At 39.4% G+C, this 144,179-nt stretch overlaps 7 protein-coding genes across 7 annotated transcripts; 6 read left to right on the top strand and 1 right to left on the bottom strand.

Annotated features, from left to right (window-relative positions):
* Positions 1–33,860: 33,860 nt before the first annotated feature.
* Positions 33,861–43,280, top strand: LOC110625128 (beta-taxilin). Its single transcript, XM_021770672.2, has 12 exons — positions 33,861–34,105; positions 34,862–35,200; positions 35,375–35,463; positions 36,215–36,323; positions 39,271–39,338; positions 40,370–40,447; positions 40,578–40,642; positions 41,088–41,154; positions 41,258–41,440; positions 41,827–41,883; positions 41,985–42,080; positions 42,915–43,280. Exons 2-12 carry the CDS (start codon positions 34,867–34,869, stop codon positions 43,038–43,040), a joined length of 1,272 nt encoding a protein of 423 aa, XP_021626364.1. The 5' UTR covers positions 33,861–34,105; positions 34,862–34,866; the 3' UTR covers positions 43,041–43,280.
* Positions 43,281–45,865: 2,585 nt separating this feature from the next.
* Positions 45,866–47,170, top strand: LOC110625005. Its single transcript, XM_021770485.1, has one exon. It carries the CDS (start codon positions 45,866–45,868, stop codon positions 47,168–47,170), a length of 1,305 nt encoding a protein of 434 aa, XP_021626177.1.
* A 1,658-nt stretch (positions 47,171–48,828) lies between these two features.
* LOC110625007 (uncharacterized mitochondrial protein AtMg00810-like) lies at positions 48,829–49,824 on the top strand. The gene has a single exon (XM_021770487.1). It carries the CDS (start codon positions 48,829–48,831, stop codon positions 49,822–49,824), a length of 996 nt encoding a protein of 331 aa, XP_021626179.1.
* A 744-nt stretch (positions 49,825–50,568) lies between these two features.
* On the top strand, positions 50,569–53,543 carry LOC110625110. The gene is made up of 4 exons (XM_021770646.2): positions 50,569–50,723; positions 51,723–51,879; positions 52,234–52,524; positions 52,742–53,543. Exons 2-4 carry the CDS (start codon positions 51,745–51,747, stop codon positions 53,363–53,365), a joined length of 1,050 nt encoding a protein of 349 aa, XP_021626338.1. The 5' UTR covers positions 50,569–50,723; positions 51,723–51,744; the 3' UTR covers positions 53,366–53,543.
* Positions 53,544–54,451: 908 nt separating this feature from the next.
* Positions 54,452–63,381, bottom strand: LOC110624751. Its single transcript, XM_021770035.2, has 4 exons — positions 62,672–63,381; positions 61,287–62,144; positions 59,575–60,741; positions 54,452–57,700 (listed from the first exon to the last, which is right to left on the bottom strand). The coding sequence occupies exons 1-4, from the start codon at positions 62,814–62,816 to the stop codon at positions 54,759–54,761; spliced, it is 5,112 nt and encodes a 1,703-aa protein (XP_021625727.1). The 5' UTR covers positions 62,817–63,381; the 3' UTR covers positions 54,452–54,758.
* Positions 63,382–76,741: 13,360 nt separating this feature from the next.
* On the top strand, positions 76,742–78,380 carry LOC110625184 (tetraspanin-6). Its single transcript, XM_021770757.2, has 3 exons — positions 76,742–77,356; positions 77,497–77,813; positions 78,132–78,380. The coding sequence occupies exons 1-3, from the start codon at positions 76,865–76,867 to the stop codon at positions 78,169–78,171; spliced, it is 849 nt and encodes a 282-aa protein (XP_021626449.1). The 5' UTR covers positions 76,742–76,864; the 3' UTR covers positions 78,172–78,380.
* Positions 78,381–122,770: 44,390 nt separating this feature from the next.
* On the top strand, positions 122,771–126,717 carry LOC110624375 (MLO-like protein 12). The gene is made up of 15 exons (XM_021769470.2): positions 122,771–123,126; positions 123,267–123,324; positions 123,418–123,653; positions 123,737–123,853; positions 123,947–124,007; positions 124,097–124,185; positions 124,292–124,366; positions 124,463–124,557; positions 124,654–124,703; positions 124,801–124,841; positions 124,927–125,100; positions 125,199–125,234; positions 125,337–125,404; positions 125,503–125,563; positions 126,006–126,717. The coding sequence occupies exons 1-15, from the start codon at positions 123,004–123,006 to the stop codon at positions 126,456–126,458; spliced, it is 1,737 nt and encodes a 578-aa protein (XP_021625162.1). The 5' UTR covers positions 122,771–123,003; the 3' UTR covers positions 126,459–126,717.
* Positions 126,718–144,179: the final 17,462 nt, after the last annotated feature.

The following is a 144,179-nucleotide window of genomic DNA, read 5'->3' on the forward strand; positions in this document are numbered from 1 at the left end:
CCAACAAGGTATGGTTCATGCAAATCTGATCATCCTAACTTAAGTTATGAATTTTTCTTTACAAGCTGCTCAATAAGGTCTTACTCAGTCCAGTATTGGTACTTGTTTATAGTATCACAAAACTTATCAGATTCATGCATTTTCATACAAATTCAAGCTCAAGTGTCTTCTAAAAAGTTTTAGGTATATTTCTTACAATTCATTTGGCACTGGTCTTAACAAATTTCACTGAGTATGTCATTAGTTATGGTATAATCAATAGACTCTATTCCGGATGCACTCCCACTGTGTCCAGTTTAGGTTCACTTGCAATTTTCATCATTTTAACTACAGATTCAGAATTTTGTCAATTCATGAAAGTTTTAGATATTTGTCTTAGCTTTCATTTGGTATATCTTAGGCCTAATTTCAATATATACACAATAAGTTATGAAGTTAGAAACACAAGCTGTCCTGTTACAACTTATTCTGCCAGATTTACACTTTTAGCTCCCATGTTAAATTTCTTTACTCTTAAGCCTTTCAAACATCATTTTAACATTCATATAACATATTTATACAATCAAAGCAACATTTCCAACAAGTAAAATCAACCCCTAATTTCACTTATTCATGGCAGAATCAAAGGAAAACAGAAAATCATTAAAACACCAAACCTTTCTTGAATTCTTCTTTTCTTTTCCTCTTCTAATCTCTAGCTATCTCCTTTTCCTTTGATGTTCCTTCACCTATGCCAATTTATATCTTAGGGAAGGATTGAATAAATTGTAAATTAAAGCTTTATAATTCAAATTCATGCATGAAGAAATGAGATGATGTTATTTCCTACTCATTTCTAAGCTCACCTTTGATTTTCAAGCTTGGTGCATATGGAACCCTAAACTTTTCTTCTTCAATTCTTTCACTATATGGCTGTTCCTTTAGCTCTTGATCTTAGGATGAATTTTTGTTAAAGGAAGAAGTTGTTTTGGTAAGGTTTTGGCTTGTCTTTGGTGGGAGAAAGAAAAGCAAAAGTTTCTTCTTTGAAGTTGGATGACCTACGGCAACATGGACAAAGGAAGAAGACAATCCCTTTTCTTTCTTTTGCATTGTCATTTCTTCTCTCCTTAGTTAGGTGACACATGGAAAGTAAATCTGAATTTTTATGTTTTAACTTTCCATATTTATACTTTAACCTACTAAACTCTTTCCAATATTTCAATTTAGTTTTTAAACTTTCAATATTCATAGATTGACCTACTAAACTATACATATAGTGTAACGACCCGAAAAAAACGGACCGCTACCGGTGCTAGGATCCAGATCGGCCCTTACCTCTTGAAGATCGAGAGGGAGACGACCTAAACTTGGAGATCCACGAAAATGAGCTCCTGAGTTCCCAAAGCTCCAAAACTTGGTTTAAATGCTCAAACTTGCAAACGTGAGTTTAAAACTCAAGAAAATGGAAGAGATTTGGAGGAAGAACACGAGAGTTGCAAAGGGAAGGTCGGAAGCTTGCTGTGGCCGAAAATGGGAGAAAACTCGCCCATTTCGGCTAAGTGCACCTTTTATAGGTGGCTGGCCAGATCACGTTCGGGGGCCGAATGCGCTTCCGCATCCATGCAATGTTCGGCGGCCGAACTTGACTTTCGGCGGCCGAACCTGGACTTCCCTAACTCATGCTTTCGGGGGCCTAACGTGCCTCCAAAACGCATGCATGTTCGGCGGCCGAACTTGACTTTCGGCGGCCGAACCTGGGTTTTCCTCCAAGGACTTTTCATGCAAAAACTCATTTAATTTCATACTTAAAACCATTAAAAACATGAAAACATTTTACAAAAACATGATTTTACCCTTCTAGAGGTCTCCGACATCCGAGATCCCACCGAACGGTAGGAATTCCGATACCGGAGTCTAGCCGGGTATTACATTCTCCCCCCCTTAAGAACATTCGTCCCCGAATGTTCCTCAACTAGTACATGCATAGCAAACAACATAACATACACATGAAACACATGGAGACTAACCTTAAAAGAGATGAGGATATTGCCGGAGCATGGACTCCCGTGTCTCCCAAGTGCATTCTTCCATATTGTGGTGGTTCCACGGGACTTTCACCATCGGGATTTCCTTGTTTCTCAGCTTCCTGATCTGGGTGTCTAGGATCCGTACTGGCTGCTCAACATAGGTGAGATCCTCTTGGATCTCCACATCAGGCTCACTAAGAACCTTGCCCGGATCTGACACGAATTTTCTCAACATAGAAACATGGAAAACCGAATGGATTCTCTCCATTGAAGCAGGTAAGTCCAGCTTGTACGATACACTCCCAATCTTTTGCAAGACTTCAAAGGGTCCGATGTACCGCGGAGCCAGCTTACCTTTCTTCCCGAACCGAACCACTCCTTTCATTGGAGACACCTTAAGCAATACCAGATCCCCCTCCTGAAACTCTACTAGTCTTCTGCGGATGTCTGCATAACTCTTCTGTCTGCTTGCAGCTGTCTTGATTCTTTCTCTGATTAAGGGTACCACCCTGCTGGTGATCTCTACTAGCTCAGGCCCTGCCAAGGCCTTTTCTCCAACTTCTTCCCAGCAAACCGGTGACCTGCACTTCCTCCCATATAAAGCTTCATATGGAGCCATCCCGATGCTAGCATGATGGCTGTTATTGTAGGCAAACTCCACCAAAGGTAGATGCTGCCTCCAAGAATCGCCAAAGTCTAGCACACACATTCTCAGCATATCTTCTATGGTCTGGATGGTCCTCTCTGACTGTCCGTCTGTCTGTGGATGGAAGGCAGTGCTGAAATCCAATCTAGTACCCATGGCATTCTGCAGACTCCGCCAAAACCTGGAGGTGAACTGGGGTCCTCTATCTGACACTATAGAAACAGGAACCCCAAGCAGTCTGACTATCTCATCAACGTACACCTGCGCCAACTTGTCCACAGAATAGCCACTCCTGACAGGGACGAAGTGAGCAGATTTGGTGAGTCTGTCCACAATCACTCATATGGAGTCCAATCTGTTGGACGTCGCCTGTAATACCCGGCTAGACTCCGGTATCGGAATCCCTACCGTCCGGAGGGACCTCGGATGTCGGAAACCTCTAGAAGGGTAAAACTATGAATTTATGAGATGTTTTCACGTATTTCATGTTTTTAAGTAAGAAATTAAATGAGTTTTTACATGAAAAGTCTTTGGAGGAAAACCCAGGTTCGGCCGCCGAAAGTCAAGTTCGGCCGCCGAACATGCATGCTTTTGGAGGCACGTTAGGCCCCCGAAAGCATGAGTGAGGGAAGTCCAGGTTCGGCTGCCGAACCTTATGTTCGGCCGCCGAACATGGCATGCATGCGGAGGCACATTCGGCCCCCGAACGTGGTCTGGCCAGCCACTATAAAAGGGTCCCTTAGCCGAAAACGGGCGAGCTTTTCCCCATTTTCGGCCAAGGTGAGCTTTCCGCCGCCCCTCACCCATTTTTGATGTTCTTCCTCTAAATCTTTCAAGATTTTCACTTGTTTTCCCTTGGTTTTGAAGATTTAAGCTTTTGAAACAAGTTTTGGAGCTTGGAAGTCTTGGAGCTAAATCCCTCCATTTTCCGAGCTAGGGTCGTTCTTCCTCTCGATCTTCAAGAGGTAAGCTTCGATCTATGCTTCTTTTATGTTTTATGAAAGTTTTATGCAAGTTGATGGGGTAGAATGCATGTTTAGGCTTGTTGTTAGGTTTATGGGTTTATGTTGTGATTTGAACAATGTATGTTGGAAATGTGTTGTTTGAAGTGTTGTAGTTGGGGTATATTATAGTTTGAGACCCCTAGGTGTGATGTATGATGTGTATGCATGTGTAGAAACAAGTTTATGCATGTTTTGAGGCGTTTTGGAGGCTGTGGACACAAGGGAGCCAAGTTTCTGCCCTTCGGCAGAAACTCAGGTTCGGCCGCCGAAGTAACTTTCGGCCGCCGAACCCCCTTGTGGAGGCAGTTTCGGCTGCCGAAGCCTGCCCCCGAAACTCGAGTTTCGTCTCTGTCTGGGAGGTTCGGCCGCCGAAAGTGCCGCCGAACCTGCATGACTTTCGGCTGCAGAGGGACTTTCGGCCGCCGAACCTGCCGCCGAAAGTGCCCTGTTTAGCCGTTTCTTGCATGATTTCATGTGAGGTTTTCAGGATGTTTTAGGGGGTCTTTGGGGAGTATTTTGGAGTCATGTTCATGTATGTTTGGTGCCTCATTTGAGTCCACCTGTGTAGGTTCGGACCCGAGGAACCGAGACCCCCGGTTGTGAGATAGTCGTTCAGAGTTCGTTGTTAAAGCTTCAGTTACCAGGTGAGTGGAACAACCCCCTTAAGCTTTAAAGTAAATGAATAAATGAATGAATCATAAAGCATTGCCCATGCATCATTATGCCATGCAATATTAGGTTGTTTGCATTAGAATTCACGAATATGTTGCATTGCATACTTTGTTGTTGATGTGGATGAATGTTGAATGATCCATTAGCCCTTGTATGTCATGATAGCCTATGTGAGTCCAGGTGTGCCTGCTACGGCTCTACGCCCCTGGCACTATGACAGATTATGGAAGTCCGGGTGTGCCTGCTACGGCTCTACGCCCCCGGCATGTATAAGTAAGAAAGATTGGGGCTAAATGGTGACAAGTTCATCCTTGTTGTGAAATGTTTGTGTTATGGCGCATACATGAAAGCATGAATAAGAAAAAGAAAGAAAAAGTTAAATGATAATAATAATAATAAAATGAATAATAATATACCTAAAAATGGAGGAATTAAAACAAATGTTTTTAGTTTCTGCTCACTGGGCTCTAGTAGCTCACCCCACTCCCTTTATCCCCAGAGTTGCAGGTACAGGATAGATCGGGAAGTCGGCTAGAGTGAAGTTAAGTCATGTATGTTGTAATAGATAGTAGTGGACATGAACATGATGTAATGAATATTTATGACCATGTAATGTAATGAATGATTTGATGATGTATTGAGGATTATAGTAGTGCTTGACCTAGAGGTGTGTGAATCCCTATTATGTACAGAGTGTTTAATGAGTAATGATGTTAATGACCATGATTATCCAAGCTGTTATGTATGATGATGATACCCCATTGGAGTATTTGATGAGGACTCCAGTGTGGGGTTTATGTATGATTTTGTGCATGCACAGGTTTTGCTTGGATAAGAGAAAAGAAAAATTTTTACAGATCATGTATATGTTGTTATGTATGGGATTCCACAGGTTTACAGGAGGTATGTAGGCTTGCTACGGGTCCCGGCGGCCTTAAGCCGATCTGGATCCTAGCGCCGGTAACGGGTCGGATTTCCGGGTCGTTACAGAGTGGTATCAGAGCCCTAGGTTCATATGGTCGGACCTAGAGTGTCGGGCTCATAGATGTTCTAGAAGGTCAAGCACACTAGGAAAATCATGTCCACTAGGATAGGATGTAGAGTCCTGTCTATATGATGATATGATATGCCATGATGATATGCATGTGCATAAATGCTATGATGTGATGCTATGTATGTGATGAGGGTTCATGTGTTTCCACATGAACCATATGATGCTAATGATTGCTTGTGCTATGTGCTGTTTTTCAGAAGATAGAATGAGAGGAACTCGTCGATCTGCACGATTGACTGGAGTGCCACCTCAGGACGAGGGCACTGATGCCCGTCCTTCAGCTTTGCCTAGGGCAATGTCCAGTAGGTCCAACAGAGACAGAGTAGCTAGAGACCCTAGAAGGTCTTTGGATCTGGGTAGAAGCAGATCAGTAAGGGGAACAGTGCAGGGAGGAATGTCTGAGGATATGGAAGTAGATCAGAGGAGGGATGGCAATCTCGGTGTGAGCATGCCGGAAGAGGGCATGGGAGAATCAGAAGGAGGCACTCAGGCCTCGAGTCATGTCCAGCCACATCACTACCCACCCTATTCACACCATCCAGGGTATTCGATGGGAGGTACATCGGATTACCCCAGTTTTAGCCCTTATCCTCCACATATGCCATACCCACCTTACTACCCACCATACTCTCAGTACCCCATGTACCCACCTCCACCTCCCTATACCAGTACAGCAAACCCTACCCCAGGGGATGTTGCACCTCCACCACCACCAGTACCTACTGTCCCGGAAACACAAGTACCCAAACCTACCTCATCTGGAGGGAGCAAGGTCAAGATGACCGATTACATGAAGTTGGGTGCTCCTCAGTACAGAGCAGGTGATGACCCATTTGAGTATCTGAGCAGGGTCAAGACTATTACAGATGAGATAGGGGCTGATGACAGTAGAGCCATTCAGATGGCTGGGTTCACACTGGAGTGCAAGAAGGCACGTAGTTGGTTTAAGAACTATGTGAACCCGAGAGCGGACAGTATGTCCTGGGAGGAGTTCGCAAATGAGTTTGCAGGATGGGCTTTCCCTGAGAGCTCTAGAGAGCAGAAGATGATAGAATTCGAGCAGTTGAGGCAGACTGATCAGATGAGTGTGGAGGAGTACACAGACAGGTTCCTGGAGTTGTTGCCATATGCTGGGCTGAATTTGGACACAGATCAAAAGAAGTCAAGGAGATATATTATGAGGCTGCACTCCAGGTATTCCTCTTTGGTACAGTCAGCAGAGAGGGAGAGTTTCCATGCCATAGTGGATATGGCTAGGAGAATGGAGGCTAGTGCTATCGTTGAGGGGAAGGTAAAACAGTCAGTGGCACAGTCTTCTGGTTCCAAGACCCCAGGTGGGGAAAGGTTAGACTCTTCTTCTCTGAGTACAGCAGTTGCAGGCAGTAAGAAGTGGGACAGAGGCCACAGAAAATCTAAGAAGAATAAGTTCTGGAACAAGATCAAGTCAGGTCTGGGTTTAGGCAGTGGCTCAAGCTCTGGCGCAGAGGTTACAGCATGTATGAGATGTGGGAGACCACACAAGGGAGTATGTCTGGCAGGGACAAACACATGTTTCAGGTGCGGACAGGCGGGTCATTTGGCTCGAGATTGTCCTAGAGCAGCCTTTGCAGCACCGTCTCAGCAGACAGCCTCCGACAGTGTGGTGCAGCCAGTAGCTCCAGCCGCAACACAGGCCAGTGGCAGAGGCAGGGGGAGAGGGTCAGCCTCTTCATCAGCAGGATACAGAGGTGAAGGTCCATCAGCTCCGGCACGGATCTTCACTATGACTCAGCAGGAGGCCAACACATCCAACACCGTGGTGGCAGGTAATCTCATCATTGGTTGTTCTGATGTGTATGCCTTAATGGACCCGGGTGCATCTCATTCTTTTATTGCTCCGAGAGTCGTGGAGAGGGTAGGATTGATGGTCTCTGGGTTAGAGTGTCCCCTATGGGTCAGTGGACCCAAGTGTGACCCGTCAGTGGCAGAGGCAGTCTGCCAATGTAGTCCAGTTTTCATAGAGGGAAGATGCCTTTCCGCCGACCTCGTGGTTCTAGATTTGACAGATTTTGACGTCATTCTAGGGATGGATTGGTTATCGACCCATGGTGCTACCTTGGACTGTAGAGACAAGGTAGTCAGATTCAGAGATCAGGATGGGTCAGAGGTCGTCTTCAGAGGAGACAAGAGGGGTACACCTAGAGGTCTGATCTCAGCTCTTCAGGCTCGTAGGTTGCTTAGGAGGGGATGTCAGGGGTTTCTAGCTCATGTGAGGGAGTTAGATAGTCATGTCAGAGAGCCCGCCTCAGTGCCTGTGGTGAGTGAGTTCTTAGATGTTTTCCCAGACGAGCTGCCAGGGTTACCACCTGCTAGGGAGATAGAGTTCGAGATTGAGTTAATGCCTGGTACCAGACCGATCTCTATCCCTCCCTACAGGATGGCACCAGCTGAATTGAAAGAACTGAAGGAACAGTTGCAAGAGCTGGTAGATAAGGGTTTCATCCGACCGAGTACTTCACCTTGGGGTGCTCCGGTTTTGTTTGTGAGGAAGAAGGATGGATCCCTCAGACTTTGTATCGACTACAGACAGTTGAACAAGGTCACTACCAAGAACAAGTACCCTTTGCCGAGGATCGACGATCTATTCGACCAGCTAGCAGGAGCAGGTTGTTTCTCCAAAATAGATCTGAGATCAGGGTACCATCAGTTGAGGATAAGGAATGAAGATGTACCGAAGACAGCTTTCAGGACCAGGTATGGGCACTATGAGTTCCTTGTGATGCCGTTTGGGTTGACCAACGCCCCTGCAGCATTCATGGACCTCATGAACAGAGTATTCAGTCAGTATCTGGATCACTTCGTTATTGTCTTCATAGATGATATCTTAGTGTACTCCAGAAATGCAGAGGAGCATGCCCATCACCTGAGGACAGTTTTGCAGACCTTGAGAGAGCATGGCTTGTATGCCAAGTTCTCCAAGTGTGAGTTTTGGCTTAGGAGCATTTCATTCTTGGGGCACATTGTGTCAGAACAGGGTATTGAAGTAGACCCCAAGAAGGTAGAGGCTGTAGCTAACTGGCCTAGACCCACCACAGTGACCGAGATCAAGAGTTTTCTGGGTTTAGCAGGTTACTACAGGAGGTTCGTTCAGGACTTCTCAAAGATTGCTGCTCCTATGACCAAATTGACAAAGAAGAATCAGAAGTTCATATGGACCGATCAGTGTGAGGAAAGCTTTGAGGAGCTTAAGAGGAGGTTGACTTCAGCACCGGTGTTAGCTCTGCCAAAAAGTGATGATGACTTCTCAGTATATTGTGATGCGTCCCGTGTGGGACTGGGTTGTGTGCTAATGCAAAATGAGAGGGTGATCGCTTATGCTTCTAGGCAGCTGAAGAAGCATGAGCTGAATTACCCCACACATGACCTAGAGATGGCAGCAGTGATCTTTGCACTCAAGATGTGGAGGCATTACCTTTATGGGGTAAAGTGTGAGATCTTCACAGATCATAAGAGCCTGCAGTACATCCTGAGTCAGAGAGATTTGAATTGAGGCAGAGGAGATGGGTAGAGCTGTTGAGTGACTATGATTGCAAGATTCAGTACCATCCGGGTAAGGCGAATGTTGTGGCAGACGCCCTAAGCCGGAAATCACTCGGCAGTCTATCCCACATTTCAGCAGAGAGGAGGCCGGTGGTGAAGGAGTTCCACAGACTTATGAGTGAGGGATTACAGTTGGAGTTGTCTGGCACAGGTGCCTTAGTGGCTCAGATGAGAGTGACACCCGTGTTTCTGGAGCAGGTAGCTCAGAAACAGCATGAGGACCCAGAGTTGGTCAGGATAGCCAGAACGGTTCAGTCAGGCCAGAGTAATGAGTTCAAGTTTGATGATAAGGGGATCCTCCGCTACGGGAACAGATTATGTGTGCCAGATGACATTGGTCTGAAGGGAGATATTATGGGGGAAGCCCATAATACCAGGTATAGTGTTCACCCTGGAGCCACCAAGATGTATCAGGATCTGAAGAGAGTGTATTGGTGGCCAGCTATGAAGAAGGACGTGGCACTGTTCGTGTCAGCCTGCGATGTGTGTCAGAGGGTGAAACTAGAGCATCAGAAGCCGGCTGGAATGTTGAACCCGCTACCTATTCCAGAGTGGAAATGGGAGAATATAGCTATGGACTTCGTAGTGGGGTTACCGGCGACGTCCAACAGATTGGACTCCATATGGGTGATTGTGGACAGACTCACCAAATCTGCTCACTTCATCCCTGTCAGGAGTGGTTACTCTGTGGACAAGTTGGCGCAGGTGTACGTAGATGAGATTGTCAGACTGCATGGGGTCCCGGTATCTATAGTGTCAGATAGAGGGCCCCAGTTCACCTCCAGGTTTTGGCGGAGTCTGCAGAACGCTATGGGTACCAGATTAGACTTCAGTACTGCCTTCCACCCACAGACAGACGGACAGTCAGAGAGGACCATCCAGACAATAGAGGATATGCTCAGAATGTGTGTGCTAGATTTTGGCGGTTCTTGGAGGCAGCATCTACCTTTGGTGGAGTTTGCCTACAATAACAGCTATCATGCTAGCATAGGGATGGCTCCATATGAAGCTTTGTATGGGAGAAAGTGCAGATCACCTATCTGCTGGGAGGAAGTAGGAGAGAGGACTCTTGCGGGTCCGGAGTTAGTAGAGCTTACCAGCAGGGTGGTACCCATAATCAGAGAGAGGATCAAGACTGCTGCTAGTCGGCAGAAGAGTTATGCAGATATCCGCAGAAGACAGCTAGAGTTTCAGGAGGGGGATTTGGTTTTGCTCAAGGTGTCTCCTATGAAAGGAGTGGTTCGGTTCGGGAAGAAGGGTAAGTTAGCTCCACGGTACATCGGTCCTTTCGAGGTGCTTCAGAGGGTCGGTAATGTGTCGTACAAGCTAGACTTGCCTGCTTCGATGGAGAGAATCCATCCGGTTTTCCATGTTTCTCTGTTACGGAAGTACGTGTCGGATCCTGGAAAGGTTCTTAGTGAGCCTGATATGGAGATCCATGAGGATCTCACCTATGTAGAACAGCCAGTGCGGATCCTAGACACTCAGATCAGAAAGCTGAGGAACAAGGAAATCCCGATGGTGAAAGTCCTTTGGAACCACCACAATATTGAAGAATGCACCTGGGAGACACGGGAGTCCATGCTCCAGCAATACCCCCATCTGTTTTGAGGTGAGTGTTAGTTGTTCTATGTGTTGCATGTATGATATATTGTATGCTATGTTGTATGTTATGATTGATGCCATGCTTTGTATGTTAGTTGAGGAACATTCGGGGACGAATGTTCTTAAGGGGGGGAGAATGTAATACCCGGCTAGACTCCGGTATCGGAATCCCTACCGTCCGGTGGGACCTCGGATGTCGGAAACCTCTAGAAGGGTAAAACTATGATTTTATGAAATGTTTTCATGTATTTCATGTTTTTAAGTAAGAAATTAAATGAGTTTTTACATGAAAAGTCTTTGGAGGAAAACCCAGGTTCGGCCGCCGAAAGTCAAGTTCGGCCGCCGAACATGCATGCGTTTTGGAGGCACGTTAGGCCCCCGAAAGCATGAGTGAGGGAAGTCCAGGTTCGGCCGCCGAACCTCATGTTCGGCCGCCGAACATGGCATGCATGCGGAGGCACATTCGGCCCCCGAACGTGGTCTGGCCAGCCACTATAAAAGGGTCCCTTAGCCGAAAACGGGCGAGTTTTTCCCCATTTTCGGCCAAGGTGAGCTTTCCGCCGCCCCTCACCCATTTTTGATGTTCTTCCTCTAAATCTTTCAAGATTTTCACTTGTTTTCCCTTGGTTTTGAAGATTTAAGCTTTTGAAACAAGTTTTGGAGCTTGGAAGTCTTGGAGCTAAATCCCTCCATTTTCCGAGCTAGGGTCGTTCTTCCTCTCGATCTTCAAGAGGTAAGCTTCGATCTATGCTTCTTTTATGTTTTATGAAAGTTTTATGCAAGTTGATGGGGTAGAATGCATGTTTAGGCTTGTTGTTAGGTTTATGGGTTTATGTTGTGTTTTGAACAATGTATGTTGGAAATGTGTTGTGTGAAGTGTTGTAGTTGGGGTATACTATAGTTTGAGACCCCTAGGTGTGATGTATGATGTGTATGCATGTGTAGAAACAAGTTTATGCATGTTTTGAGGCGTTTTGGAGGCTGTGGACACAAGGGAGCCAAGTTTCTGCCCTTCGGCAGAAACTCAGGTTCGGCCGCCGAAGTAACTTTCGGCCGCCGAACCCCCTTGTGGAGGCAGTTTCGGCTGCCGAAGCCTGCCCCCGAAACTCGAGTTTCGTCTCTGTCTGGGAGGTTCGGCCGCCGAAAGTGCCGCCGAACCTGCATGACTTTCGGCTGCAGAGGGACTTTCGGCCGCCGAACCTGCCGCCGAAAGTGCCCTGTTTAGCCGTTTCTTGCATGATTTCATGTGAGGTTTTCAGGATGTTTTAGGGGGTCTTTGGGGAGTATTTTGGAGTCATGTTCATGTATGTTTGGTGCCTCATTTGAGTCCACCTGTGTAGGTTCGGACCCGAGGAACCGAGACCCCCGGTTGTGAGATAGTCGTTCAGAGTTCGTTGTTAAAGCTCCAGTTACCAGGTGAGTGGAATAACCCCCTTAAGCTTTAAAGTAAATGAATAAATGAACGAATCATAAAGCATTGCCCATGCATCATTATGCCATGCAATATTAGGTTGTTTGCATTAGAATTCACGAATATGTTGCATTGCATACTTTGTTGTTGATGTGGATGAATGTTGAATGATCCATTAGCCCTTGTATGTCATGATAGCCTATGTGAGTCCAGGTGTGCCTGCTACGGCTCTACGCCCCTGGCACTATGACAGATTATGGAAGTCCGGGTGTGCCTGCTACGGCTCTACGCCCCCGGCATGTATAAGTAAGAAAGATTGGGGCTAAATGGTGACAAGTTCATCCTTGTTGTGAAATGTTTGTGTTATGGCGCATACATGAAAGCATGAATAAGAAAAAGAAAGAAAAAGTTAAATGATAATAATAATAATAAAATGAATAATAATATACCTAAAAATGGAGGAATTAAAACAAATGTTTTTAGTTTCTGCTCACTGGGCTCTAGTAGCTCACCCCACTCCCTTTATCCCCAGAGTTGCAGGTACAGGATAGATCGAGAAGTCGGCTAGAGTGAAGTCAAGTCATGTATGTTGTAATAGATAGTAGTGGACATGAACATGATGTAATGAATATTTATGACCATGTAATGTAATGAATGATTTGATGATGTATTGAGGATTATAGTAGTGCTTGACCTAGAGGTGTGTGAATCCCTATTATGTACAGAGTGTTTAATGAGTAATGATGTTAATGACCATGATTATCCAAGCTGTTATGTATGATGATGATACCCCATTGGAGTATTTGATGAGGACTCCAGTGTGGGGTTTATGTATGATGTTGTGCATGCACAGGTTTTGCTTGGATAAGAGAAAAGAAAATTTTTTTACAGATCATGTATATGTTGTTATGTATGGGATTCCACAGGTTTACAGGAGGTATGTAGGCTTGCTACGGGTCCCGGCGGCCTTAAGCCGATCTGGATCCTAGCGCCGGTAACGGGTCGGATTTCCGGGTCGTTACATCGCCGGTAACCCCACTATGAAGTCCATAGCTATATTCTCCCATTTCCATTCTGAAATAGGTAGCGGGTTAAGCATTCCAGCCAGCTTCTGATGTTCCAGCTTCACCCTCTGACACACTTCGCAGGCTGACACAAACTGTGCCACTTCTTTCTTCATAGCTGGCCACCAGTAAACTTTCTTCAGATCTTGATACATCTTGGTGGCTCCGGGGTGAATGTTGTATCTTGCATTATGAGCCTCTCTCATAATGTCTCCTTTTAGCCCTACGTCATCTGGTACACACAATCGACTCCCATAGCGGAGGATCCCCCTATTGTCAAATCTGAACTCACTGTCCTTGCCTGACTGAACAGTCCTGGCAATCTTCACTAACTCTGGGTCCTCATGCTGTTTCTGAGCCACCTGCTCCAGAAACACGGGTGTCACTTTCATCTGAGCAACCAAGGCACCTGTACCAGACAACTCCAACTGTAGACCTTCCTCAATGAGCTTGCAAAACTCCTTCACCACTGGTCTCCTCTCTGCCGTGATGTGGGATAGACTGCCGTGATGTGGGATAGACTGCCTAGTGACTTCCGGCTTAGAGCGTCTGCCACGACATTCGCCTTACCCGGATGATACTGAATCTTGCAATCATAGTCACTCAGCAGCTCTACCCACCTCCTCTGTCTCAAATTCAAATCTCTTTGACTCAAGATGTATTGCAGGCTCTTATGATCCGTAAAGATCTCACATTTAACCCCATAGAGGTAGTGCCTCCACATCTTGAGTGCAAAGATTACTGCTGCCATCTCAAGGTCATGCGTGGGGTAATTCAACTCATGCTTCTTCAGTTGCCTAGAAGCATAAGCAATCACCCTCTCATTCTGCATAAGCACACAACCCAGTCCCACACGGGACGCATCACAAAAGACTGTAAAGTCCTCACCATTAGATGGCAGAGCTAAAACTGGTGCTGAAGTCAACCTCTTCTTGAGCTCTTCAAAACTCTCCTCACACTGGTCGGTCCACAGAAATTTCTGATTCTTCCTGGTCAGTCTGGTCAGAGGAGCTGCTATCTTTGAGAAGTCCTGAACGAACCTCCTGTAGTAACCTGCCAAACCCAAGAAATTCCTGATCTCCGTCACTGAAGTGGGTCTAGGCCAGTTAGCCACAGTTTCTGTCTTCTTGGGGTCTACCTCTATACCATTCTCTGACACTACATGCCCCAAGAACGAAATGCTCCTCAGCCAGAACTCACACTTAGAGAACTTGGCATACAAGCCATGTTCCCTCAAGGTCTGTAGAACCAACCTCAGATGATGGGCATGCTCCTCTGCATTCCTGGAATACACCAAGATATCATCTATGAAGACAATAACGAAGTGATCCAGGTACTGGCTAAACACTCTGTTCATGAGGTCCATGAATGCTGCAGGGGCGTTAGTTAACCCAAACGGCATCACAAGGAACTCAAAATGCCCATATCTAGTCCTGAAAGCTGTCTTCGGTACATCCTCTTCCCTGATCCTCAACTGATGATACCCGGACCTCAGATCTATTTTGGAGAAACAACCCGCTCCCACTAGCTGGTCGAATAGATCGTCGATCCTTGGCAATGGGTACTTGTTCTTGGTAGTGACTTTGTTCAACTGCCTGTAGTCGATACAAAGTCTAAGGGATCCATCCTTCTTTCTCACAAACAAAACTGGAGCACCCCAGGGTGAGGTACTCGGTCGGATGAAGCCCTTGTCTACCAGCTCCTGCAACTGCTCCTTCAACTCTTTTAATTCTGCTGGCGCCATCCTGTAGGGAGGGATAGAGATCGGTCGGGTTCCAGGCATCAGTTCTATCTCGAACTCTATCTCCCTAGCAGGTGGTAAACCTGGCAGTTCGTCTGGGAACACATCTAAGAACTCTCTAACCACTGGCACCGAGGCGGGCTCTCTAACCTGACTGCTAAGCTCTCTCACATGAGCCAAATACCCCTGACATCCCCTCCTGAGCAACCTACGAGCCTGAAGAGCTGATATCAGACCTCTAGGTGTACCCCTCCTGTCTCCTCTAAAGACAACCTCAGACCCATCCTGACCTCTGAACCTGACTACCTTGTCCCTGCAGTCCAAGGTAGCACCATGGGTAGATAGCCAGTCCATCCCTAGAATGACGTCAAAATCTGTCAAATCTAGAACCACTAGGTCGGCGGACAAGCATCTTCCCTCAACAAACACAGGACTACACTGGCAGACTGACTCTGCCACAGATGGATCACACTTGGGTCCACTGACCCAGAGAGGACACTCTAACCCAGAAGTCATCAGACCCAACCTCCCCACGGCTCTCGGAGCGATAAAAGAATGAGATGCGCCAGGGTCCATCAGGGCATATACATCTGAACAACCAATAATTAAGTTACCTGCCACCACGGTGTTAGATGCATCTGCCTCCTGCTGTGTCATTATGAAGATCCGTGCCGGAGCTGATGGACCTTCACCTCTGAAACCCGCTGAAGAAGAGGCTGCCCCTCTGCCTCTGCCTCTGCCACTGGCCTGAGTCATGGCTGGAGCTGCTGGCTGCGCCACACTGCCTGAAGCTGTCTGCTGGGACTGAGCCATCGGGACTGCTCTTGGACAATCTCGAGCCATATGCCCCTCCTGACCACATCTGAAACAGGCGTTCGTCCCAAACCGACATACTCCCCTGTGTGGCTTACCACACCTCGCACAAACTGCATTATCCGCACCAGAGCTTGAGCCACTCCCAAATCCCAGACTGGACTTGACTTTTGTAACGCCCCGGAAATCCGGACCGTTACCGGCGCTAGGATCCAGATCGGCGTAAGGCCGCCGGGACCCGTAGCAAGCCTAACATACATCCTGTTTATCTGTTTAATCCCATACATGATCAACAAACATACATAAGAATTAAAAACTTTTCTTTTCTTCATTTACCAAACTCAACCTGTGCATGCACTATATTCATCATATACATAAACATTAATCCCTCTGTGGGATTTCATCAAAGCCTCAATGGGCAATATATATCCTGTGTTGAGTTGGTTCACATATACATCATAAAATAAGATCATGTACATACCAAGGGATTAACATATACTATGGTCAAGCACAACTCTATCCTCAATAACATAATTACATTCTTATCATTTGTCATGTCCACAAACTCTAGCTATTACATACATATGACTTTTCTCTTCTTTTCTTCTCTATCAAGCCCGTACCTGCAAACCTGGGGTTAGGGGAGAGGGGTGAGCTAAAAGCCCAGTGAGCAGAAACTGAAAACATTATATTAAAGTTCATGCTTTCATGAAATGCATCATATCACAGACAATCCACATCAAGGGTGAACCTGTCACCAATTAGTCCCAACATAGTCTCGTGCCAGGCCGTAGCATGGGGTCCTGGTCTTCCTGTCATAACATATATAAAGCCTCGTGCCAGGCCGTAGCATGGGGTCCTGGTCTTCCTGTCATAGCATATATAAAGCCTCGTGCCAGGCCGTAGCATGGGGTCCTGGTCTTCCTGTCATACATACATAAAGTCTCGTGCCAGGCCGTAGCATGGGGTCCTGGTCTTCCTGTCATAACATACATAAAGTCTCGTGGACTAATTGGATCATACAGCATTCACCCACAACCACAAAATAAAATGCAATGCGACATATTCGTGTACTAATGCAATCAGCCTATTACATATCATCATGATGCGTGAAGCATGCCCAAACCATTCAGTTATTTGATTTAAAACATTAAGCTTGTTTCCACTCACCTCTGGCTAGCTCTGTCCAGACACTGAAGCAGCTCACTCACTGCTGGGGTCCTCGGTTCCTCGGGTCCGAACCTACACAGGTGGACTCCAATGAGGGACCAAACATATATAAACACAACTCTAATACATCCCCCAAAAACCCCCTAAAACATCATGAAAACATCACAGAAAATATGCATGAAACGGCTGAACAGGGCACCTTCGGCGGCACCTTCGGCGGCCGAAAGTCCTGGACAGAGACGAAACTCAGCTAGGTTCGGCGGCACCTTCGGCGGCCGAAAGTGCCAGACAGAGACGAAAGTCTCTTTTCGGGGGCACCTTCGGCAGCCGAAAGCTGCCTTCACAAGAGGGGTTCGGCGGCCGAAACTCCCTTCGGCTGCCGAACCTGGTTTCTGCCAAACGGCAGAAACTTGGTTCAAATGAACCTCCTGCCTCCCAAAACCATAGATCATGCATATTTCTCAACCAAAACACGCATACAAGTTCCTAGGGGTCTCAAACATGCATATACCCCATCTACAACACTTCATTCACACACAAACAAGCTACATTGCTCAAACTTCATCAAAACCCATAAACTCAACATATGTCCTAACATGCATTTCTACCCATAGATCTTACTTAAAACTTGTTTAAAACATAAAAAGGGTTCAAGATCGACCCTTACCTCTTGAAGAAACGAGAGGAAAGCGATCCTAGCTTGGAGATGGAGAGATTAAGCTCTTTGAACCTCCAAGCACTCAAAGCTTGCTCAAAGCTCACAAATCTTCAAAACAAGGTTATAAACTTGTTAAAACCATGAAAGATCTAGAGGAAACACTCAAGATCGAGGGAGGAACGGTGGAGACTCACCTTGGCCGACAATGGGAGAGAAAAAGCTCGCCCGTGCGGACCAAGGGGACCCTTTTATAGTGGCTGGCCAGGCCACGTTCGGGGGCCGAATGTGCCTCCGCATCCATGCAATGTTCGGCGGCCGAACATAAGGTTCGGCGGCCGAACCTGCACTTCCCTCACTTAGACTTTCGGGGGCCTAACGTGCCTCCCAAAGTCCATGCATGTTCGGCGGCCGAAAGTGAGTTTCGGCGGCCGAACCTGAGTTTTTCCTTAAAGAATTTTCATGCAAAAATTTATTTAAAATCATACTTAAAACATTAAAATACATGAAAATATTTTATAAAAACATGCTTTTACCCTTCTAGAGGTTTCCGACACCCAAATTCCACCGGACGGTAGGAATTCCGATACCGGAGTCTAGCCGGGTATTACATTCTCCCCCCCTTAAGAACATTCGTCCCCGAATGTTCCTCAACTAGTACTTGCATAGCGAAACAAACATAACATACACACATATAGCACATGGAACACATCTCAACTAACCTTAGAAGAGGTGGGGGTACTGCTGGAGCATGGACTCCCGGGTCTCCCAAGTGCATTCTTCCAAATTGTGGTGGTTCCAAAGGACTTTCACCATCGGGATTTCCTTGTTCCTCAACTTTCTGATCTGAGTGTCAAGAATCCGCACTGGCTGTTCAACATACGTGAGATCCTCTTGGATCTCCACATCAGGCTCGCTAAGAACCTTGCCCGGATCTGACACGAACTTCCTCAACATGGAAACATGGAAAACCGGATGGATTCTTTCCATAGAAGCAGGCAAGTCCAGCTTGTATGATACATTCCCAATCCTTTGCAGGACTTCAAAGGGTCCAATGTACCGCGGAGCTAGCTTACCCTTTTTACCAAATCGAACCACCCCTTTCATCGGAGACACCTTGAGCAATACTAGATCCCCCTCCTGAAACTCTACCTGTTTCCTGCGGATGTCTGCATAACTTTTCTGCCTGCTGGTGGCAGTCTTTATCCTTTCTCTGATAATGGGCACCACCCTGCTGGTGATCTCAACAAGCTCAGGCCCTGCTAAGGACCTCTCTCCAACCTCCTCCCAGCAAACGGGTGACCTGCACTTCCTCCCATACAAAGCTTCGTATGGAGCCATCCCTATGCTAGCATGATAGCTGTTATTGTAGGCAAACTCCACCAAAGGTAGATGTTGCTTCCAAGAACCGCCAAAATCTAGCACACACATTCTGAGCATATCTTCTATGGTCTGGATGGTCCTCTCTGACTGTCCATCAGTCTGGGGGTGGAAGGCAGTACTGAAATCTAACCTGGTACCCATAGCACTCTGCAGACTCCGCCAAAATCTGGAGGTGAACTGGGGCCCTCTATCTGACACTATAGATACCGGGACCCCATGTAGTCTGACGACTTCATCCACATAAACCTGCGCTAACTTATCCACAGAGTAGTTGCTCCTAACTGGAATGAAGTGAGCAGATTTGGTGAGTCTGTCCACAATCACCCATATGGAGTCTAGTCTGTTGGATGTTGCCGGTAACCCCACTACAAAGTCCATAGCTATGTTCTCCCATTTCCATTCTGGAATAGGTAGCGGGTTAAGCATTCCAGCCGGCTTCTGATGTTCCAGCTTCACCCTCTGACATATTTCGCAGGCTGACACGAATTGTGCCACTTCCCTCTTCATAGCTGGCCACCAATACACCCTCTTCAGATCTTGGTACATCTTGGTGGCTCCAGGGTGAACACTGTATCTTGCATTATGAGCCTCTCTCATAATGTCTCCTTTAAGCCCGATGTCATCTGGTACACATAGTCTGTTCCCATAGCGGAGGATCCCCTTATCATCGAATCTGAACTCACTATCTTTGCCTGACTGAACAGTCCTGGCAATCTTCACTAACTCTGGGTCCTCGTGCTGTTTCTGAGCCACCTGCTCCAGAAACACGGGGGTTACTTTCATCTGTGCAATCAAAGCACCTGTACCAGACAACTCCATCTGTAGACCCTCCTCAATGAGCTTATAAAATTCCTTCACCACCGGTCTCCTCTCTGCCGTGATGTGGGATAGACTGCCAAGTGATTTCCGGCTTAAGGCATCAGCTACTACATTAGCCTTACCCGGATGGTACTGTATCTTACAATCATAGTCACTGAGCAGTTCTACCCATCTCCTCTGCCTCAAGTTCAAATCCCTCTGACTCAAGATGTGCTGCAGGCTCTTATGATCTGTGAAGATCTCACATTTTACCCCATAGAGGTAATGCCTCCACATCTTGAGGGCAAAGATAACTGCTGCCATCTCCAGATCGTGTGTGGGGTAATTCATCTCATGCCTCTTTAGCTGTCTAGAAGCATAAGCGATCACCCTACCATTCTGCATCAACACACAACCCAAGCCTACTCTGGATGCATCACAGAATACTGTGAAGTCCTCATTGCTGGTTGGCAGAGCTAACACCGGTGCTGAAGTCAACCTCTTCTTGAGCTCCTCAAAGCTTTCTTCACATCGATCGGTCCACTCGAACCTCTGATTCTTTCTGGTCAATCTGGTTAAAGGAGCTGCAATTTTGGAGAAGTCCTGTACGAACCTCCTGTAATAACCAGCCAAACCCAAGAAACTTCTGATCTCTGTCACTGAGGTGGGTCTGGGCCAGTTAGTCACAGCCTCTACTTTCTTGGGGTCTACCTCTATTCCATTCTCTGACACTATATGCCCCAAGAATGAGATGCTCCTTAACCAGAACTCACACTTGGAGAACTTGGCATACAAGCCATGTTCCCTCAAGGTCTGCAAAACTATCTTCAGATGATGGGCATGCTCCTCTGCATTCCTGGAATACACTAGGATATCATCTATGAAGACAATAACGAAGTGATCCAGGTATGGTCTGAATATTCTGTTCATGAGGTCCATGAATGCTGCAGGGGCGTTGGTTAACCCAAACGGCATTACAAGGAACTCATAGTGCCCATATCTGGTCCTGAAGGCCGTCTTTGGCACGTCCTCCTCTCTGATTCTCAACTGATGGTACCCGGATCTCAGATCTATTTTGGAGAAACAACCCGCTCCTGCTAGCTGGTCGAATAGATCGTCGATCCTTGGCAATGGGTACTTATTCTTGATGGTGACTTTGTTCAACTGCCTGTAGTCGATACAAAGCCTGAGGGATCCATCCTTTTTCTTCACGAAGAGTACTGGAGCACCCCAAGGTGAGGTACTCGGTCGGATGAAACCCTTGTCCACCAGTTCTTGCAACTGTTCCTTCAACTCTTTCATCTCGGCTGGTGCCATCCTGTAGGGAGGGATAGAGATCGGTCTGGTACTAGGCATTAACTCAATTTCGAACTCTATTTCCCTAGCAGGTGGTAACCCTGGCAGCTCGTCTGGGAAAACATCTAAGAACTCACTCACCACAGGCACTGAGGCGGGCTCTCTAACATGACTATCCAACTCCCTCACATGAGCTAGAAACCCCTGACATCCCCTCCTAAGCAACCTGCGAGCCTGAAGAGCTGAAATTAGACCTCTAGGTGTACCCCTCTTGTCTCCTCTGAAGACGACCTCTGACCCATCCTGACATCTGAACTTAACTACTTTGTCCCTGCAGTCCAAGGTAGCACCATGGGTAGATAGCCAATCCATCCCTAGAATGACGTCAAAGTCTGTCAAATCTAGAACCACAAGGTCGGCGGACAAGCATCTTCCCTCTATAAAAACTGGACTACACTGGCAGACTGACTCTGCAACTGACGGGTCACACTTGGGTCCACTGACCCATAGGGGACACTCTAACCCAGAGACCATCAATCCTAACCTCTGAACGGCTCTCGGTGCAATAAAAGAGTGAGATGCACCCGGGTCCATTAATGCATACACATCAGAACACCCAATGATGAGATTACCTGACACCACGGTGTTGGATGTGTTAGCCTCCTGCTGTGTCATGGTGAAGATCCTGGCTGGAGCTGATGGACCTTCACCTCTGAATCCTGCTGAGGAAGAAGCTGACCCTCTCCCTCTGCCTCTGCCACTGGCCTGTGTAGCAGCTAGAGCTACTGGCTGTGCCACACTTCCTGAAGCTGTCTGCTGTGTCTGTGCCGTAGGAACTGCTTTAGGGCATTGCCATGACATATGCCCCTCTTGCCCACATCTGTAGCAGGTCGTTGTCCCATACCGGCATAAACCCCTGTGTGGCCTACCACACTTCGCACAAGCTGCATTATCCGCCCCAGAACTAGAACCACTGCCAAACCCCAGACTAGACTTGACCTTGTTCCAGAACTTATTCTTCTTACCCTTGGGCTTACCCCATCTCTTACTGCCTGAAGCTGCTGCACTCAAGGTAGAGGGATCTAACCTTCCCCCTCCCGGAGTTTTAGAACCAGAAGCTTGTGCCACTGTCTGTTTGACTGTCCCCTGAACGATGGCACTAGCCTCCATTCTCCTAGCCATGTCTACTATGGCGTGAAAACTCTCTCTATCTGCTGACTGTACCAAGGAGGAATACCTAGGATGGAGCTTCATGATATACCTCCTCGACTTCTTCTGGTCTGTGCTAAGGTCTTGCCCAGCAAAAGGCAGCAACTCCATAAACCTGTCAGTATACTCGTCTACACTCATGTCATCGGTTTGCCTCAACTGCTCGAATTCTATCATCTTCAATTCCCTTGAACTATCAGGGAAAGCCCATCCTGCAAATTCATTAGCGAACTCCTCCCACGATAGGCTATCCACCCTCGGCTTCACATAGTTTTTGAACCACTCACGGGCCTTTTTGCATTTCAAGGTGAAACCAGCCATCTGAATGGCTCTACTATCATCAGCTCCGATCTCCTCTGTGATCATCTTGACCTTCTCCAAATACACAAACGGGTCATCACCTGACTCAAACTGGGGAGCACCCAACTTCATGTAATCTGTCATTTTAGCCTTACTTCTCCCAGATGAGCTAGGCTGAGGTATCTGGGTATCTGGGCATGTAGGTGCTGGTGGTGGTGGAGGTACAGCATCCCCTGAGGTAGGGTTTGCTGGATTTGGATAGTATGGTGGAGGTGGGTACACCGGGTACTGTGGATATGGTGGGTAGTATGGTGGGTATGGCATCTGTGTGGGGTAGGGGTTAAAACTAGGGTAATCCGATGTACCTCCCATCGAATACCCGGGATTTTGGGTGTAGGGCGGATAGTGAGGTGGCTGAACAAATCCCGAGGCCTGAGTGCCTCCTTGGGATTCTCCCATACCCTCTTCTGACATACTGACGCCCAAACTGCCATCCCTCCTTTGATCAACATCCATCTGATCCCCCATATCCTCTGACATACCTCCCTGCACTGTTCCTCTGACTGATCTGCTTCTTCCCAGATCTAAAGACCTTCTAGGGTCTCTCACTGCTCGGTCCCTGTTGGACCTACTCGACATTGCCCTAGGCAATGTTGAAGGACGGGCATCAATGCCCTCGTCCTGAGGTGGTATTCCAGTCAATCGTGCAGATCGACGGGTTCCTCTCATCCTGTTTTCTGAGAAACAGTAAACATCACATAAACATTAGCATTAAATGGTTCATGTCGGCAAGCATGAACCTCACAGCTACATTACACACATAGCATATCATCATGGCATATCATACAATCATAGCAAGACAGGACTCTACATCCTATCCTAGTGGACATGATTTTTGCCTATTGTGCTTGACCTTCTATAACATCTATGAGCCCGACACTCTAGGTCCGACCATATGAACCTAGGGCTCTGATACCACTCTGTAACGCCCCGGAAATCCGGACCGTTACCGGCGCTAGGATCCAGATCGGCGTAAGGCCGCCGGGACCCGTAGCAAGCCTAACATACATCCTGTTTATCTGTTTAATCCCATACATGATCAACAAACATACATAAGAATTAAAAACTTTTCTTTTCTTCATTTACCAAACTCAACCTGTGCATGCACTATATTCATCATATACATAAACATTAATCCCTCTGTGGGATTTCATCAAAGCCTCAATGGGCAATATATATCCTGTGTTGAGTTGGTTCACATATACATCATAAAATAAGATCATGTACATACCAAGGGATTAACATATACTATGGTCAAGCACAACTCTATCCTCAATAACATAATTACATTCTTATCATTTGTCATGTCCACAAACTCTAGCTATTACATACATATGACTTTTCTCTTCTTTTCTTCTCTATCAAGCCCGTACCTGCAAACCTGGGGTTAGGGGAGAGGGGTGAGCTAAAAGCCCAGTGAGCAGAAACTGAAAACATTATATTAAAGTTCATGCTTTCATGAAATGCATCATATCACAGACAATCCACATCAAGGGTGAACCTGTCACCAATTAGTCCCAACATAGTCTCGTGCCAGGCCGTAGCATGGGGTCCTGGTCTTCCTGTCATAACATATATAAAGCCTCGTGCCAGGCCGTAGCATGGGGTCCTGGTCTTCCTGTCATAGCATATATAAAGCCTCGTGCCAGGCCGTAGCATGGGGTCCTGGTCTTCCTGTCATACATACATAAAGTCTCGTGCCAGGCCGTAGCATGGGGTCCTGGTCTTCCTGTCATAACATACATAAAGTCTCGTGGACTAATTGGATCATACAGCATTCACCCACAACCACAAAATAAAATGCAATGCGACATATTCGTGTACTAATGCAATCAGCCTATTACATATCATCATGATGCGTGAAGCATGCCCAAACCATTCAGTTATTTGATTTAAAACATTAAGCTTGTTTCCACTCACCTCTGGCTAGCTCTGTCCAGACACTGAAGCAGCTCACTCACTGCTGGGGTCCTCGGTTCCTCGGGTCCGAACCTACACAGGTGGACTCCAATGAGGGACCAAACATATATAAACACAACTCTAATACATCCCCCAAAAACCCCCTAAAACATCATGAAAACATCACAGAAAATATGCATGAAACGGCTGAACAGGGCACCTTCGGCGGCACCTTCGGCGGCCGAAAGTCCTGGACAGAGACGAAACTCAGCTAGGTTCGGCGGCACCTTCGGCGGCCGAAAGTGCCAGACAGAGACGAAAGTCTCTTTTCGGGGGCACCTTCGGCAGCCGAAAGCTGCCTTCACAAGAGGGGTTCGGCGGCCGAAACTCCCTTCGGCTGCCGAACCTGGTTTCTGCCAAACGGCAGAAACTTGGTTCAAATGAACCTCCTGCCTCCCAAAACCATAGATCATGCATATTTCTCAACCAAAACACGCATACAAGTTCCTAGGGGTCTCAAACATGCATATACCCCATCTACAACACTTCATTCACACACAAACAAGCTACATTGCTCAAACTTCATCAAAACCCATAAACTCAACATATGTCCTAACATGCATTTCTACCCATAGATCTTACTTAAAACTTGTTTAAAACATAAAAAGGGTTCAAGATCGACCCTTACCTCTTGAAGAAACGAGAGGAAAGCGATCCTAGCTTGGAGATGGAGAGATTAAGCTCTTTGAACCTCCAAGCACTCAAAGCTTGCTCAAAGCTCACAAATCTTCAAAACAAGGTTATAAACTTGTTAAAACCATGAAAGATCTAGAGGAAACACTCAAGATCGAGGGAGGAACGGTGGAGACTCACCTTGGCCGACAATGGGAGAGAAAAAGCTCGCCCGTGCGGACCAAGGGGACCCTTTTATAGTGGCTGGCCAGGCCACGTTCGGGGGCCGAATGTGCCTCCGCATCCATGCAATGTTCGGCGGCCGAACATAAGGTTCGGCGGCCGAACCTGCACTTCCCTCACTTAGACTTTCGGGGGCCTAACGTGCCTCCCAAAGTCCATGCATGTTCGGCGGCCGAAAGTGAGTTTCGGCGGCCGAACCTGAGTTTTTCCTTAAAGAATTTTCATGCAAAAATTTATTTAAAATCATACTTAAAACATTAAAATACATGAAAATATTTTATAAAAACATGCTTTTACCCTTCTAGAGGTTTCCGACACCCAAATTCCACCGGACGGTAGGAATTCCGATACCGGAGTCTAGCCGGGTATTACAACTTTATTCCAGAACTTGTTCTTCTTACCCTTAGGCTTACCCCATCTCTTACTGCCTGAAGCTGCTGCACTCAGAGTAGAGGGATCTAATCTTCCCCCACCCAGAGTTTTAGAACCGGAAGACTGTGCCACTGACTGCTTAACTGTCCCTTGAACGATGGCACTGGCCTCCATTTTCCTGGCCATATCTACTATGGCATGGAAGCTCTCCCTGTCCACTGACTGGATCAAGGAGGAATACCTGGAATGGAGTTTCATAACATACCTCCTTGACCTCTTCGAATCTGTATCCAGACTCTGCCCAGAAAAAGGCAACAGCTCCAAAAATCTGTCGGTGAACTCCTCCACACCCATTTCATCCGTCTGCCTCAACTGTTCGAACTCTATCATCTTCAGCTCCCTTGAACTATCGGGAAAAGCCCATCCTGCAAACTCGTTTGCAAACTCTTCCCAAGTCATGCTGTCCACTCTCGGTTTCACATAATTCTTGAACCACTCCCGTGCCTTCTTGCACTTAAGCGTGAACCCGACCATTTGAATGGCTCTACTGTCATCAGCCCCAATCTCATTTGTGATTACTTTAACCCTTTTAAGATACACAAATGGGTCATCCCCTTTTTCATACTGAGGGGCACCCAATTTCATGTAGTCAGTCATCTTAACCTTGCTCCCACTGGCTGAGCTAGGTCTAGGTGGCTGAACAACTGGGGCTGCTGGTTCTGCAGGTGGTGGAGGTGGTGCAACATTTTCTGAGGTAGGGTTTGCTGGGTTTGGATAGTAGGGTGGAGGTGGATACATTGGGTACTGAGAGTATGGTGGGTATGGCATCTGTGTGGGATAAGGGGTGAAACTAGGGTAATCCGATGTACCTCCCATCGAATACCCGGGATGTTGTGAGAAATGTGGGTAGTGAGGTGGCTGAACAAATCCCGAGGCCTGAGTGCCTCCTTGGGACTCTCCCATACCTTCCTCTGACATGCCAACTCCCAGACTGCCATCCCTCCTCTGCTCTACATCCATCTCATCCCCCATGCTCTCAGACATTCCTCCCTGAACTGTTCCTCTGACTGATCTGCTTCTACCCAGATCCAAAGACCTTCTAGGGTCTCTTGCTGCTCTTTCTCGGTTAGACCTACTAGACATTGCCCTAGGCAATGCTGGAGGACGGGCGCTCATGCCCTCATCCTCAGGTGGTACTCCAGTCAATCTTGCTGATCGACGAGTTCCTTTCATCCTGTTTTCTGAAAAACAGTACACATAGCACAAACATTAGCATCATATGGTTCATGTGGGCACACATGAACCCGCATCACATACTTCACATATCAGCATATCATGCATATTATCATGGCATTTCACATCATCAAGCAAGACAGGAGTCCACATCCTATCCTAGTGGACATGATCTTTTCCTATTGTGCTTGACCTTCTATAACATCTATGAGTCCGACACTCTAGGTCCGACCATATGAACCTAGGGCTCTGATACCATTCTGTAACGACCCGAAAAAACGGACCGCTACCGGCGCTAGGATCCAGATCGGCCCTTACCTCTTGAAGATCGAGAGGGAGACGACCTAAACTTGGAGATCCACGAAAATGAGCTCCTGAGTTCCCAAAGCTCCAAAACTTGGTTTAAATGCTCAAACTTGCAAACGTGAGTTTAAAACTCAAGAAAATGGAAGAGATTTGGAGGAAGAACACGAGAGTTGCAAAGGGATGGTCGGAAGCTTGCTGTGGCCGAAAATGGGAGAAAACTCGCCCATTTCGGCTAAGTGCCCCTTTTATAGGTGGCTGGCCAGGTCACGTTCGGGGGCCGAATGCGCTTCCGCATCCATGCAATGTTCGGCGGCCGAACTTGACTTTCGGCGGCTGAACCTGGACTTCCCTAACTCATGCTTTCGGGGGCCTAACGTGCCTCCAAAACGCATGCATGTTCGGCGGCCGAACTTGACTTTCGGCGGCCGAACCTGGGTTTTCCTCCAAGGACTTTTCATGCAAAAACTCATTTAATTTCATACTTAAAACCATTAAAAACATGAAAACATTTTACAAAAACATGATTTTACCCTTCTAGAGGTCTCCGACATCCGAGATCCCACCGAACGGTAGGAATTCCGATACCGGAGTCTAGCCGGGTATTACATATAGCCTTTAGAAGCCCTTTTCACTTAAGCAAGCATGACGGATATAAACAAGCACCTTAAGCAAGCACGTCGAGAAACCCTAAGCACCTCCCGAAAGGGACTCGTTCCCGACTCGCTAATCACACTGTCTGCTTTATTTCTGGATATGTCCGTTTCTTTATTTAAGTTTTCTATGATTCAGTTATTAGCAGATTAGAGTTAAGCTAGCACCTCCCCTAATGCCACTTACTCTAGGAATGAAATAGCCTAACGATGGCACTACTCTACCTATGGGTTTGAGGATGTTACAGGACTCAAATGAGGGACCAAACTAACTCAAGAACATCTCTAAGAAACTTCCCGAAAACCCTCTCAAAGATCCTAAAACAACCACATAAAACATGCAAAAGAAAGCTGGACAGGGCACTTTCGGCGGCAGGTTCGGCGGCCGAAACCCCTCTCTAGAGACGAAACTCATGCATGTTCGGCGGCACCTTCGGCGGCCGAAGGTCTCGTCCAGAGACGAAACTCACACACTTTCGGCGGCCGAACTCCCTCTTTCGGCGGCCGAAAGTCCCTTTCTAAACCGAAAGCCTAGCTTTCGGGGGCAAGCTTTGGCAGCCGAAACTGCCTCCACAAGGGGTTCGGCGGCCGAACCTGGTTTTGCCCGCTGGGCAGAACCCTGCTCTGTTTCATGTAAACATTTCCCCAAACTTTCCCAACATGCATATCAACTACTCCCAACTAGCACATACCATAAAACATGCATCAAAGGGCCTCAACCTCACTTATCACCCCAAGACACATACATACAACACTTAAACATGCTTAAACACAAAATCATGCAAAACCTCAACCAAAACCCTATTCATGCATACTACCCATCAAACTTCCATAAAACCTTAAAAAATCATCAAAGAAGTTCAGGATCCACCCTTACCTCCTTAAGAACTTGAGGATGAGTGATCCTAACGTGGAGATATGAAGAAAACCTCTTCCAAAGCTCCAAACTTCCAAACTTGCTATTTTTGCTCAAAACCTTCAAAACACACCAAAACTCTTAAAACCCTTGAAAGATTTGGTGAAAAACATGAAAAACATGAAAGTCAACTTGGGAGAGGCTGGAACTCACCTCTGGCTGCAAGTGGAGGAGAAATATCCTCCTTCCACTGACCCTTTGGCCCCTTTTATAGGTGGCTGGCCAGACCACCTTCGGCAGCCGAACGTGAATCCGAAGCCATGCAATGTTCGGGGGCCGAAAGTGACCTTCGGCAGCCGAACCTTTGCATTTCTCCCTTGTTGCTTTTCTTTCAAAACTCCTTTCCTTTCACACTTGAAAACATTCAAAACTCTTAAAACACACATGAAAACATATGTCTTACCCTTCTCGAGGGTTCCGACACCCGAGATGCCACCAGACGACAGGAATTTCGAGGCCGGACTCGAGCCGGGTATTACATTTAGGGTATAAGCGACCCTCAATTCATGGGGAATCAGGGCCTGAGGCAGCTTTATGCTGACGTCGGCAGACATGATCCCCTTATCTCTCTTTACCGTGTTAGGGGCACTTCCTGCGCGATCGCCTGAGGAGACCCCCTGCCCGGAGACTTACGTAGCTAAGATTCTTTAACCAGCCTCCTTTTCTTTTTTTAAGGTTGAGGAGGGTCAGACCTTTGAGAAGCGGCCCGAGAATTCTTCCTCATCAGGCCATCCGAAGCCTCATCCTCCCCTTTAGAGGAGTAGTCAGATGGGAGAACTTGGATAGCAAAGGTATCGAGAGGACCGTAAGGGTTATCTCATTTATGAGTCATTTGCTGAACACTCCCTTCTTCAACTATTTTCCCAATGCCTACTTCCTCCACAGTCTCCACAATACCCTCCTCAGTGACTGTATTTGAGGGAAGTCCTATGATTATCAAAGGTCACGCATTCTCCTCTTATTGAGGATTAAGATCAAGGGCATCGTGAACGTCTGAATGACCTCTATAGTCTTTCGAGCAGTGAATTGCTCGACAATCTACTTGACAAAATCATTGGACAATGTGAAATTCTGGGGCATTGTGGTCTCACCCATTGGAATGTTAGAAGCTGCGAACCAAAAAGATGAAAAATTTTAGTCAAGAAAAAAAAAGCAAAAAATGAAAGAAATCAATCGATGTATACCAACGGCATAACAATCGCCCCTGAGAGAAAGTTGTAGACATTTGAAAATATCATACTTATAAGGGAGAGAAGTCAGATGAGCAAAATACAATTGCTCCCACTCAGACAAGCAGGGGAAAATATTACACTCGGAGTCAATATCTTCTTAAGCTGTGTCAAAGCCCCAACTCTGTTCTCCCCTCAAGTGAATAACAGCAAAGCTTTCGACCCAATTATGGATAGAATCCTTATGGCTTATGAAAAAAATACACAAACCCATGCGGCCACTGTAGTTCCAAAACCCATTGTTTGACTTAAGGATCCTAAAGAGAGACCTAAAAAGGTTCACGAATGGTTTGAATCCCCATCCCCAGCACACCACCTCAAAGACACGTATGAATAAAATGGAGTTGGGAGTCAGCATCCTAGGAAACACTTAGTATAACTAGAAGACCTCGATAAAGAGAGGAGAAAGAGGAAAAGATAGATCATGCTCAAACTATTTCAAGTAAAAGACTAGCTTTTTTCTGTATTGAGCGTCGACTAGCCCAGGAGGAGGAGGAGAAGAGAACAGAGCAATCCTCTCAAAGGAGTGTGGAGCCCTGATATGATAGGACTTCGTGAGAAGCAACTCTTCAGGAATAGCTCTTCGAAGGTTATTTGGAGTAATGTTAGACTGCAACCTCTCTATAAAGGCAAATTCTAAGGGAGCCATGGAAAAGGGAGACGTACCTGAAGCAAGAAATTTCCAAAGGGAGAGCTGAGGAAGGAGAGAGTTCGAAGCATAAAGGAAAGAGTTCGAAATGCCAAAGTAGTTTAAAGCATCCAAAGGAAGGCTTTTATAGGCCGCGAAATTCAAATTTCAATTCAACTCCCTTATTAGTGCCTATTTTAGAACCGATGATGATGAGGGCATATTTCTCAGATGGAAATTCATCGAAAACCATCCGCAACAGCTTGATAAAATTAAGTTCACTCCTTCAACCATCATAAATAACCTTCGGAGAAGTGAAAGGGCATATGATAACATATAAATAACAGGGCTCGTTAAGATCGCAATACGTGTACACAGGATTCGGAAGGGCTCCATGAACCTTTCTATCCAGTTTGATTAGGCAGTAGAAAGTCCAGCCTATGAGGTACGAGAATCAAACCACCAACACTCCTGATCCTGCCAAAGCTTGGAATGGATGGGAGCACCTCTTCAAAGCTCGTACCACAATGAGGTGTTGAATGCGGGCACGACCAACCTTAATGACCAAAGGGAACCTATCACGATACAGATCGAGTGAGCTGGGCACAACCTGATGAAACCAAGATAGGATATTGACCTCCTACACACTGGTCGTCTTCTTCGTATATCACCAAGATCATAAATGTGAGTGCAGTAAAATAGACTGATGTGACGCACATGATAAATAGAGTATGAATTAATCGGTTCTATATTTATTAGCCAACTATTCATCATTGATGAGCCACCTAACACACTTGCAAGAAGACATCATCATCTAGTTCGATGGGACGTATCACAAGGGGTGTCAAAATGATCAGAGGTATATATACCACTGATCTAATCCAAAAAGGGGGATTTTTCTGAACATTTTCACTAAATACACCTCTTTTTATTTTCTTCAAAAGGACCTTAACCTTTTCAACCTCAAGACCTAGTTCATTAACTCTCATTTATTTCCATTATTCACACCCCATGGAACCAATCTCAGTTCACTAATTTTTTCACTAAATTGAACCATTGTCCAAGTGTCTATCTCCGGAAAGTCCATCGGATCTCAATGGGCATTTATAAGAATAAAGAAATTTCAATTATAAAATACCAAAAGTCTCTTGGGCCCACAAATTTTATTTAATGATTTTAATTAAATTAAATTTAGTAAATAAGATTATTTGAATATTTGTGACATAAATTGACCAATTAAAATTGTCATATCACCATATTAAAAATGACAAGTTAACTAATAAAATGGCGATACTTGTCAATAGCTAATTGGAAGCATCCTCCCAAATTTTCTATAAATAGAAAGGCCTTACTCCTCAAAAGGGACGAAAAAGAAGATAAAGTCTCAATCTGCATAATCTCTGTCAAGATTACAAGCTACCAACCCTATAAAACTTCCACCCAAGTTTTTAAGACTATCAAATTTATAAGTCCTTCTTTCTCAAATCGAATAAATCTTTTCTACTAATTCAAGAACAAGTTTCTCAAATACTTGAATCACACAAGTTAAGGAAAAAAAATCAAAAGATCGAGTTTTTTTGTCTTAAAAATTTTATTATTGGAGATCAAATCACTTTTTTTATTAAATTAATATTTGTTCACATTTATCTTGTCTTTAATTTCAAATACAAAATTTATGTATACAATAGCGATAAAAAACTATTTTTTTCGTTTTATATGGTTCTCAAAGTGATGTCTTAAACTATAGGTGGTTGATTATTAATTTCAACATTAACATTGATTGAAACATTTTCTCCATCTATTTATACAAAACGGCCATTTTTATGAATCTAAAGATTGTGTGCAATTTGATATTGATGCAAAACTCTCCCTATTTGATTGTGAAGTTATTTGCTCCATTAAATTTGATGATTTAACCACTGATTTTGTGATTACTGTCACAAAAGTATTTTTATCATGAGTTGTTTCACCCATCTTTATTTATGTTGCTTATCCGGAATTGAGTGCTGGAGGGTTAATCAAGAGACAAAAGAAATATTTTTTTTTTATTTTTATCTTTATTTTTATATTTAAATATTACTTTAATTAAATTTTTTTTATTATTTTAGTGCTTTTTTTCTATAATGAGTTTCCTATTAATTTTTAATGAAAATATGAACAGAAACATGTAATTGTAAAAATATCATCAATAAAAGATTAAGGGTATAATTGTAAAAACGTATAAAGTTTATGATTTTTTTAGATATTATCTCTAAAAAAATTCAATATATTTTTTTAAAATTATTCTTTTAACTTTTAAATTTTTAATGTTTTTTTTGAAAGCAAAATTTTTAATGTTAAATATATATATTTTTTAAATTATAATAATCAAAGTGAGTTCTATAAAAAAATAATAATATATAAATTTAATTTAAATTTAATTACTTAATTGAACTTGTTTTAGTGACTAAATCTATATATGAAGACGAGTCGATACTCCCTCATTCTCTACTTAGAAGAAAAGTTAGGGTTCTATTAATATAATAAATAATTAAAAAAACATATCGACCCAATTTACTGTTCTTAAAAAAATTTAGTAACTCTGCTTTACAATTTTAAATTATTATAAATTGAAAAAATTACTTTTTAATCTCTGAAATTTAACGAAATTAACACTTTGTCCCTCTATTTTGGCGACCCAATACTTAAGTCTCTCACTTTATTTTCTGTCCAAATTCGTAGTCCTTCCGTCCAAAATAGCCATTTGAGACACGTGAATTGACAAAATTAACCCTCACTAAACCCAAATCCAAATGCCTCTTCTTCTTCCTACCCTTTTCTTCAATTTCTTCTTCTTCTTCTTTCTTCTTTCTTCTTCTTTTTCTTTCTTCTTTCTTCTTCTTCTTCTTTCTTTTTTCTTCTTCTTCAACTGGAGAAAAAAAAATAGGAATTTCACATTAAGAGAAGGATATTTCTGGAAAAAATTATCAACCTCTCACCACTCTTTGACCAAATGGTTTAAATGGACGGAAGGACTACGAATTTGGACGAAAAAGAAAGTGAAAAACTTAAGTGTTGGGTCACCAAAATAGAGAGATAAAAGTGTTAATACGTTAAATCTCCGAAACTAAAAAGTAATTTTTTCTTATAAATTTTATAGAGGCTACAAATTCACTGGTCTCTGTAGTACAAGCAACCGTGGATCCATTTGGAGCAACTTTACAAACTTAAAGTTACAGAAGTTTTTTCTTTACATTATCTCTCGTTTATTTATTTATCATGGAAACAAAACAACCCAAAATATCCAGTCGGACAAGCAGCCAAACAACACGGAGTATAAAGAAGTGAAAAACCTCGCTGCCAAGTGACAACTACTCCTCCTCTTTAAAGTTTCTGTTTCACTTCTTCATCAACTCTTAATACTTTGGGCCTTCCTTTCAATTATTTCTCTCTCTCTCTCTCTCTCTCTCTCTCTCTCTCAAATTTCTGGATTCGATTTCTTCTCTTACATGGTAAGTTCTTGATCTACTTTTCCTTTAAAGCTTGCCTATTAATCTATAATCGTTTTCCATGTCTTTTTTTTTTCGATAATCAGGGGCTCTATGCATGTCCTCCCTGTTTGATTCCTGAGAAAATGCATAAAAGAAAAGGAAATTTTGATTACTTAGGTTTAACTGATGTATTTTTCCTTCCTTCCCCTCAACAAAATAGAAGAAGAAAGAAATCTCTTTTTCGAGTTAGCTAATTCTTCTTAGTCAAATTAGCGTTACTAAGTTGCAAAATGGGCCTCTGGTTTGCATTTTGTTTTTGGGGATTGATGATTCGTTGAGAATAAGGTTGCATTGCCGTTTCGATATAATATTTTGTGATTCGTTTGTTTGCGGTTCTAGCTTGAAACAACAGCGCCGTATCGTTAATATAGTTGGTAATGGAAAAATTGCATGTCGGAACAAGAGTAGATATTGCAATTTCTTTGTCATTTGTGGGGAATTGGCAAATGGTTTTTAAGTGATATTTCGTAATTTCTCATATATCTGATTCTTGTGTGATGATGACTTGTTTTTGTCTTTTGGTGGATATCATCTGATTGTAACATCTAGGTTTTAAACCTTTACATTGTACTGTAGGAATATTGCCAAATGAATTTTCCTAGTTCTTTAGAGAGAAAAGGAAAATGGCTGTAGATATACATTTTGGCACTTTCTATGATCACCAGAAAGGATGATATTAGTATTGTTGATATTCAAAATGTCCATGTATAACTGTAGGTGAAATGGAGAATGTAGATGCAAATCAGCTTCCTGAAGTGGATTCCTTGCCAGATGGCTTTGTTGAAAGCACCAATGAACCTATGGCTCCTCCAACCCCAACTTTAGAACAAGAGAAGCCTCTGACTGATTGCAATGAGGATAGTATCTCCGAAATTGATCATTCAAATGAAAGAATTCCTAGTTTAGAAGCAAATGGATCTCAAATAAAGCAGGAAAGCAATGAGAAGACAGAGAAACTGAGACCGCTTCCCATTTCATTATCTGAAATAGATGGATTTGACGCTCCAGAGCAATTGGAAGAGGTGCCTGATAAGGCCAGTGGGGATCAAGCAGAAGGTACAATGGCCATTCTCATTTCAGCTAATTTAGTTTACGAGGTTCCAATGGGTACATGTATGTAGTGAGGTAAAAGAAATGTTCAAGGGAATTGTCAAAGTTCAGAGAGCTGTAACGATCTTTTCATCTGAAGGTTTTTCCTCTTTCTTATCTTTCCATTGAGTTGTTTTGCAGCCATTAAAGTAGGTTCAGGCATGCAAGCTACAGACGCAAAGGAAATATCTTCATCAGAGAGCATTGAGTTGCAGAAAGGCAGAAAACTAGTCAGTACTTTTATGTGGCTTACTTTATTCTAGGACACTAAATAAGATTTCCTCCCCATGTTTTTCTTCCTAGCTCAAGATTATTTTATCTTCTATGCCAGGATTGTTCATTTGGTCATTCAGTTGCACCCTGCTCATTTTAATTACTTGATATTGTGGATTTTTCTTATCTTACTATGTTTGAACTTGAAGTGAAATTCTTTGAACAGATACGATAATAATATTTCATAACCTGCAAGAATTCTAATTCATCTCCTTTGAGCTTCTAGTCAAGCACTTAGCTTTAACATTTGGTGGGATTTTGCTACCTAATACTCTTTGCATTGGCAGAAGTTTTTATTTGACAACATCATATTTATTATGTGGGCCTTTCTTGTGATGTGAAAAGATCTCTGACTAGTTTGTCCGGTGCATCTTTGGCGCTATTGGAAAACCATTAATTTTTACAGATGTGGACATGCATTGTGAATTATGATATTGCGATAATGGAATGATAGAACTAATCACATTTGAAGTGTATTCTTGTTTTCATTTTGGAATGGGATGCACAAAGACCATTATTTGGAGATTATTGAACTTGCTTGAACTTTGAAGCTATCTTTGGTTAAGGTGTCTTCTTTTTATTCGAGATTAACAAAATATTTAACACATTGCTTTTGAGGTTTCTTGGTTATTTCCTTTTTTGTTTTCTTGATTTTCTTAGTTTAAAATGATGCTCATGTTCATTGGGTTCTATTTATTATTGCGTCAGGAAACCACTGAAGCCAAACGTAAGAATGCAAAAAGGTCTTTTAAATCAGAAAAGGAATTTCTAGAGTTCACTTTGAAGTATCAACAAGTTCTTGCTGAAAGAGATGCTGGTGAGTTTAGTGTTGTTTATCAATGTCTGACAGTTACTTCTGTATGATTATGAACAACAAATGCTTGCAGCTAAAAGATTCAAAATTTTTAATATGAATGATTTAGTTGTGGTGGTTATCCTTGTGTTCTTATTATAAAAATTGTCAAAATTTAAGAAGTTTTTCATATTTATGTGATTTTACATCCAAATTATATTGTAATGGAAGGTTTCTGCATAAACATATTAAGAAATGGCCCTAATAAATTCATCTGTCATCCAGCTTTGTTATTTGCCATCCGATGGTTTATCTGAAATTTAGAACATTGCTTAGGCAATTTCTTGGCTATTTACATTAATAGATGTTGTTTCAATTTTTATTTCATCTATGTCGTGTATCGAATTAATATCAGAATAGTAGATATAGTCATTTAGTCTAATTTATAGAATTGATTTAATTAGAATAATGGAAAATAATTAAATTTGGCAATTTAAGAACCAATTTATCATTAGCCATTATCATATACAAAATATAATATACTAAATGTTCAACTTTATAACTATATTTATAACTAGAATTAAATGTTTATAGTTATAATTAATATTAATTTAATATAGTATTAATATGGTATAAATCATTATAGTGTTAATTTTTAAAAAAATTCTAATTTTATTTTAGAATTAATAATGGAGTTTCTTTTTTATTATTATTATTATTACAAATATAAAAAATATTTTTATGTTCTTCAAATAAGAATATTACTGCTGGTTTTATGAAAAAAGGCCAAAGACCCTTATCGGATTTGAACCAATGACTTAAGCCTTCCTATGACATTACTCTACCACTGCGTTAAAAGAGCCGCTTCGATTCAATTCCTAAATGAGCTGCTATGTGAATAAGATAGATTTATTATGATGCTCTCTTTGAAAAGGATTGTTGTCTCAGATCATACAAAATTCATACACATGCTAACATAGCATAATGGACTTAGCATTTTTTCTTTCTTTGTTTATTTTTTCTGAGGAAAGATGCTAGTAGAAATCCAGTGGTAAATGTTTATGGACCATTAAATTATTTTTCCTAACTTGTTCACTTTTGCCTTTCATTTATGATAAATTATAATATTATATTTTCCTTTTCCTCAACTGCTTTGCATTTTTAAGATTGTGTGACTTGGGTTAAGTAATGATGGTTAATTAGTCAAGTTTGGGTATAGTTTGACTGGCTTGTACGGATAAAAATGGCATTGCCTTTGCTGTCACATGGGCCCAAGGATGTTTTTTGGAGCACCAATAGGGCTATCAGTGTAAGGAGCTGCAAAATATCCAGCCAAGCATTTGACTATTTTGGTAGAAGTAGCTTTGGAGAGTTTTGCTTATGATTATATCTAATAAACTTTTCCCTTCAAGTTGATGCCATGAGAAGAACTTTATTATGTTGAGATTGTGGCTCTTATTCAAATAAAGGTACTAATGAAAGGGGATTTCACATGGAGGTGCTCCAACCCTTTGGATGCAAAATCCTTACAAGCATGGAACATCCAGTTTTTTTAGGCCCATTAATTAGATAGGTTGGTGGTTCAAAGTTTTGGTGTGTGGTTTTAAAATTTCAGGTTTTCTTATTCATGGTATGAAAAGAAAAATATGCTCTGTATATGGGTTAATTTTACTCAATATCTCTCAATTTAGGTGGTTATATCATTGGCATTCCTAACTTCAATTTGTATTATAAAACTCCTTGACCTTCATTTTGAATATTATTAAAGTCCTTATGACTTGTTATAACCGGTTTGCAGGCTATGATAAAATTGTATTAATTATTTTTTAACTTGGTAAGTATATCACAAGTGTCCCTCAATTTTAAATTTATCACAAAAATTTATATACTTAAATGTAATATATAAATTGTTTGTTATAGAAAATAAGCTTAACAATAATGTAAAATTGGATGTGTTATTTTACTAATATAAATAAAAATGGAGAAAAAAGACATACAATATCAACCTGTATAAAAAGGAAAAGAAAATCAACTATATTAATTAGTCTTTGAATGGAATTAAAATAAAGTAAAATAATATATTTTTTTAAAATTTTCCCTACATTAAAATAAAATTAATAAAATTAGGATAAATTAGATATAATGAATTCTTTATACAATAAACTAAATTTGAATTATAAAATTTTTAAGGTAACCATAAAATTAAAATAAATAAAATAAATTAAATAAATTTAAACTTTAAGCTAACAATAAATTTAGAAAAAAATTACATAATCATGATATACAACTTATTATGAATATTTTAAAATAAATTTCAAAGAAAATATGTTAAATTCAAATTTAAATATTTGTTATGTAAATTAAAGTTGAGCGGTTGTGATATATTCATCTAAGTTGAGGGAAAGTGAGCAAAATTTAGACATAACTTGTAAATTGGTAATAGCAAGTTGCTAGAGCTTTAATGATACTCAAATTGAGATTAAGGAATTTTTGTGATATAAATTGAAGTTGAGGAACATAATTGATACAACCACCTAAGTTGATGGACAATTGATGAAAATAACCGCTTTGAATATAGGTGTTTCTTCATAGTGGAAAATTGCAGGTGGCTTCTTTTAGACACATTTGCTGAGCCATATAAATATCATATCTTGTTTTTCTCGTTCTTTCTGTTCTTTTTTTTCCCCTTTTTTTTCTATTTTTATCTGCATGTGGATTGTGTGAATTATTTTTCTTATCAAGATGGTAACCTATTCGATAGGAGTTATCAATATTTTAATGTAATGTTATTTGTTTTCTTGGATTTTAGAAATTCTTATGAAAAAAAATATATTTACAAAAACACTCCTTAACTATATTCATTCATAGATATTGCTAAGAAGTAAGAAGTGTGCTTGTGATGATATATGCAATTATGAAGTTAGACATATCTTACTCTCCAAGTACCTTTTTTCCTTTGTGGTTTTTGCAGCAATTGCCGTTCGCAATAAGCTCGAATCACTCTGTAGAGAGTTACAACGCCAGAATAAAATGTTAATGGTATAGTTTTCTTTCTAAACTTTTTGTATTGCCAGTAGATGATTGTATTGTCAAGTTTAGATTTGTTTCAAATTTTTATATCTTATATATTTTTTGAAAATTCTTGTGAGTTGGGTTTGGAATTTTGACCAAGCAGAATATGTTTTGCTTAGCTAATTGATATTGTCAATGGTCTATGTTTAAATGCAGAAACAACAGTCCTTGTAGTGGAGTTGAAGAATACCTCTGGTAGTTGCTTATTTGTTGTGTCTCAAAACCTAATAAAACTGAATAGTCATCATTCATGTCATGACTTAGCCTTGCTTACCACAATGTATTCCCAGAACTAAAATGAGCAATACATCCTTGACGTTACAAACGAAAAAGTTGCATCATAAAACTTGCATCACTCCAACTACTTGCTTAAATTCGAACTGTAAACTCTTTTAAGTTGGTGATGTGCAAAGTGCAAACCTTTATTCAAATCTTACTTCTTTATGTTGAAGGTTCTCATAGGTGTATGATATTATATTTCATTATATTTAAACTGAGATGTAATGATTGGCAAACTATCCTAAATGCCAGTGATTATGATGCTCCAAGCAAACATTTAAGCACTTCAATTGTAAATACTCAAGAATTCACCCAGAGAGAGAGGTCAATAGCATTTTTAGTCACTTAAATGAAAACATGGCAATAATTTGAAGCTAAGTTTCAGCTCATGGGATTTTGGTATTTACTTTCTTTGAAAAGGGCAATTATGTATTCAGATATTGGGAATCTGTACTTGTTTCAACTTTCAGTTCATTGAAAACCCGGAGCAATTATTTTAATGCATTTGCAGCATCTGATCCCATTTGTAATTTGAAGCTAAGTTTCAGCTAGGGATTTCAGTAGTTACTTTCTATGAAAGAGCAATATTAGTATCTCTGCTCGTTTTCATTGAAAATCAGGAGCAATTATTTTAATACATTTGCAGTATCCAATACCAGTTTTAGGAGCTTGCCCTTTTCTAATAAGTATGAAACTGATGGACCCTGACAATTTGACAGGCAGAATGCAAAAGAGTATCAATGGAGGGACAAAGTTTAAGATTAGATTTATCTACTAAGTTCCAAGATGCCATTAAGGTTTGTTTTCAAATCCCCCTCTCCCTTTTCTTCTCACTTAATAGATATCTGTGCTTATTATCAAAACTGTGTGGCACGCATAAAGTGTCAGATATAATTCATGTCACTGACTGATACCTTTCTATTGTAGGACGTGAGCAACAGGTTAGAGGAACAGAAAGAGGAATGTTTCTCACAGTTGAAGGATAATGAGATGTAAGATGAAGGAAACTTCTTCAGAGGAACAAATTTTCAAGCAGTGTTTGTTGGAAGTATTTTACATTAAAGAAGCATTTGCAAAGTTAGTTTGTAGACTCTGTATGGAAGTGAACCTGAGTTTATTTGTTCTCAACCTTTGATATTTAAGTTCATTACTGGATTTTTGTTCGACAAATCATTTGCCATCTTGATCTGTAATCAAATAGAAACCATTCAATCTTAGTTCCCACATGCAAATTCAATTTCAACTGTACTAATTCTTGCATTTATCTGGAATTGTTTCATTCTTTTCTTTGAGCTTGCTCACTTTAAATCTGCAAAATTTATGTTCTGCATTTTTTCTTAGCATAGAAGAGTCTAGTATCATTTCTGTTTTGCTATGCCTATAAAATGTACAATTGTTTTAACTATCATGGTAATCCATGTGGTTCTTCTTGCTTAGGTTAAGAAGTAAGCTGAAACAACTGGCTGATCAGTATGCTCTTTCCGAACAGCAAAATGCACAGAAAGTAAATATTTTATTATTTACTTGAATATGAAGAACTAGCTGGTTCTGTGAAGTTTTAAGTTACGAGTAACCTTTTGCTTTTGGTTTGGAATTTGAATGGACAGTTAAAACAGAAAATTCTGGAACTTCAGCTTGCTGATTTGAAGATCAAGCAACAGGAAGAGAAATTAGTCCAGGAGCAGTCTCAGATGAAAGTGTATGCTGAACAGGTGGCACAGTTATTAGCAACAGAAAAGAATTTGCGCTTGCAGTTGACAGCTGATGGAGAAAAATTCCAACAATTCCAGGTCAACTTTACATGTTATGTATCACGTTATTGTCGTTTTTATTCTAAATTTGAATTGTTGGATATGGACATTTAGTTTGGTATGTGGTAAACTAATAGCAGTGGTAGTTGGTTGGTTGCTTGATATCATGAGATTTTATGAAAAATCACTTTTTTGGTTGTGGATGTAAATGCATGCTGTTCTTTCAGTTAAGATTCTTATCAGTTTCGTTTCTCCAGATAAAGTAATTGATTCTTCTCCACAATCAGTTGCACTATTTTTATAAATTTGGTATACGTGGCAACTCTTGCTGCACTATAATCAGGGTCTTAGGTCTTATGCTGTCCATCTCTAATTGCATATTAAAATATAGATGGCAGGTCTAAAGTTCTGACATGGTGTTGCAGGAGGCATTGTTAAAGAGCAATGAGGTTTTCGAAACATTTAAGCAAGAGATTGAGAAGGTACATTTGCTTTGACCTTCTGAAATACCTATATACTCTCAGAGAAATATCTATATATACACAAAGTAGTCCATATTAACTGTTATTTACATGCATATTAGATGGCAAAATCAATCAAGGAACTCAAGAAGGAAAATGTTTTCTTGAAGAGCAAATCTGAGAAATCAGATGGTAGACACATAGAACTTGTTGAGGAGGTAAGTCTCGATTGCATTTTTGGTTTTGCATATGTTGAGTTATTCCAATTAGTAATGAGTTTTGGCCACCTGCATGGGCCTAGCATTAGGCTTCTTAGAGGTGGAACTTTGGGTTAGAGATCTGAGTTTTGAGCCCACAGTACTTCTCTTGTATGAGAAAGAGGGGAAGAAAAAAATTGTAGCATGGTCCAAACCCCTAATCCAATGCCTTTGCTCTCATGGTACAACACAATTTTTCCAACAGCCAAGTACACTTTATGATAGATAAGCTCAGTTATGCAACCCCTCTTCAGTATTTTAGACGGATATATGACCATCATTGGAGGATATAAAGCTTTTGCCTCCCTTCACACTCTTTTTTTCTCTAACTGTTGAATGCAAGCTATCTGTCTTGTGAACGATCCGAAATGTAAATCTGGTCTAGCTAAATTTCTCTGTTTGGAATCAATAAATTTGCAAGAATTCAATTCAGTTGATTTTTTTTCTATCAATTCTAAAGAATTCATTTCTTTTTAACTTAAAAAGAAAATTCATTTTAAAATAAGTTGAAATCTTGCATTATTTTGCAAGAATTCATTTGAATTCTTTTCTTGCAAAATACAACATGCAAAACAGACTATATGTTGTGTTTGCTCGTTTCTTTTTTCCAGCAGCGCTAGTTATACATCTGAATATGATACATATACACACATTGCATTTCATACGTTTTCTCGAGAAATCTTTCCTAATACAAGTTTATGAGCTCCACAATGTTAGATGCTGCTCAACTTTGTATTGGCATGCTTTTCTTATTACCTTAAAATTGTGGCACTCATATTCTTTTACGTTGGGCAGCATGAGAAGTTGAAGAAGCAACTGGAGAAAACCAAGAATCAAAAAGAGAAGTTGGAATCTTTGTGCCGATCACTTCAGGCAGAAAGGAAGCAAAATTCTAATGTGGGCAACACCCCTGAATCCTGATGCAGTTCCACCTACAAAGATCACTGAGATTAAGCATGATGTTTGAATGGCAAAAGAGGATCTTGCAATATTGCTTAAAGTTATGTTCCATATTTTGTTTCCACTTATCATCTAGTCAAGGAAATTCACAGGGATCAAATGTAATGCTTGTCATGAGAAAATGCACTCCTTTTCTTTTCCTTCTTTGACCAAAAATAATCTTTCAATTATGGTAATCGAATTGCACCACTTTAGCTTCTATTTTTACTCATCTCTTGGTGGAAACTAAGATTACTTGCTGAACTTTTGGGTGCATTGGTGTATTTGGATTGAAGAACCTCTTTAAACAGTCTAATTTATTTGCACTAGGCTTCTGAAAATAGGTACTTCTTTGTTTGACAACAGTCTTACGTTTGGTATAATTTATTTTATGAAAAAATAAATTAGTAAAATTATTTATGATTTTATTTTCAAGTTAAAAAATAAATAAATTTTTTTTACAAATTTAATAAAAAAGATAAATTGAATTAAATTTTTGTGAAACTTTTAGTCATGGGTCGTGTCCGAAGATGATCTAGATAGGGTGGTGTTATTACTGTTATCTAGATGAAATTCATGACTCAGTTTACAGTAGACCTTCACCAATTAATATGAGTAGAGAGTACAAAGTCATGTCTATAAACTGGCCTAGTTAATCTATATCATGCAAGATTAATAGGCTCAAGCCTGTAATGAAGCTCTAAAAAAAGCGGGTCAACTCGACTCAATGGAGAGAACCCAACTAGAAACGCATGCAGCATCACATCATTTCATTCTACTTAGGAAATCAACAAACAATCAAAAGAACTCCAAGACTCGCATATTAAAATTCCGGCCATTATCAGATAATTGCACGACAAAAAATGAAGCCAACATTAGAAAATCCAAAATCCATTCGAAGGAAAGAAGCTACAGATGAAAACAATAAACTGCCAAAGGTGGAAGCATTGTGACTCTTTGGCGTTTCACTCGTATCTTCTAGAACAATCTAGCAAGGTGACGGAAGATCTGAACCTCTAAAAAATACCTTTAAAAAATTAAAAATGACAACTCAATAATCACAGGAAGAATAGTCATCCACCACAGTTAGAACAGCTAGCCATCACAGTAAATGCAGTCCCACATGCACGTCCTTACCATAAGCTCAAAGTCTGCATTCAATTAAAACTATAAATAAATCTATTGAGTTGAGAAAAAAGACTAACTCACCATCAAGAGAATGGGTATTATTAGCTTTTGACCAGGAAAATATCTATTAAGAGAGAGAAAATTTTTAAATGCAATCGAGAAATAGAAGAAAAAAAATAGAGAAAAGCTCTTTCTAGACAAATTCTCGTTAGATAATTGTTATTTAAAAGGTTTGATAATGTTTAATGCAGATGCTCTAATATAGGGGTATGATAAGTAAGTAGGAAAATTAACAAGGGAATAAAAGAAAAGGTAGTATGTTAGATTTGTGAAAAAAGTGCGAGGCTTCTCCCTTGAGGCAGGATTTGGGTTTGATAAGGAATGGTATTAAAGTTTGAAAAATTGGCTTTAATACATGGTGGCACAAGAAATTGGGATTTAACATTATTATGGTATTATTTAAAAAATCTTAAAATAAAATTCATAAAAATGCTAAGTCGTTAAAATTAAAATAATACAAAAATGTTAACTATCATAATGTTTTACATAAAAATAATGCATTATTTAGTTTAAAAAAAAAACTACTACTCCTTTAATTAAATTTTTAATTTTGAAAAATATATTAAAATATTTATAATATTTTAAAATTTTATTAGTTAATTTTTTTATTAATTTTAATCGTTAAATATTTTATCATTTAGTTTCTATAATTTTAAAAAATTTATTAATTGATTTCTTAAATTTTTAAAAAATTTATTAATTAATATTTTAAATTTTTTATAATATTTAATCGTTAAAATTAATAGAGAGACTAATTAATAAATTTTTTAAAATAAAAAATTAATTAATAAATTTTTTATGTGTTATAAAAATTAAATAGTAATTTTTTCACTAACGCACTATAATACTAAGTCACAAACGGAAAAATTATAAAGCAAAGCATAAATTTTATTTTAGTCCATAAATTTTAATATAATTAATAAAATAATCTTTATATTTTTAAAATTAAACACTTAAATTTTTATATAATTAATTCATATAAATTGAAGGTATTTCTATTTGTAATTTCATTAATCAACCGGTCAAAAGAATAATAAACATTTTAAATACTTAAAATATCCTTATAAATACTTCAATTCTTTATAACATAAGTGAATAATTTTATTTTAAGCATTAAGTGTCAAAACTACATCGTTTGTGTTGTTTCAGTTTGCATATGTATATTATTTAAACTATGTCGTTTTAGGATAGATGTGTTGGGTCTCTTTGCACATGACATGCACGAGCTGTTATTTGGTTTATAAGGAAGCTACAAGCTTCCAGAACATGTGTAACGATATTTTTTCTCTTTGAAATAAAACAATATGTTTTCTCTCTCTCTCGTTCTTGAACATGGTATCAGAGTTAGATTTCTAGCTCACGCCGGCGCGTTGCTGGTTGCATGAAGGCGATCCTCTGCTCCTTTGAAAGATCTAATGATGGCGGAGCGAGGAAGCAGTAGTAACGACTAGAAGGCGACGGGACCACCCGAGAAAGCGCAGATCGCTAATGCCGGGATGGAAGATCCGCTGAGTCTTCAAACCTCCGACCATCCAGGTATGAGTCTGGTCTCTGCTCCTCTCGTAGGTTCTAATTTCAGATCTTGGAGCAGGGCTATTAGAATAGCCCTGGGTGCTAAGATGAAATTAGGTTTTGTCGAAGGCACAACTTCGGCACCTAGTAAGGGTTCTGAGAACTATGAACAGTGGAAAAGATGTGACTTCATGGTCACATCTTGGATCCTTAACTCCATCTCTAAGGAGTTGGTTGATGGCTTCATATACACTGCCTCTGCCAGAGATCTCTGGTTAGAGATCTGTGAGAGATTCGGAGAGTGCAACGGACCTATGATCTATGAGTTTCACAGAAAGATCTCTCTTATATCTCAGGAAAATGCATTTGTGTCTGTCTACTTCACTAAGTTGAAGAGGTTATGGGATGAACTTGGGTCAGTAGAAACGCTCCCAACCTGTACCTGTGGAGCATCTAGGGCTATAGCTGACATAGCCAATAGAAATAAGCTCATGCAATTCTTAATGGGTCTGAACGAAGTCTTTGGGTCTGTAAGGGACCAAGTGTTAGGGATGGATCCTCTACCAACAGTAAACAAAGCTTACTCTATGGTAGTGAAGTTTGAGTCTCAAAGGGAAATCTTAGGAGCAATGAATGACAACACTGAATCCCTTACCTTACTAAACAAAACTCAATCTGAAAACCTGAATAGACCAAGAAGGTCTGAAAATAAGAAGGGACATTGCACCTTCTGTAACATGAATGGTCACACCCGGGAAGGGTGTTTCAAGTTGATTGGGTACTCTGATTCGTTCAAGGGTAAGAGCAAGGCTGGGACACAACCGGTCAAAGGTTTTAGAAGCACCAAAATTATGGCTGCTATTGATGGAAATAAGCTAGAAGAGGACAGTCCTCTGGAATATCTGGATACATCAAATAGAATACTTGAATTGTCTTTTATGTTGAGTTCCCTGAAACAAGAAGTCTCCCAACTTGCAAAGGGGAAAGGAGTTCTTGGCCCAAGCACATCTCATGGACCAGAACCACACTTCATGGACTTTGCAGGTAAATATACTATCTATGAGGCATGTAATGCACAAGTGCACAATAATGTTAGTTGGATCTTAGACACTGGTGCCACAAACTACATGTGTTCAGATAATACTCTCTTCACTACTCTACATTCATCACACAAGCACATATCTATTTGCTTTCCAGATGGAAAAACAACTCAGGGTTCTCAATCTGGAAAGGTAAATCTTTTTGGGAAATTGTTTCTAGATGATGTCTTATATGTGCCTCACTTTCAGTATAATCTGATCTCTGTTAGTCAACTAATAAATAGCTATGGCTACTGTATAATGATATGTCATCATTACTACCTCATACAGGACCCACTGAATAAGAAGGTGGTGGCCATAGGCAAGAAATAAAGAGGTCTTTTCAGACTAAACCAGATGAGCTTTTCTCATTCTGATATCAGACATTGCTTACTTGAGATCATGAAATCTAATGCTGGTCTTTACAGCTTTGTAAATAGTACTCTTTCTCTAATGGAATTAAATAAAGAATGCTCAATGCAATATGAACAAGCACATAATTGTGTAGTAACAATGAATGACATGCATGATAGACTAGGATATGCATCTGTTAGTAAGCTCAAACACATTAAAGGGATGAATATGAGCAATGAGTCTATGCAATGTTGTCCAGTATGTCCTCTAGCAAAGCAGGCGAGATTACCCTTTCCCAGAAGTCATACCTTGGCTTCAAGACCTTTTGAATTAATACACATCGATATATGGGGACCTTATAAGACCAGTTCTGTTACTGGAGCTAAATTTTTTCTCACAATTGTAGACGACTATAGTAGGGCTGTCTGGACTTTCATGATGCACTTAAAAGGTCAAACTTTTAGCTTAACTAAACACTTCATTCATATGGTAGAGAACCAATTTGATACTGCCATTAAGGTCATTAGAACTGATAATGGGAAAGAATTTATAAGTCACAATTATAGATCTTTGCATATGAACAAAGGGATAATACACCAAAGATCCTGCCCATACACCCCACAACAAAATGGGGTTGTGGAAAGGAAATATAGACACATTCTTGATATTGCCAAAGCATTGAAAATGCAATCACATGTTCCCATTGAATTCTGGTCAGAATGCATTCTTACTGCCACTTACCTGATAAATATAATGCCCATGTAACATTTTGATTGGACCACTCCCTATGAGAGACTCTATGGGACGTCACCTAACTACTCTCATTTGAGAAAATTTGGTTGTTTATGCTTTGCAACCTCTGTGGGAACACAAAAGGATAAATTTCAAGAAAGAGCTGAGCTGTAATGATAGGTTATGCTAACACACTTAAAGCCTATAAATTGTATAGCATGAATGATAAGTCCTTCTTTGTGAGTAGGGATGTCATTTTCCATGAAAATATCTTTCCCTTTCAAGGGACTGATATGATAGAAAGACCTGTGGTTCCTCTTCCTGTGGTTGAGGATGATAAAGTAGTTCCAGATTCCTCACCTCCCAGTCACACCAGTGAGGATCTTCAAAATTGCCCTTCCATTAGAAGGATGCAAAGGCCAAGAAAGGCCCCTGCCTGGATGAAAGACTATGTTAACTCTTTAGAAACGTCCTCCATGTCTTTTCATCCCATGCATAAGTCTTATATTTGTAATGTTAATAAAATTACTGAGCCTAGTACCTATACTCAAGCATCCAAGGATGCACAATGGGTAGAAGCCATGAAGCAAGAGCTTTAGGCCTTGGAAAGCAATAACACATGGGTTCTTACTAGCTTGCCTAAGGGTAAAAAAGCAATAGGCTGTAAGTGGGTCTATAAAGTGAAGTTTAAACCAAATGGAGATGTAGAAAGGTATAAGGCCCGACTGGTAGCTAAAGGATACAACCAAATAGAGGGCCTGGATTATAAGGACAGATTTTTTCCTGTGGCCAAACTTACCACTGTGAGAATTTTTATTGCACTTGCCACCTTTAGACAGTAGCCAATTTTTCAACTAGACATAAATAATGCCTTTTTGCATGGACATTTGGATGAGGAGGTGTACATGACACCTCCACAAGGATATCACAAAGCCCAGCCAGGGGATTTTTGTTTGCTAAAAAAATCCTTATATGGGCTTAAACAAGCCTCTAGGCAATGGAACATTGAATTCACCAGCTTTCTCAAAAATTTAGGCTTTGTGCAATCTCCCCATGATCACTGTTTGTTTACACAGCATACTGGAACTTTAACTCTGATATTACTTGTCTATGTTGATGATATCATTCTCACTGGAAACTCTATTGATGCTATAATTAAGTGCAAGCTTGCTTTACACTCGAAGTTTACTATTAAAGATTTGGGACCCATGAAATATTTTTTGGGTCTAGAGATTGCTAGGTCCAATCAAGCAACCTTCATTAGTCAAACTAAATATATTTCAGATGTATTGAAGGATGCAGGCATGTCTAATTGTAAGCCTGCCTCCTGCCCTTTACCTCAAGGTTTACACTTATCTCCTAATACAGGGGAGTCTTTTAATTCACCTGACTTGTATAGAAGGCTTCTTGGCAGATTGCTTTACATTAATCTCACAAGGCCTGATATTTGCTATGTTGTCCAGCACTTAAGCCAGTTTATGAGCATGCCTCGAAAGCCCCATTGGGAGGCTGCTTTACATGTGCTTCGTTATCTTAAAGGGTCCTTATATCAAGACCTTTATTTTTCTGTAAGTGCTGATATGTCACTAAATGCATATTGTGACTCTGATTGGGCTGCTTGTACCTATTCCAGAAAGTCACTTTCTGGTTATTGTATATATTTGGGACCTTGCCTTATCTCTTGGAAGACTAAAAAACAACCTACTGTTTCTAAATCTTCAGCTGAGGCTAAGTATCGTGCCATGGCTAACACAGTTTGTGAGCTCCTCTGGATTAGCTACATTTTGCAGGATTTGCAGGTTACTGTCCCATTGCCAATCCCACTGCACTGTGACAGCAAGGCGGCCATGCACATAACTGCGAACCGGTGTTTCACGAACGTACCAAACACATCGAAATAGACTGCCACTTGGTCAGAGATCAGCTTCAGCAGGGATTCATACTGCCTCATTATCTTCCCACTGAAGAACAGTTGGCAGACATTTTTACAAAAGTCTTGCCTGCATGTCGTCATAGTAATCTCACTCATAAGTTGAACCTTTTGCCTTTACCAGCTTCAACTTGAGGAGGGGGTGTCAAAACTACATCGTTTGTGTTGTTTCAGTTTGCATATGTATATTGTTTAAACTATATCGTTTTAGGACAGATGTGTTGGGTCTCTTTGCACATGACATGCACGAGCTGTTATTTGGTTTATAAGGAAATTACAAACTTCCATAATATGTGTAACGATATTTTTTCTCTCTGAAATAAAATAATATGTTTTATCTCTCTCATTCTTGAACATTAAGTCTATTTTATTTATTTAAAAAATAATAATAAAAATATTTTTATATTTTTAACGGTAAATATAAATGAAAAAAAATTTTAATTTGAACCAATTAAAAAAATTTATGCGAATTTATTAATTATATTAAAATTTAAAAATTAAAATATAAATTATTTAAATCAAATTAAAGTTAATAAAATAATTTAAACAATATTTTGATTTATTAAAAAAAATTTCACCATTATTATTAAAATAATGCATTTATGATGACTGACCAAAGCCACGCGCCCCAAACCAATCGTCCCATTCCACCTTTTGACTATTACACACATCAGTTGGCGTGTGGTGAGCACGGCGTCGTTTTTGTCTGTTTCTCCCTAAACGAATAAACTAATAATCATCTCCCTCGTTTTCTTCATTCTCACCTAACTTCTCTCATTCCTCCCTCTTCTTCCAATTAATTGCTTCTCTCCATAGCCTCTTTCCTCTCAATTCCTGCTCTTCTCCTCTTGATTTTCACTGCCGAAGTTGGTATGTTGTGATTATGGTTTCTTTCAATTTCCTGATCTTTTCCTTTTTTTTTTCTGTGTATGCCAGAAACGTGATTGCTTTTAGTTTTAGATCTTTGTTTTGCCATTTTCTTTGAGCTTAGAGTTTGCTGTTTTAGTTAATAAGATCATGATCTGCGCTGTATTCATGCTGAGTTTTGTTTGATTGGATTTTTTTTTTTTTTTTTGTGATTTGGAGGTTTTTGACTTGTTGGATTGATGGATTTATGACGCGATGTGAAATTGGATTTTCGGATTCGAATGGGTTTCTCGTTTTTTAGGTCAAGCTTTATGAAATTCGGTAATTTGTTTGATGGCTTCTCAGTTCTTTGTAACATGTACTTTTGCTAAATTTTGGTTTTTGGAAAGTATTAATTTTGATTTTTATAGAATTGTAAGTTCTTCTTAGAGAGTCTCAAGTCCCATCTGTTGACGTCGTCAAATAATCTCCAAAAGCTACTAACGGTTGCTGTTTATGAAGCATCATTGAATTTAATTCCTTTTCTTTTAATTTGGACAACTAGTTTGGGATCAAGGCTTAGTTGTTGTTCTTTGAACTTCCAATTTCTGGCTTGATGTTCCCAGATCGTAAAACACGCTATTGTTGTCTTTGGTACTTACTAAATTCTCGTAAATTTTCCTGAAACAATCTTTACACTGTTGCTGACATCAGTTTTGAGATCTTGAAGCATTCTTCTATCTGCTTTATGCATCAAGTCACAAGATATTTAATCTTTAAGATTGTATGCTTCAGCTGTTATTGGTGGTATATATAAGCTAGGCTTGTTTTGACCTTGTGTGTATTGTTCTCTACTGTTAACTCTTAAGATTAGCTATGGCGATTTTCAGCATTACTGTCGGCTCAATTTCAGCTGATTTTTTACCTTAGCGTGGTGTTGTGTTGATCAATGTGTTGAAACTTTGGTTCTCCAATTTGGCGTTTTGGATTTCATATGCATAAAAAAGTGAGCTATCTGTGCAGGGAAACTTGCTTCCTGATAAAGATGGACTTCTTCTTCAGAGGCCTAAATGATGAATCTGTACCTTCTCAGCATGACATTCTTAGGTGTCCATTTTTGAGAAACATTAATGAGCCCACTAATTTCTCCTTCTCCTCTTCCATGCCTTTCCCGATGCCTGTAAGTTATATATTTTTACGCAGTTGTGCTTAAATGCATGATGTTCTGCGTGTTTCTGATTCATTGTCATTTTATTGCCTCATTTACACATGTGCTGAAGTATTGCCTGTTTTATTTCTACATTGTGTTCTCCTAATTCAAAACCTTTTAGAACAAGATCATTCTAATGCTACTTAGAGCTATCCTGGTTAGAGAAACTTCATTTTTCACCTTAATCTGATTGCATTTGTATCTTACTGTCATGATGCCTTTATTCTGGCAAATGTGGTTTCTGACTTCAACCATTGCCTGATATATGTCACTGCTGGTTGTTATTTTTGTTATTATTGTTTATTATTTATTTTTAACTGTCAGATCCGCAAAGGCAAAGGTCCGATTTTTGAAGATGGTCCAAATTTTGATATGGCATTTAGGCTATTCCATGGACGTGATGGAGTTGTCCCACTTTCTGAAAGATCATTCTCAAGTTCTAAGAAAGAAGATACCCAACCATCACTTCCTGAGTTCAATCCATTAGCTGCAAAGGCAGCTACCATCAGTCTCTCAGCTTTTGGACCTGGAGGACCCTTTAGCTTTGACTCATTTTCGAAGAAGTGGAATGAGAAGATGAACTCCAATTCATCTAAAAAGAAGTCATCTTCACAGGTAATTATTGTTAATTTTCTTGCCTATGAGTGGCAATTATTTCTTTTTCAGCCTATTGAAATGTAGTTTAAGAATCCTTTAAGGTTCTTAAAATATTGATGCAGCAGACATAAGAGTCTTAAAAGCATTTGAGACATGTTTGTATTTTGAAACTTAACAAAATTATTAGGCTATATGTTATTTCTGAAATTCTGTCTCACTTGTGATGATTTTTCAGGGAGGACAACCAAATCATGAGGCATCAAGCAGTGAGTGGTTGCAAACTGGAAATTGCCCCATTGCAAAGTCATATCGTGCAGTTAGCAGTGTCTTGCCGCTTGTAGCAAAAGTTTTCCAGCCCCCACCAGGCGTGAAATTCAGGTGCCCACCTGCCGTGGTTGCAGCCCGAGCAGCTATAGCACGGACTGCTTTTGCTAAGAACATTCGGCCTCAACCCCTGCCCGCCAAAATACTCGTGATTGGGATGTTGGGCATGGCAGTGAATATCCCTTTAGGAATATGGAGGGAGCACACCCAAAAATTTTCGGCATCATGGTTTGCAGCAGTCCATGCAGCAGTTCCATTCATAGCAATGCTTCGGAAATCTGTATTGATGCCAAAGTCAGCCATGGCATTTACCATTGCAGCTTCTGTACTAGGACAGGTTATTGGGTCTAGAGCAGAGCGATACCGGCTGAAGGCTGTAGCTGCAAGGAAAATGTCTCTTGCAGAAACTCCTGCCGGCGGTTCAAGTGACTTGCAAATTGTTTCTGTTAAAGGAGGACATTGTGGAAATGTGGTGGAGTATCCAGTTTCTCTTCAGGTTGCTGGGAATTCTTCGTCAGCAAATGTATTTTGCTGATTTTAGTTCTCTTGGCACTTATAGACCCAACTTTACTTGGAATCTAAAGATTGATTGTAATTCTGTTTTCAACGCAAAGTTTGCTTTCCATGATGGTCGTCTCCTTTACTGTAAGAAACTGAGCTTACGCAATTGAAGGAATAAAAGGCTATGGAGAAAGAGAGTGATTTTATTCGAAGGATCTGTGATTGATTCCTTAATTAAAATAAAAATAGTGTTATTTGACTAATGAATGGATGTAGCCCATGGCATTGAATATTCAAAAAATACAGCAAAGCATATTGGAGTTGGCGTTGTGCTGGTGGTGGGAGCATGTCTGGTCAACCACTGGCTGCTACCATATGTTTATTGCATTTGAAAGAAGATTGACCAACGAGCAAATTCCCTAATCAAAAGTAACTGCGTGGCTGCCACATCCACGTTTGACTTTCATATATATATATATAATTGATTTTAATAAGTGGAATCTCACAGCTTCACAACCATCCTATTAAAAATTTATATCTTGACCTAATACGGAAAGATTACAACTCTATCCTCATCAACCATTTACCCATTGGCATCCATTAGATATAACATTAGCAGCGGAAACAAAATTCGAGATGCTACTCTAAATGTAGAAATTGAGGGATCCCGATTTCATTTTACTTTCTAATTATCGATCCTCTTCAAGTCGTTGGTGGGCAACTCCCAAGTGCTTTGAATCTGAATATGCCTATGGAGGTTTGGCACAACACGGATTTGGAATAATTAGTAATTTACAACACAAAAAAGCAATATCAGAAAATTATCATACTCCTACAGCATGGGGCTTTGAATTTTTGTTTTTTTAAACCGGTTGGTTGCGGATGATGCCAAACAAAGAATTGACTTTCCATGCATAAACACAAGGTCAATAATTAAGAGAAAGCAACGGCCATAGAACCGCCACGATAGCACAGTAGACAAGCGAGAACTAACATTCCAATCGATTAGAAGAGAACGTTGCATCTAATCTATAAAGCATATTCCAACACAAATAAAAAAAAAAACCCACGCTGTGTATGAAAGGAAGGTGGTGTTAATAGTCGGAATGGAATGGATAGGTAATTGAATGACGGAGGGACAGTGACAAAGCCCCCCTCTCTCTACTTTCACAGATTATTTCTGTATTTCCATCAAATACAACAAATACAAACCTAAAGCTACAGCTACAGCTGTTGTAGCAATATTACAAAGCACCTAAATTATCTTTTCTTTTTTTTTTTTTTACCAAAAAGACGGACTTGAGAACCGTCTCAATCCCCTATTCATCATTCCATTGAACAATACAAAAACTATTATACAGGTCACGGCAAACAAAAGACGATTTGCCGCCGAGATGTGTACCCCTCTTCAACAGGCCTCTCCACTCCTACCTGCCTATGTCACCCTTACTTCTCCATGATTCCTCCTCTCTCATCATGCTTCCGTTTTGCCCACCATACTGCTCCGTTTTAGAGTAGTGCATTTTAAGAGCAGTTACCGGATCTGAAACTCCTGTGCATGATCCCCCAACAAGAACTCCCCCTCTTCCTACTACATTCATTCCTACCATTCCCCTTCCCTGCTGCTGTAAACTTGAGATTGTTTCAAACCCATTTCTTCTTTGCATCTCACAGAATATATCCTGCCGCTGTTTCATATCTACAGAGAATGGCTGCACTTTACTACTATCATGACTCCTGTACATTTGGTAATCCACAACTCCCTTGCTGCTACTTATTTCCCTCGGAGGCAAAACCGAGACACCGGTCAAGTTACGGTCATTACACTTCATTGCAGCCTGCAAAGCCTGCTGCTCCATTTTCGACGAGGACACATGATAATTGCCAAATGCTGCAGGATACTTGGCCAAAAAGTACTCCGATATAGATGGAAACCCAGTTTGTATCATGTTCCCATCCCAGAAGCCATAACTCTTCATGGGAACATTCTCAAGGCCAAGATAATTATTACGATCAAACTTCAAGACAGAAGAGCTCCCATCTGTTGTTTGATGACCAGTGAATTTCAGAGTTGATGACTTGCTACCTGGCTTAGTACAATGTGTCCCCTGTTCCACATTCTCATTGATGCTAGGATTTGACTTTTGCGCACACGAGGAATTAGTAAGTATTTTGCCAAAAAGTTTAACATCACCATTCCTGCATGGCTTTTCCACATTTGATGAACTCCTTGAATGGTCTCTTGGATGATCATTGCCTATATCAGTGTGCTGGGAGACAAGTGGAAGCTCAGGCACTGAGCACTCATCTTTTACATTATTACACTTTCGAAGATAGCAATCTTGACCTACAAACTGATTTGCAGCACTCCTGTCCGCCATTGGAAGGCTTTGAACTTCAGGAGGCCCGCAAGAAACATCCCCATTCATCTCTATCTTTGTTGGTATAGGAAGTGGATAGCCCGCAATAATCTGGGAAGACTCGCTACAACTCACCAAACGTTGCCCTGGCAAATGCTGCAAATCATTATCCTGACCAACCAATTTTTTACCCTGCTCATCTCTGCTCTCCTGAATATCAAATTGAGACAAAAGCGTATCATGGTTATCCATTTTCCTGAAAGGAATGGCAGCAATACGATACTTATCCATAGACTTGATCTCCATGGATGCATGCTGCATGTTTTCCATAGCAAGACTGAACTTCGAACAGGAACCCATATCCAAAGACTGGTGGGACACATCTGTAGAAGCATTTGAATCTCGTATCAAGCCACTTTGGTCATTCAAACTATTCTCGAGCGGCAAAAGTTCTTCTGCCTTGAAATGATTTACACTTCCATTAGCAGAAGCTTCTACTACAGTTTTAACATCACCAACTGGATTGGATGGGACAGGGTCCACTGTATCTCCTACAGAAATATTGTCCTCAATCGGTTTCTCCATTCCAGCTTCTAAACTGACAGATCCATTTGAAATTTCCTGGGCCTTCATTAACTCAGATTGGCAGACAGAACCATCCATGATTTTGTTGTCAATGTCAATAGCTTGCACAGGCTTGTGCTCCATCTGGCAAGAATCAGAAACAAATGTTTTTTCAACCTTCATGTCATTCTGCACTAATTCCACAGAAACATTGTTGTCCTTTGATCTATTTAAGTCAGTAGTCAAAATTATCCTCTCCACATCATCAGATACCTCACACTTTGGATCCATGACAGGTAATGGTAAGTTATCATCCATCTTGGAGCCCAACTTACTACTGCAGTTAACCGAGCCATACTCGAAAGCACCACCTTCTGCGTCACTTCCACCACCATTTGCATCATCACTCAATGGTGTTCCTAGGTTTCCTGATCCAGGATGTATCGAGTCTAACCCAAGGCACTTCCGAGCCTTGCTAAAGAACACCTTACACTGGTCCCTAGACCTTGTCCTTACACATCGTGAGATTGTAGCAAAATCCTTCCCATAGGATGACACAGCGCGTATGAAGATAGACTTCTCCTCATCTGTCCAATCAGCAGGATCCATTTCCCCACAACTCTCGTCTGAGCAAGTCTCTTCATCAACATTCTCTGTAACATCAGACGTTGAAGGTCGTTTCCTTACAGAGTCCACCTTTTGTGACTTCCACTCCCGGCAACCATCCCCCGGATCAACAGAAGTAGTGATGCAGGAACTCATTGCCTCCGAGGACATTGAACCACAAATGCCTGCTAAAACATCTGCAGCAACAGTTTCTCTTTCATTCTCAAGAATGTCCAAGTTGCTTGATCGGTCTAAATTCCCATCATCGCCATGCGATGGTTTAGAATTACAGTAGCCTCCCAAATAATATCTCCCAGAACACATCTGTTGATTTGCCATACCATTGTCAGCATCAGCTGCTATCAAGGAAGCTGCACCCAGAATATCAAGCGAGGCAGCATTCATTTCGCGATTCCAATGCTTACCAGATGCCATTAGATAGTTAGTAGAGGACTTTGATTGCTTACGCTTTTTGGTTTTCTCAAAACAATCAGATTTGTGGTTTTTGTAGTAGAATTCAACACAATCTGCAGTTGTCTTATGATCAAGAAAAGAAGCAATTTTCCGGAAATCCTTCCCGAAGGTGGCTAACTTATCAATGAAAACACCTCTCTCTTCTGAGCTCCAAGGATTGATCATAGCTCTTTCCTTCTCAATGGCACAGGGATCTTCAACTAATCCATTACTGGAGATAAAACGCGAAACTGTCCTCTCTTTGTTGTCCAAACTTAAAGCCGGCATTTTCAAAGCATTCCTGTAAAGCTTCACTTGAGAAACTGATAGCAGCCTGCTGGTGAAGTTAAGCATCTCTGTAGTAGGGATCAGGCTCAGATTTCCAACTGCAAAAACAAATTTAGAACGTCAAAAAATAAAATATTATATTGATAGTAAAATTAACATAGAGGTCACAGGAGAACTGATTCACATCCAAATCATTTTCAGCAGCATAACTCACTATCTACAGTACATCCAACATGCAGAAGCTAAGACTTAGATTTTGTGGCTTTTTAAAGCCAATTAAGATGGCCAAAATCAATTTTCACTACGTTAAACAACAGAAAGTAGACAACAATAAGTTGCCAACAGGCTTCACCATTAGAAGTTATCAGACCTAGAAGCCATCAAATTCCTCAACAATTAATTTCTATACCAACACCAGCACTGAAAATCTGAGCCAATTCCAGATTTGATGAGAAGGTAAAGGAAGAACACCCACCTTAGCATACGATCTACTAATGAGAGGATGTTCATGGGTAAAATAAATACCATAACAGAATGCATGGAAACCTGAATTGTGCCATCTGAACTTTCCCAATGGTTTAGGCATCAAAATCTCACACCTCATCCAAACTTGAAGAGAAGTCCATACTAGCCTATGAAGGCCCACTCCCAGAAAGTGCAGTGCCCTAGGAGGAAGGCAGTTTCCAAATTATATATTGTGTCACATGTAGATCATGCATCAACAATGGCCATGTATTTGTTACTTCATGTGGCAAATCTTGATGACAAATGTTGTCAAATATATGTTAAGCATTCAACTCCACTTATGTTCAGCACGGCTCAGTCAACCCGGATATGTGCAGTTAAGTCTTTAACTACACCACTAGAAGTTCAATGTAGTTTCTAACACCGTTGAACTACTGCAATGCATTCAAGGCCAATATCAGAGAATTTGAAACAAAAACTTCAGACAGAGGTTCCAACACATGAAATACTCTCCATAAAGTTGGGTGCCAATGAAGAATGTAGATCATAAAATCCTCTTGCAAACTTCTAAATCAAATGATAGAAATGGAAGCAGCATGGTGAGCTGATCAAACTATTCTTCTGCAAAATAAATTTACAGACTGAACAAGAAAATGTGCATCAGCCAAAACCTCCAATATTCATTTGCTACCATTGACAAGCTCCACACGACATGACCACCATGAGTTCAGATTCCACCAAATAACCACACAGAATATAGGGTCAAAAAGGCCCAATCCAAATTACAGACTCCCTAATATATTAGTTGCCTCATAGCTAACAAACTCTTCACAGGGATCCAATTTGCAACACAAGGAAAAGTCGATGCATGAATCTAGAGAGTTGTTTCAATCTACAATCTTTCACCCCATTTGAACACAGATGGGTCCACAACTATCATTAGAAGGACGTTTTATGGGGGTAGAAGTAGCCCAAGCAAAATAAGATTTTAATCATATGCTTAGAGACTCGAGATCAAACAAAAAGTTCAATAATCACCGACAACTTGACAAATCAGGTTCACAATAGTGCACTCCCCAAGAACAGAAACAAGCATAGAAATCAGAATATAAAGGAAACCAACAAGAAGCATATATCTATCTTACGCACCACAACAGAATTTATTCTTTCCAATTTAATGCTGTTCACCATGCACATTTACACCTTTAAAATTTACAATACCAAAGTGTCGTAATGATCACAAAAGAAAATTTTATTGGCTCCAAAATCAAAATGCAACAAAGAGATCCAAATTAACTGAAGAAAAGTGGAATAAACCAATCATAGATATAAAAAGAGGCTTCCCAATTGATTTCAATAAAAATTTTAACAAAACTAGCTACCAGAAACCTATAGTATCCAAATATTTTTCAAAATGAAGCACAATTCAATATTATCCAAAATCTAATAGCAAACTTAACAAAAAATGCCACTTGCATCCAAGTAGAGTTGCATTGAGAATGCTTACCAAGAGAGGAGAATCGAGATCGAACTGAAGAACGATTTTTCTGATAGCCACTATGTGTTATCCGCATGCTTTCATATTTCTTTTGAGATTTTGCACGGAATTTCCTTATTGAAAGCAGTCGCATATCTTCCTTCCACAAGTGCTGAAAGGCTTTGAACTTAAGGGTTACAACTCTCTCCTTAAATTTCAAAAACTGCTTCCTCCTAGCAAACTTTTCTTTAACTAATACATCATTATGCCTGAAAGCAACATTGGCAACTTCTGGAAAATCAATCTTACAATCATCCCGCGGCAATAAAGTACTAAATACTTTGCATGCTTTGCTAGCAGATTCTCTATTTGCAGCCAATATTAGATTACATAAATTATCTTCAGCAAAACTGGCATCATTTGGAAAAGAATCACCACCTTTGCATTCTGTAAGAAAGTTAACATCAACATCACCGCATGCAGGTACATCCCCTTGATCACTGGTACAAGGCACCACAGATTTAAACACTAAGTTGGTGGTCTCAATACCACCCACGTCACCAGAACACTCACCATGCTTCACCAAATCAGATGAAGAAACTGCCTTCACAGTAGACATTGATTCAACAAATTTCGATGTGGCATTTCCAGAACTATCAACATCATCACCCTTGCTACCACCATGAACTTCTTCCAAACCACCACTACAAATAGGAATCTTTTCCAAATCCCCAGGCCCACAGGACGAAACTTGCAATGGAGAAGGTCGAGGGATGTCAGAAGCAGCCCCTTGTTCATTGCAAAGTTTTACCTCATCGCCTGCAGGTAAGAAACTGGATGCTTCCAGACAAGGATATCTGCTTCCAGATACAAATTTCAATGACTTGAGTTCATTTTCAAGCAAGTCTATTTCTGATTCAGTCACCTCCAAGGCCTTTGATATTCCACCCTTCAAAATAAGCAACTTATTCATTGCAGTAGACCTTATAAAACTTGAGTCCACTGAACTAGAATCATCAGACTGAAGCAGTTCAACAAGCACAGCGCCCAAATTAGCCACTGAAGTAGCATCCAACACCTCTAAATTAAAAGACAGACCTTCAATATTGCTCTGGGACCCAATACTGGGTGAACCACATAAATTACTAACATCATTATCACCAGTTACTTCCTTGCCAGATATTTTCTCCTCTACGCCTGCAACAACAAGCTACCAACTTAGAATCCTCTTGAGAAAAGAGGGTTGAGAAGAACACAAGCAGAACAATATTAATTGACATGGCAATTCCAAACACATGCAGCTTCCATAAAAATTAAAGCTTTGCACCCTTGACCCCACATGCTAATGCAACAGAGTTGGTACTAGCCAAATAATTTCCCATAATTTACTATATTATTTCCAGAGCAGGTGTAACAAAAATTGGATAGCATAAATTACACTTTATGAAAAAATTAGCAAAGACAAGGATATCAATACTTATTTCATGGAAGTACAACTAAGTTTTAATGTAGGTTAGTCTATCCACAATTTCAATAACATACTTAAGACTATTGGTAAAGTAAATATGGATGCATTCAGACACTGTCATGCAGGTGTTAAGAATTAATGTTAATTCAATAGAAGATAACATGTAATTCAAGTTGATATGGTGAAAATTTCCCCAGTACAAACAACTTCAAAAAATATAATTAATTGAAAATGCAACTATGATAGGTCAAGTTTATAGAAAAATATTAATTACCTGGTGAGGAACATGCAACAGAGGAAGGGGTTGCAGGTGATGCACAATCTGATAATCCCATGACTCTGGGGCTCTTTTCAACCAAAGTTGTAATTTGCGAATGGATAGGTTCTATGTTATTAGAAGAAATAACAACTCCATCTTTACTTAAATTCACCTCAGGGCTTTCAACTTTCTTCTTCTCATATTTTGCCAGTCCCTCACCCCAATTAAGGCGTGGTTTCTTCCTAGCAGCCATCTCATCAGATGGTGCTGAAGTAACGCATGCAGCAGCATCCCCAGAAGGAGACTGGACTAAAGATGCATTCTTGAGCTGCAACTCGGCCTTTCCTTCATAGGAATCTGCACCTCCTAGGCTCTTTGAGCTACTTGAATGGCTGAAACCAGATCCCCTAGAAGACAAGCTTCCAGAGCGGGTCCACTTATTAAGAGGTTTCCAATCCAAGTTCTCTCTATCACCTCTTTGGCCTGTGCCCATACCATTGCCAACAACCATCTTACTATTATCATGCAGGTCTTTCGAGTGAAGCGGGTCCCATGAGGTCAGAAACTCAGTACGAGGATGTGAGGAGGGGTAAGTTACTGTATCATCAACTGACTTCTGATCATTTCTTGCATCATGCAGTCTCCCAGGCATATTCAGTGACCCATTGTTCAATTCCCATGAATTAGCTCTCCAATCTCTCTGGCTAAAAGATCCCCTATTGTCTCTACCGTTCCGTGCATATTTACCATCTCCTCGTGAAACTGATGTTCGGAAATTCTTCTCTTCCAGTATCCTATCACTGGATCGGAATGGTGCATACCCATGGCCAGATTCTTCAGCAAACAGGTGCCAACCACCCTGCTTACCATGACCTTCAAATAATATTTAAACAAAAAAGGGAAAACTATATTCAATTAACATGCGTATATTCTCACAAAAAATACACTAGAAAAATAAGAATTCCAGAGCACAAAAATCCAGATCTACAGAATAATCACAAAAAAAGAAACAAAAAGACACCAAAACAGATCTTTCGAGCAGGGGGGGGGGAGAGTGAGGGAGAGAACAGCTTAAACAAGAATAGTACCAGAACTAAATACCTGCAAGCCCCACTTAATATTTTTTTATTAATAACACAATAATTAAGAAGCAGATGAATACCCCATATACAAGAAGTCTTCATAAACCCCCAATTCCAAAAATCTAGATTGTCATCGTCAAGAAATTACGAAACAAAAATTGCTAATTAATTTGCTCCAGAACTAAAAAATAATGCACACAACCAATGAATTTGAGGCGTTCAAATAAAAATCATTGGCAGCAGCCAATGAAAAAAACTGAACTGAGCTAGGGCAAGTTACAGCCAAAAATTTTAAAAAAAAATGGATAACTAACTCACCAGGAGGCCTGCGAAATTCGTTGGATCCTCCCCAGCGAGGAAAGTCGCGAGACGATCCATAGTGACTTGAAGACGACTCCCTCCATCGAGGCTTCCTCTCTTTACAGAAATCTTTCCGATCCCCCGGCAATCGCTCTGGCGGCATCAAACCAACAAAAACCCTAACCCTAATCTATTTATCCGCCTGACTACCTATCTATCTGGCATAAGCCAAGAACACAAAAAAAAATCCCACACCGGAACGAATCCAAAACCCCAACCAGATCAAACAACCCTCACACAGCCGCCCACAGAAGAAACGGCATGAAGACCAGAGTACCAAATCTAGGGCTTTACAATCGCTAAGAGGAAAAAAAATGATTCTTCGCGAGTTTTGAAAACAAGAGTCGCTAAAACAAGGGAACGCTGAGCAAGAACCTTTATTAACAAGCCTGATAGAAGACGATAAGCGACGAACTGGCAGTGGAAGTCTCAATAAGACTAGAAGAGCAGATCGGAGGAATGTTAACTTGGGCACCAAGGAAACTGATTCAGCGGCAAAGATTTCCTCTTTGTAGAAGTCGGATTTCCTGAGATATTCGCTGTATGAGTCAAATTTTCCTCTGGTTTTTCTCGGTGTTGCTTGGCCTGGGGGAAAAGGAAAATAAAATCTGTGGGAGAAAAGAAAATAATAATAAGAAGGCGAAGCCGATAAGGGACAAAAGGGGGCCTGAGAGAGAGAGAGAGAGATTGGCTTCCGTATCTCAACGGCAAAATTAAACCGAATTCATGTCCACTTCGCGTCCGCTATTAAAAAATTAAAAATTTTATTTATTATTTTAAGTTATGATACTATCAAAATTTTTTTTATTTATTTATTTATTACTTTTCTTTCTATTCCTTCTCAATCATTCAACTTTTGCTTTTTTCGTTTTTTATCTTTTGGCCCCCTTGTGTTCTCATTTACTTTTTTTTTTTTGGTAAATTACATAACTTCCCCAAATCAATTATATTTACATCTATGCCCTTACTAACTTATTAAATAATTTTTAAATGTGCTTTAATGTTTTATTTGATGACTGGTTCCTAAAGATAAATAATTTTAAATTAATTACCCCTATATTTGTGAAAAATAAAAATATTTCTTATATTTCTCATGTTTAAAACCGTTAAAAAAATTATTAATAAAAACATATTATTAAATAAAAAATTAATAGAAAGTATTTTTCTCGCTGTATTTTTAATATTTTAAAATTTAATTAAAATATTTTAATTTTAATATAATTTAATCTCTAATTATAAAAAATAATATATAATTATCACTAATTGGTTTGATTTGGTTTTTTAATTTTTTTTAATTAAAATCGAATCAAAATAATTAAAATTTTTAAAATTAAAAATTAAATCGAATAAAAATGAATAAAAAATTAAATTAAATTTTCAAATTAATTCGATTCGATCGATTTTTTCGGTTTGAACTAAATACTGTTCACTCACTAATAAATAATAAATATAATTTAATAAATTCTCATTATGTCTATAATCATGAGATCTCTTATTTACTAGTAGATAACAATTAATTTTCTAAAATACATAATTTTATAAACTTATTTTAAATTTAAAATAATTTATTACATTCATCTGTTTTTAACTATATAAATACTTGAATATTTGAAGTAGCCATCCATAAACACCAGTCATTTTATTTTTTTTCTTTTAGTGATAATTAACCATTAATCTTGATTAATAATAAGATATTAATTAATATTTAACTTCATTACAAATATTCTGAAATTTGGAACTAATTCTTTTCCGATCCAAATGAGCAGTAATTGATCTTTTAATATTGAGATAAATAATATTGTAAAGACTTTTTTATGTATTTTATTTTAACTGAAAACTTTTAAGAGAGTTAAATTGCACTCCCTCTATTCTACATTTTTTTACACGAGCTAAAAATATATAATTAATATAATAAATTTTATATTTTTCTTTTTAATATGTCCTCTAATATAAACTAAACCATTCTTAAAATTAATAAAAATTATTTTTTTAATCTATATTAAATAGGGGTATATTAAAATACTAAAAAAAATTAAATATTAAAAAATTAATAAATAAATTATTATTTTATTGTCTTTAATTTTTTTTAAAAATTAATTTGTATACCATAATATTTTAATAAGTGATTTTATGAGAAATATAATTAATGCACAACCGCAATAGTCACCTACTAGGTTAATGTAAAACTTTCCGCATCCGCTGAAAATTTTGAATTATATATAATAATTACACGAAATTATTAAATAATCTGAATTAATTATTTTGAATCAATTAATATTAGAGCCAATTATTTTAGTTCAATTAACATTAGAGCCACTTAAAATTAAATAAATTGTGTAAAATTAGTAGGTCTGCGAGAAAATAACTATTTATGTAAGACGAGTGTAGCCGCCTGAACTATTAGTGAAATATAATATTTAAGGGTTTAGTCCTGTTTTATCATCAATTTATGACGAAAATATCACAAATTCAGTGAGGAAGCGGGAGAATCACGTACTATACTCAAGAGTCCGATTCTAATTTATCAATTATATTTGATTCAGTTGCAATGAGAACATTATAAATTTAACGGAAAGTGTAAGAATTACTTGCTAGCTTAATATGGAACATTCCGCAACTGCGGAATACAACATTTTCGAAATAGTTATTACGAAACTATTAAATAATTTAGATTAAGCATGTTGAATGCGGAATATGATAACTTTGAATTGTATATAATAGTTAATACAAAACTATAAAATAATTTGGATTAATCATGTTAGATTGAGTGAAGAATAAATTTAAAAATTATTTGAGTCGTATTGAATTGTTTAAATAACATATTTCTTAAAAAGTATTTTAAATAAAATAAAATCTATTATTTAGAATGAATAAAAAATAAATAAGTTTGGATAGTGAAAAATTAAATCCTTAGAATAATTTACAGTTTTATAATAATATTTAGAAAATTTTACTAGTTAACTCTATAGTATATGAAAAATTAATTAATTGATATTTAAATATTAAAAAATTACATTAAAATATATTTAAATTTTTAAAAAATTTATCAATTTATCATTTCATTTGTTCTAACGTACTACTCAGTTCATATATTTTAATAAAATTAATTAATTATTTAATTTTATAAAAGTTATATTAATTAATTTTTAATATTTAAAATTTTTATAATATCCGACTGTTAAAATTAATTAATAGATTAATTAATAGATGATTTAAATTTTCCCAAATATTCGAGCGCGAGAGTCATGCTGTAATATGATCAACTTTTTATTACCAGAAATGCCCTTTATTTTTTGAGATATTTACAAGAGTACTACCGTGAATTCACACGCGCTAGGCAATATATTTATGTCCTTATAGTGAAATCCGATTGGGGGAAAGATATTGTCTGAAATATATTAATTAAAAACTATTAAAATGTTAATATTAAATAAAATTTAAAATAGTTTCAATTAAATTTTTAATTATTTATTTACTATTAATGAAAATAATATTTAAAAAATTATAAATTCATATTCAAACAGGCTGTTAAATTGTTTGTTTAAATTTTTGAAATTGCTTTATATAGAATATTTTAAATTTTGAATTTACATGATAAATATGGTTAGTTTATACGGGGAAATGTATGGTTATAATCCAACTCAGTGTCTCAAATCTCATTCAAATAGTATATAAATGGATTTTTTTTATAAATTAATGATTATAACATTTAAAATTATATATCATTTGAAATTAATTTTAAATTTTATAATAAATTTAAATCAATTTTAATTTTTATTGTTAATATTTATTAAAAATTTTAATAATTTTTTTAAAAAAAATTTAGAGATGCACAACTTTTTGTAATAAGAGCTACAGACTTATTATAAAATTTGAGGTGAAAGTTATATTATTTAGAGAATCAATATTATAATTTTAATATATTTTTATATTTTTTAATTTTTGATATTAAGATTTTTTTATTATAATTAATTTTTTTTACTATTTGAGACAAATTTTTTTAATTTTTAAGAATTTAATAATAAATTTTAATTTTTAACTTTTTATGTTTTGAATTTTATCTTAATTATACTTAAATTTGTAAGTTTTTAATATTTTATTTTCTAAATTTCATTTTAATCATAATTAAAATTTTTAATGAAATTTAAATAGTTTTATTTTATTATATTTATTTATCAATTACAATTTATATATAATTTAATTATTTATGTACACAAAAAAAATGTATTTTTCTCGTATCAAAATATTAATTTTTCAAAAGAGTAATCAATATATAAAAATATATATTTTAAAATTAGGCCAAATACTTAAAATGAAAGTCAGCCTGTTGAAATAATAATAAAAACATAAAATTCAATTTGTTAGATTATGAAAATAATAAAAATATTTGTTCTTAATTGCCATAAGCATTTAAGATGTCCTTAATTTTTGCTAAATATTTTAAAATTGATTTTTAAGATAATAATAAAAACAATAATACATATTATAATAGAGATTTTTTTTTTGAAATGGTATAATAGAGATGTTATTGTGGATATTAAAATATTAAAGAAAATTAAGAAAATAATAAAATCTAGTAGTTCCATTTAAGAATTTTTCAGCTAAATGGTGCAACTTTCCGACTTTCGATATTAATGAATACGAATATCGATTATTATCTATTAAAGAAAAGGTATCAGTCAATTCGTAGTGCAATCCACTCATTGACGGAAGCGACCGAAACCTCTCACTAAGCATATTGAACTGTATAAATCAAAATCATTGACTTTTTTTTTTTTATTTTATTATTTTATATAAATTGTAGGAAAAAAAACGAATTCATCATTTAAATTAAGGTTTTGTCATTTTTTATTATATTAAAATTATTAATAACAATTTGTCAGTAACTCCATATTTTCAATTCCAGATATTATAAAATAGACCACATTTTAATCACACTAATTTTAAAATTTTATTTCATTTTAATCTCTACTTTTTTAAATAAAATTACCGATTATATTAATAAAATTTCATTAAATAAAAAAAATATTATTCTAAATAAAAAAATGATTATGTCTAATAAATTCTCTAACCAAAATATAACCCGTTAAAATAGCATTACAACGAATTAATCTAACAGATATTATTATAGCGTATAATAAAGATTTACAATCATTTAAAATCAAATCTCTACATAAAATAAATTGATAAAGATACTCCTTAGATGTCTGTCTAAACTCCTGCATAAAATAATTTGACTGAAATGTTCTTCATTCTTTTTCAGGTCTCGAGTATAAATCATTTAAGTCTCTCAAACAAAATAACGGAAGAGAGCTTCTACGAGATAAAATTCGAATAAGATTTCAAGACTGATATCGTCGTTGCGATTCCAGAAACTTATAATAACTAGTAAATCTTCATTGAACATTATTTTCTGAAACAATCGAATCAATAAAATTTAAAAAAAAGTCAACCACAGAAAGAGATATATAAATTTTCCATATTAATGAAAGGTTTTCTTTCAATCATTATTTATTAACTGAGAAACAACTATTAAAATATAAAAAATTATGAAAAAATTTTATACGAGAACTAAAAAGTCAATAAAATTATTTTTTTTTTATAATTAACATTAAAAAAGATGTGTAATGCAGTCTAATTGCATTGTTGAATTTTTAAAGAGTGTGTTTATTTATGGAAAATAATTTTTTATTTTTATTTTTTATTTTGTAAGAAAGTTGTAGTTTTTTATGAAAAAAAAAGATGAAATAAATGTCTGATAATAAAAAAATTTCAAATTGAAAATAATAAAAAATACTCCATAAATTTTATAATTAAATAATTTAATTTTTTACTATGTACTAATAGTTTATTTTTTAATAATATAATTAATTTTAAATATTTTTAAAATAATTATTTGATTTTGGTTATAAAAATATTATAATATATTTTTTTATTACAAAAGGTTTATTGTTTTCCAATTTAGAAAACGTTTAGAAAATAAAATTTCTATATAAAGGAAAGTTGTGTGAAACATTTTAAAACTTGTTTTCTAAATTATAGCTAAACGTTAGTATTAAAAAATATATTAAAATATTTGTAAAATATTAAAAATTACCAATTAATTATTTTATTGATTTAATAATTTAACTGCTTTATTATTTAATTTTTATAATATAAAAATTTATTAATTAACCTTTGAATAGTATTAAAAAATTTATTAATTAATATTTTTATATTAAGAGTATTTTAAATTTTTATATAATATTTTAAAATTAAAAATATTAAAAATTAATTAATAAATTTTTAAATTTTAAAAATATTTAGATATATTTTTTCAAATTTATAAATTAATTAATAATTTTTTTAATAAACCAAAGTTAATAGTAATTTCCCATACTGAAAAACCAGAGACTAGAACATTCTTGCGCTTATTATTTCCCTCATCTTCGAGAATGTACCATTTTGTCACGTGAGAATGAGCACGTGAGAAGGTCGATAGGGCTGACGTGCCGAATCTATCCATGGGTGGTTGGCTTGGCATTGGCAATACCAACCTGCGATTCCTTTTTCCTTCAGCTTCTACTCTTTCAAGGCTGTCTTTGTAATTTTCCAAAATTATACGTTTTTTACCCGATTGGTACACATTTTCTTTTTTGAGGTGTTCACTTTTTTATAAAAAAGTACACATTTATGGTCAATATATAATTTTTTAATATTTTATTTTTTTTATGAAATCACACTTTTATATAATTTCTTTAATAAATGATTTTTATTTAAATATTTTATATTTATAATATATATATATAAATTAGGTAAGAGATCCATTTAAATTCTTTAATAATTATCAAAAGTTTTTATAAGTTTTTAAATAAATTTTTATTTCTATTTTTATTTATTATATTAATTATATCAAATTTTTTAATTGTTACCGTTCAAATATTGCACGGCCAAAAATATATATATTTTTAATTCTTATAGTAAAGGAAATCAATGGTCAAACACACGTTAATAGGCATATTTATATTTTAATATTTTTATTTATTAAATATTTCAATTTTTATTATAATCAGATAAGTAATTTAATTTTTTAAAAATATTATTTTTAAATATTTATTTTTTAAAAAAATTTAACATAATTTTAAAACAGTAAATTTATTGAAATTATATTTAAAAATATATTTTTTTAAATTTAAATATTTATTATATTACGATTAAAGTTTATTTATCGATAAAAATATTAAAAATATAAATATATAAAAATATGTATTTAATTAAAAATGTATTTCTACTTTTAAAATTTTATTTAATAGTTAATAAAGTTTTAAGAATAGATTAAATAAGTAATTTCAAATAAATTAACCCTTAAATTTTAAAAATATCTCAAGTAAGCACTGAATTCTAATTAATTAAGATGCTAGAATTTAAATTTGTAATTTGTAGATATTAGAGATATGAAATATTAAAAAGTGAAATTTTCAGCATTTTAAACTTTGTAGGATAATAATTTTTAAAATAATATTTAGTATTTTCCAGCTCGTTGAAATTTTATTAACATTTTTATATATAAATTTATTAATAAATTTTGTTTTTTAAATTAAATTTAAAAAATAAAAATAAATTATCTTATGCAAAAATATTTTTTATAGAAAATATTTTTTACAAAAAATATTTATTAAATACATGTTATTTTTCATAAATAAATAAAATCATACTTAAAACACTAGTATTTATTAGTTAAAAGAGGAAATTATAAAAAATTATTTATTGTAATTTTGATTTATTTATTCAAAATTTTACTGATGGGATTCTAAATTTTTATAAAAATAATAAATTATCAATAATATAATTAATTTATATTTAATTATTATAATTTTTATAAATTTAAGTATTGAATAAATTATAACTTTAATTTAATTTATATTTTTATATAATATTAAATTTAAGTCCAGTTTAAGTGATTCAAAAGAAATAGAGGTTTCGATATTTATAAGCTCACGTTACGCTTATTTCAAATCGACAAATCGACGTGAAATTCAATATTAAAGATATTAAATTTAAAGAATATGAAACATTTTTAAAATTTGTTAAATATTTAAATTAGTCGAATCGATAAATTTTGAATATTGTAGACGTATAAAAATATTATATATATAAATATATATGCATAAATTTTATAAATGTTCTTACAAAATTAGTTTATATCTATATATGTTACCTTAGAAATTATGTATTTAACATATTTTTAAAATTTTCATAAATTTTAAAAATAATTAAAAGACAAATACGCTAATGGAATAAATTCAAGCTCCCCATTACATTAATAGCCTTATAAATAATGGAGTAAATTTCAAATTTGTCTTTAAATTTTAAAAGATTAATAAGGTAACGAGAATTTCTTTGATTAAATCCACACTTTCCTGTTTAAGTTCAATTAAGCATAATTTCTTATAAAAAATATTAAAAATAATAATCTCAATTTAATAAGAAAAATTAATTTATATTATATATTAAAGTTAATATAAATAAATAATTTAATTTTCTTAGTATAATTAGTTCTCACTTATTAAATTTAATGTTGCACCGCTGTAAAGATGATTTTAATATTTTTAACCTAAAACTCGTTAAAAAAAATGATAAGCTGAGATTCAGAAAAATAGGTTTTACAAATGGTTCTGTAAGTTTAGTCCGAGGGGAGAGTGTTCCTCTCCTTTTATTCTTTTATAACGGCCTTATCGTCATTGGGCCACCTGTCCCTGTCCCTGCCATTCTGATACGGTCGTACGAGAATATCCGATATTCTGCTTTATGCGTAACGGCTATTTAATTATCCTCTGGCACGCATGCGGATGGTTCCACCAGATGGATGAGCTGGCCACCTTCCTTCTTCCGGGATGAGCTGGCCACCTTCCTTCTTTCGGGCTGAGCTGGAAGATGAGATTAAGGCTGAGTTTAGAGGAGGTCTGACCATTGGGCCGGAAAAGGCAGAGCCGGCCTGATTGAAAAATCTAAATAGGGCCCGGTCTTGAGGCTGAGTAGGCTGGACCTGATTCATGCGGGAAACTTAAGAGCCTCTAGGTAAGTGGCTGTCGTTATGGGCCTGGCCACCGGCCAGGGCGAAGGAATCCCGCCCTCATCAAAAAATAAATAAAATTTTATCATTCATATTTTATATAATTAAATTCAATCAAAATAAGTTATAATTTAATAATGTTAAATAAAATAAATTATTTCTAAAATTATAAAAAAAAATCACTATCTGGGTGTCATTCTTTCATTATTGTGTTTAAAGTGTAGGTCTTCTTTTCAGGTTCCTTCTACAATAAGCTTCGTTTTCGGCATGCTTGAATTTTGATTCATGTGGGCCTTAACTCCTTGTATTAGTGAAATATTTTTGCTTTTTTTTTAAAAAAAAAAAATTACTAGATTATAATAATATTCAATAAATTATATAAAAAAAAACTTATTTTTGTTATAAATTCCATTGTAAATATTTTTTAATGATTAAATTAATTATTTAAATTATGACAATAAAGCCAGCGTGGCAATTGTATTTGTGCACATATGCAAGTAATTACCCTATATATAATGAATATATATTTTTAAAAAATTATTATTTAATTTTTTAAAAAAATTTACTAGCTAATTTTTCGATTTTAAAAAATATATTAAATATTTATAATATTTTAAAAAATTTATTAGTTAATCACTCTATTAATTTTAGTGATTAAATACTATAAAAAATTTAAAATATTTATGATATAAATAGATTAATTAATAAATTTTTTAAAATTTAAAAAATCAACTAATAAATTTTTTAAAATTATAAAAATTAAATAATAAAATATACGGATAAAAGTAATAGAGTAACTAACTAATAAATTTTTAATTAAGAATATAAAATATACTGACTCGATTCAATTTAAATTTATTAAAGAGCTTCAGGGTTAAATTGAAATGAGGCGAAGGTGAATCCTCTGATGTACTTGAAGAAAGATAAAGTTATGAGAAATAAGGAAACTTAATTTATTATTTAATCTCTATTAATTTTTAAAAATATATTAAAATATTTTTAATATTTTAAAAATATATTAATTAATTATTTTTATTAATTTTATCTATTAAATATTAAAAAAATTAAATGTACTCAATATAAAATAATTAAAAATAATTAACTGAAAAATTAATTAATAAATTTTAAAAATATTAAATATTTTAATATATTTTTTAAAATTAAAAAATTAATTAAAACATTTTTTATAATATAAAAATTAAATAATAATTTTTTAATATATAATTTAGCACTCACTTTTAAATAAAATGTCAGTTGGTATCATATATATATATATATATATATATATATATATATATATTTGTTTTTAATTTTTGACATATGTCCATTATAACTTATGAATTTTATAAAAATATTTCTTAAACTTTATAAAACATAAATTATTAATTTTTAAAAATTTAAAGTGCTTGTAAGTAATGTTTGTACATAAAAATTAAATAATTATACTTTTATGAAAATTAAAAATTAAAAGTTAACAATAAAAAGTGAAACAACCAACTGACTTTTTATATCAAAATTAAGGATTAAATTATGTATTCAGCCATTTATTTACAACTTGTTTTGCCCTATTAGTATTAATAGCTATTTTTCACTACCAATGTAATGATAAATTTACGTAAAAAACTTAATGTTTATATTATTTAATTAGCATTTTAATTCAAATATTCAAATTTTGGATGAATTTGCCCAATATTTATATTTGATATAATTTTGATTAATTTATAAAAATTAAAATGTGAGAATTCAAATAACATGTCATATATAATATTTTATTTTTTAAAAAATATAAGATCCCTTTCTTCTTCCTCTTCCCGTGAGGGTTCTGTGCTTTTATAGCTTTGGGTCTTTAGATCCTAGTTTTCTAGCCCCTCTGGTCTTTAATGTACGCCGTTTGTGGTTAATAAAAGACTAAACGGTAGAGGTACTAAGGAATGAAATTTTCATACAAATTCTTGTAGAATTGAGAATGAAATTTTCATTTTTTTTTACATATCAGGTCTTGGAATAGACATGGGTTTTGAAATCTAGGTTGTGGATGTATTGAATGCAATGCGTTCAAACCAGTCAAACCACAAAATGAAGATGAAAGCTTGATGAGAAAAACTTGAAAGCCTCTGATTTTGTGGTTCAATGTGGGCCTGATTGCTCAGCTTTGGCTCATGGGTTTTCTGAGGAAGTAGGCCCATTTCCTGTCCGATCCAATGGCAAGACCCTGTATTTGAATCCGTGTGCTAAAGTACAGCTATATATATATACATTTCTCATTAACTGATTTTAAATTTAATTATGCTCAAGGTGTTAATTTTTTTAGGACAAAACACATCCATATATTAGATTGAAGAACAGGACCAAACTATTATCAAAATCATGTTAATTTTGACAAAATTTTTGTTCTAATATAAGATTTACGCGGTGCGCAGTATTCGGTTCAAATCAAAAAAATTGATCGAACCGAATTGATTTGAAAATTTGGTTTGGTTTTTTATACATTTTGGTTCGATTCGATTTTTAATTTCAGAAATTTTGGTTATTTCGGTTCGGTTTGGTTTTGATCAGAAAAAAATCGAAAAAATCAAACCGAACTGATTAGTGATAATAATATATTTTTTCAATAATATTGAGAAATTAAATCATATTAATATTAAAATATTTTAATTAAATTTTAAAATATTAAAAATAAAGTGTAAAAAATAAAAAATTATTAAAAATCAAAACCGATCAAACCGAACCGAATCAAACCGAATTAGACCGGTTCAGTTTGATTCGGTTTCTGACCAAAATCGATTCGGTTCGATTTTCATAAATACTAAAATTTCAGTTTTTGGTTTATTTAGTTCGGTTCGATTTTGAACCGAATCGACCGAATGCTCACCCCTACTCACGCACACTCCATAGCTGATATCGAATCCCAAAAAATCAACCCATAGGATGTATTCTCCAAAGGATTTCAACTCAAAATTCATGCTATATTATACACGCATATTCAAAATTCATGCCACACGCATATTCAAAATTCATGCCATATTATGCCCGTATATTGATTCATCCCTTAACTTTATGTTTTTTTTTTTTTTTACATTTTAAACAAGGCCTTGATAAATATTTAATTAAAACACACATGACATTTATATATTTAATCTGATGATAAATGTATCTAAATAAATCTGAGAGTTTTAAATTCTACTCATTCAATTTTTAATTCTCATTTCAAACAAAAAAAAATCCTAAAATATACTTGAAAATTGGATAGTACAAGTTCAGTCAAAATTTATAATTATTTCATTTGAAAGAAATATCTTGGAGGAATGGCACTTGTCCTTCAATGGAGGATCTTTAACATATTCTTTTGATGTATCATTCCAGGAGACTTTATTTTGTTGCATTGTTTTACTTTGGCATTTCTTGTACTATAATTTTCTTCTATATTAAACTTTCAATCTCATTTTTATTTTTTATTTTTGGTTCAATTTGCTTTAATTGAATTTAAATTTAAAATCATTCTGTTTCTAAGATAATTTCATTGATACTTTTAACCTTATTAAATCAATAAATATTTGACCTCTCTTTTCTTCTTTTTTTTTTAAAAAAAAAAACAAAATCCAACCTAGTACTTTTACAATGATTGATGATTTGTTTGGCATCACATCTTCTCTTAGCTCTTTAGTCAATCTTCTTTTAATATTTTGAACTTTTTAAAAAGAGGCATGAATAATAGTAAGTATTATTTTAATTTAATCTAAATAAATTTTAACTTAACTTGATTCGAATTTCCAACCTAAATTTAATTTAATTTGAACTTAAATATACTTTAATTTTTTAATATTCCGTCCGTTCATAATTTTTATTTATCTTTTCTTATTTAATTGTTCTAAAATTAATTTTTTTACTATAATAACATATAAATTAATTATTATAAATTTATTTAATTTTATTTTATTTTTAAAAAATATCTCAAAATATCTTTAATATTTAATTAAATTTAGTATTTTTAAGATGGATATGAAATTTAGTATTTTTAAGATGGATATGATGTAAGATTATATTGTTTAATATATATGAAAAAAATAAAATGAATAAAAATTATAGATCGAAAAAAATATGATGTAAGAGTTAAAAATATTATTTATTTAATATGAATAAGATGAATTTATTTGATTAAACAAAAATTAGAAAGAAAAGCAACAAAAGATTTACATTCCTTGCAGCCTCTTTATCTTCCCACCAGTTCCATTCAAACTTTAAAGAATTAAAAAAGACATGAAAAAGCTTTTTAGTATTTTTCACTTAGCATCTACAAAACAACAATTATGGTAGAATAATTAAAACTTCGGTACGATGGATAATTTTATTCTGATGAATAAAATAAATATTTGCTAAGAATATTTTATCTATTAATGGATCGATTTGGTATAAATAAAATTTAGTATCAAAGAGATATGAAGTAAAGAATGTGAAGAAATCTGAGAAGAAAGTAAAAGTATCAAATATATTCTATGATCTGTTTCTGACTCAATCCTAATTGTGATTCTGATCATGCTTCAAAAGAAAGAGAAATACTTGCTAAAAGGAGGTCCATATTCCACACTCAAAAGGCAACTCACTAACATTGAAATTACCAAAATTATTGTCTCCTATTCTTTTCTTGCCTTGGGCATTGCATATTGAATTGATGCCTTTTCCAATGAGATGGTTTCTACAAGAATTTCAATGGGAATTTGCAACTGAGAACGCCTTCCTAAACTTATTAATCACTTAGCCAAAGTATGATATTATGTGAAAATAAAATTAATATTTATGTTTAAAATTTTATATATTTTAAGTAATTCTACATAAATTTAAATATTTAATCTAATAAGATGAACTCTTTAACCAAATATTCTCGCAAATTGAAATTAAAGAGTGTAATCTTAAATCAACAAATAATAATAATAAAAAAGCATTGACACCCTTTAAAAGAGAAAAGCTGAACGAGACACCATAACAAGAAAAGAAGCTGCAGCCAGGCAAAGAGAAAGGAGAGAGAGAGGGGGGGAACTGGCTAGCTGGAGATAAAGCCTAACCAGTGGTGCAAGTGCAACACACAGAAATCAGACCAAGTCATGTATAGATTTAGCAACACAGTGATTGGTTTCTTGAATCTATTCACTCTCTTAGCTTCCATACCAATCATTGGTGGAGGATTATGGATGGCAAGAAGCAACACAACCTGTGAAAGTTTCCTTCAAACACCACTTCTGGTTGTGGGTTTTGTTGTGCTCATAGTTTCACTGGCTGGCTTCATTGGAGCCTGTTTTCATGTTGCATGGGCACTTTGGGTCTACCTAGTTGTCATGTTATTCCTTATTGCAACCTTAATGGGTTTGACAATTTTTGGGTTTGTTGTTACAAGCCAAGGTGGTGGTGTGGATGTGGCTGCTAGGGTTTACAAGGAGTATAGGCTTCAAGATTATTCTCCTTGGTTGAGAGATAGGGTTAAGGATCCTGACTATTGGAGGACAATTAGGAGCTGCATTTTGGGTTCCAATGTTTGCTCCAAGCTTGCCTCTTGGACTCCTCTTGATTATTTGCAGAGAGACATGTCTCCCATTCAGGTAAATTGTCTCCTCATAATTGCTTTTTTACTACACATCCATTTGAACATGAAATTGACATATTGAAGCAATTCATACTATTTCATATGAGAAAAAGAGGTGTTGTCTTAAATCCCACATGTATATGTTTTTGGGTGAAGTCTGGATGTTGCAAGCCACCAACTTCATGCAACTACAACATGGCAACATTGGTGCCTCAAGACCCAGATTGTTACAAGTGGAACAATTCCCCAACTCTACTGTGTTATGAGTGTGATTCTTGCAAAGCTGGAGTGCTTGAAGACGTGAGAAGGGATTGGCACAAACTCTCAGTCCTCAACATTGTGATGCTTGTTCTTCTAATTGGCATCTATTCAATAGGATGTTGTGCTTTCAAAAATACAAGAAGGGCTGAAACTGATTACGCTTATGGAGAAAACAGGATGACCAAAGTCAAACCCAGATGGGATTATTATTGGTCAGTGAATCAAACACCCATTATTCTTTCCTATTATTTTATTTTGTTGGGATATTAATTTATTTCCTTATAAACTTGACAAAATTATAAAAGTGGGTATATATATAGAACACAAATTGAAAAATTATATACAAGTAAGGCATAGCAAAGGGAAGTGAAATTGAAGGACACTTGTGGTCATCAAGTGTTTGATATTTTGTCTATACATATCACAAATGCACAATCTTCTTGTTGAGAATTGGTAGGGGCCTTCTTGTGTCTGGTTTATGAACAAACAAGTGGGCATCTCTTAACAGTTGGAGATGGTGGTTTGAACAGGTGGAGATGGTGGCATGACAAGAGAGAACAGCTTTATTAGCACAAAGTCTCAATGGGCTATGCTTCTTGGTGGTTTAAAGGTGAGACAATTCAGTTGTTTTCTAGTGAAAAGCTGGTGGCCATATTGGAAGTTTCAATGTCATCTTCTTTCTTTTTAAGAGTCTTCTCTTCTGCTTTCTTTCTTTTCTTTTCTTTTCTTTTTTGTACTAAGATGAAATTCACTTTTAATTTCCAAAGATTAAGTATTTATTTTTCTTTTTTCCTTTTTCTTTACTTTGCCTTCTGATTCTGCTTGAAATTCTTTTATTATATTCATCAGATTCTTTATTATCTTTTTGCTTATAACATATCATGTGTACATAATGGTGAATCCCACTAAATTACTATAGGTGTGATTTAAAATCATAAATTCATAGCCTTTAAAATTAGGAGGTGAGTCATAATCGGTTTTGAATCAAACCTAATTTTTTTAATTCGATTTAATTTGATTTATATATCATTTTAATTTAATTTAGTTTAAAAATAAATAATTAAATTTTTATTTTTTTAATTTAATTTAATTTAAAATTAAACCAACTGATTCCATGTCCCTATTTAAAATAACTTACGATAATACATCTCCAAACGTCGGTGTGATTTAACTTGAGAGTTATTTCAGGTATAAACTTATTTTCTTCATTTTGAAATAAAGAAGTTCCTAAAAATCTAATCAATTAATTTTTTATTTTAATTCTTTTATTTGAAATAAATTTTTTAATTTTTTTAATTTAAAAATTTATTATTTAGTCAATATATTATAAAAAAATTATTAATCAATTGATATTGATGTTGAAAAATAAATAAAAATATTTCTAAAATTTTAAAAAATTTAATAATTAGCCTCGTTATTAGTTTTAATTTATTTTATTAGGTATTATTTTAGTATGAAAAAATTCATTAATCAGTTCAAAATATATACTAATTAATTTTTCATAATATTTTAGATTTTGCACGGTACTTAACGGTTAAAGTTAATGAATAGATTAATTAGTAGACTTTTTAAAACTATAGAATCGTATAATTAGTAAGTTTTTTCATATTAAAAGGATTAAATAATAATTTTTTTAAAAGAAAATTAAAATTATATACGATCAATTTATTTAAATTTCTTTCTTCAAATGAATCTCTTCCAATGAAACCTAATTGTTTTAACAAGCTTATAATGCATTTTTGAAAGCCTCCCCAAACTTTGGAAAATTAGCCCTAGTGATCATGCTTCTCATAATATCCTTTAAAACATGGTTTCAGCTTTTAATTAGGGATCAACATTCGATTGATTAAAATTGAATTGAATTAAAAATTAAAATTTTAGTATTTATAAAAATCAAACGAAATTGGTTTTAGATAAAAACTGATTTAAATTAAATTTATCTGATTCAGTTTGATTTGATCAATCGAATTTTTTATTATTTTACCTTATTTTTAATATTTTAAAATTTACTTACAGTATGATAATCTTTACTATAATTTAATATCTATATTATAAAAAATAATATACTATTATTACTAATCTAATCGATTTAATTTTATTAATTTTTTTATTTAAATTAAATTAAATTAAAATAATTAAAATTTTTAAAAATAAAAATTAAATATAAAAAATAAAAAATTAAATTAAAATTTTAAATTAATTCAATCAAATTAATTTTTTTAATTTAAATCAGCGAGTAGTATTGCGCTCTTGCCATTACAGAAATAGGCTTTAGCCCCTTTGTTGTGTATGCAGTCCTATTAGAGACTGAACCACGGTCGGTGAAGGCCATGGATTCTCTGAAAAAGTTCAAATTATGCAGAGATATTTAGATAATTTTATATATAGCAAAAAAAAAAAATTATTAGTTCATTATATATTTAAAAAATTTATTAGTTAATTTTTATTTTAAAATTAATTAATTAAAATATTTTATATTTTATAAAATTAAATTTTTATTCGCCTTTAATATTATTTAGTTCATTTAATTATAATTATTTATTTTATTTTGTAACTTATATTTTTTATTTTTTCAATTAAAAAAAATTATTTTTCATCTATAAAATTTCAATTCTAATGTGTAAATTTTTTTTAAATTATTCATTCATTGTATAATTTAATTTTATATATTATTTTTATTATTAAGGAGTAATTATCTCAGTTAGATAATTTTTAATCTATTTATATATTTAAAATTATTTGTTAACTATTTAAATTTAGAGAAGTAAATTTTAAAGTTTTATAAATAAAAGTATTTTATGAGTAATGTTTTATAAATTAATGAGTTTTGTGAACTATTTAAATTTAAATTCAAAAAATAATTTAATTTTAAAAATATAAATTTAATGAATAATAGATTAGATAATTTAAATTTAAAAATATTTAAATATAAATCAAGTATTATTTTATAGGTAATACGTGAGATTATTTAAATTTAAAAAAATGAAATGGAAATATTGTTTTTATAGGTAATGAATTAGATAATTTAATTAAAATATAATAAATTTTATAATAAATAGAAAGATTTACTATTTAATCTGTGAGTATTGTCATTATTAACAAGTTAATTTCTACATTTTCAGAAATCTATTCAAACGTTTTTAGATTTTCTCCGTCAACGAAATAGTTCTTTTATCTTTTTAATGTTAAAAATAGATAAAAGAAGAGAAAGAAAATTTTTAAAATTTAATTTTGCCCTCAAATAAAACTCTTTATTTAGTTTTCAAGTATTGTTATTATTAACAAGTTAGTTCCTATATTTTTAAAAATTTATTAAAACGTTCTGATATTTTTTCAGATTTATTAGAATATCAATATATTTTCTAAAATCTATTAAAATATTCTTATTGTTTCTGCCTGTCAACGAAATAGTCACTCTTCCTGTTCGTTTTTCTTCTTGAAAAAGAAGAAAAAGAAAAACCGAAGAAGAATCGAAAAATTAAAGAATAAAAGGAAGAGGAGGGTAATTTGATATTTTATTATATTTTTAAGTTGAAAAAAAATAAAAATATTTTAATAAATTTTTAAAAATACTGAGTTGTTAACGATAACAATATTTAAAAATTAAATTATATTTTTTAAATAAATATTATATAAATTATTATATTATTTTAACAATATTATTTTTTTTATGAGTTTGCATGTTACTATTATAGTATAAATAATTTTTTCTATAATAAATATTATTATTAAAAATCGATTTAGGGAAGAGCTTTTCATCGGTTTATTGTTAACTTATATTGAAAAATATACTTATAAACATTAAAAATAGGTTATTATTAATATATTTTAATTAATAAAAAAATAAATAAATTGTAATTTAATTTTAATATTTCATTAATTTTTTATAAATTTTTTGAATATATATTTATTTTATATATTTTATATACATATTTTATTTTTATTAACCATTTATTAAAATTGAATCAAATTTCTGAAATTATCACTGCGTCCTATTAGTGAAGAAAAGTTTTGGCTTAAAATAAAAAAAATGCAGAAAAAAATATATATAATATAATTATAGTAAATATATTAAATTATTTTGAAAAAAAGAACGATAGAAATGACTAATATATGCACTTCGAAGTTTAGTCTGGTGGAAAGTGCATCCTGATAGATTTGAGAGGTCTAAGGTTCGACTCCCCCAATCCCTATTTCAAAAAAAATAAAAAGCGAGATGAATAAATAACTCGAAATTATAATAGATGATTTTATCACGTTTGGTAGTAGTACCTTGTTTCGCTGTAATCTTTGTGAAACTCAATCCTTGCTAAAGTCATGGCTTTAATGAAATTATTTATTGAAAAAAAAAAGCATTTAATGCTTAGACTTTATATAACGCCAAGTACTATGTAACGGGAATGGTCCGAATGAATCTTCCTGTAGACGAGGACTAGTTCCATCTTCCTCGACCACACATCCCAATTGAAATGATCAAAATGATCAAGTAAACATATACTTAAAGTCCCATTTTCTCGGAAAATAATTTATATTCTACAAATATTTTTTCATGAAAAATAACTTTTATGAAATAACAGAATAATTTATTTTTTATTGTTTATAATTTAAAAAATAAAAGATATTAATAAAGATATCATTCTAAAAACACAGAAAATAGCTTAAAAAATTAATTTTCTTTTTAATGAAGAAAATATAATTTTCTAAGTATATGTATATATTTTTGAAATAAAGGGAATCTTAATGCCTGAATTCAGAACCCACTTCCTTGTAATTGGCAGTCAAGTTGGATAAACTCATAGCCAATAAAATATTAATTATTTGTTCTAAAATTCCACAATCCCATGAAGCAATGTTGACATTTTAAGACTAAATAACCTTAATGACAATAACATAAATCCATACAATTCCTTGTCTAGCTAATTTTATTATTATGCCATTTTTCCAATTATTTATTTTTATTGAGATAGAGATTTCGAACAAATCAAGTAATTTTTATTATATATATATATAATAAATGCAGAATAAATTTAAACTCGAGATTTTGTAATCTTAAATCAATATCAATAGAATAACAATATAAAGTTTTTTAATTGCTTACATATTGATGTATGCATTTATCCAATTTTTTTTTTTTTTAAATAAGCAAAGAATTAGGAAAGAGATGCGTAATTACTGTTACTTTGTCTTATAATTTGACAAGTTGCTAATGACTTTGTCAACAATGTTATTTTATTTCATTTTAATTATAATTATAATTATTGATATTTTAAAATTTAAAGAATAGATTTTACATTATAAGTCTCTTCTTTTATTTATTTTTTTTTTATCTGCTAATGTTATCTAACGATCTTTCTGCTGCAGTGCCATCCATCTTTATCATGTAGATCCGTACGTATAAACGTGTTAAATTTCTTTTTACGCTAGGCGGCCATTTAATTTTTTCGACGCACATGCAGACAGAACTGCAAAATAACCGAACCTGTTTTCATTCACGTTACATCACCGGATTAAGTCATTTTCCACTGATTTTGAGCTTGCGATTGACCCGACCTGTGTCTCGTATTTAATTCGAAACTTAAAACGATGAATAAAAATTTTATGAGTTTTGGACCATCATTATTCTCTTAGATCTAGTATCATTTAGAGAAAATAAAATCTAATAATCATCAATTATAATTATAATAACACTAGATAATAAATTATATACAAAATAAATTTTAAATAGTTAATTTTTTTATATTTGTAATAATAGTAAAATTCTTACTTCGAATATTTTTATTTACTCGAGATATTTATCTTTATGATGAAAAAAAAAAATCCAATAATTGTATTCGGTGTTTGTGCCTCCTTCATGAAAAAATATATATATATATATATATATATATATATATATAAATTAAATGTTAAACAGTTATTGGCGGAAAGCAACGTTTGTAGCACAAATAGTTGACCACTAGCAGTGACATTCACTCTTTCTAGATAGTCTAAGAAAAAGAATAATTATATAAATGTTCATCTAATAAAAATTCAATTTCATATAAAAACAAATTTACTAATATTAAAATAAAAATTTATATTGAAATTTATATATAATTAATTAAAATATATACATCTAAATGCATAGCATGTTCTCAAATGAACTTGAATTCTTTATAGACAACTTTATCCCGTGTGAAAATGCTTTTCAACAATTGCTATAATTAAATATATACATTTAGCCTCCACTTTTCCCTTAATTAAAAAAATAAATTATTTTTAAAGAAAATGGATTTTTTTTAAGAAAAGTTATTTTTTTAGAATTTAAAAATCTTATTAAGGCTATATATATAATATTTTAGTTAATTATAATAAAAATGAAATATAATTTATGTTTTATATATATATAATGCAAATAAACAGATTTTACACTTATTATATAAGTTTTAATTGATTCCACACAAATTTCAATATAAGTTTTGGTTTATTTTAATATATAATTTTTTTTCTTTTAAGTATAGTATTTAAAGCTTTAAAACAAACCATAGAATGGATATTAATCTTGATATCAAAAGGAATTAGACTCTACCAAATTGACTAAAACTCACCTGATATCGAGTCGAATCTATTATAGATCGAGGGCCGTGGATGACACGAGACCAAATCGATATCATAAGAAAAAGTGGTGCTAAACTCAGCTTTCTTTATATATTTATAGAACAAGCCACTAGAAATGTAAAAATTCAACCAAATGATCTGAGATCCAATAGAATAGGGTTTTACAAGGGTTTTGGTATTGAAAAATAAACTTAAACTTTCTGGGGAGGGGGTTCCCCTTTTATCCATTTCGCTATGCTTGCTGGTGACGTGTAAAGGCCTTTCCATGATTGGGACACGCGTCTCTGACATACAGATTCGGGTGTACGAGGGTATCAGCAGCTTGCTCCATGCGTAACGGCCTCTGATTCTCCTCGTACGTACGTTCGAGCGGATCTGCTAGGCTGTCTTAGTATGGCTCTGGATACTGGGCTGGGCCGAGAGTCGGGCCGGACGCTGAGTCTGAGAGGAGAGGGCCTGCTGGTCGCGGACTGGGCCGATCTAAGTGAAGAAGCTTGGTTGAGCCCGGCCTTGAAGGTGGCACGAACCAGGCTTGTCTTGTGTATCAAGTGTGTGGGCCTCTGCTTGATGGGCTTTTGGCTGTGGTCAAGCCCCTGATCTGGGGTAAAGAAATCCAGCGGTCATCAATTGCCCCTTCACCTTCTCGGTAGTTATTGCTCCTACTGCCGAGGGGGTGAATATCAAGAACCATTATGACCGCGCCTGTTTGTGTTCAGATGCCTTAATAACATCCTTTCATCTTTCTGTCGTTGCGCAGTTTCCGAATCCTATATGCTCTTTCCCCTTTCTGGCTTTTCTCCATTCTTCGTGTTCTTTGCTGTCTTTGCTTTCCTGTCATCATTACCTGGACATGTCCTTTCTTTCCTTTTCCATGACTATCTTTTAAAATCCTGACACCATTAGCTTAGAGTCTAGCATAGCTCTGCCCCGTGCTAAGGCCTCAGGCTCCGGGTATATATCAACGCCAACTGTCCTTCATTCTCACATCCTCTGCCGGAACAAGAGGTTCTCCCTTTCCGTTTCTCTGTCTCCTTCTTTCCTCTAGCGAGATTGTTCTGTTTTATCTGCAAATGATCCATTTGACGCTTTCTTCAAATGGAATGAGGTGAGCTTGAGTTTGTATTGCTTTGTTGCCCCAGAGGTTTGTTTTAATCTTGCTTTTATCATCTTGATGGAGAATTGTTTCTGATTTGTCTCTGTTTTGAAACTTTTTGCAGTACCTGAGATGAGAATGGGTCAGTTCAAAATTCTTGAAAATTTGATGTTACCTCTAAGGAGTCTGGACGGTGCTTTGGAGATCCTTCTGGTAGGGCGGCCGATGGGTGGGACTATTTGGCAAGCTGCTGAGATTGTTTTACCCAGGTCGTCTGGCCGGCCTCCTCCTCAGTTTGCTGTTCGAGCTCCAAAGAGGTTCTGGGCTGATGAGAGGTCTGCTCCTTATTCCGAGAAGAAAAAGGAAATTTCCTCAGTGCCCCCGTCGTCTTCTTTTGATATAAATGGAAGTGGAGAGAATGATAAACTTATTGTTCCCTTTGATGTGAAGTACCAGTATTATGCGAGGCTGAGATCTGCTGCACTCAGTCAAGCTTCTGGCGATGCCTTCGAATGTATGCTCTGCGATCTCCTTGGAGCCGTAACTAGAAAGCCCGTGTTTTCATGGTACATACGGACAAGCTCGGATATTATATCCTGTCCGTATGTATCGTGAATCACATCTGGGCAATCAGGGTGTCGACCTATTATAGGGGAACAGTGAGAAATACTTATGGGAATCAACTTGTTCAGTTCCCCTATAATAGCGAGACAGATCTTGGCCTTTTCTGAAAAACTCACATTCCGAGCTGCGAGAAGTCCTCTGAACTGAAGACTAGAATAGTAGGGTAGGTGATAATCTGTAACAGCCCGCTTACCGGACCATCACCGGCACTAGGATCCAGATCGGCTTAAGGCCGCCGGGACCCGTAGTAAGCCTACTGTCAACTCTGTGTACCTGATAAATCCCATACATGATCATACTTAAGCTTAAAACTGTTACTTACTTTTTTTTTTTTCTTTGCTTGACTATCTTTTCTTTCTGTATAACTTTCACTAAGCCTGGACTATGCATGCTCTGTCTGTATGCACTCGAAGAGTGATACCTGCTATGGTACCATACAGTAACTACAGAGATAGAAAAACTACCATGCACCAAGCTTAGCTCATCATCATCACAACATTATCTCAATTATATATCATAAAAGGATCATGTGCAGAGGGATAACAAGCACTAGGGCCAAGCACAATACTATAACTCACTATATAACTTGCTATTACATCATTTCTATACATTACATAAACTCTGTACTGTACATCATTATCATGTCCACCATTCTATACTATTACATATGCCTTTTACCCTTGCTATCTCTTTCTCTTTCTCTTCTCTGAGGCCCTGAAAAAATGGGGTTAGGGAGAGGGATGAGCTGCTAAAGCCCAGTGAGCGGAATCTATAAAAAAATCACATTTAAAACATGCTATCATATGATGCATCACTGCACAAACATTTCACATCTCGGATTGGACATGATCCCAAAACTCCCTCTGTCAGTGCCCGGCCCCCAAAGGAGCTCACACAGGTCTTTCACTAACTACTCATGGTGCCCGACCCTATAAGGGCTCTCACAGGACTCATCCAAGGTAAATGCCCGGCCCCCAAAGGAGCTCACACAGGACATACAATAATGACAGACTTATGGGCTATTGAGATCGCCTCGGTCCAATCCACATATACAAGTAATAATGCAATGCATCAACTTGGTGAATACTAATGCAAAGCATCCTACATAAACATGGCATTAATGATGCATGAATCATGCTAAAACAGTTCTTAACTTTTAAAATAAAGTTCTGTTCCACTCACCTCTGTCAACTGCTGAGCAGTCTCTGTAACTCTAACTCTGTGGGCCTCCTTGGTCTCTCGGGTCCGTTCCTACACAGGTGGACTCAAATGAGGACCAAACTTACTTAAACATAACTCTTAATATCTCCCCAAAACCCCTCTAAAACATCATAGGCATGCATGGAAAAATGGGCAAAAGAAGGCTGGACTGGGCACTTTCGGCGGCTGGTTCGGCGGCCGAAACCTCCCTCCAGAGACGAAACTCATGCATGTTCGGCGGCACCTTCGGCGGCCGAAAGCCTCGTCCAGAGACGAAACTCATGCACTTTCGGCGGCCGAACTCCCTCTTTCGGCGGCCGAAAGTCTCTTTCTCACCCAAAAGCCTAGCTTTCGGGGGCAAGGTTTGGCAGCCGAAACTGCCTCCACAAGGGGTTCGGCGGCCGAACCTTGCTTCGGCGGCCAAACCTGGATTCTCCAGAAAGGCAGAATCCGAGCACAACTCATGCTCTCAGCCTCCAAAATCCTATCAAACACCCATAACATGCATTCCAACACTTCTCAACTCACAAAGAACATAACTCATGCATATAGAGGCCTAAAAACTAGCTCAAGCCTCAAAAACAACAACAAAACTCATAGAAACTCATATGATCAACATATGCTCAAACTCATGTTTATACCCCCAAAACATGCCATACAACTCTAAACTTACTTGAAACATAAGGGGAGGTGAGGATCCATGCTTACCTCTTGAAGAACTAGAGGATTGATGATCCAAGTTTGGAGATGGGGGAAAACTCAATCAAAATCTCCAAGTGCTCAACTTTGCTTCCTTTTGCTCAAAACTCTAAAACAAAACTCAAATCAAGTTAAAACATGCAAGATTTGAGGAAAACATGAGAAATCACACCAAGGAGAGCTTGAACCTACCTTTGACCCAAAAACAGAGTGTGTACCACTCAAGTCTCGGGCAAAGGGGCTTTTGTAGTGGCCAACCGACTCTTCCTTCGGCGGCCTAACGTGCATGCGAAACCATGCAACTTTCGGCGGCCGAACTTCACCTTCGGCGGCCGAACCTGGCTTTTGTCCCCTTGGCCTTTTCATTTCAAAACTCAATTTTCTTAACTCAAAACATGCAAACATGATAAAAACACTTAAAAACATCTTAAAAACCTTTCTTATACCCTTAGGGCAAGCTCCGACATCCTCGAATCCCGACTTCCAACGGAAAATCCGCCGGAACGTAGGAATTCCGATACCGGGGTCTAGCCGGGTATTACATTCTCCCCCCCTTAAGAACATTCGTCCCCGAATGTTCCTCTCTAACTCAAACATACTCATAACATAACATAAGGCACATAAAGAACAAAAGAAACTAGAACTAACCTCAAAAGAGATGGGGGTACTGTTGGAGCATAGACTCCCTTGTCTCCCAGGTGCACTCTTCGATGTTATGGTGGTTCCAGAGGACTTTCACCATCGGAATCTCCTTGTTCCTTAGCTTTCTGATCTGGGTGTCAATGATCCGCACTGGTTGTTCTACATACGTGAGATCACCTAAGATCTCCACATCTGGTTCGCTGAGAACCTTACTCGGATCTGACACAAACTTCCTGAGCATCGAAACATGGAAGACTGGATGGATTCTTTCCATAGACATAGGCAAATCAAGCTTATACGACACATTTCCGACCTTCTGTACAATCTCAAAAGGTCCAATGTACCGCGGAGCCAACTTACCTTTCCTTCCAAAACGAACCACCCCTTTCATTGGAGACACCTTCAACAAGACCAGATCCCCCTCCTCAAACTCTATGTGCTTTCTGCGAACGTCTGCATAGCTCTTCTGCCGACTAACAGCAGTCTTGAGCCTCTCTCTGATGATGGGCACCACCCTGTTCGTGATCTCTACTAACTCAGGCCCTGCTAGGGACCTTTCTCCAACCTCTTCCCAACAAACTGGTGACCTGCACTTCCTCCCATACAGAGCTTCATATGGGGCCATCCCTATGCTAGCATGATGACTATTGTTGTAGGCAAACTCCACTAAGGGTAGATGCTGCCTCCAAGATCCACCAAAATCTAGCACACACATGCGAAGCATATCTTCTATGGTTTGGATGGTCCTCTCTGACTGTCCGTCAGTCTGTGGATGGAAAGCAGTGCTGAAGTCTAATCTTGTGCCCATAGCCTCTTGCAGACTTCGCCAAAACCTGAAGGTAAACTGGGGTCCTCTGTCAGACACTATAGAAACAGGAGCCCCATGCAACCTCACAACTTCCTCAAGATACACCTGCGCTAGCTTGTCCACAGAATAGCCACTCCTGACAGGAATGAAGTGAGCAGATTTAGTCAGTCTATCCACAATCACCCATATGGAGTCTAGTCTGTTGGACGTCGCCGGTAACCCCACTACAAAATCCATGGCTATGTTCTCCCATTTCCATTCTGGAATCGGCAGTGGGTTAAGCATTCCAGCCGGCTTCTAGTGCTCTAGCTTCACCCTTTGACATATCTCGCAGGCTGACACAAACTGTGCCACTTCTCTCTTCATTGCTGGCCACCAATACACTCTCTTCAGATCTTGATACATCTTGGTGGCTCCAGGGTGAATGCTATATCTCGCATTATGAGCTTCCCTCATAATGTCTCCTTTCAAGCTAATGTCATCTGGTACACATAGTCTATACCCGTAGCGGAGAATCCCTTGGTCGTCGAATCTGAACTCTTCGCTCTTGCCTGACTGAACAGTCCTGGCAATCTTGACCAACACTGGATCCTCATGTTGTTTCTGAGCCACCTGCTCCAGAAACACGGGTGTCACTTTCATCTGTGCAATCAAAACACCTATACCAGTTAACTCTAACTGTAGCCCTTCCTCAACTAACCTGTAGAAGTCCTTCACCACCGGCCTCCTCTCTGCTGTAATGTGAGATAAACTGCCTAGTGATTTCCGGCTCAAGGCATCGGCTACAACATTTGCCTTTCCCGGATGATACTAGATCCTGCAATCATAATCACTAAGCAATTCCACCCACCGTCTCTGCCTCAAATTTAACTCTCTCTGACTCAGGATGTGCTGTAGGCTCTTATGATCTGTAAAGATCTCACATTTCACCCCATAGAGGTAATGCCTCCACATCTTGAGTGCAAAGATAACAGCTGCCATCTCAAGATCGTGTGTAGGGTAATTCAGCTCGTGCTTCTTCAACTGTCTAGAAGCATAAGCTATTACTCTGTCATTCTGCATTAACACACAACCTAATCCCACTCGGGACGCATCACAGAACACTGTGAAGTCTTCATCACTAGTAGGCAGAGCTAACACCGGTGCTGAAGTTAATCTTCTCTTTAGCTCTTCGAAACTCTCTTCACATTGGTCAGACCATGTGAATCTCTGGTTCTTTCTGGTTAATCTGGTCATAGGAGCCGCTATCTTAGAGAAGTCCTGAACGAACCTCCTGTAGTAGCCTGCCAAACCCAAGAAACTCTTGACCTCTGTCACTGTGGTGGGTCTAGGCCAATTGGCTACAGCTTCTATCTTCTTGGGGTCCACTGCTATACCTTGATCTGACACTACATGCCCCAAGAATGAAATGCTCCTTAGCCAGAACTCACACTTGGAGAACTTGGCATATAAACCATGCTCTCTCAAGGTCTGCAGGACTATCCTCAGATGATGGGCATGCTCCTCTGCATTCCTGGAATACACCAAGATATCATCTATGAAGACAATAACAAAGTGATCCAGGTACTCTCTGAAAACTCGGTTCATGAGATCCATGAATGCTGCAGGGGCATTAGTCAACCCGAACGGCATCACTAAGAACTCATAATGCCCATATCTGGTTCTGAAAGCTGTCTTAGGTACATCCTCTTCCCTGATTCTCAGCTGATGATAGCCCGATCTCAGATCTATCTTAGAAAAACAACCTGCTCCTGCTAGCTGGTCGAATAGATCATCGATCCTGGGAAGGGGATACTTATTCTTGGTAGTGACTTTGTTCAACTGCCTGTAGTCGATACAAAGTCTAAGGGATCCATCCTTTTTTCTGACAAACAACACTGGAGCACCCCAGGGTGAGGTACTTGGACGGATGAAACCCTTATCTACCAACTCCTGTAGCTGCTCTTTCAACTCTTTCAGCTCTGCTGGTGCCATCCTGTAGGGAGGAATAGAGATCGGTCTGGTACCAGGCACTAACTCTATCTCGAACTCTATTTCCCTATCAGGTGGTAGTCCTGGAAGCTCATCTGGAAACACATCTGGGAACTCTCTGACTACGGGCACTGAACTAGGGTCCCTAACCTGACTGTCTAGCTCTCTCACATGAGCTAGATATCCCTGACATCCCCTCCTGAGCAACCTACGAGCCTGTAGGGCTGATATCAGACCTCTAGGCGTGCCCCTCCTGTCTCCTCTGAAGACAAACTCAGATCCATCCTCATCTCTGAACTTAACTACCTTGTCTCTGCAGTCCAAGGTAGCACCATATGCAGATAGCCAATCCATCCCTAGAATGACGTCAAAATCTGTCAACTCTAGAACCACAAGGTCAGCTGGAAGGCATCTACCATCTATAAACACTGGACTATGTCGACAGACTGTCTCTGCCAACGATGGATCACACTTAGGGCCACTAACCCATAGGGGACACTCTAACCCAGACGTCATCAAACCCACTCTCTCTATGGCTCTGGGAGCAACAAAGGAATGCGAAGCACCAGGGTCTAACAAAGCATACACCTCAGAACACCCAATGAGGAGATTACCTGACACCACGGTGTTAGAAGTGTTTGCCTCCTGCTGTGTCATCGTGAAAATCCGCGCCGGAGCTGACGGACCTCCACCTCGGGGACCCGCAGATGAAGAGGCTGACCCTCTCCCTCTGCCTCTGCCCTGCGTCATCACTGAAACTGGTGGCTGTGGCATGCTAGCTGGAGCTGTCTGCTGGGATGGTGCCGTGAAAGATGCCTGAGGGCACTCACGAGCCATGTGTCCCTCCTGGCCGCACCTGTAACATCCTGTAATCCCCAAACGACAAACTCCTCTGTGCGCCTTACCGCACCGACCACACACTGGAACCTCTGAGCCTGAACTCATGCCACTGCCTAATCCCAGACCTGCTTTAATCTTATTCCAGAACTTATTCTTCCTCGACTTCTGCGTGGAACCACTCCACTTCTTACCACTGGAAGTTGCTGCACCCTGTGAAGAGGGATCTGACTTACCCCTACCTGGGGTCTTAGGACCAGAAGACTGTGCCGGCTACTGTTTCACTGTACCCTGTATAATGGCACTAGCCTCCATCCTCCGTGCTAAATCCACCACGGTGTGGAAACTCTCCCTCTCGGCTGCATGGATCAAGGAGGAATACCTGGAATGCAGTTTCATAGCATACCTCCTAGCCTTTTTCTGTTCCGTATCATAGGCCTGTCCTGCATACCGCAGCAACTCCAGAAACCTGTCAGTAAACTCATCAATACTCATATCCTCTGTCTGCTTGAGCTGCTCAAACTCTATCATCTTTAGCTCTTTCGAACTATCTGGAAATGCCCATCCGGCAAACTCATTAGCAAACTCCTCCCAAGACATGTTATCCAACCTAGGGTCCACATAGACGCCAAACCATTCCTTCGCCTTCTTACATTTTAAAGTGAACCCTGCCATCTGAATGGCTCTGGTATCATCTGCCCCTAACTCATCTGCTATCATCTTGACTGCTTTAATGTACTCAAACGGATCATCTCCTGATTGGTACTTAGGAGCATCTAACTTTAGGTAATCAGTCATCTTTACCTTGCTCCTCACAGATGGGCCAGGTTGAGGTGTTTGGATAACTGGGGCTTCTGGTTGTACCACTGGTGGTGGTGGGGGAGGTGCAGAACTTTCTGGTGTAGAGTATGCTGGACTGGGGTAAAAAGGCGAGGGTGGATACATGGGATATGGTGGATATGGGGGGTAATACGGTGGATAAGGCATATATGTGGGATATGGGTGAAAACTCGGATAATCCGATGTACCTCCCATCGAATATCCTGGGCCCTGTGGGTAGGGCTGATAGTGGGGTGGATAACCATACCCCGAGGCCTGACCGCCTCCCTGTGATGATCCCACATCCTCCTCTGTAGTGCCAACACCTAACCCTCCATCCCTTCTTGGATCCACATCCATCTCTTCCCTTGTATCACTTGATCTTCTTCTCTGTTCTGTCTCCCTCCTGCTTTCATCAAAAGACCTTCTAGGGTCCCTTGCTGATCTTTCTCTGCCTGCCCTTTGGGACATAGCTCTTGGCAAAGCAGGGGGACGCCCTTCCATACCCTCATTCTCGGGCGGAGCTCCAGTCAATCTAGCTGATCGACGGGTTCCTCTCATCTTAGCTTCTGAAAACATAACATGAACTTTAGCATCATAGGATCCATGTAACAACATGAACCCTCAACTCATAACATAGCATATCATAGCATATCATTAAATGCACATGCATAAAATCATGGCATTACACATCAAGACAGGACTCAACATCCTATCCTAGTGGACATGATCTTCCTATTGTGCTTGCCCTCGAAAACAACCTCCTTCCGATGTGAGATATCTCTAATCCCTGAGCATCTTAGCTCAGCACACCGTACTCTAGAGGCCCTATGCTCTGATACCAATCTGTAACAGCCCGCTTACCGGACCATCACCGGCACTAGGATCCAGATCGGCTTAAGGCCGCCGGGACCCGTAGTAAGCCTACTGTCAACTCTGTGTACCTGATAAATCCCATACATGATCATACTTAAGCTTAAAACTGTTACTTACTTTTTTTTTTTCTTTGCTTGACTATCTTTTCTTTCTGTATAACTTTCACTAAGCCTGGACTATGCATGCTCTGTCTGTATGCACTCGAAGAGTGATACCTGCTATGGTACCATACAGTAACTACAGAGATAGAAAAACTACCATGCACCAAGCTTAGCTCATCATCATCACAACATTATCTCAATTATATATCATAAAAGGATCATGTGCAGAGGGATAACAAGCACTAGGGCCAAGCACAATACTATAACTCACTATATAACTTGCTATTACATCATTTCTATACATTACATAAACTCTGTACTGTACATCATTATCATGTCCACCATTCTATACTATTACATATGCCTTTTACCCTTGCTATCTCTTTCTCTTTCTCTTCTCTGAGGCCCTGAAAAAATGGGGTTAGGGAGAGGGATGAGCTGCTAAAGCCCAGTGAGCGGAATCTATAAAAAAATCACATTTAAAACATGCTATCATATGATGCATCACTGCACAAACATTTCACATCTCGGATTGGACATGATCCCAAAACTCCCTCTGTCAGTGCCCGGCCCCCAAAGGAGCTCACACAGGTCTTTCACTAACTACTCATGGTGCCCGACCCTATAAGGGCTCTCACAGGACTCATCCAAGGTAAATGCCCGGCCCCCAAAGGAGCTCACACAGGACATACAATAATGACAGACTTATGGGCTATTGAGATCGCCTCGGTCCAATCCACATATACAAGTAATAATGCAATGCATCAACTTGGTGAATACTAATGCAAAGCATCCTACATAAACATGGCATTAATGATGCATGAATCATGCTAAAACAGTTCTTAACTTTTAAAATAAAGTTCTGTTCCACTCACCTCTGTCAACTGCTGAGCAGTCTCTGTAACTCTAACTCTGTGGGCCTCCTTGGTCTCTCGGGTCCGTTCCTACACAGGTGGACTCAAATGAGGACCAAACTTACTTAAACATAACTCTTAATATCTCCCCAAAACCCCTCTAAAACATCATAGGCATGCATGGAAAAATGGGCAAAAGAAGGCTGGACTGGGCACTTTCGGCGGCTGGTTCGGCGGCCGAAACCTCCCTCCAGAGACGAAACTCATGCATGTTCGGCGGCACCTTCGGCGGCCGAAAGCCTCGTCCAGAGACGAAACTCATGCACTTTCGGCGGCCGAACTCCCTCTTTCGGCGGCCGAAAGTCTCTTTCTCACCCAAAAGCCTAGCTTTCGGGGGCAAGGTTTGGCAGCCGAAACTGCCTCCACAAGGGGTTCGGCGGCCGAACCTTGCTTCGGCGGCCGAACCTGGATTCTCCAGAAAGGCAGAATCCGAGCACAACTCATGCTCTCAGCCTCCAAAATCCTATCAAACACCCATAACATGCATTCCAACACTTCTCAACTCACAAAGAACATAACTCATGCATATAGAGGCCTAAAAACTAGCTCAAGCCTCAAAAACAACAACAAAACTCATAGAAACTCATATGATCAACATATGCTCAAACTCATGTTTATACCCCCAAAACATGCCATACAACTCTAAACTTACTTGAAACATAAGGGGAGGTGAGGATCCATGCTTACCTCTTGAAGAACTAGAGGATTGATGATCCAAGTTTGGAGATGGGGGAAAACTCAATCAAAATCTCCAAGTGCTCAACTTTGCTTCCTTTTGCTCAAAACTCTAAAACAAAACTCAAATCAAGTTAAAACATGCAAGATTTGAGGAAAACATGAGAAATCACACCAAGGAGAGCTTGAACCTACCTTTGACCCAAAAACAGAGTGTGTACCACTCAAGTCTCGGGCAAAGGGGCTTTTGTAGTGGCCAACCGACTCTTCCTTCGGCGGCCTAACGTGCATGCGAAACCATGCAACTTTCGGCGGCCGAACTTCACCTTCGGCGGCCGAACCTGGCTTTTGTCCCCTTGGCCTTTTCATTTCAAAACTCAATTTTCTTAACTCAAAACATGCAAACATGATAAAAACACTTAAAAACATCTTAAAAACCTTTCTTATACCCTTAGGGCAAGCTCCGACATCCTCGAATCCCGACTTCCAACGGAAAATCCGCCGGAACGTAGGAATTCCGATACCGGGGTCTAGCCGGGTATTACATAATCGTAGATGATGAAGTATCCGGATATGTAAATCCTTTAAGGATAGTCTTCCATTCTGTAATGTAGGCCTTCGTAACGTGCTGTAATGTACTTTTCTTTTAATGAAATTTTTGTTTTTTACACATACTTGTTCTTTCTCTGTCATGGATGAAGTACTGATACTGCTTTTCTTCGTAGCTTTAGCCAACTAAATTTTGTTCCATTTTTTTCGAGCTAAACTGACCGTATTTCGCGAACTCCTGCTTTTAGTCGATGAGCCGAGCCTCGGGCCTACTTAACCAACTGGACGGGCGGTTTACTTTTCCGAGCTTGACTAACCGACCTGCGAGCTCGGTCTTTACTTGATGGATTGAGCTTTGAGCCTCCTTTAGCCGACCGAGCTCTCAAGTTATGTTTTCCGAGCTGGACTAATCCGACCTGTGAGCTCGGCCTTTTAATCCTTCAGTTAATTTCTGAGTTCTCAGCTCTGTATGATCCCGAGGTGCCCTTGTCGCCTTCTTCCGATCTCGCAGCCTTTGTTTAATAACGATAAATCAAATCTTATAACTTTTTAAGTGATGAGCAAGTCTGACCTTTATCCTGCTCCCATTTACTTGTACTTTTGAGTTTTTTCTTGACTTGCCCCTCTGTTTCCTTGGTATTTACCGTGGAGGTGGTGAATTTTGCAGGTTGAGTTGTTCCTGTGGGCTAAGTTGCTCTGACTGGCGAGTTGGGCTTGTATTATGTAGGTGGCGAATGGGCTTTTGATTGATGAGCTGTAATCACGGATCTGGCCCTTGACGGATGTGGAGAAGCCCAATGATCTTTTTGCCCCTTTACCTTCTCACCGGTTATTTATCTACCCGTTGAGAGGGTAAACTTCGAGAGTAATTAATGATCGCGCCGCTCCAAGACAAAACTGTTCAGATCAACGTTCCGTCTCATTATTGCCTGTCATCTCGAATTCCTTCTGTCTTCTGAAGAAACTAGCTCTTTTCTGCTCTCTGTCTTCCTGCAACTCTGTAACGACCCGGAAATCCGACCCGTTACCGGCGCTAGGATCCAGATCGGCTTAAGGCCGCCGGGACCCGTAGCAAGCCTACAAACATCCTGTTTACCTGTTTAATCCCATACATGATCAACAAACATACATAAGAATTAAAACTTTTCTTTTTCTTCATACACCAAACTCAACCTGTGCATGCACTGTATTCATCATATACATAAACATTAATCCCTCTGTGGGATTTCATCAAAGCCTCAAAGGCAAGATATAATCTGTGTTGAGTTGGTTCACATATACATCATAAAATAAGATCATGTACATATCAAGGGATTAACATATACTATGGTCAAGCACAACTCTATCCTCAAATACATAGTTACATAACATAACTGTTCAAACTTTACATTACATTCTTATCATATGTCATGTCCACATACTCTAGCTATTACATACATATGACTTGACTTCACTCTAGCTGACTTCTTGATCTCTCCTGTACCTGCAACTCTGGGGATAATGGGAGTGGGGTGAGCTAAAAGCCCAGTGAGCGGAAACTAAAAATATTTGTTTTAATTCCTCCATTTTTAGGTACATTATTATTCATTTTTATTTTTATTATCAAATAACTTTTATTTTCATTCTTTTTCTTATTCATGCTTTCATGTATGCGTCATAACACAAACATTTCACAACAAGGATGAACTTGTCACCATTTAGCCCCTATCCTTCTTACTTATACATGCCGGGGGCGTAGAGCCGTAGCAGGCACACCCGGACTTTCATAATCAGTCATAGTGCCAGGGGCGTAGAGCCGTAGCAGGCACACCTGGACTCACATAGGCTATCATGACATACAAGGGCTAATGGATCATTCAACATTCATCCACATCAACAACAAAGTATGCAATGCATCATATTCGTGAATTCTAATGCAAACAACCTACTATTGCATGGCATAATGATGCATGGGCAATGCTTTATGATTCATTCATTTATTCATTTACTTTAAAGCTTAAGGGGGTTGTTCCACTCACCTGGTAACTGAAGCTTTGACAACGAACTCTGAACAACTATCTCACAACCGGGGGTCTCGGTTCCTCGGGTCCGAACCTACACAGGTGGACTCAAATGAGGCACCAAACATACATGAACGTGACTCTGAAAAGCTCCCCAAAAACCCCCTAAAACATCCTGAAAACATCACATGAAAACATGCAAGACATGGCTGAACAGGGCACTTTCGGCGGCAGGTTCGGCGGCCGAAAGTCCCTTTGCAGCCGAAAGTCATGCAGGTTCGGCGGCACTTTCGGCGGCCGAACCTCCCAGACAGAGACGAACCTTGAGTTTCGGGGGCAGGCTTCGGCAGCCGAAACTGCCTCCACAAGGGGGTTCGGCGGCCGAAAGTCACTTCGGCGGCCGAACCTGAGTTTCTGCCAAAGGGCAGAAACTTGGCTCCCTTGTGTCCACAGCCTCCAAAACGCCTCAAAACCTGCATAAACTTGTTTCTACTCATGCATACACATCATACAAGTTCCTAGGGGCCTCAAACAACATATACCCCATCTACAACACTTCAAACATGTCACATTGTTCAAAAAAAATCACATAAACCTAACATATGCTCAACTAACTCAAACATGCATCTTTACCCCATAAAACTTCATAAAACTCATTTAAAACATACATTGAGCTTAAGATCGGCTCTTACCTCTTGAAGATCGAGAAAGAGACGACTCAACTCGGAGATCCAAGCACGAGAGCTCCAGAGTTTCCAAAGCTCCAAAACTTGCCTTTAAAGTTTAAAACTTGCAATGTGGGTTTAAAACTCAAGAAAGATGGAGGAGATCTAGTGAAAGAACACAAGATTTGAGGAGAGGGAGATCGGAAGCTTGTTGTGGCCGAAAATGGGAGAAAACCTCGCCCATTTCGGCTAAGGGTCCCTTTTATAGTGGCTGGCCAGGCCACGTTCGGGGGCCGAAGGTGCCTCCGCATGCATGCAAGGTTCGGCGGCCGAACTTGGAGTTCGGCGGCCGAACCTGCATTTCCCTCACTCAAAACTTTCGGGCGCCTAAAGTCCCTCCGAAAGCATGCATGTTCGGCGGCCGAACCTCAAAGTTCGGCGGCCGAACCTGGGTTTTCCTCCAAAGATTTTTCATGCAAAAACTCATTTAATTCTTACTTAAAAACATGAAATACGTGAAAACATTTCATAAAATCATGGTTTTACCCTTCTAGAGGTTTCCGACATCCGAGGTCCCACCGGACGGTAGGGATTCCGATACCGGAGTCTAGCCGGGTATTACATTCTCCCCCCCTTAAGAACATTCGTCCCCGAATGTTCCTCAACTAACATATAAAGCATGGCATCAATCATAACATATGACATATCATACATGCAACACATAGAACAACTAACACTCACCTCAAAACAGATGGGGGTACTGCTGGAGCATGGACTCCTGTGTCTCCCAGGTGCATTCCTCTAAGTTGTGGTGGTTCCAAAGGACCTTCACCATCGGGATTTCCTTGTTCCTCAGCTTTCTGATCTGAGTGTCTAGGATCCGCACTGGCTGTTCTACATAGGTGAGATCCTCATGGATCTCCATATCTGGCTCACTAAGAACCTTTCCAGGATCCGACACGTACTTCCGTAACAGAGAAACATGGAAAACCGGATGGATTCTCTCCATCGAAGCAGGCAAGTCCAGCTTGTACGACACATTACCGACCCTCTGAAGCACCTCGAAAGGACCGATGTACCGTGGAGCTAACTTACCCTTCTTCCCGAACCGAACCACTCCTTTCATAGGAGACACCTTGAGCAAAACCAAATCCCCCTCCTGAAACTCTAGCTGTCTTCTGCGAATATCTGCATAACTCTTCTGCCGACTGGCAGCAGTCTTGATCCTCTCTCTGATTATGGGTACTACCCTGCTGGTAAGCTCTACTAACTCCGGACCCGCAAGAGTCCTCTCTCCTACTTCCTCCCAGCAGATAGGTGATCTGCACTTCCTCCCATACAAAGCTTCATATGGAGCCATCCCTATGCTAGCATGATAGCTGTTGTTGTAGGCAAACTCCACCAAAGGTAGATGCTGCCTCCAAGAACCGCCAAAATCTAGCACACACATTCTGAGCATATCCTCTATTGTCTGGATGGTCCTCTCTGACTGTCCGTCCGTCTGTGGGTGGAAGGCAGTACTGAAGTCTAATCTGGTACCCATAGCGTTCTGCAGACTCCGCCAAAACCTGGAGGTGAACTGGGGCCCTCTATCTGACACTATAGATACCGGGACCCCGTGCAGTTTGACAATCTCATCCACGTACACCTGCGCCAATTTGTCCACAGAGTAACCACTCCTGACGGGGATGAAGTGAGCAGATTTGGTGAGTCTGTCCACAATCACCCATATGGAGTCCAATCTGTTGGACGTCGCCGGTAGCCCTACTACGAAGTCCATAGCTATGTTCTCCCATTTCCATTCTGGAATAGGTAGCGGGTTAAGCATTCCAGCCGGCTTCTGATGCTCTAGTTTCACCCTCTGACACACATCGCAGGCTGACACGAACAGTGCCACGTCCTTCTTCATAGCTGGCCACCAATACACTCTCTTCAGATCCTGATACATCTTGGTGGCTCCAGGGTGAACACTATACCTGGTATTATGGGCTTCCCCCATAATACCTCCCTTCAGACCAATGTCATCTGGCACACATAATCTGTTCCCGTAGCGGAGGATCCCCTTATCATCAAATCTGAACTCACTATCTTTGCCTGACTGAACCGTCCTGGCAATCTTCACTAACTCTGGGTCCTCATGCTGTTTCTGAGCCACCTGCTCCAGAAACACTGGTGTTACCTTCATCTGTGCAATCAAAGCACCTGTGCCAGACAACTCCAACTGTAATCCCTCACTCATAAGTCTGTGGAACTCCTTCACCACCGGCCTCCTCTCTGCTGAAATGTGGGATAGACTGCCGAGTGATTTCCGGCTTAGGGCGTCTGCCACAACATTCGCCTTACCCGGATGGTACTGAATCTTGCAATCATAGTCACTCAACAGCTCTACCCATCTCCTCTGCCTCATGTTCAGTTCTCTCTGACTCAAGATGTACTGCAGGCTCTTATGATCTGTGAAGATCTCACACTTTACCCCATAAAGGTAATGCCTCCACATCTTGAGTGCAAAGATCACTGCTGCCATCTCTAGGTCATGTGTGGGGTAATTCAGCTCATGCTTCTTCAGCTGCCTAGAAGCATAAGCGATCACCCTCTCATTTTGCATTAGCACACAACCCAGTCCCACACGGGACGCATCACAATATACTGAGAAGTCATCATCACTTTTTGGCAGAGCTAACACCGGTGCTGAAGTCAACCTCCTCTTAAGCTCCTCAAAGCTTTCCTCACACTGATCGGTCCATATGAACTTCTGATTCTTCTTTGTCAATTTGGTCATAGGAGCAGCAATCTTTGAGAAGTCCTGAACGAACCTTCTGTAGTAACCGGCTAAACCCAGAAAACTCTTGATCTCGGTCACTGTGGTGGGTCTAGGCCAGTTAGCTACAGCCTCTACCTTCTTGGGGTCTACTTCAATACCCTGTTCTGACACAATGTGCCCCAAGAATGAAATGCTCCTAAGCCAAAACTCACACTTGGAGAACTTGGCATACAAGCCATGCTCTCTCAAGGTCTGCAAAACTGTCCTCAGGTGATGGGCATGCTCCTCTGCATTTCTGGAATACACTAAGATATCATCTATGAAGACAATAACGAAGTGATCCAGATACTGACTGAATACTCTGTTCATGAGGTCCATGAATGCTGCAGGGGCGTTGGTCAACCCAAACGGCATCACAAGGAACTCATAGTGCCCATACCTGGTCCTGAAAGCTGTCTTCGGTACATCTTCATTCCTTATCCTCAACTGATGGTACCCTGATCTCAGATCTATTTTGGAGAAACAACCCGCTCCTGCTAGCTGGTCGAATAGATCGTCGATCCTCGGCAAAGGGTACTTGTTCTTGGTAGTGACCTTGTTCAACTGTCTGTAGTCGATACAAAGTCTAAGGGATCCATCCTTCTTCCTCACAAACAAAACCGGAGCACCCCAAGGTGAAGTGCTCGGTCGGATGAAACCCTTATCTACCAGCTCTTGCAACTGTTCCTTCAGTTCTTTCAATTCAGCTGGTGCCATCCTGTAGGGAGGGATAGAGATAGGCCTAGTTCCAGGCATCAGCTCTATTTCAAACTCTATCTCCCTTGCAGGTGGTAGTCCTGGAAGCTCGTCTGGGAAAACATCTAAGAACTCACTCACCACAGGCACTGAGGCGGGCTCTCTGACATGACTATCTAACTCCCTCACATGAGCTAGAAACCCCTGACATCCCCTCCTAAGCAACCTACGAGCCTGAAGAGCTGAGATCAGACCTCTAGGTGTACCCCTCTTGTCTCCTCTGAAGACGACCTCTGACCCATCCTGATCTCTGAATCTGACTACCTTGTCTCTACAGTCCAAGGTAGCACCATGGGTCGATAACCAATCCATCCCTAGAATGACGTCAAAATCTGTCAAATCTAGAACCACAAGGTCGGCGGAAAGGCATCTTCCCTCTATGAAAACTGGACTACATTGGCAGACTGCCTCTGCCACTGACGGGTCACATTTGGGTCCACTGACCCATAGGGGACACTCTAACCCAGAGACCATCAATCCTACCCTCTCCACGACTCTCGGAGCAACAAAAGAATGAGATGCACCCGGGTCCATTAAGGCATACACATCAGAACAACCAATGATGAGATTACCTGCCACCACGGTGTTGGATGTGCTGGCCTCCTGCTGAGTCATAGTGAAGATCCGTGCCGGAGCTGATGGACCTTCACCTCTGTATCCTGCTGATGAAGAGGCTGACCCTCTCCCTCTGCCTCTGCCACTGGCCTGTGTTGCGGGTGGAGCTACTGGTTGCACCACACTGCCGGAGGTTGTCTGCTGAGACGGTGCTGTAAAGGCTCCTCTAGGACAGTCTCGAGCCAAATGACCCGCCTGTCCGCATCTGAAACATGTATTTGTCCCTGCCAGACATACTCCCTTATGTGGTCTCCCACATCTCATACATGCTGTAACCTCTGCGCCAGAGCTTGAGCCACTGCCTAAACCCAGACCTGACTTGATCTTGTTCCAGAACTTATTCTTCTTAGATTTTCTGTGGCCTCTGTCCCACTTCTTACTGCCTGCAACTGCTGCACTTAGAGAAGAAGAGTCTACCCTTTCCCCACCTGGGGTCTTGGAACCAGAAGACTGTGCCACTGACTGTTTTACCTTCCCCTCAACGATAGCACTAGCCTCCATTCTCCTAGCCATATCCACTATGGCATGGAAACTCTCTCTCTCTGCTGACTGTACCAAAGAGGAATACCTGGAGTGCAGCCTCATAATATACCTCCTTGACTTCTTTTGATCTGTGTCCAAATTCAACCCAGCATATGGCAACAACTCCAGGAACCTGTCTGTGTACTCGTCTACACTCATGTCATCAGTTTGCCTCAACTGCTCGAATTCTATCATCTTCAATTCCCTTGAACTATCAGGGAAAGCCCATCCTGCAAACTCATTGGAAAACTCTTCCCAATTCATGCTGTCCACTCTCGGGTTCACATAATTCTTGAACCACTCCCGTGCCTTCTTGCACTTAAGCGTGAACCCGGCCATCTGAATGGCTCTACTGTCGTCAGCCCCTATCTCATCTGTAATTGCCTTGACCCGCTCCAAGTACACGAACGGATCATCACCGGTCTCAAACTGGGGAGCACCCAGCTTCATGTAATCGGTCATCTTGACCTTGCTCCCTCCAGATGAGGTAGGTTTGGGTACTTGTGTTTCCGGGACAGTAGATACTGGTGGTGGTGGAGGTACAACATCCCCTGGGGTAGGGTTTGCTGTACTAGTATAGGGAGGTGGAGGTGGGTACATAGGGTACTGAGAGTATGGTGGATAGTAAGGTGGGTATGGCATATGTGGAGGATAAGGGCTAAAACTGGGGTAATCCGATGTACCTCCCATCGAATACCCTGGATGGTGTGAATAGGGTGGGTAGTGATGTGGCTGGACATAACTCGAGGCCTGAGTGCCTCCTTCTGATTCTCCCATGCCCTCTTCCGGCATGCTCACACCGAGACTGCCATCCCTCCTCTGGTCTACTTCCATATCCTCAGACATTCCTCCCTGCACTGTTCCCCTTACTGATCTGCTTCTTCCCAGATCTAAAGACCTTCTAGGGTCTCTAGCTACTCTATCTCTGTTGGACCTACTGGACATTGCCCTTGGCAATGCTGGAGGACGGGCATCAGTGCCCTCGTCCTGAGGTGGCACTCCAGTCAATCGTGCAGATCGACGAGTTCCTCTCATTCTATCTTCTGAAAAACAGCACATAGCACAAGCAATCATTAGCATCATATGGTTCATGTGGAAACACATGAACCCTCATCACATACATAGCATCACATCATAGCATTTATGCACATGCATATCATCATGGCATATCATATCATCATATAGACAGGACTCTACATCCTATCCTAGTGGACATGATTTTCCCTAGTGTGCTTGACCTTCTAGAACATCTATGAGCCCGACACTCTAGGTCCGATCATATGAACCTAGGGCTCTGATACCACTCTGTAACGACCCGGAAATCCGACCCGTTACCGGCGCTAGGATCCAGATCGGCTTAAGGCCGCCGGGACCCGTAGCAAGCCTACAAACATCCTGTTTACCTGTTTAATCCCATACATGATCAACAAACATACATAAGAATTAAAACTTTTCTTTTTCTTCATACACCAAACTCAACCTGTGCATGCACTGTATTCATCATATACATAAACATTAATCCCTCTGTGGGATTTCATCAAAGCCTCAAAGGCAAGATATAATCTGTGTTGAGTTGGTTCACATATACATCATAAAATAAGATCATGTACATATCAAGGGATTAACATATACTATGGTCAAGCACAACTCTATCCTCAAATACATAGTTACATAACATAACTGTTCAAACTTTACATTACATTCTTATCATATGTCATGTCCACATACTCTAGCTATTACATACATATGACTTGACTTCACTCTAGCTGACTTCTTGATCTCTCCTGTACCTGCAACTCTGGGGATAATGGGAGTGGGGTGAGCTAAAAGCCCAGTGAGCGGAAACTAAAAATATTTGTTTTAATTCCTCCATTTTTAGGTACATTATTATTCATTTTTATTTTTATTATCAAATAACTTTTATTTTCATTCTTTTTCTTATTCATGCTTTCATGTATGCGTCATAACACAAACATTTCACAACAAGGATGAACTTGTCACCATTTAGCCCCTATCCTTCTTACTTATACATGCCGGGGGCGTAGAGCCGTAGCAGGCACACCCGGACTTTCATAATCAGTCATAGTGCCAGGGGCGTAGAGCCGTAGCAGGCACACCTGGACTCACATAGGCTATCATGACATACAAGGGCTAATGGATCATTCAACATTCATCCACATCAACAACAAAGTATGCAATGCATCATATTCGTGAATTCTAATGCAAACAACCTACTATTGCATGGCATAATGATGCATGGGCAATGCTTTATGATTCATTCATTTATTCATTTACTTTAAAGCTTAAGGGGGTTGTTCCACTCACCTGGTAACTGAAGCTTTGACAACGAACTCTGAACAACTATCTCACAACCGGGGGTCTCGGTTCCTCGGGTCCGAACCTACACAGGTGGACTCAAATGAGGCACCAAACATACATGAACGTGACTCTGAAAAGCTCCCCAAAAACCCCCTAAAACATCCTGAAAACATCACATGAAAACATGCAAGACATGGCTGAACAGGGCACTTTCGGCGGCAGGTTCGGCGGCCGAAAGTCCCTTTGCAGCCGAAAGTCATGCAGGTTCGGCGGCACTTTCGGCGGCCGAACCTCCCAGACAGAGACGAACCTTGAGTTTCGGGGGCAGGCTTCGGCAGCCGAAACTGCCTCCACAAGGGGGTTCGGCGGCCGAAAGTCACTTCGGCGGCCGAACCTGAGTTTCTGCCAAAGGGCAGAAACTTGGCTCCCTTGTGTCCACAGCCTCCAAAACGCCTCAAAACCTGCATAAACTTGTTTCTACTCATGCATACACATCATACAAGTTCCTAGGGGCCTCAAACAACATATACCCCATCTACAACACTTCAAACATGTCACATTGTTCAAAAAAAATCACATAAACCTAACATATGCTCAACTAACTCAAACATGCATCTTTACCCCATAAAACTTCATAAAACTCATTTAAAACATACATTGAGCTTAAGATCGGCTCTTACCTCTTGAAGATCGAGAAAGAGACGACTCAACTCGGAGATCCAAGCACGAGAGCTCCAGAGTTTCCAAAGCTCCAAAACTTGCCTTTAAAGTTTAAAACTTGCAATGTGGGTTTAAAACTCAAGAAAGATGGAGGAGATCTAGTGAAAGAACACAAGATTTGAGGAGAGGGAGATCGGAAGCTTGTTGTGGCCGAAAATGGGAGAAAACCTCGCCCATTTCGGCTAAGGGTCCCTTTTATAGTGGCTGGCCAGGCCACGTTCGGGGGCCGAAGGTGCCTCCGCATGCATGCAAGGTTCGGCGGCCGAACTTGGAGTTCGGCGGCCGAACCTGCATTTCCCTCACTCAAAACTTTCGGGCGCCTAAAGTCCCTCCGAAAGCATGCATGTTCGGCGGCCGAACCTCAAAGTTCGGCGGCCGAACCTGGGTTTTCCTCCAAAGATTTTTCATGCAAAAACTCATTTAATTCTTACTTAAAAACATGAAATACGTGAAAACATTTCATAAAATCATGGTTTTACCCTTCTAGAGGTTTCCGACATCCGAGGTCCCACCGGACGGTAGGGATTCCGATACCGGAGTCTAGCCGGGTATTACAAACTCCTTCTGCATTTTTCACCCCCTTGTGTTCTCAGGTATGCTTCCTTGTTCTTCCATGGCAATTCCAAAGCTTCCTGATGTTGATAACCTTGAGTCGCATATTACACCCTCCAACATAACTAAGTATATTTCCCAGAGACTTTTAGATGCTCCGTTGTATTTCATTCGAGCACCTCTTTCAAATGAAAGGATAGTCCTTCCTTACCCTCCCCCTCCGGGTTTGGTGGATCCCCAAGAGGGTCGTCGTATAGTGTTTTTCTTGAAGCAGAGAGAATTCGGTCTGCCGTTTCCTTTTACCCCTTTCTTTATTGAGGTCTTTGAATACTTCGGGGTAACTCCTCGGATGTTATCCCCAAATTCCATTTTGTTCATGTCCTGTTTTAAGTCTATCTGCCTGAGTTGGGGTTTTACACCCACGGCCTGTCTGTTTGTCACTTTTTTCCGTCTGGTTAGGGCGGTTCAAAAGTTCTATTATTTTTCCCCCCGTACTGGGTTATCTCTTTTCACGGGGTACAAAGACTCCATAAAGGGATGGATGGAGAATTTCCTTGTGGTGGAGTTAAAATTAGAGTCCGCCCGAACGTGGGAGGTGCATCTAAGTTGGGGGGAGATCTTTCCGGGTTGCAACGAGCTGCCCCAATTGAGTCTTATTGAGCAGGTCGGGCTGCTTCGACTGACTTCCGTTGAGAGGAAGTATGACGTCGAGAAGTGTATGTTCGCGTCCAATCTTAGGGATATCCGGGACACGGGTATACTGCCTTGTCCGACTATTCTGTTTCTTCTTTGTTCATAATATCGGAAAGTATGCTGATTCTTTATAATTTTGTTTCTTTTGCAGCTTCTGAGGTAAAAATGGATGACATTAAGTTCCCCAAGAACTTTGTCCTGTCTCGGGATAATATGCACGCCATTTTCGACGCCTTTGGGGATGGGCGTTCAGTGACTGAGATTGCTGCGGAGATGGTTCAAGCTGCTTCCTCCAAGAAGGTTAGTCGTCCTCCCGCCAAAGCTTCTTCTAGAGCTTCGAAACCGAGCTCTCGCAGCAGCAAGTCATCTCGGCTGTCTAGCCGAGGTGGATCGAGCTCAACTTCGAGGCTTGCTGAAGGGTCTAGATCTGCTCCAGCCTCCTCAGAGGTCGTGAGGGAAGCCTCCCTAGCTATTGTGGAGCAGACCCAAGGTGCTGAACAAGTGGAGCAGGGTATTACCCATTCTCCTGAAAGGGTATTAGGGGGAAAGTCTAAGTCCCCTGTTGCTAAAGATAAGGAGGCCTCTGGGACAGGGCTGGAGATCGTCCTTATAGAGGACCCAATTCCAGAGGTTTCTACCCGAGATGCTCCTGCGCCTGTGAGGACTGAACCTGAGGGTTCTGAGGCCATTCCATCAAAGACCGGGGACAAGCGTCCAGCCTCCCCTGGAATATCTGTCCCATCTCCTGCTCGGAAGAAATCCAGGGCTACCGCAGGATCTTCTCCAGCTCTTCCTTCCATTGGGAAGGGGAAAAGTGTTCCTGTTGAGCCTTCGTTGTCTTCTTCTGACAACTCTCTGAACGCGTCAGATATTACTCCTGAATCTCCGGCTAGTGCTGTTGCTGACCTTCTCAGAGAGCGAATGTTCAACGGAACTACAGAGGCTTCGGATCCTCGTCTTCTTGCCCTGACTGGTCTCTTAGCCAGTTCTACCAAGGAGCAAGTGTCCTTCCGATCTCGCTCTCGTGAGGAGCTCAGGTCTTCGATTAGAGAGATGCTTCTGATGGTAAGTTATTTTGTCACCTCTCTTTAGGTTTGCTTTGTTTCTTTTTCTTGACAGTTGTTCTTCCTTTCTAGGTGACGGGCCTCTTTATGGAGGTGGATGTTCGTGATCGCTCCCTCCAGGAGTCCGTAGACCGCCGGATTGAAGAGGCGCGTCTGGAGGAAAATCTGTCTGCAACCAGCGATGCGAGGGGTAATCTGGTAGCTGCTCGGGAGCAAATCTAGTCCCTCCAGGTGGAGTTGCATTCTGCGCTGGAGGCCCTTAGAAAGGCTGATGAGAAGGCGACTGAGACAGCAGGGCATACCAAGTCTTTAGAAGCAGAGTTGTCTCAGACCCGTGAGGTTCTCAAAGCGTCTGATGAGAGGGCAGCTGCAGTGGAGGTTCGTTGTAAAGAAGTTTTGAAGCAGCTGTCCTCTATGACGGAGGCCCTTAGCGAAAGGGATGAGGCCGTGAGGCAAAAAGCTGAGGTCCAGCAACAATATGAGGCCTTAAAGGCTGATTTTGAAGGACTTCAGGTTCATCTGGAGGAAGTGAAAACTCAGAGAGAAACAGCCCTAGCTCGGGTGGAAGTCCTTGAGCAGGAGTTGAGCAGGAGTTGAGCACGAGCTCTGATCGCATCAGAGACCTGGCTTCATCGGCTGAGGAATTCAACCTTTGCCACCAGCAACTCAACCATGAAGTCAAGACCTTAGAGCGCAAGTGTTCAGCCCTGCTTGGGGTAGTAAAGCATGTTGAAGATAAGGCTCAGCTAGTGCGCGAGCAATGTATTGCGGAGTATCAAGAGTCTGACGAGCTGAAAAAGAAGATCGAGCAGGCCTGTGAGGCTCATCTTCAGGACTACAAAGACTCTTCTGAGTTTAAGGAATTTGTAGCTGAGGCCTGTGAGGAACATCTCGATGAATATAAAGCTTCTGGTGAAATGAAATCGGCTATTCTTAAGAAAGCCTTCCGTATGTATGTGACCGGCTACAATCACGGCTTAAGAGAAGCCAGACATGCTCCTGATACTCCTTTGGCCAAGCTTCGCAGGTACGAAGTGGACTCAGATGGCGAGCCAGTGCTGTATGGGGAGGATGATTTCCCTATGCCCCGAGGAGATTGCCGGAGGAACATATGCCGGCCAGCTGAGTCTTCCTCAGAGGGATCCGAGCTAGAGGGGGAGGACGTGGAAATCCTTGAGTCAGGGAAGGATGACCCTAACTCTGAGAAGGAGGATCTCCACCTTGAGTCAGAGATAGCTCCTGTTGTAAACGTTGAGGGCTCTGATCCAAGGGATTCCGAGCTTCCTTCAGATGTGACTGCAAGTAGAAATAATGTAGGCGAGGGTGTTCTTACTGATGTAAGTCCTTTAAGGACTATTTATCCCCCCACCTCATTAGAAGGATAATTTGTAATAGTTATTGTAATGAAATATCAGTTTTCTTTTTCCTCAAAGTATTCTAATATCTTTTTTCTCATATTTGTACGCTATGTATTCGCCTTCATAAGCTCTGGATTGCTCTTGAGTTGCAAGCTCAACTCTTAACTAATAGTCTGAGAGATCAAATCTCATACCTTTTAATGGCGACTAGCATGTCTGTTTTTTGCTTTTAGCTTTTCCTTCTTGGTTGTGAATTTGGACGTCTGTTCCCGATAGACTGATTTTGGAGTATAGCCTTTTCCTCCTTCATTTATCCTCTTACAGGTTTCTTCGTTTATGAGCCTTTTGTGAGGGAGCCCGACCTTTTGTTTTGGCCTTCATACCTTGGGCTTCTGAGGATGCAAGTCTATCCGAGCTGGGAGCTCGGCATTTTGCCCGATAGCCAATCTTTTAGCGTTAGCGTCTGTTTCGAGGTCGGTTCCTCTTGGCTATTGTGCCCCGAACCTCTTCAGGAGGTCAGAACCTGATTTTGCCTTGGTTGCTCTGGGCTCCTCTCTTTTTTGTGAGGTCGGAACTGTATTTTATAAGTTGTCCCTGCATATGTTATGGGAAATCTTCATTTTGGGAGGCTCTTAAGTCCTTCTCCGACCATTTTTGTTTTCAGACGATTTTTATGAGACCCTGGCTGTTTTTGTTCCGGGGTGACCTCGGGGCCCCGCCGGCAGTTTTTTGTTTTGTTTTCCCGGGAGTTCTACGGGATCCCGGTCTTCATGCTCCGGGAGGCATCTTTAAGATCCTCGCCGGCCGTTCCGGGGTGACCTCGGGGCCCCGCGGGCAGTTTTTTGTTTTGGTTTCCCGGGAGTTCTAGGGGATCCCGGTCTTCATGCTCCGGGAGGCATCTTTAAGATCCTCACCGGCCGTTCCGGGGTGACCTCGGGGCCCGCCGGCAGTTTTTGGTTTGTTTTCCCGGGAGTTCTAGGGGATCCCGGTCTTCATGCTCCGGGAGGCATCTTTAAGATCCTCACCGGCCGTTCCGGGGTGACCTCGGGGCCCCGCCGGCAGTTTTTGGTTTGTTTTCCCGGGAGTTCTAGGGGATCCCGGTCTTCATGCTCCGGGAGGCATCTTTAAGATCCTCACCGGCCGTTCCGGGGTGACCTCGGGGCCCCGCCGGCAGTTTTTTATTTTGTTTTCCCGGGAGTTCTAGGGGATCCCGGTCTTCATGCTCCGGGAGGCATCTTTAAGATCCTCGCCGGCCGTTCCGGGGTGACCTCGGGGCCCCGCCGGCAGTTTTTGGTTTGTTTTCTCGGGAGTTCTAGGGGATCCCGGTCTTCATGCTCCGGGAGGCATCTTTAAGATCCTCACCGGCCGTTCCGGGGTGACCTCGGGGCCCCGCCAGCAGTTTTTTGTTTTGTTTTCCCGGGAGTTCTAGGGGATCCCGATCTTCATGCTCCGGGAGGCATCTTTAAGATCCTCGCCGGCCGTTCCGGGGTGACCTCGGGGCCCGCCGGCAGTTTTTTGTGCCTTCTTGAGGTTTTTGCACAAGATTCAGGCTCATTGGCCTTACTGTCGCTTCGTCATTGTAACGACCCAAAAATCGGACCGCTACCGGCGCTAGGATCCGGGTCGACTTAAGGCCGCCGGGACCCGTAGCAAGCCTGACATAAAACCTGTAAACCTGTATAATCCCATACATGATCAACAACATGCATAAAAATTAAAACTTTTCTTTCCATGAACATCAACCAAACTCAACCTGTGCATAATCATTAACATAACATTGATCCCTCTGTGGGATCTCATCTGTGCCCTCAAAGGGTAACATAACCTGTGTTGAGCTGGTTTACATAAACATCATGGGACTCGAAGACCAGGAGCCCATAGGAGGCCCTGGAAAATGGTAAGTAATGTATGTATGACAGGAAGACCAGGACCCCATGCTACGGCCTGGCACAGAGTTAACTTGGACTATTTGGTGACAAGTTCACCCAACCCTTATGTGAATTGTTTGTGTTATGATGCATTTCATTAAAGCATAGTGTTAAAATATTTTATAGTTCAGCTCAATGGGCTTTTAGCTCACCCCTCTCCCCTTACCCCCAGGCTTGCAGGTACAGTATAGTGCGGGAGTCTGGATAGAGTAAAGAAGCCATGTTTATGTAATAGCTAGCAATGGACATGATCAAATTGTAATGCAAAAGTACAGTATAGTTATGTAATGAGTTTTATGGATGTTAGTGTGTGCTTGACCATAGAATGTTGTATCCCTTTTTATACATGATCTTAGAGATTGGAACAATTGGTACTCACTCTCACCAGACTATTCCCTTAAAGTGGGAGGTCAAGGGTTCGAGCAGTGGGGGAGGCGACCTAATTCCCAGAGGAAGGAATTGGGCCAAATCCACTTGGGGAAGGATGTGTTTGACGAGAACCCAAGGGGACAAATCCTGCCTGGAACCCGTGAGGGTGAAGGGATGTTAAGAGCTGCTCACAGTGGCTGGGCCCAGAGGAAGGTCACGGGCTGTGAGCGGTAACAGGGCCGGTCGAAAGGGGCCGGGCTGTTACAGTCATCTCAGCTGGTTTTTGTGCCTAACTGAGGTCTTGTTTCAAGGGATCTTTCTGAGCCCTGTTCTTTCTTTTTCATGGAGGAATATTATTCATAAAGATAATTCATATTTGTATAAATAATTTTTATTTACTCATATTCGTCAAAATACAACGTCTTTCTTTACAAATATTTCAAGGGAAATACCTTTTTAGGTGCTGGATGTTCCAAGCGTGGGGCTCGGGGTTTCCTTGCATATCTTCGATTTGGTATACCCCTGGCTTGACCACTTTTGTCACCTTGAAAGGACCTTCCCAGGTCGGTGCTAACTTGCCCGCGGCCGCTCTTTTTCCTGTAGCTTCCAGGTTTCTTAAGGTCAGGTCTCCCACTTTTAAGCTTCTTTCTCTAACCTTTTGGTTGTAATATTTCGCTGCTCGTTGTTGATAAGCGGCAGTTCGGACTTGGGCTTCTTCCCTGACTTCCTTAAGAGTATCCAGGTTGCTTCTTAACTTATCCTCATTGGTATTCTCACTAACGAATTGGACTCGATGAGTGGGGATCTGCAATTCAACTGGGACTACGGCTTCTGTGCCATAAGCAAGTGCAAACGGTGTTTCTTTAGTGGGCGCTCTGGGAGTGGTTCGGAGTGCCCATAGTATGCTATTGAGTTCTTCTGCCCAATTCTCCTTTGCGCCATCCAGCCGTTTCTTTAATCCTTGAAGGATAGCTCTGTTGGTGACTTCTGTTTGGCCATTAGTCTGAGGATGAGCCACGGAGGAGAACTTATGCCATATGCCCATGTTCATCGTGAAGGCTCTGAAAATACTTGTAATACCCAGCTAGACTCCGGTATCGGAATTCCTACCGTCCGGTGGAATCTCGGATGTCGGAGACCTCTAGAAGGGGTAAAATCATGTTTTCATGAAATATTTTAATGTTTTTGATGATTTTAAGTAAAAAGGAAATGAGTTTTTGAATAAAAACAACCTTGGAGGAAAGCTCAGGTTCGGCCGCCGAACCTCAAGTTCGGCCGCCGAACATGCATGCGTTTTGGAGGCACGTTAGGCCCCCGAAAGCATGAGTTAGGGAAGTCCAGGTTCGGCCGCCGAACATTGCATGGATGCGGAGGCACATTCGGCCCCCGAACGTGGCCTGGCCAGCCACTATAAAAGGGGCACTTAGCCGAAATGGGCGAGCTTTCTCCTATTTTCGGCCACAGTGAGCTTCCGACCTTCCCTTTGCAAATCTTGTGTTCTTCCTCCAAATCTCTTCCATTTTTCTTGAGTTTTAAACTCACATTGCAAGTTTTGAGCATTTAAACCAAGTTTTGGAGCTTTGGAAACTCAGGAGCTCATTTTCGGGGATCTCCAAGTTTAGGTCGTCTCCCTCTCGATCTTCAAGAGGTAAGAGCCGATCTTAAGCTCCTTAGGTGTTTTAAATAAGTTTTATGCAAGATCTATGGGTAGAAATGCATGTTAGGTTATGTGTTGAGTTATGGGTTAATATTGATGTTTTGAGCAATGTGTGTTGATTTTGTGTGTTTGAAGTGTTGTAGATGGGGTATTTGCTTGTTTGAGGCCCCTAGGAGCTTGTATGCATGTTTTGGTTGAATGGTATGCATGATTTGAGCTTGGGAGGCGAAATGTGCATTCAGGAGCCAAGTTTCTGCCCTTTGGCAGAAACCAGGTTCGGCAGCCGAAGGAGCTTTCGGCCGCCGAACATGGCTGGTGAGGCAGGCCTTTCGGCTGCCGAAGTTGCCCCCGAAAGGAGACTTTCGTCTCTATCTGGGACTTTCGGCCGCCGAAGGTGCCGCCGAACCTGCCTGACTTTCGGCTCTGGAGGGACTTTCGGCCGCCGAACCTGCCGCCGAAAGTGCCCTGTCCAGCCATTTCATGCATATTTCTACGTGATGTTTTCATGATGTTCTAGGGGGGTTTTTGGGGAGTTTATTAGAGTTATGTTTATGTATGATTGGTCCCTCATTGGAGTCCACCTGTGTAGGTTCGGACCCGAGGAACCGAGGACCTCAGCAGTGAGATAGCTGCTTCAGAGTCTGTAGAGCTTCAGCTAGAGGTGAGTGGAATGAACCTTAAGTTTTTAAATAAATGAAATATAACTTTTTGGAGCATGTTCATGCATCATATATGCCATGTGATATTTTAGGTTGTTTGCATTAGTATTCACGAATATGTTGCATTGCATAATATGATGTGGATGTGGATTGGCTATTGGATGATCCTCTAGTCCTCCTATGGTATGATATGATGATGACACGGTATGGACTGCCAGTGAGGCCCATTCTACGCCCCTGGACTATGTTAAGAGAAAGACCAGTGAGGCCCATTCTACGCCCCTGGCATATTGGAATGTTATGTTATGTAATGTATGTAAGAGAAAGACCAGTGAGGCCCATTCTACGCCCCTGGCACGATTGGACTATGTTGAGGACTATAGGTGACAATACCATCCTTATGTGATATGTTTGTGATGTGTTGCATTTCATGGAAGCATGAAATATTTAATATATGTTTTCTCTATTCTGCTCACTGGGCTTTATAGCTCACCCCCCTCCCCTAACCACAGATGTGCAGGTACAGGGTAGACCAGGAGGTTAGCCAGAGTATGAAGCAATGTTATGTAATAGTTAGATTGTGGACATGACAATTGTATAATGATGTAATGTAAAAGAGTTTTAAGTTATGTTATGTAATTTGAATATTGAGGATAGAGTTGTGCTTGACCAATACAGATTGTTAATCCCACTTGTATGTACATGGTCTTTATGATATGAGATATGAGCTTATGTTTCAACCAAGCCTATGTATGATGAGATACCCCATTGGAGCATTTGATGAGGGCTCCAGTGGAGGTTTATGTTATGTTTATGTTTAAGTATAGGTGGAGCTTGGTTGTCATATGAGAATGTTTACATGTTTACAGGTTTATGCGTTTTGTTAATCATGTATGGGATTTACAGGTTTACAGGTTACATGTTAGGCTTGCTACGGGTCCCGGCGGCCTTAAGCCGATCTGGATCCTAGCGCCGGTAGCGGTCCGATTTTCGGGTCGTTACAATACTGCAGTCAAATTGTCTGCCGTTGTCTGAGATAAGTACTCTAGGTATGCCAAATCTGCAGATGATATGCCCCCATACGAAATCTATCATCTTGCGAGCTGTGATTGTGGCTATTGCTTCTGCCTCTGGCCATTTCGAGAAGTATTCCACAGCCACCACTACGAATTTCCTTTGCCCCGTAGTCTTGGGGAAAGGTCCCAGGATGTCGATTCCCCATTGTGAGAAAGGCCATGGACTGGATATGCTTGCTTGAGGAGTGGCAGGGGTTCTGATGGCGTTAGCAAATCTCTGACATACGTCGCACCTCCGGACAAACTCTTCTGCTTCTTTTTTAACAGTGGGCCAGTAGTACCCTTGCCTGAATATTTTGTTGGCTAATGTCCCTGCTCCCTCGTGAGCCCCACATAGGCCTCTATGTATTTCCTCCATTACCTTTGCAGCTTCTTCCGGACTCACACACCGGAGCCATGGGCTGGACTTCCCTTTTCTGTATAAGGTTTCCCTTATTGCTTGGTAGTTGGCAGCACGAGCTGCTATCTTTCTGGCTTCATCTTTATCTTCGGGGAGCTCACCCTCCTCCAAGTATCTCACGTATGGGGTCATCCAAGTTGGGCTCTGCTCTACCTGCAATACCGTGTTTGTCTTTTTAAAAGCAGGTGTACGGACATGCTGTATATATACTTCGTCGGGAAGCTGTTCTAACTCCTCTTTGGTCAATCGACTAAGCAGGTCTGCTTCCTCATTTTCATCCCGAGGTATTCTTTGAAATCTGACGATAACTCCCCGACCCGTGAGCTCGGCTTCTATAGTTTTTACTTTATCAAGATAGTTCTGCATGATGGGGTCCCTAGCCTGATATACTCCCGTCACCTGGTTGATCACCAACTGAGAGTCGCTATTCACCTCGAGGTCTGTTACCCCGACCTCCGAAGCTACCAACATTCCATTTACCAGGGCTTCATATTCGGCCATATTGTTAGAAGCCGTGAAGTCTAGACGCAAGGCATAACATACTTTAAAACCTTCTGGCCCCTTAAGCATTATCCCAGCGCCACTACCCTCAGCACCTGATGCTCCGTCTACATACAGCTTCCAGCTAAATTCTTGGGGGGGCTCTCTCTCTTCCCCCTTTCTTGATATCTCTTTGGGTGATCCTCCTTTCTCCTCATTGAATGCGCACTCCGCTATGAAGTCAGCCAGAGCTTGGGATTTTATGGCTGTTCGAGGTCGGTACTCTAGACAGTAAGGGCTAATTTCTACAGACCATGCCAACATCCGCCCTGAAGTTTCCGGCCTATGTAGAATCTTCTTTAAGGGTTGGTCTGTCATCACGACTCCTTGGTGGCCTTCTAGATAAACTCTAAATTTCTGGACTGCTAGCAATAAGGCGTAAGCCAATTTTTCAATGTTCGAATATCTAACCTCAGTGTCTCTGAGTACCTTGCTAACGTAGAAAACAAGTTTCTGCTCTTCTTCTTCCACCCTTACTAGCACTGCGCTGACTGCTTGTTCTGAGGCGAGCTAAGATACTTCTTAAGCTCTATGAAGGCCTTTTGGCAATCTTCTGTCCATTCGAAATTCGGTACTTTTCTCAACTTTTTGAAGAATGGCAAGCACTTCTCTGCCGACCTTGACATGAATCGGTTAAGCGCTACTACTCTCCCAGTCAGTCTCTGAACATCTCTTACACAGGTCGGTTCTGGCATATTCAGTATGGCCTCCACTTTCTCCGGATTAGGCTCAATGCCTTTACCACTCACCATGCACCCCAAAAATTTTCCTCCCCTAATGAAGAAGGCACATTTTGCTGGGTTCAACTTCATTCTGTATTGATCTAACACCCCAAATATCTCCCTCAAATCTGCTATGTGTTGCTGGAAAGTGGAACTTTTGACCACCATATCATCCACATACACCTCCAGATTTCTACCGATCTGGTTTTTGAAGATTTTATTCATCAACCTCTGATACGTCGCCCCGGCATTTCTCAATCCAAAGGGCATAGCCCTATAACAATAAGTTCCATCTTCAGTTATAAATGAGGTCTTTTCCTCATCCGACCTTTCCATTGGGATTTGATGATAACCCGACATAGCATCTAAAGAAGACATATAATCAAAACCGGCCGTTGAGTCGACCATTTTATTAATATCAGGTAGGGGGTAACAATCTTTAGGGCAGGCCTTATTTAGGTCGGTAAAATCTATACACATCCTGTATTTGCCATTGGCTTTTTTGACTAACACATGATTTGCCAACCACTGTGGGTATGTGACTTCCCTAATAAAACCTGCCTCTTCTAGCTTCTGCACTTCGTCCCGGGTGGCCTGCTGCTTCTCTTTTCCCACTACTCTCTTCTTTTACTTTACTGGTCTGGCCTCGGGGAGGACATTCAATCGGTGTGTCATCACTTTGGGGTCAATTCCCAGCATGTCTGAAGGCTTCCATGCGAAGGTCGGCGCGTGACTTCGGATCAGGGCCATGACTTCACCTTTTTGTTCTTTGGTGAGGCTGGCATTAAGACTGAAGACCTTGTTTGCATCTGCTTCTGATAAGGGGAAGGTTTCCAACTCTCCAACTGGCTCTGTCCGGGCTTCTTTTGTTTCATCTCTGACCTCCAGAACTTCCGAGTCGAGTCCTTCTCCAGCTGAGCTCGGCTCTGTTACTGTGACCAAGTATACCGCCCTTGCTTCTTCCTGGCTGCCCCGGACCATTCCCACTCCTTCTTTCGTTGGGAACTTAAGTGCCAAATACCTGATGCTAGTGACAGCTTCAAAGTCAAACAACGCCGGTCTCCCCAAAATCGCATTGTAGCTCAGTGGGAGTTTGACCACCAAAAACACCTCATGATGGGTGCGAGCTCTGGGTGCTTCTCCCAAGGTAAGAGCCAGCTTCACCTTTCCCTCTACAAGTACCGGTGCTCCTCCGATCCCCTTGATTGGTGACTGGTCCCGAACCAGCTGTTCCTCTAGAATTCCCATCTGCTGAAACACTCGGTATGGTAGCAAGTTGACTTTACTCCCATCATCCACTAAGACCTTCTTTACCCGATAATTATGAATGACGGCTTCAATGACAAGCGCGTCATCATGGGGCATCTGAATACCCTGAGCATCTTCTGAGGAGAAAGTGATGATCATGGGAGAGTGGTCAACGATTTGCATGACTTCACTATTGCTGGTCTCTCCTTCCCGGTTTCTCTTCTTTCCTCGACGACTCATCCGTCCTCTCGTTCCTCCAACAATCATGTGGATGGTCCCACTGGACCCATCATTCACTGGTCCAGCTCCTATTCTCCTAGGCGTCTGAGTTGTCGGACCAGGCTGAGGCCTCTGTCCCTCTGGTTTCTTCACAAATTTTTTGAGGTGCCCCCTTTTTATTAGCCTCTCAATCTCCGCGATTAACTGAAAACAGTTATTCGTATCGTGCCCATGGCTCCGGTGGTACTGACAATACTTGTCAGGATTTCTTTGATCTGTTTCCGACTTCATGGGTTTGGGCCACTGGAGGAACTCCTTATCCTGGACTGCCATGAGCACTTCGGCTCTGGAAGCGTTGAGGGGGGTTGGTTTCTCGGGAACCCAAGGAGGGAGCACTCTTGGTTCAAGAGCCCGAGGAGGAGGTGGAGGCCTTTGATCCCTTCTCTCCTAGGCCTGTTTGTACGGCTCAGGCCTCTTTTCATGTTTCTTCTCGTGTCTCTCCGGCCTTCTCTCCTCCGGGGCTTTTTCTTTTCCGGCCATCCCTTTAGCAAATCTACTCGTCACCAAGGTGTCATCCTGCCTTATATACTTCTTCGCCCTCTTCATCAACTCAGCCAGTGAGGTCGGAGGTTTCCTGCTCAAAGAACCAAAGAACTCGGCAGAGGTTGTTCCCTTTTGCATGGCCTCCACCGCCCTTCCTTCATCCAGCTCGGGAATCTGCAGGGCCTCCGTATTGAAGCGGGCGACATACTCTCTGAGTGATTCACCTTCTTTCTGTTTCACTGTTTCTAGATAGCTCGTCTTCCTATCAGCTGGCACCTCGGCTATGAACCGGCTGATGAAGCGGGTGGCAAGATCTCCAAAACTTCTAATGCTTCTGGCCTCCAGGCTGTTGAACCACGCCCGCGTCGGTCCCGAGAGCGTTGTTGGGAACACCTTACACATTAAGGCATCTGACAGGGTTTGCAACTCCATAAAGGTCTTATGCTCTCTCGGGTTACCAGCTCCATTATAGGCCGCCATTGGCGGCATCATAAACTTCTTGGGAACGGTCTCCTGCTGCACTATCTTTGAGAAGGGAGAAGAAGTGGGCAAGGAGGTTTCGCTTTGATCTTTCTTACCTAGCTCGGCTAAGAGCTGCTCTTTCAACCTTTTCAGCTTTTGGTTCATTTTCTCGTCTTCCGGGCTGGTTCCTTTGCCCCAGCTGTATTCCTCCTCCCCTGTTTCAGTTCCTGTTTCCCTGGTTGTTCCGGCAGAATAGTTGTCCGCCTCCTCATTTTCTATCAACTCTCTTGCCCTTCTCCCATGGATTCGGGCCTCCGGTTCTTCCTCTTCCCCGGTATCGTGGCTGTTAGTTTGGAGGCGGTCAGGGGTAGGTCGGGGTTCATTAGTTCTGGGTTCCTCCACTACTGGGAGTGCATTTACTGGGGTGCTAAGGCCCCTCTGTTGCATTAGCTGCCCCAACCAGTGAGCAGTAGTCTGTAGCTGGAGAGCCATAGTTTGAATGTCCTGGTTAGACAGAGTCATGGTGGGAGTATTCCCTGCCAAGCTTGGCGAGGGATTAAGAGGAATAGGCATTTGGTTATTCAACGTTGTAGGGCTAGAAAAGGAGAACTGCTGCCCATCTTGGGCAGAGCTCAGGTAATTTGGAATGTTAAGGTTACTTTCTTGGTGGTTTGCCATCGTGGATCTCAGTGGGTTTTGAAAGTGAAAACTCCGGTGATGAAAAGATCTCCTTCGTTTCCCACAGATGGCGCCAATTGATGATCTGAGATCCAATAGAATAGGGTTTTACAAGGGTTTTGGTATTGAAAAATAAACTTAAACTTTCTGGGGAGGGGGTTCCCCTTTTATCCATTTCGCTATGCTTGCTGGTGACGTGTAAAGGCCTTTCCATGATTGGGACACGCGTCTCTGACATACAGATTCGGGTGTACGAGGGTATCAGCAGCCTGATCCATGCGTAACGGCCTCTGATTCTCCTCGTGCGTACGTTCGAGCGGATCTGCTAGGCTGTCTTAGTATGGCTCTGGATACTGGGCTGGGCTGAGAGTCGGGCCGGACGCTGAGTCTGAGAGGAGAGGGCCTGCTGGTCGCGGACTGGGCCGATCTAAGTGAAGAAGCTTGGTTGAGCCCGGCCTTGAAGGTGGCACGAACCAGGCTTGTCTCGTGTATCAGGTGTGTGGGCCTCTGCTTGATGGGCTTTTGGCTGTGGTCAAGCCCCTGATCTAGGGTAAAGAAATCCAGCGGTCATCACAACCTAACTTTTCGGATGGGTAAAATCAATCTAGAATTGACAGTCTATAGCTTGATGGCTATACCGTGAGTCATGGAGAACACGGAACCAAATAGATATCGTAAGAAAAAGTGGGTCTAAGCCCAACTTTTTTTACATATTCATAAAAATAACCACAATAAATTCGAGAATTTAACCTAATTTTTTAAACCGACACAATTAATCTAGAATTGATGATTTATAACTCGGTGACTATAGTGTGAGCCGTCAAGAATACAGACTTAAATATAATGAATGAAATCGACCTAAAAAAACTATACGATAACGGTTTCTCTCAGAGTGCATTCAAATTCATCTTGAGAAACATTTAATATATAATACAAATACAAAGGGCACACTACCTGTCATATGAAAATTTTTATCAAAAAATAAATAAAATCAAATATTCTAAAAGATACCCTTAACAAAAAAATCATAAAAATAAATAAAATCAAATATTCTAAAAGATACCCTTAAAAAAAAAAATATTTCTAACGAATGAAAAAAAAAAACCATTAAATACAAAAAAAAATCTAGATACCAACCCTTTTCCATTATTAAATTCCGAAATTTCAGGATAGATAAATATATAAAGTTGAGTTATATATTAGATGCATTTAAATAAAATAACATTCTCATTTTTATTATTTTTTGTCATGTGAGAAAATACCAGCATGTCAAGTTCTATTTCTAATTCCATATATACATAAATAGAAAAAAAAATCAAATGGTGATTAAAAAATATTAAATCTTTGAAATAAATTTCAAAAAGTGACATTTTTTTTCTAGATAATCCAAAAGTGTTAAAACAATGTCCAATAGAAAAAATATGCACAAGAATATTGAAATATGATTGATTGATTGGTTGAAGAAGTGATTATGTGAGGTCAATTTTACAATTAATTTTTATTGACAATTATTATCTTTTAGTCCATCATGATTGAATCTTCGCAAAAATGATTTATAAATTAAATAAATAAATTAATTAATAATGCCGGTCTAGGAAAAATAATGCATACAAATCCTGCAAGTTGAAACAACCGTCACCATATCAAACAGGAAAATATGTATGCATATATAAAAAATAAATAAATTATTCCATCGTTTTATAATTTTTATTATTTTAAAATTATTATTATTTACAGTATTTTAATATATAAATGAATTATTTATAATCTTAATAAATTTTATCTTATTTTTAAAAAAAATTTCTATTTTTTAAAATAGTGCATTTTTTAAAAATTTAAGAATATGATAATAATTCTTCCTAAAATTTATCATAATAAATTATTATATAAAATTTATAGTTATATTTTAAAATTTCTTTCATATTAAAATTATTATATGCAATTATTATACACAATTAAAAAATTTAACCTTTTTACATATAATAATCGTAACACACCTTTGTAAAATTTCTTTTTTTTTTGGTAATTGACTAGTTAAAGAAAAATTCTTTGTTTTTTTTGGAATTATGGTTTTTTTGGGTTCATTTCCTTGTTTTTTCTATATTTTTCTCATTCAAACTTGGAGAGAGTCTAGTTGAGACACGATTACGCTCTTTGTCATCTCTTTCATTCTTCTCTCTGAAATGGTCAATGCCTTTGTTCAGCAGTTGCTTCTTCTACATTTCTTATATATATTTTTTTATATATATACAACCAAACTTTTCTGTAACCAGACAATTTTTCTCTCTTTCTCTCTTGCACATATGCACAAACGCCTGCAGAGAGGCCATAAGAGAACTTGAATATTTCTTGGTGATTTCTTCTGCATTTGGTTCTTTTGAATATTTCTTGGTGATTTCTTGGAGGGTCTTGATTCAAGAAGAAGCTTTACTGCCATGTCTGATACCAGTAAAGCACGCTCTCTTGAAGAAACGCCTACATGGGCTGTTGCTGTGGTGTGCTTTGTGATGATTGTTATTTCAATCTTGATTGAGCATGTGATTCATATGATAGAAAAGGTATGTGCTTTAGATTGCATTTCAATATCAAGTAATGGGTAGACTTTAAGGTTTTTGTCTGAAGAGTAATGATAATGTCTTCTGCAACTGAAGTCTAGTGTTGTAGACACTGCCTGAATTCTTTTTGTAATCTTTTACAGTGGTTTAAGAAGATACATAAGCCAGCTCTTGTGGAAGCTCTTGAAAAGATTAAAGCAGGTCAACCCATTAATTTTTAGTTGCCAATTTTGAAATCATATTCATTTCATCATCCAGAGCTAAACCTTTTCTTTTAATATCTTCTTCTTGCAGAGCTGATGCTTATGGGATTTATATCCTTGCTTCTAACTGCTCTACAAGATCCCATCTCTGAAATTTGCATTTCACAGAGTGTTGCATCCACCTGGCATCCTTGCAAGAGTCAGAAAGAAAGCAAGACAGAAACAGATTCTACTGATAATCGTCGAAGACTTCTTCAGTTCTTAGATGCTGGAGGAAGCACTAGACGTTATTTAGCAGGCAAATCTGAAGATAAATGTGCAGAAAATGTAAGAACAGGATCAGAAATTACTTCTTGTTGGAAAGTATCTGAGCAGCTTATTCTCTAACAGTGGTTTTGAATATGCTTCAGGGTAAAGTTGCCTTTGTATCAGCATATGGAATTGATCAGCTCCATTATTTCATCTTTGTGCTAGCAGTTGTCCATGTGCTTTACTGCATAATTACATATATTTTGGGTAGAACAAAGGTAGTTAAACAGTATTAGCTCTAGTTAATTGCTTGCATCTCTATCTGCTGATGAGCTCCTCTCTCTAATAATGCTTAAACATTTGGCCTGCAGATGAGAAAGTGGAAGGCATGGGAGAGAGAGACAAAGACACTTGAGTACCAATACCATAATGGTAACTCCTTTCTTCAAAGCTATAACCCATTTCAACAATCAGAAATCTTATGCATCTTGCACTAAGTATTGAGGAATTTTGTGTTGCAGATCCAGAGAGGTTCAGGTTTGCAAGGGATACATCATTTGGACGAAGACATCTGAATCTATGGAGTCGATCAACAGTTTTCGTTTGGATCGTAAGTAGCAGAAACATGAATTTTCTTTTTCCATGTAAGAAGTACACTTAACATTCAGGGAACTGGAGTTTATCTGAATACTAAAAGATTATGGTTGATTTTTCAGGTTTGTTTCTTTAGACAATTCTTTGGATCAGTCACCAAAATTGATTACCTGACATTGAGACATGGATTTATCATGGTGAGATAAACTCATATACAGTAGCTCCAAGTAGGACTAAGACTAGCTAATTCTCATCCATAACTGGATTTGCAAGATTCTGATACGTTTTTTCAGGCACATTTGGCCCCTGGAAGTGAAACAAGATTTGATTTCCAGAAATACATCAACAGATCACTTGAAGATGACTTTAAAGTTGTAGTGGGAATCAGGTTAATGCTTGTAACTCTTGAGCATTTAAACGGCATACATTAGTTTATTTGATTGATTCTTTTCAGAATCCTAACCTTACTTTGCATTATATGCAGTCCAGTTATTTGGTTTATTGCCTGTTTGTTGCTGCTGACCAGCACACATGGTAAGCACTAGTTTCCTGCAAAATCCCCAGGTGATAAATGGTGAAAATATATTATCTGATCCAAGAATTATGAAAATGTTTTGTTTATTTGTGGCAGGTTGGTATGCTTATCTATGGTTACCTTTCATCCCACTAATTGTAAGCACAAAGCCATACCTTTTGTCTCATTCTGGTTCTAGTCCCTTAGCATCAGGAACTAATACTCTGAACTGGGAATCTGCAGATAATTTTGGTGGTTGGGGCTAAGCTGCAAGTGATCATAACTCAACTGGGGCTAAGGATTCAAGAGAGAGGAGATGTAGTTAAGGGTGCTCCTGTGGTTCAACCAGGAGATGACCTCTTCTGGTTCGGACGTCCACGCTTTATTCTCTTCCTTATTCACTTGGTTCTCTTTCAGGTACTTGCAAAATACTTTCAAACGTTTGCACAGGCCCATTATGCATCTTTTTGCTTCTCAAATATTTTTTTTTTCCATTTTCAACTTCTGCTTTGCAGAATGCATTTCAGCTGGCTTTCTTCGCGTGGAGCGTGGTAAGCATATGATCACGTCCTGTCAATCATGTATTACAGGTTCAGCTACTTATTTGCTGAATTATATTATCCTGAGGTGTTATATTTTGCCTCATCTTTCAGTGGAAAATTGGAACTGACTCTTGTTACCATGATCGCACTGAGGATATTGTAATCAAAATCACAATGGGGTGAGTTTTATTACCATTAAATCTAATTCTTTCCTCTTTTAGATCGATTTTGCAGCCTTTCAGCATTCCTGATACTGACCAAAATTGGATCATTTCAGGGTCATCATACAGTTCCTTTGCAGTTATGTGACACTGCCTCTATATGCTCTAGTGACACAGGTGAGAATTTTCGTAACATCTTATCCCATCGATTCCCATGTCTATTAAATATGGATCTTGAGCTTAAACTACTAAAAAAACTTGCATTAATCATTTGGGTCCTAATGGTTTAGGACTTCAAAGTTATTTGTATCAGAGCTGTTACAATTTTTCTGCCCAATTACCAACACCATAGTTGGCTGCTAAAACAAAGCTTCTTGTATTCCACATTAAGCTTTGTAAAGGAGAAATTTTCTAATGTAATTTAAGAAAAAGAAAGAAGAATGCACATAATAGATTTACAGTAGTTAGATCACAACTTGGCTATTGAAAATATATCTAAAATTTAAGGCACATAAATTAATATCTTCGATATGGGTTGATCAATGGTTAATTTGTGCAATAGTTGCATTGAATAATTTTTCCTTCTAAAGGGTTTCTACCGTTGTCTATGATGTTGCAGATGGGTTCTAGCATGAGATCAACAGTCTTTAATGACAGAGTAGCAGCAGCACTGAAGAACTGGCACCAGGCAGCCAAAAAACATGCTAAACACAGCAAACATTCAGCGTCTCAAACACCAATGTCAAGCAGACCAGCAACTCCAACACACGGCATGTCGCCTATCCATCTCTTGCATAACTACCGTAGCAGCACTGCTCCTAACAGCTTACAGGCTTCTCCAAGAAACCATAACTATAATGTAGACAATTGGGACCCTGAAGCACTAAGTTCTGTACACAATCAGGAGGCTGATGAGCTTGAACACATTGAAAGTCCTGATATTAGGGATCATGATATAGAAGTTGAAGAGCAAAACTCAAACTCAATAATGCAATTGCCTCCAGCACCAGGTTCCATCCGTACACAACATGAACTTGGTGTCAGCTTAAGAGAGTTCACGTTCAGGAAATGATAAAGCAAAGAATGCATCTTGTACATTAGAACACAAGAAACTGAGACTGCAGAGCCTGCCTGCTCACTGCTCAGCAATGAAGGCCAGGATGGTTTTTATTATTTTCAAATGGGATATTTTCTCAAGTAGAGTGATGCTGATGCCTGCATTTTTTTTTCCTGTTTTTTTAGACAATATGTTGTATTTATTTTACTTGTAAAGTACTTTTAAAGTACTCCTTTTTTTGTTTTTAAATATTTTTTCAAGAATTAGGAAGTTCATAGATTTATGTTTTATGTATGCTTTTTTATGATTCAATAGATAGATTTATTTTTTCCCAAATTATAAATATAAATAAAATATTTTCATGTTTTGCAATCTAATATAAACATTTAAATTTTGGCATAATTAGCTAAACTTCTATAAGTTTGTCAAATTATTTTATCAAATTTTCTATTATTGAACCTTTACTCCATTTTCAACTTGTTTATAACTAACATTTACATTATTTCTAAGCCAATTGGATAATAAAATCCAAAGATTTACATTTTTCATGATTATAACTAAATGTTTTAATTTTGACAATCAAGTCCAAACGTTTGAGATTGGGTACAGTTATAGCCAAAGGGCAAAATTGATTACTAAATGATTATAAAAGTTTTGTAAAGGTGACTTTATATTTTCAAAATACAATATTTTAGTATGGATTCTTGTACTTTTGTTGATAGATTGGGAAGCACATTGTCTCAGTTTGATTGGACCCATTTGAACATTTTTTCTGTTTTTTAAAGCTACATTGTAATATTCTATTAATTCAAAGTTTTTTTTAAACCCTATTAATGCAAAGTTATTTATGCTAATTTGGCATATTGGGATTGAGAATGCTGATAGATACCATAGAAGATGATTTTTTTTTATTATATATACACTTAGAATGATAATACATATATTTATACACATACATACTAAATAGGAATGTAATCCTAAAATTAAGCCCTATAATCAACCCCATACTTATTTCTAATATCAAACTATCTAAAAAGGAATATATAGACTATTTACAGATTTCTTATAACGCTTATTAATCATGCCTAAATTCGTTACAAATGTAATCAACTTGAACCTCATTTAGTGCTTTAATGAAGATGTCGTCTAACTGTTCTCCAGTTTTGACATTTTCTATCGGGATTATCTTCTATTGAATCTTTTCACGTACAAAGTCAGTTAATTTCGATATATTTAGTTCATTCATGAAATACTGGATTAGAAGCAATATGGGTAGCCGCTTGATTATCATACTACAATTTAGCAAACAATGAGTTCCTAAAACAAACCTCTTTGATTAGTCGATATATCTATAATGCTTCATATATAGCCTATGGCATAGCTCAAAATTTTGATTCTGCACTAGAATGAGGGATCATATTTTGTTTTTTTACTTTTTCATGATACTAAGATACCTCCCACAAAAACTCAACATCCTATTATAGACCTCATGTCAACTTTTGAACCTACTTAGTTTACATCAAAAAAACATTCACTATTTAAATATTCATTGTTACTATAGAAGAGACCACGTGTTGGAGCTACTTTCAAGTAACACAAACTTTATCCTAAAGCTTCCCAATGAGCAACTGTAGGAGAGGACATGAATTGACTCACTATACTGACTGAATATGCACTGTCTAGTTGGATCACAGTCAAATAATTTAGTTTACCAACCAATCTCCTATACATTTCAGGGTCTGCAAATGGCTCATTATTATCTGCTACAAGTTGTAGATTCAGAAGCATTGGTGCAATATAAGGCTTAGCATCTAATTTTTCCATTTCTACCAATAAATTAAGGACATATTTCCTTTGGAATAAGAAAATATCTTTCTTGCATCTTGTAACCTCAATGCCCATAAAATACTTCAAGGAACCTAAATCTTTTGTATGAAATTGTGATATGAGGAAAGATTTTAGAGATGTAATGCCTACAACATTACTACCTGTGATAACAATGTTATCCACATACACTACCAACAGAATTAATCCACCATCAGAAATCCTATAAAAGACTAAATGATCACATTTGCACTTTTGCATGCCAAATTGTTGTACCGCTTCGTTAAATCTCTCAAACCAAGCTCAGGGACTCTTTTTCAAGCCAGAAAGAGATTTACAAAGTCTGCAAACTAATAATATACGCATTTTGTAGTTTTAATATTCTAAAATACTTAGATATTGAGTTTGATTTTATTCAAAACAGATTGATTCATTTGAATTTTGATATCTTTATAAGTTAAACAAGGATTGGAGAATAACAAGAAAAAAAAATCAATTTTGACTCTACATTCTGAAATTAAATGTGGGCATAATTAAATTCATAGAAGGATAAGAAGCAGAGTTATACTTAAACTCTAGCTCCCAGAGGGACTGTGTTATGGATTACGCTATGAGTATAATATATTTGACGAATCGAGTCTAATTTCAAAATCGAGAAACAAACAGATAAGTCTCATCTGTCAAGATGTACTCGACTTTGATTTTAGCTACTTGTATTTAGGTTGAGTTAGGACTCTTAGTACTATAAAAAGAGGACAAGCTGATGTACCAGGCATCTCATATCTCATCTAATCTCTCATCTCCCATTCTTAATTAGCTTAGAAGGCTGAAAACACTTTTCTTCTTGTGGTGTTTTAGCCATGAACATGTGTGACTAGTTTCTTCTTTTTAGTTAAAGGATAATTAAGGTTTTAATTTAATTGGTTGTGAGATTTATATAATTCTATTGTTTTCTGAATTGTTCTTAATATTTATATTATTCACGTGTTTATTGCTTATTATTATTCTATTGGTTGTTGCATTAAAGTATCATTGCTCAATTGGTAGAATGGTATATTGCTTTTCAGATTAATTAAATTCGTAATTATTTAGTTAAATTGAAATAAGTAGTGAATTAGGTTGTGTAAAACCTTCCAAAGGAATAGTACAGTCTAACTTAAATGAACCGAGCGTCTCGCATTTGTTAGTTAGAATTAGGTCCTTTTAACTCTTAATGAGATAATTGGATTAAATTTTAGGAGCGTCTCCTATGGTTGTTTAAGAGTTAGAGCTAGTTAATGAGCGTCTCTTAACTAGTTTAAAATCTAAGGAAGGATTGAATATCTAAAGCGTCTTTGATATCTATAACTGGTTTATCAATAATTAAATTGAGATTATTTTTATGTTTATGATCAACTAATAAAAACTAAAACTAAGATTATTCCTTTGACTAAATATCTCTTATCTTGATTCTTTCTCTTAAATTTAATTGCTTCTTTCTTTGAATTGATTTTATTTATTTTCTATTTTCTACATTCAAAACCTTTCCCCACTTTATTTTATTTTGTTTCTTATTCATTCAATAGAATTAGTTTACTTACCAATCTCTATGGGATTGACCCTTCTTACCATTATCACAAGTTTTATTTTAAGTAGGAAATTATTTTTGGTGATTTCGACGCCCATCACAAATCTTGTTTGACTCCCCCCTGAGCAACAAAACTAGGTGGTTGCTCAATACAAACTTTTTCCTGAAGATTGCCATGAAAAAAAGTATTTTTTATCTACTTGGTGTAAAGGCCAAGTATAGGCAACTACAAAAAAAAAAAAAAAACAAACGAACAGATGCCAACTTGGCAATTGGAGAGAAAGTATTAGAGTAATCTACCCTATAAGTTTGAGAATAACCTTTGGCAACTAAGCGAGCTTTGAGGTGAGCAACTGACCTATTAGGATTTACCTTCACTGTGAAGACCCATTTACAATCAATTGCCCTTCTTCCTAGGAGCAAGGAATCCAATTCTCAAGTACCATTAATTTCTAAAGATATCAATTCCTCTTCCATTGCAACACGCTACCCAGGATGGGATAATGTCTCATTGATAGTCTTAAGAATAGAAACAGAATCGAGAGTAATCACAAAAACAACAACAAGAAGAGGATAAATGATCATAAGAGAGAAAAGATGAAATAGGATATCTATAAGAACGCTTACCTTTGCGAAGAGAAATGGGTAGGTCTAGATCAAACTGGGGAGGAATAGGTGGGGCAAGATTCACCGACGAAGATGCTAATAGTGGAATAAGCATGAACAATGGGAGGATGACCTGGTACTAAAATAGAAGGAGTAGAGGGATTCGAAGGACTTGGTAAAGGATGAGTAGTGTAAACTAAGAGACCATCTTCCTCCCATTGGGTGTCATACATAGATGATGAAGGAAAGGAAGGGGTATACTCAAAGAAGGTAATATCAATAGACACAAAGAATGTAACATCAGTAGACACAATATACCTATTAAGTTCTAGACAAAAGCAACAATACTCTTTTTGAAGCCAAGAGCATCCAAGAAAGATACATTTAAGGGATTTAGGTCTAATTTAGACACTTGAGGGTGAGCATCACGAACAAAACATGTATGGCCAAAGATATATGGTTCATTGGAAAATATAGATTTAGACGGAAATAAAATGTAACGACCCGAAAATCGGACCGCTACTGGCGCTAGGATCCATATCGGCTTAAGGCCGCCGGGACCCGTAGCAAGCCTGACATGTAACCTGTGAACCTGTTCAATCCCATACATGATCAACAATCATACATAAAAATTTAAAACTTTTCTTTTCCTCATTCACCAAACTCAACCTGTGCATGCACTATACATAGCATAACTTAAACATTAATCCCTCTGTGGGATCTCATCATTTGCCCCAATGGGCGATACATCAGAAGTTGAGTTGGTAAAACATAAACATCAATAGACATCAAGATCATGTATATAACAAAAAGGGATTACAACAGACTATGGTCAAGCACACTTCTAAACCTTAATATCATCATTACATAACATGGCTAAACATAACATCAAATCATTACATAATTTGTCATGTCCACTTTCTATCTATTACTAACCAAGGACTTCTTTACTCTTGCTGACCTCCGGGTCTACCCTGTACCTGCAAGCCTGGGGGTTAAGGGAGAGGGGTGAGCTACAAGAGCCCAGTGAGCAGAATAGTAAAACATTTAAAACATATGATAACATGAAATGCATCACATCACAGCTAATCACATCAAGGATGAATTTGTCACCAATAGTCCCCTACATGGACCAACTGTGCCAGGGGCGTAGAATGGGCCTCACTGGTCTTTCTCTTACATAACATAACATAACATGGTCCAACTGTGCCAGGGGCGTAGAATGGGCCTCACTGGTCTTTCTCTTACATAGTGCCAGGGGCGTAGAATGGGCCTCACTAGTCTTCCGTACCGTATCATCATCATCATAGCATAGGGGGACTAATGGATCATTCAACATCCATCCACATCATCAAACATAATATGCAATGCAACATATTCGTAAGTCTAATGCAACACCCTATTATCTCATGGCATTCATGATGCGTGAATCATGCTAAAACTGATTTATTTATTTAAAAGCATAAGAGTTATTCCACTCACCTCTGGCTGAAGCTCTACTGACTCTGAAGTGACTGACTCACTGCTGGGGTCCTCGGTTCCTCGGGTCCGAACCTACACAGGTGGACTCAAATGAGGGACCAAACATACATGAACATAACTCTAAAACATCCCCCAAAAACCCCCTAAAATACCTCAAAATAATCATGCAAAAACATGCAAAGGAAGGCTGGACAGGGCAGGTTCGGCGGCACCTTCAGCGGCCGAAAGTCCCTCCAGAGCCAAAACCCAGGCAGGTTCGGCGGCACCTTCGGCGGCCGAAAGTCCCAGACAGAGACGAAAGTCTCTTTTCGGGGGCAAATTCGGCAGCCGAAAGGCCTGCCTCCCAAGCCATGTTCGGCGGCCGAAAGTTCCTTCGGCTGCCGAACCTGGTTTCTGCCAAAGGGCAGAAACTTGGCTCCCTTTTGCACAAAATCATCTCCCTTCCATTCCAACATGCATATAACTCACCAAATCATGCAAATAAACATACATTGGCTCCTAGGGGTTTCAAACTACCTAAAACCCCAACTACAACACACAACAACAACACAATCCAAGCCACATTGCTCAAAACATAACATTAACTCAAAAACCTAACTATGAGCTAAACATGCATTCTACCCCATAGATCTTGCATAAAACTTACTTTAAACATAAAATGAGCTTAAGATCGGCTCTTACCTCTTGAAGATCGAGAGAGAGACGTCCTAAACTCGGAGGTGGGAGATTTTGAGTTCTTGAACCTCAAAGCTCCAAAACTTGCTTAAAACTCGTAAATCTTCAAAACAAGATGAAAACTAGTGAAAAACTTGAAAGATTTGAAGGAAAAGACTCAAGATCGGTGAGGGGTGGCGGAGAACTCACCTTGGCCGAAAATGGGGAAAAAGCTAGCCCGTTTTCGGCTAAGGGACCCTTTTATAGTGGCTGGCCAGGCCACGTTCGGGGGCCGAATGTGCCTCCGCATGCATGCAATGTTCGGCGGCCGAACTTGAGGTTCGGCGGCTGAACCTGGACTTCCCTCACTTATGCCTTCGGGGGCCTAAGGCACACCCGAAACGCATGCATGTTCGGCGGCCGAACTTGAGGTTCGGCGGCCGAACCTGGGTTTTCCTCCAAGGTTGTTTTCATGCAAAAACTCATTTCCTTTTCATTTAAAATCATAAAATACATTAAAACATTTTAGGAAAACATGTTTCTACCCTACTAGAGGCTTCCAACATCCGAGATTCCACCGGACGGTAGGAATTCTGATACCAGAGTCTAGCCGGGTATTACATTCTCCCCCCCTTAAGAACATTCATCCCCGAATGTTCCTCAACTAGCACATAGCAAGCATACATAAAACACATAAAACATACAAGGGACTAACCTCAGAAAAGATAAGGGTATTGCTGGAGCATGGACTCCCGTGTCTCCCAAGTGCACTGTTCCATATTGTGGTGGTTCCATAGGACTTTCACCATCGGGATTTCCTTGTTCCTCAATTTTCTGATCTGGGTGTCTAGGATCCATACTGGCTGTTCAACATAAGTGAGATTCTCTTGAATCTCCACATCTGGCTCACTAAGAACCTTGCCTGGATCTGACACAAATTTCCTCAACATAGAAACATGGAAAACCGGATGGATTCTTGCCATTGAAGCAGGTAAATCCAGCTTGTACGATACATTCCCAATCCTTTGCAGGACTTCAAAGGGTCCGATGTACCGTGGAGCCAGCTTACCTTTCTTCCCGAACCGAACCACTCCTTTCATTGGAGACACCTTGAGCAATACCAGATCCCCTCCTAAAACTCTACCTGCCTTCTGCGGATGTCTGCATAACTCTTCTGTATGCTCGCAGCAGTCTTGATTCTTTCTCTGATTATGGGTACCACCCTGCTGGTAATCTCTACTAACTCAGGCCCTGCCAAGGCCTTCTCTCCAACTTCCTCCCAGCAAACAGGTGACCTGCACTTCCTTCCATACAAAGCTTCATATGGAGCCATCCCGATGCTAGCATGATGACTGTTATTGTAGGCAAACTCCACCAAAGGTAGATGCTGCCTCCAAGAACCGCCAAAGTCCAGCACACACATTCTAAGCATATCCTCGATGGTCTGGATGGTCCTCTCCGACTGTCCGTCCGTCTGTGGATGGAAAGCAGTGTTAAAATCTAATCTGGTACCCATGGCGTTCTGCAGACTCCGCTAAAACCTGGAGGTGAACTAGGGTCCTCTATCAGACACTATCGAAACAGGAACCCTATACAGCCTGACAATCTCATCTACATATACCTGCGCCAACTTGTCCACAGAGTAGCCACTCCTGACAGGAATGAAGTGAGCAGATTTGGTGAGTTTGTCCACAATCACCCATATGGAGTCCAATCTGTTGGACATCGCCGGTAACCCCACTACGAAGTCCATAGCTATGTTTTCCCATTTCCACTCTGGAATAGGTAGCGGGTTAAGCATTCCAGCCGGCTTCTGATGTTCCAGCTTCACCTTTTGACACACTTCGCAGGCTGACACGAACTGTGCCACTTCTTTCTTCATCGCTGGCCACCAATACACTTTCTTCAGATCTTGATACATCTTGGTGGCTCCGGGGTGAACGCTGTATCTCGCATTATGAGCCTCCCTCATAATGTCTCCTTTTAGCCCTATGTCATCTGGTACACACAATCGACTCCCATAGCGGAGGATCCCCTTACTGTCAAATCTGAACTCACTGTCTTTGCCTGACTGAACAGTCCTGGCAATCTTCACTAACTCTGGATCCTCATGCTGTTTCTAAGCCACTTGCTCCAGAAACACAGGTGTCACTCTCATCTAAGCCACTAAAGCACCTGTACCAGACAACTCCAACTATAGACCTTCATCAATGAGCTTGTAAAACTCCTTCACCACTGGTCTCCTTTCTGCCATGATGTGGGATAGACTGCCTAGTGACTTCCGGCTTAGGGCGTCTGCCACGACATTCGCCTTACCCGGATGATACTGAATCTTGCAATCATAGTCACTCAGCAGCTCTACCCATCTCCTCTGTCTCAAGTTCAAATCTCTTTGACTCAGGATGTACTGCAGGCTTTTATGATCTGTGAAGATCTCACATTTTACCCCATAGAGGTAGTGCCTCCACATCTTGAGTGCAAAGATTACTGCTGCCATCTCAAGGTCATGCGTGGGGTAATTCAACTCATGCTTCTTCAGCTGCCTAGAAGCATAAGCAATCACCCTCTCATTCTGCATCAGTACACAACCCAGTCCCACACGGGACGCATCACAAAAGACTGTAAAGTCCTCATCACTAGATGGCAGAGCTAACACTGGCGCCGAAGTCAACCTCTTTTTAAGCTCTTCAAAACTCTCTTCGCATTGGTCGGTCCACACAAACTTCTGATTCTTCCTGGTTAATCTGGTCAGAGGAGCTGCAATCTTCGAGAAGTCCTGAACGAACCTCCTGTAGTAACCTGCCAAACCCAAAAAGCTCCTGATCTCTGTCACCGAAGTGGGTCTGGGCCAGTTAGCCACAGCTTCTATCTTCTTGGGGTCCACTTCTATTCCATTTTCTGACACTACATGCCCCAAGAATGAAATGCTCCTCAGCCAGAACTCACACTTGGAGAACTTGGCATACAAGCCATGTTCCCTCAAGGTCTGTAGAACCAACCTCAGATGATGGGCATGCTCCTCTGCATTCCTGGAATACACTAAGATATCATCTATGAAGACAATAACAAAGTGATCCAGGTATTGACTAAACACTCTGTTCATGAGATCCATGAATGCTGCAGGGGCGTTGGTTAACCCGAACGGCATTACAAGGAACTCAAAATGCCCATATCTGGTCCTGAAAGCTGTCTTTGGCACATCTTCTTCTCTGATCCTCAGCTGATGGTACCCCGATCTCAGATCTATTTTGGAGAAACAACCCGCTCCTGCTAGCTGGTCGAATAGATCGTCGATCCTTGGCAATGGGTATTTGTTCTTGGTAGTGACTTTGTTCAACTGCCTGTAGTCGATACAAAGTCTAAGGGATCCATCCTTCTTTCTCACAAACAAGACTGGAGCACCCCAAGGTGAGGTACTCAGTCGGATGAAGCCCTTGTCTACCAGCTCTTGCAACTGTTCTTTCAATTCCTTCAACTCGGCTGGAGCCATCCTGTAGGGAGGGATAGAGATCGGTCGGGTTCCAGGCATCAATTCTATCTCGAACTCTATCTCCCTAGCAGGTGGTAAACATGGTAGTTCGTCTGGGAACACATCTAAGAACTCTCTAACCACTGGCACCGAGGCGGGCTCTCTAACCTGACTGCTAAGCTCTCTCACATGAGCCAAATATCCCTGACATCCCTTCCTAAGCAACCTACGAGCCTGAAGAGCTGATATCAGACCTTTGGGTGTACCCCTCCTGTCTCCCCTGAAGACAACCTCTGACCCATCCTGACCTCTGAACCTGACTACCTTGTCCCTGCAGTCCAAGGTAGCACCATGGGTAGATAACCAATCCATCCCTAGAATGACGTCAAAATCTGTCAAGTCTAGAACCACAAGGTCGGCGGAAAGGCATCTTCCCTCAACAAAGACTGGACTGCACTGGCAGACTGACTCTGCCACTGATGGATCACACTTGGGTCCACTGACCCAGAGAGGACACTCTAACTCAGAGATCATCAACCCCAACCTCTGAACGGCTCTCGGAGCAATAAAAGAATGAGATGCACCAGGGTCCATCAAGGCATACACATCTGAACAACCAATGACTAAGTTACCTGCCACCACGGTGTTAGATGTATCTGCCTCCTGCTGAGTCATTGTGAAGATCCGTGTTGGAGCTGATGGACCTTCACCTCTGAAACCCGCTGAAGAAGAGGCTGCCCCTCTCCCTCTGCCTCTGCCACTGGCCTGAGTCACGGCTGGAGCTGCTGGCTGAGCCACACTACCAGAAGCTGTCTGCTGAGACTGTACTCCAAAAGCTGCCCTAGGACACTCCCGAGCCATGTGTCCCTCTTGCCCGCATCTGAAGCAGGCTGCTGTCCCAGCCCGACAAACTCCCCTGTGTAGCCTACCACACTTTGCACAAACTGCATTATCAGCACCAGAGCTTGAGCCGCCCCCTAATCCCAGACTGGACTTAACCTTGTTCCAAAACTTTTTCTTCTTCTGCTTCTTGGTGGTACTGCTCCACCTCTTGCTGCCTGAAGCTGCTGCACTAAAAGAAGAAGAGCCTGGGGTCTTAGAACCAGAAGGCTGTGCCACTGACTGTTTAACTGTTCCCTGAACGATGGCACTGGCCTCCATTTTTCGGGCCATATCCACTATGGCATGGAAGCTCTCCCTATTTGCTGACTGGATCAAGGAGGAATATCGAGAGTGGAGTTTCATGATATACCTCCTTGACTTCTTCTGGTCTGTGTCAAGGTTTTGCCCTGCAAATGGCAACAACTCCAAGAATTTGTCTGTGAACTCTTCTACACTCATCTCATCGGTTTGCCTCAACTGTTCAAACTCTATCATCTTTAGCTGCCTCGAGCTATCGGGGAAAGCCCATCCCGCAAACTCGTTTGCAAACTCTTCCCAAGACATGCTGTCCACTCTCGGGTTCACATAATTCTTAAACCACTCACGGGCCTTCTTGCATTTGAGTGTGAACCCAGCCATCTGAATGGCTCTACTATCATCTGCCCCAATCTCATCTGTGATCACTTTCACCCTCTCAAGGTACACAAACGGGTCATCTCCTTTTTCATATTGAGGAGCACCCAACTTCATGTAGTCGGTCATCTTGACCTTGCTCCCACTGGCTGAGCTAGGTCTAGAAGGTTGAGTAACTGGGGCTGCTGGTTCTGTAGGTGGTGGAGGTGGGGCAACATTTTATGTGGTAGGGTTTTCTGGATTTGGATAGTAAGGTGGGGGTGGATACATTGGGTACCCGGGGTGTTGTGAGAAATGTGGGTAGTGGGGTGGCTGAACAAATCCCGAGGCTTGAGTGCCTCCTTGGGACTCTCCCATTCCCTCTTCTGACATACTGACTCCCAAACTGCCATCCCTCCTTTGCTCTACATCCATATCATCTCCCATGTCCTCTGAAGCTCCTCCCTGAACTGTTCCCCTCACTGATCTGCTTCTACCCAGATCCAGAGACCTTCTAGGGTCTCTCACCGCTCTGTCCCTGTTGGACCTGCTAGACATTGCCCTAGGCAATGCTGGAGGACGGGCGCTCATGCCCTCATCCTCAGGTGGTACTCCAGTCAATCTTGCTGATCGACGAGTTCCTCTCATCCTGTTTTCTGAAAAACAGCACACATCTAGCAAGCATTAGCATCATATGGTTCATGTGGGTACACATGAACCCTCATCACATAGCATAGCATATCATTAATGCACATGCATAAAGTCATGGCATTTCACATCATCAAACAAGACAGGACTCCACATCCTATCCTAGTGGACATGATCTTCCTATTGTGCTTGACCTTCTATAACATCTATGAGCCCGACACTCTAGGTCCGACCATATGAACCTAGGGCTCTGATACCACTCTGTAACGACCCGAAAATCGGACCGCTACCGGCGCTAGGATCCAGATCGGCTTAAGGCCGCCGGGACCCGTAGCAAGCCTGACATGTAACCTGTGAACCTGTTCAATCCCATACATGATCAACAATCATACATAAAAATTTAAAACTTTTCTTTTCCTCATTCACCAAACTCAACCTGTGCATGCACTATACATAGCATAACTTAAACATTAATCCCTCTGTGGGATCTCATCATTTGCCCCAATGGGCGATACATCAGAAGTTGAGTTGGTAAAACATAAACATCAATAGACATCAAGATCATGTATATAACAAAAAGGGATTACAACAGACTATGGTCAAGCACACTTCTAAACCTTAATATCATCATTACATAACATGGCTAAACATAACATCAAATCATTACGTAATTTGTCATGTCCACTTTCTATCTATTACTAACCAAGGACTTCTTTACTCTTGCTGACCTTCGGGTCTACCCTGTACCTGCAAGCCTGGGGGTTAAGGGAGAGGGGTGAGCTACAAGAGCCCAGTGAGCAGAATAGTAAAACATTTAAAACATATGATAACATGAAATGCATCACATCACAGCTAATCACATCAAGGATGAATTTGTCACCAATAGTCCCCTACATGGACCAACTGTGCCAGGGGCGTAGAATGGGCCTCACTGATCTTTCTCTTACATAACATAACATAACATGGTCCAACTGTGCCAGGGGCGTAGAATGGGCCTCACTGGTCTTCCGTACCGTATCATCATCATCATAGCATAGGGGGACTAATGGATCATTCAACATCCATCCACATCATCAAACATAATATGCAATGCAACATATTCGTGAGTCTAATGCAACATCCTATTATCTCATGGCATTCATGATGCGTGAATCATGCTAAAACTGATTTATTTATTTAAAAGCATAAGAGTTATTCCACTCACCTCTGGCTGAAGCTCTACTGACTCTAAAGTGACTGACTCACTGCTGGGGTCCTCGGTTCCTCGGGTCCGAACCTACACAGGTGGACTCAAATGAGGGACCAAACATACATGAACATAACTCTAAAACATCCCCCAAAAACCCCTTAAAATACCTCAAAACAATCATGCAAAAACATGCAAAGGAAGGCTGGACAGGGCAGGTTCGGCGGCACCTTCGGCGGCCGAAAGTCCCTCCAGAGCCGAAACCCAGGCAGGTTCGGCGGCACCTTCGGCGGCCGAAAGTCCCAGACAGAGACGAAAGTCTCTTTTCGGGGGCAACTTCGGCAGCCGAAAGGCCTGCCTCCCAAGTCATGTTCGGCGGCCGAAAGTTCCTTCGGCTGCCGAACCTGGTTTCTGCCAAAGGGCAGAAACTTGGCTCCCTTTTGCACAAAATCATCTCCCTTCCATTCCAACATGCATATAACTCACCAAATCATGCAAATAAACATACATTGGCTCCTAGGGATTTCAAACTACCTAAAACCCCAACTACAACACACAACAACAACACAATCCAAGCCACATTGCTCAAAACATAACATTAACTCAAAAACCTAACTATGAGCTAAACATGCATTCTACCCCATAGATCTTGCATAAAACTTACTTTAAACATAAAATGAGCTTAAGATCGGCTCTTACCTCTTGAAGATCGAGAGAGAGACGTCCTAAACTCGGAGGTGGGAGATTTTGAGTTCTTGAACCTCAAAGCTCCAAAACTTGCTTAAAACTCGTAAATCTTCAAAACAAGATGAAAACTAGTGAAAAACTTGAAAGATTTGAAGGAAAAGACTCAAGATCGGTGAGGGGTGGCGGAGAACTCACCTTGGCCGAAAATGGGGAAAAAGCTCGCCCGTTTTCGGCTAAGGGACCCTTTTATAGTGGCTGGCCAGGCCACGTTCGGGGGCCGAATGTGCCTCCGCATGCATGCAATGTTCGGCGGCCGAACTTGAGGTTCGGCGGCTGAACCTGGACTTCCCTCACTTATGCCTTCGGGGGCCTAAGGCACACCCGAAACGCATGCATGTTCGGCGGCCGAACTTGAGGTTCGGCGGTCGAACCTGGGTTTTCCTCCAAGGTTGTTTTCATGCAAAAACTCATTTCCTTTTCATTTAAAATCATAAAATACATTAAAACATTTTAGGAAAACATGTTTCTACCCTACTAGAGGCTTCCGACATCCGAGATTCCACCGGACGGTAGGAATTCCGATACCGGAGTCTAGCCGGGTATTACATAAAATGTTATAAGAAATATCATCATGAAGAATAGAAGAGGACATGCAATCGATAAAGGACAAGCTATGGAAAATGCATTAGTCTAGAGACACTTAGGGACTTTTATTGAAATAATAGAGCTTTAGCCACTTCTAAGAGATGCCAATTTTTTAATTCAGTAATCCCATTTTCAAATGGAGTGCCAACACATGAAGATTGGTGGACAATCCCTTTCTGTGACAAGTAAGTTTGAAAATCCCTAGATAGATACTCTTTAGTATTATCACTTCATAATATACAAATAAAAGTATTAAATTCATTTTGAATTTCAACACAAAAAGCATAAAAGATAGAAAATTAATTCTAAATGACTTTTCATTAAAAATAACCTTGTAGTTTTAGAGAAGACATCAACAAAGGTAACAAAATACTTAAACTAGACTTGGAAGCAGTAGAATAAGGATCCCAAACATTTGAATGCACTAACTCAAAAGGAGACGACTCATTTATTGACTTGAGACGTTGTACATAAATGATGATATTTGGCAAACTAACACGACTCAGAATCTAAAGCAGAAAAAGACTTAAACTATGGACATACGTTTTCTAAAGCAGAAAGAGATGGATGCCCCAACTGATAATAAAATTCAAATGGAGTTAAGTTACTAGAACATGCAAAGGACCTTGGTACTCGTTAATTGAGAATGTAAAGGCCCTCTAACTCACACCCTCTACCAATAAACTACTTCATCGAAAGATCCTGAAACAAATAATGATTAGGAAAAAATGAGTCGCAATAATTCAGTGTGCAGGTTAGCTACTTATAAAAACAAAATTAAAAGAGAACTTAGGTAAGCATAAAACAGAGGTCACAGAAAGAGAAGGTATTAAGTTAACACGCTCAAAGCCCATGACATGAGATTTAGAGCCATCAGTTGGAGTGATATAAGAAGATGGTGTGAAAGACTGAAAGTTAGACAAAAAAACAAAATTACTTGACATATGATTGGTAGGACTAGAATCAATGACCCATTTGAAATATGAAGACACAAGACATGTAATAGAGTTACTTAAATTGGAAATGGTAGTGACAGAAGAATTGGTGGACTTTAAAGATGCCAAATACTAAGAAAAATGTTCATGCTCATCAATAAATATCAAAATACTCTTCTTAGAATATGATGTGAGTGGAGGAGCCTTAACTACCATATGCACCATTTGTGAGCACCAATTCTTATTCTGAAGCTTTGGACACATTTTCTTACTATGTCTTGGTTCATGATAGTCATAGCATATAATTTCACCTGATTCATGATTGAAAAATGTCTCCCTAGTACGTTGATGACTTATGCTGCCATTAAAGCCCCATTGTTCCCTCCTCTGTTGCCCTGCCTGTTATTATGGCTAATAAGTGCACTTGTAGTGTGTGGAGAGACTTGAGGAGTTTTTGTACATAATACCCTAGTAAAAGCATCATTCAGAGACAAAATTTTAAAACCAGAAAGAATCTAAGATTTGACAGTCTTAAATTCTAGAGGAAGACTTGCAAGAAAACCCATTACTGTCATTTGCTCCCTCTTAGCCTGTTGTATTTTCACATTCGGACTAAAAGGCATTAAAACATTGAGTTCTTTATAAACCCTTTTACAGTCTATAAAATAAGCAATAATTGTCCTATCTTATTTCTTAACTTGATAAAAAGCCTTGCATATCTCATAAATGCAAGTAATATTCTTTTTACCCGAATATAGAAACTCCAAATAATCCATCAGTTCCTTAATAAATTCACAATGATTGATTAAGCTAATTACCTCATTATGGATTGAGTTTCAAATTTCCAAAAACAACCGAGTATCATTCCGCATTCAAGCTTGTCTTGTATCATCAGTCGGAGGATCCTTTGTGAGGTGATCATCCATCCGGTCGATAATTTATAAGTAAACCCAAATCATCTTACTCCAGTCCAAATAATTAAAGCCATTTATTTTGTACTCCATTATCTTAGTTATGACATGAATTGCATCGATAACCGTAGTCTTACTCTCAACCATTAGAATAATAAGAAATGCCCTTACTAGATCACAAATAAATCAAGTAAACTACAGAAACAGACACCTAAACACAGGCCACAGAAATAGTGTGATGAATAGCGACAGAATAGTAAAACAAAGCAAAAGCACCTTCACAGATCACCTGAACCAAACACAGACAATAGAAATGAAAAGAGCACCTTGGGTCGATGCGGACGAGAGCGAATGGAGAAACAGCAAACGTTGGACGCGCCTCCACTCGCTGACTAGTGGGACAACTGCAGATTCTTCTTCAGGTGCATGAGGTATTCCCTTTTTTTATTCTCCCTTTGCTCATAAAGTTGTCTACTAGTCACATAAGGTTTTTGATAAGCGGTTGTCGAAGCCGTCAAAAATAAACCTATTAAACAATCAACAATAAACTTGTAAATAACAAGTAATTAAAAGAGGGGGGTTTTGAGTTGATGAATTAACACTAAATAACAAAAGAAAGCAATAATTTAAAGATGAGTAAATCAATAAGAGAAAAGCTTCTAGTTGAAGTATGGATCTATTTAAGATTGTTTAGAATTGATAATTGATTCTTTAATACTTCTATTTATCTCAATAAATTAGTTTAGGATGTGGAAGACGCTTCTCACAATCCAAATTCCTCCTTAGTTCTAGTTTGATTAGGAAACGTTCGCTAATCAAACACCAGTTAACAAGTTGCCAAGGAATGTCCTTGGGACCTTTGGCATCGAACAACTGTTAACTGCATTAAGACTTAGAGAAACCTAATTCTAACCTTGCCAACCGCGTGGTCAAGTTTAGATCATGCAACTTGATTAAATTTGTGTTCAAATAATATAAGCAATTACGGACTTAAATTATTCAAACAATTGTTACTCAAGCAATTAAAAGCAATAGGCCTAAATTGATTCTAAAAGCAAAGCAACAATTATAGAAAGATCAAATTGCATAAATATTGAAAATAAATAGAAGTTTAACAATGGAGATTTAAATCTCCCAATTCATCACAAATCTGAATTTTCCAACTTCAACTAGAAAGGAAAGTGTTTAGCCACTCATGGTGGACAAAATCACAAAAGAAAAAAAAGAAAGAAGAGATTGCTGCGTTTCTGGAGAGTTTTTGAAGCTGAGAGATGATCAGAAGATGCCCCCCGCTGGTTTTGGAGGTTGCTTTTTTTTATAGCTGAAGAATTCCATCCTTCTAGGGTTTTGAGATCCCTTTTAGATTTGGTGTTTGACTCCTCTTTTGATGTTGAATTTAATTGTAATTGGAATTCCTTGGATGAGAAACTCTTTCGTGGCTCTTGGTTTTATGTTGGTAGTGATTAGGTTGGATTTGGACTTCTGAAAATTCGGATTTCTGTTTTCTGCCCAATTTCCCGCTCTGCTGTCAGTTTCTGCTGTCAAAGTGATTTGCCCGGTGATTTGAGTGTTTTGGGCAAATCACTTGCCCATATCACTTCTGCCTGTTGCCTCCAGGTTTCTGCTTC

The sequence above is a fragment of the Manihot esculenta genome, chromosome 10 (assembly GCF_001659605.2).
Source record: "Manihot esculenta cultivar AM560-2 chromosome 10, M.esculenta_v8, whole genome shotgun sequence".
NCBI classification, from domain to species: domain Eukaryota; kingdom Viridiplantae; phylum Streptophyta; class Magnoliopsida; order Malpighiales; family Euphorbiaceae; genus Manihot; species Manihot esculenta.

What these genes read in the sequence shown, in the direction of transcription:
- LOC110625128 (XM_021770672.2), top strand. Translation starts at nt 34,867, where the DNA reads ATGGAGAATGTAGATGCAAATCAGCTTCCTGAAGTGGATTCCTTGCCA. An exon ending in GCCAGAATAAAATGTTAATG is followed by an intron (nt 39,339 to 40,369) that starts GTATAGTTTTCT and finishes ACAATTTGACAG; the next exon opens with GCAGAATGCAAAAGAGTATC. An exon ending in AACAGCAAAATGCACAGAAA is followed by an intron (nt 41,155 to 41,257) that starts GTAAATATTTTA and finishes TTGAATGGACAG; the next exon opens with TTAAAACAGAAAATTCTGGA.
- LOC110625005 (XM_021770485.1), top strand. Translation starts at nt 45,866, where the DNA reads ATGAAATTAGGTTTTGTCGAAGGCACAACTTCGGCACCTAGTAAGGGT.
- LOC110625007 (XM_021770487.1), top strand. Translation starts at nt 48,829, where the DNA reads ATGACACCTCCACAAGGATATCACAAAGCCCAGCCAGGGGATTTTTGT.
- LOC110625110 (XM_021770646.2), top strand. Translation starts at nt 51,745, where the DNA reads ATGGACTTCTTCTTCAGAGGCCTAAATGATGAATCTGTACCTTCTCAG. An exon ending in CCATGCCTTTCCCGATGCCT is followed by an intron (nt 51,880 to 52,233) that starts GTAAGTTATATA and finishes TTTAACTGTCAG; the next exon opens with ATCCGCAAAGGCAAAGGTCC. An exon ending in AAAAGAAGTCATCTTCACAG is followed by an intron (nt 52,525 to 52,741) that starts GTAATTATTGTT and finishes ATGATTTTTCAG; the next exon opens with GGAGGACAACCAAATCATGA.
- LOC110624751 (XM_021770035.2), bottom strand. Translation starts at nt 62,816, where the DNA reads ATGCCGCCAGAGCGATTGCCGGGGGATCGGAAAGATTTCTGTAAAGAG. An exon ending in CGAATTTCGCAGGCCTCCTG is followed by an intron (nt 62,145 to 62,671) that starts GTGAGTTAGTTA and finishes TATTATTTGAAG; the next exon opens with GTCATGGTAAGCAGGGTGGT. An exon ending in ATCTCGATTCTCCTCTCTTG is followed by an intron (nt 57,701 to 59,574) that starts GTAAGCATTCTC and finishes TTGTTTTTGCAG; the next exon opens with TTGGAAATCTGAGCCTGATC.
- LOC110625184 (XM_021770757.2), top strand. Translation starts at nt 76,865, where the DNA reads ATGTATAGATTTAGCAACACAGTGATTGGTTTCTTGAATCTATTCACT. An exon ending in GAGACATGTCTCCCATTCAG is followed by an intron (nt 77,357 to 77,496) that starts GTAAATTGTCTC and finishes TTTTGGGTGAAG; the next exon opens with TCTGGATGTTGCAAGCCACC. An exon ending in CCCAGATGGGATTATTATTG is followed by an intron (nt 77,814 to 78,131) that starts GTCAGTGAATCA and finishes TGGTTTGAACAG; the next exon opens with GTGGAGATGGTGGCATGACA.
- LOC110624375 (XM_021769470.2), top strand. Translation starts at nt 123,004, where the DNA reads ATGTCTGATACCAGTAAAGCACGCTCTCTTGAAGAAACGCCTACATGG. An exon ending in AAAGTTGTAGTGGGAATCAG is followed by an intron (nt 124,558 to 124,653) that starts GTTAATGCTTGT and finishes CATTATATGCAG; the next exon opens with TCCAGTTATTTGGTTTATTG. An exon ending in TTCACTTGGTTCTCTTTCAG is followed by an intron (nt 125,101 to 125,198) that starts GTACTTGCAAAA and finishes TCTGCTTTGCAG; the next exon opens with AATGCATTTCAGCTGGCTTT.